General features: G+C 40.0%; 4 protein-coding genes across 9 annotated transcripts; 2 read left to right on the top strand and 2 right to left on the bottom strand.

Annotated features, from left to right (window-relative positions):
• Positions 1-40,873: 40,873 nt before the first annotated feature.
• Positions 40,874-86,766, bottom strand: LOC117405918 (neuronal PAS domain-containing protein 2-like). Of its 6 annotated transcripts, none has more exons than XM_034009441.3 (20): positions 86,690-86,766; positions 74,194-74,247; positions 73,462-73,610; positions 72,224-72,315; positions 71,298-71,387; positions 70,518-70,638; positions 65,791-65,904; positions 57,592-57,710; positions 56,480-56,562; positions 55,622-55,728; positions 53,341-53,488; positions 52,588-52,708; positions 50,456-50,588; positions 49,643-49,752; positions 48,980-49,114; positions 47,813-48,028; positions 46,870-47,027; positions 45,771-45,866; positions 44,729-44,921; positions 40,874-42,119 (listed from the first exon to the last, which is right to left on the bottom strand). In XM_034009441.3, the coding sequence occupies exons 2-20, from the start codon at positions 74,223-74,225 to the stop codon at positions 41,925-41,927; spliced, it is 2,412 nt and encodes an 803-aa protein (XP_033865332.3). In that variant the 5' UTR covers positions 74,226-74,247; positions 86,690-86,766; the 3' UTR covers positions 40,874-41,924. The 6 variants fall into 6 exon arrangements, with proteins under 6 accessions (XP_033865332.3, XP_033865331.3, XP_033865330.3 ...); XM_034009440.3 differs by lacking the exon at positions 86,690-86,766 and adding an exon at positions 86,540-86,567; XM_034009439.3 differs by lacking the exon at positions 86,690-86,766 and adding an exon at positions 85,943-86,527.
• A 2,603-nt stretch (positions 86,767-89,369) lies between these two features.
• Positions 89,370-96,774, bottom strand: LOC117405919 (phosducin-like protein 3). The gene is made up of 6 exons (XM_034009442.3): positions 96,495-96,774; positions 92,891-93,011; positions 92,612-92,702; positions 91,943-92,086; positions 90,677-90,885; positions 89,370-89,861 (listed from the first exon to the last, which is right to left on the bottom strand). The coding sequence occupies exons 1-6, from the start codon at positions 96,498-96,500 to the stop codon at positions 89,716-89,718; spliced, it is 717 nt and encodes a 238-aa protein (XP_033865333.1). The 5' UTR covers positions 96,501-96,774; the 3' UTR covers positions 89,370-89,715.
• A 9,974-nt stretch (positions 96,775-106,748) lies between these two features.
• On the top strand, positions 106,749-110,865 carry LOC131737998 (neuromedin-S-like). Its single transcript, XM_059030556.1, has 7 exons — positions 106,749-106,876; positions 107,729-107,778; positions 108,122-108,172; positions 108,438-108,464; positions 108,561-108,614; positions 109,408-109,482; positions 110,597-110,865. Exons 1-7 carry the CDS (start codon positions 106,783-106,785, stop codon positions 110,624-110,626), a joined length of 381 nt encoding a protein of 126 aa, XP_058886539.1. The 5' UTR covers positions 106,749-106,782; the 3' UTR covers positions 110,627-110,865.
• Positions 110,866-114,424: 3,559 nt separating this feature from the next.
• On the top strand, positions 114,425-133,480 carry chst10 (carbohydrate sulfotransferase 10). The gene is made up of 6 exons (XM_034008135.3): positions 114,425-114,780; positions 118,747-118,882; positions 121,109-121,215; positions 129,386-129,620; positions 131,117-131,222; positions 132,367-133,480. Exons 2-6 carry the CDS (start codon positions 118,783-118,785, stop codon positions 132,902-132,904), a joined length of 1,086 nt encoding a protein of 361 aa, XP_033864026.2. The 5' UTR covers positions 114,425-114,780; positions 118,747-118,782; the 3' UTR covers positions 132,905-133,480.
• The last annotated feature ends 10,699 nt before the right edge of the window (positions 133,481-144,179 follow it).

Below are 144,179 nucleotides of genomic sequence, written 5' to 3'. Positions count from 1 at the left end.
TAAATAGGTAACCTATTTACCATGGTATCCCTCCCCTGCGGCGGCTGCTCTTGATCTCCGGCTGCTGTTAATCTCCGTGAACGCACCCGCTGTCACATTGAAGCGCTTGAAGTGCTTGAAAACACAGCACAACATTCCCTAATAACACTTGCAATGCATTATGACTTCAAAGGTATGACTTTAAGTCTATGACATTATTATTTATTGATTTTATTTTGTTTTATTTCTTTGATCACCAACTGCCACGACAACACACTCGTTTTTTTTTTATGCAGTACTCCTGACGAACTTCACCCATTGACCGCATCGTACCGGCTCTTAAGGTAGCTTGTGTTGGAGCAGCAGGACAAGCTCGCCATCGCGCCCGCTGCTTTCCTGCATTAGTGCACGCCAAAACACAACGCACCTAGGGGAGAGATACCATGGTAAATAGGTAACCTATTTACCATAGTATCCCTCCCCTGCGGCGGCTGCTCTTGATCTCCGGCTGCTGTTGATCTCCGTGAACGCACCCGCTGTCACATTGAAGCGCTTGAAGCGCTTGAAAACACAGCAAAACATTCCCTAATAACACTTGCAATGCATTATGACTTCAAAGGTATTACTTTAAGTCTATGACATTATTATTTATTGATTTTATTTTCTTTTATTTCTTTGATCACCAACTGCCACGACAACACACACGTTTTTTTATGCAGTACTCCTGACGAACTTCACCCATTGACCGCATCGTACCGGCTCTTAAGGTAGCTTGTGTTGGAGCAGCAGGACAAGCTCGCCATCCCGCCCGCTGCTTTCCTGCATTAGTGCTCACCAAAACACAACGCAGCCAGGGGAGAGATACCATGGTAAATAGGTAACCTATTTACCATGGTATCCCTCCCCTGCGGCGGCTGCTCTTGATCTCCGGCTGCTGTTAATCTCCGTGAACGCACCCGCTGTCACATTGAAGCGCTTGAAGCGCTTGAAAACACAGCACAACATTCCCTAATAACACTTGCAATGCATTATGACTTCAAAGGTATGACTTTAAGTCTATGACATTATTATTTATTGATTTTATTTTGTTTTATTTCTTTGATCACCAACTGCCACGACAACACACTCGTTTTTTTATGCAGTACTCCTGACGAACTTCACCCATTGACCGCATCGTACCGGCTCTTGAGGTAGCTTGTGTTGGAGCAGCAGGACAAGCTCGCCATCCCGCCCGCTGCTTTCCTGCATTAGTGCTCACCAAAACACAACGCACCCAGGGGAGAGGTAACCCATGGTATCCCTCCCCTGTGGCGGCTGCTCTTGATCTCCGGATAAAAGTTGATCTCCGTGAACGCACCCGCTGTCACATTGAAGCGCTTGAAGCGCTTGAAAACACAGCACAACATTCCCTAATAACACTTGCAATGCATTATGACTTCAAAGGTATGACTTTAAGTCTATGACATTATTATTTATTGATTTTATTTTGTTTTATTTCTTTGATCACCAACTGCCACGACAACACACTCGTTTTTTTTATGCAGTACTCCTGACGAACTTCACCCATTGCCCGCATCGTACCGGCTCTTAAGGTAGCTTGTGTTGGAGCAGCAGGACAAGCTCGCCATCCCGCCCGCTGCTTTCCTGCATTACTGCTCACCAAAACCGTTCGCCGAAACAAAAATAGGTAAATACGTAACCTATTTACCATGGTATCTCTCCCCTGGGTGCGTTGTGTTTTGCGCCGGCTGCTCTTGATCTCCGTGAACGCACCCGCTGTCTCCAAACCTTGCAGAGCAGCACAGTGAAGCGCTTGAAAACACAGCACAACATTCCCTAATAACACTTGCAATGCATTATGACTTCAAAGGTATGACTAAGTCTATGACATTATTATTTATTGATTTTATTTTGTTTTATTTCTTTGATCACCAACTGCCACGACACCACACTCGTTTTTTTTATGCAGTACTCCTGACGAACTTCACCCATTGACCGCATCGTACCGGCTCTTAAGGTAGCTTGTGTTGGAGCAGCAGGACAAGCTCGCCATCCCGCCCGCTGCTTTCCTGCATTAGTGCTCACCAAAACACAACGCACCCAGGGGAGAGGTAACCCATGGTATCCCTCCCCTGCGGCGGCTGCTCTTGATCTCCGGCTGCTGTTGATCTCCGTGAACGCACCCGCTGTCACATTGAAGCGCTTGAAGCGCTTGAAAACACAGCACAACATTACCTAATAACACTTGCAATGCATTATGACTTCAAAGGTATGACTTTAAGTCTATGACATTATTATTTATTGATTTTATTTTGTTTTATTTCTTTGATCACCAACTGCCACGACAACACACTCGTTTTTTTTTTTATGCAGTACTCCTGACGAACTTCACCCATTGACCGCATCGTACCGGCTCTTAAGGTAGCTTGTGTTGGAGCAGCAGGACAAGCTCGCCATCCCGCCCGCTGCTTTCCTGCATTAGTGCTCACCAAAACACAACGCACCCAGGGGAGAGATACCATGGTAAATAGGTTACCTATATATAGGTTACCTATATACCATGGTAAATAGGTATCCCTCCCCTGCGGCCGCTGCTCTTGATCTCCGGCTGCTGTTAATCTCCGTGAACGCACCCGCTGTCACATTGAAGCGCTTGAAGCGCTTGAAAACACAGCACAACATTCCCTAATAACACTTGCAATGCATTATGACTTCAAAGGTATGACTTTAAGTCTATGACATTATTATTTATTGATTTTATTTTGTTTTATTTCTTTGATCACCAACTGCCACGACAACACACTCGTTTTTTTATGCAGTACTCCTGACGAACTTCACCCATTGACCGCATCGTACCGGCTCTTGAGGTAGCTTGTGTTGGAGCAGCAGGACAAGCTCGCCATCCCGCCCGCTGCTTTCCTGCATTAGTGCTCACCAAAACACAACGCACCCAGGGGAGAGGTAACCCATGGTATCCCTCCCCTGTGGCGGCTGCTCTTGATCTCCGGCTGCTGTTGATCTCCGTGAACGCACCCGCTGTCACATTGAAGCGCTTGAAGCGCTTGAAAACACAGCACAACATTCCCTAATAACACTTGCAATGCATTATGACTTCAAAGGTATGACTTTAAGTCTATGACATTATTATTTATTGATTTTATTTTGTTTTATTTCTTTGATCACCAACTGCCACGACACCACACTCGTTTTTTTTATGCAGTACTCCTGACGAACTTCACCCATTGACCGCATCGTACCGGCTCTTAAGGTAGCTTGTGTTGGAGCAGCAGGACAAGCTCGCCATCCCGCCCGCTGCTTTCCTGCATTAGTGCTCACCAAAACACAACGCACCCAGGGGAGAGATACCATGGTAAATAGGTTACCTATATATAGGTTACCTATATACCATGGTAAATAGGTATCCCTCCCCTGCGGCGGCTGCTCTTGATCTCCGGCTGCTGTTAATCTCCGTGAACGCACCCGCTGTCACATTGAAGCGCTTGAAGCGCTTGAAAACACAGCACAACATTCCCTAATAACACTTGCAATGCATTATGACTTCAAAGGTATGACTTTAAGTCTATGACATTATTATTTATTGATTTTATTTTGTTTTATTTCTTTGATCACCAACTGCCACGACAACACACTCGTTTTTTTATGCAGTACTCCTGACGAACTTCACCCATTGACCGCATCGTACCGGCTCTTGAGGTAGCTTGTGTTGGAGCAGCAGGACAAGCTCGCCATCCCGCCCGCTGCTTTCCTGCATTAGTGCTCACCAAAACACAACGCACCCAGGGGAGAGGTAACCCATGGTATCCCTCCCCTGTGGCGGCTGCTCTTGATCTCCGGCTGCTGTTGATCTCCGTGAACGCACCCGCTGTCACATTGAAGCACTTGAAGCGCTTGAAAACACAGCACAACATTCCCTAATAACACTTGCAATGCATTATGACTTCAAAGGTATGACTTTAAGTCTATGACATTATTATTTATTGATTTTATTTTGTTTTATTTCTTTGATCACCAACTGCCACGACACCACACTCGTTTTTTTTATGCAGTACTCCTGACGAACTTCACCCATTGACCGCATCGTACCGGCTCTTAAGGTAGCTTGTGTTGGAGCAGCAGGACAAGCTCGCCATCCCGCCCGCTGCTTTCCTGCATTAGTGCTCACCAAAACACAACGCACCCAGGGGAGAGGTAACCCATGGTATCCCTCCCCTGCGGCGGCTGCTCTTGATCTCCGGCTGCTGTTGATCTCCGTGAACGCACCCGCTGTCACATTGAAGCGCTTGAAGCGCTTGAAAACACAGCACAACATTACCTAATAACACTTGCAATGCATTATGACTTCAAAGGTATGACTTTAAGTCTATGACATTATTATTTATTGATTTTATTTTGTTTTATTTCTTTGATCACCAACTGCCACGACAACACACTCGTTTTTTTTTTTATGCAGTACTCCTGACGAACTTCACCCATTGACCGCATCGTACCGGCTCTTAAGGTAGCTTGTGTTGGAGCAGCAGGACAAGCTCGCCATCCCGCCCGCTGCTTTCCTGCATTAGTGCTCACCAAAACCGTTCGCCGAAACAAAAATAGGTAAATAGGTAACGTATTTACCATGGTATCTCTCCCCTGGGTGCGTTGTGTTTTGCGCCGGCTGCTCTTGATCTCCGTGAGCGCACCCGCTGTCTCCAAACCTTGCAGAGCAGCACATTGAAGCGCTTGAAAACACAGCACAACATTCCCTAATAACACTTGCAATGCATTATGACTTCAAAGGTATGACTTTAAGTCTATGACATTATTATTTATTGATTTTATTTTGTTTTATTTCTTTGATCACCAACTGCCACGACAACACACTCGTTTTTTTTATGCAGTACTCCTGACGAACTTCACCCATTGACCGCATCGTACCGGCTCTTAAGGTAGCTTGTGTTGGAGCAGCAGGACAAGCTCGCCATCCCGCCCGCTGCTTTCCTGCATTAGTGCTCACCAAAACACAACGCACCCAGGGGAGAGATACCATGGTAAATAGGTAACCTATATACCATGGTATCCCTCCCCTGCGGCCGCTGCTCTTGATCTCCGGCTGCTCTTGATCTCCGTGAACGCACCCGCTGTCACATTGAAGCGCTTGAAGCGCTTGAAAACACAGCACAACATTCCCTAATAACACTTGCAATGCATTATGACTTCAAAGGTATGACTTTAAGTCTATGACATTATTATTTATTTATTTTATTTTGTTTTATTTCTTTGATCACCAACTGCCACGACAACACACTCGTTTTTTTTATGCAGTACTCCTGACGAACTTCACCCATTGACCGCATCGTACCGGCTCTTAAGGTAGCTTGTGTTGGAGCAGCAGGACAAGCTCGCCATCCCGCCCGCTGCTTTCCTGCATTAGTGCTCACCAAAACACAACGCACCCAGGGGAGAGATACCATGGTAAATAGGTAACCTATTTACCATGGTATCCCTCCCCTGCGGCGGCTGCTCTTGATCTCCGGCTGCTGTTGATCTCCGTGAACGCACCCGCTGTCACATTGAAGCGCTTGAAGCGCTTGAAAACACAGCACAACATTCCCTAATAACACTTGCAATGCATTATGACTTCAAAGGTATGACTTTAAGTCTATGACATTATTATTTATTGATTTTATTTTCTTTTATTTCTTTGATCACCAACTGCCACGACAACACACACGTTTTTTTTATGCAGTACTCCTGACGAACTTCACCCATTGACCGCATCGTACCGGCTCTTAAGGTAGCTTGTGTTGGAGCAGCAGGACAAGCTCGCCATCCCGCCCGCTGCTTTCCTGCATTAGTGCTCACCAAAACACAACGCACCCAGGGGAGAGATACCATGGTAAATAGGTAACCTATTTACCATGGTATCCCTCCCCTGCGGCGGCTGCTCTTGATCTCCGGCTGCTGTTAATCTCCGTGAACGCACCCGCTGTCACATTGAAGCGCTTGAAGTGCTTGAAAACACAGCACAACATTCCCTAATAACACTTGCAATGCATTATGACTTCAAAGGTATGACTTTAAGTCTATGACATTATTATTTATTGATTTTATTTTGTTTTATTTCTTTGATCACCAACTGCCACGACAACACACTCGTTTTTTTTTTATGCAGTACTCCTGACGAACTTCACCCATTGACCGCATCGTACCGGCTCTTAAGGTAGCTTGTGTTGGAGCAGCAGGACAAGCTCGCCATCGCGCCCGCTGCTTTCCTGCATTAGTGCACGCCAAAACACAACGCACCTAGGGGAGAGATACCATGGTAAATAGGTAACCTATTTACCATGGTATCCCTCCCCTGCGGCGGCTGCTCTTGATCTCCGGCTGCTGTTGATCTCCGTGAACGCACCCGCTGTCACATTGAAGCGCTTGAAGCGCTTGAAAACACAGCAAAACATTCCCTAATAACACTTGCAATGCATTATGACTTCAAAGGTATTACTTTAAGTCTATGACATTATTATTTATTGATTTTATTTTCTTTTATTTCTTTGATCACCAACTGCCACGACAACACACACGTTTTTTTATGCAGTACTCCTGACGAACTTCACCCATTGACCGCATCGTACCGGCTCTTAAGGTAGCTTGTGTTGGAGCAGCAGGACAAGCTCGCCATCCCGCCCGCTGCTTTCCTGCATTAGTGCTCACCAAAACACAACGCAGCCAGGGGAGAGATACCATGGTAAATAGGTAACCTATTTACCATGGTATCCCTCCCCTGCGGCGGCTGCTCTTGATCTCCGGCTGCTGTTAATCTCCGTGAACGCACCCGCTGTCACATTGAAGCGCTTGAAGCGCTTGAAAACACAGCACAACATTCCCTAATAACACTTGCAATGCATTATGACTTCAAAGGTATGACTTTAAGTCTATGACATTATTATTTATTGATTTTATTTTGTTTTATTTCTTTGATCACCAACTGCCACGACAACACACTCGTTTTTTTATGCAGTACTCCTGACGAACTTCACCCATTGACCGCATCGTACCGGCTCTTGAGGTAGCTTGTGTTGGAGCAGCAGGACAAGCTCGCCATCCCGCCCGCTGCTTTCCTGCATTAGTGCTCACCAAAACACAACGCACCCAGGGGAGAGGTAACCCATGGTATCCCTCCCCTGCGGCGGCTGCTCTTGATCTCCGGCTGCTGTTGATCTCCGTGAACGCACCCGCTGTCACATTGAAGCGCTTGAAGCGCTTGTAAACACAGCACAACATTACCTAATAACACTTGCAATGCATTATGACTTCAAAGGTATGACTTTAAGTCTATGACATTATTATTTATTGATTTTATTTTGTTTTATTTCTTTGATCACCAACTGCCACGACAACACACTCGTTTTTTTTTTTATGCAGTACTCCTGACGAACTTCACCCATTGACCGCATCGTACCGGCTCTTAAGGTAGCTTGTGTTGGAGCAGCAGGACAAGCTCGCCATCCCGCCCGCTGCTTTCCTGCATTAGTGCTCACCAAAACACAACGCACCCAGGGGAGAGATACCATGGTAAATAGGTAACCTATTTACCATGGTATCCCTCCCCTGCGGCGTCTGCTCTTGATCTCCGGCTGCTGTTAATCTCCGTGAACGCACCCGCTGTCACATTGAAGCGCTTGAAGCGCTTGAAAACACAGCACAACATTCCCTAATAACACTTGCAATGCATTATGACTTCAACGGTATGACTTTAAGTCTATGACATTATTATTTATTGATTTTATTTTGTTTTATTTCTTTGATCACCAACTGCCACGACAACACACTCGTTTTTTTATGCAGTACTCCTGACGAACTTCACCCATTGACCGCATCGTACCGGCTCTTGAGGTAGCTTGTGTTGGAGCAGCAGGACAAGCTCGCCATCCCGCCCGCTGCTTTCCTGCATTAGTGCTCACCAAAACACAACGCACCCAGGGGAGAGGTAACCCATGGTATCCCTCCCCTGTGGCGGCTGCTCTTGATCTCCGGCTGCTGTTGATCTCCGTGAACGCACCCGCTGTCACATTGAAGCGCTTGAAGCGCTTGAAAACACAGCACAACATTACCTAATAACACTTGCAATGCATTATGACTTCAAAGGTATGACTTTAAGTCTATGACATTATTATTTATTGATTTTATTTTGTTTTATTTCTTTGATCACCAACTGCCACGACAACACACTCGTTTTTTTTATGCAGTACTCCTGACGAACTTCACCCATTGCCCGCATCGTACCGGCTCTTAAGGTAGCTTGTGTTGGAGCAGCAGGACAAGCTCGCCATCCCGCCCGCTGCTTTCCTGCATTACTGCTCACCAAAACCGTTCGCCGAAACAAAAATAGGTAAATAGGTAACCTATTTACCATGGTATCTCTCCCCTGGGTGCGTTGTGTTTTGCGCCGGCTGCTCTTGATCTCCGTGAACGCACCCGCTGTCTCCAAACCTTGCAGAGCAGCACAGTGAAGCGCTTGAAAACACAGCACAACATTCCCTAATAACACTTGCAATGCATTATGACTTCAAAGGTATGACTTTAAGTCTATGACATTATTATTTATTGATTTTATTTTGTTTTATTTCTTTGATCACCAACTGCCACGACACCACACTCGTTTTTTTTATGCAGTACTCCTGACGAACTTCACCCATTGACCGCATCGTACCGGCTCTTAAGGTAGCTTGTGTTGGAGCAGCAGGACAAGCTCGCCATCCCGCCCGCTGCTTTCCTGCATTAGTGCTCACCAAAACACAACGCACCCAGGGGAGAGGTAACCCATGGTATCCCTCCCCTGCGGCGGCTGCTCTTGATCTCCGGCTGCTGTTGATCTCCGTGAACGCACCCGCTGTCACATTGAAGCGCTTGAAGCGCTTGAAAACACAGCACAACATTACCTAATAACACTTGCAATGCATTATGACTTCAAAGGTATGACTTTAAGTCTATGACATTATTATTTATTGATTTTATTTTGTTTTATTTCTTTGATCACCAACTGCCACGAAACACACGTTTTTTTTATGCAGTACTCCTGACGAACTTCACCCATTGCCCGCATCGTACCGGCTCTTAAGGTAACTTGTGTTGGAGCAGCAGGACAAGCTCGCCATCCCGCCCGCTGCTTTCCTGCATTACTGCTCACCAAAACCGTTCGCCGAAACAAAAATAGGTAAATAGGTAACCTATTTACCATGGTATCTCTCCCCTGGGTGCGTTGTGTTTTGCGCCGGCTGCTCCTGATCTCCCTGAACGCACCCGCTGTCTCCAAACCTTGCAGAGCAGCACAGTGAAGCGCTTGAAAACACAGCACAACATTCCCTAATAACACTTGCAATGCATTATGACTTCAAAGGTATGACTTTAAGTCTATGACATTATTATTTATTGATTTTATTTTGTTTTATTTCTTTGATCACCAACTGCCACGACAACACACTCGTTTATTTTATGCAGTACTCCTGACGAACTTCACCCATTGCCCGCATCGTACCGGCTCTTAAGGTAGCTTGTGTTTTAGCAGCAGGACAAGCTCGCCATCCCGCCCGCTGCTTTCCTGCATTAGTGCTCACCAAAACACAACGCACCCAGGGGAGAGATACCATGGTAAATAGGTAACCTATTTACCATGGTATCCCTCCCCTGCGGCGGCTGCTCTTGATCTCCGGCTGCTGTTGATCTCCGTGAACGCACCCGCTGTCACATTGAAGCGCTTGAAGCGCTTGAAAACACAGCACAACATTCCCTAATAACACTTGCAATGCATTATGACTTCAAAGGTATGACTTTAAGTCTATGACATTATTATTTATTGATTTTATTTTGTTTTATTTCTTTGATCACCAACTGCCACGACAACACACTCGTTTTTTTATGCAGTACTCCTGACGAACTTCACTAATTGACCGCATCGTACCGGCTCTTAAGGTAGCTTGTGTTGGAGCAGCAGGACAAGCTCGCCATCCCGCCCTCTGCTTTCCTGCATTAGTGCTCACCAAAACCGTTCACCGAAACAAAAATAGGTAAATAGGTAACCTATTTACCATGGTATCTCTCCCCTGGGTGCGTTGTGTTTTGCGCCGGCTGCTCTTGATCTCTGTGAGCGCACCCGCTGTCTCCAAACCTTGCAGAGCAGCACATTGAAGCGCTTGAAAACACAGCACAACATTCCCTAATAACACTTGCAATGCATTATGACTTCAAAGGTATGACTTTAAGTCTATGACATTATTATTTATTGATTTTATTTTGTTTTATTTCTTTGATCACCAACTGCCACGACAACACACTCGTTTTTTTTATGCAGTACTCCTGACGAACTTCACCCATTGACCGCATCGTACCGGCTCTAAGGTAACTTGTCTTGGAGCAGCAGGACAAGCTCACCATCCCGCCCGCTGCTTTCCTGCATTAGTGCTCACCAAAACACAACGCACCCAGGGGAGAGATACCATGGTAAATAGGTAACCTATTTACCATGGTATCCCTCCCCTGCGGCGGCTGCTCTTGATCTCCGGCTGCTGTTAATCTCCGTGAACGCACCCGCTGTCACATTGAAGCGCTTGAAGCGCTTGAAAACACAGCACAACATTCCCTAATAACACTTGCAATGCATTATGACTTCAAAGGTATGACTTTAAGTCTATGACATTATTATTTATTGATTTTATTTTGTTTTATTTCTTTGATCACCAACTGCCACGACAACACACTCGTTTTTTTATGCAGTACTCCTGACGAACTTCACCCATTGACCGCATCGTACCGGCTCTTGAGGTAGCTTGTGTTGGAGCAGCAGGACAAGCTCGCCATCCCGCCCGCTGCTTTCCTGCATTAGTGCTCACCAAAACACAACGCACCCAGGGGAGAGGTAACCCATGGTATCCCTCCCCTGCGGCGGCTGCTCTTGATCTCCGGCTGCTGTTGATCTCCGTGAACGCACCCGCTGTCACATTGAAGCGCTTGAAGCGCTTGTAAACACAGCACAACATTACCTAATAACACTTGCAATGCATTATGACTTCAAAGGTATGACTTTAAGTCTATGACATTATTATTTATTGATTTTATTTTGTTTTATTTCTTTGATCACCAACTGCCACGACAACACACTCGTTTTTTTTTTTATGCAGTACTCCTGACGAACTTCACCCATTGACCGCATCGTACCGGCTCTTAAGGTAGCTTGTGTTGGAGCAGCAGGACAAGCTCGCCATCCCGCCCGCTGCTTTCCTGCATTAGTGCTCACCAAAACACAACGCACCCAGGGGAGAGATACCATGGTAAATAGGTAACCTATTTACCATGGTATCCCTCCCCTGCGGCGTCTGCTCTTGATCTCCGGCTGCTGTTAATCTCCGTGAACGCACCCGCTGTCACATTGAAGCGCTTGAAGCGCTTGAAAACACAGCACAACATTCCCTAATAACACTTGCAATGCATTATGACTTCAACGGTATGACTTTAAGTCTATGACATTATTATTTATTGATTTTATTTTGTTTTATTTCTTTGATCACCAACTGCCACGACAACACACTCGTTTTTTTATGCAGTACTCCTGACGAACTTCACCCATTGACCGCATCGTACCGGCTCTTGAGGTAGCTTGTGTTGGAGCAGCAGGACAAGCTCGCCATCCCGCCCGCTGCTTTCCTGCATTAGTGCTCACCAAAACACAACGCACCCAGGGGAGAGGTAACCCATGGTATCCCTCCCCTGTGGCGGCTGCTCTTGATCTCCGGCTGCTGTTGATCTCCGTGAACGCACCCGCTGTCACATTGAAGCGCTTGAAGCGCTTGAAAACACAGCACAACATTACCTAATAACACTTGCAATGCATTATGACTTCAAAGGTATGACTTTAAGTCTATGACATTATTATTTATTGATTTTATTTTGTTTTATTTCTTTGATCACCAACTGCCACGACAACACACTCGTTTTTTTTATGCAGTACTCCTGACGAACTTCACCCATTGCCCGCATCGTACCGGCTCTTAAGGTAGCTTGTGTTGGAGCAGCAGGACAAGCTCGCCATCCCGCCCGCTGCTTTCCTGCATTACTGCTCACCAAAACCGTTCGCCGAAACAAAAATAGGTAAATAGGTAACCTATTTACCATGGTATCTCTCCCCTGGGTGCGTTGTGTTTTGCGCCGGCTGCTCTTGATCTCCGTGAACGCACCCGCTGTCTCCAAACCTTGCAGAGCAGCACAGTGAAGCGCTTGAAAACACAGCACAACATTCCCTAATAACACTTGCAATGCATTATGACTTCAAAGGTATGACTTTAAGTCTATGACATTATTATTTATTGATTTTATTTTGTTTTATTTCTTTGATCACCAACTGCCACGACACCACACTCGTTTTTTTTATGCAGTACTCCTGACGAACTTCACCCATTGACCGCATCGTACCGGCTCTTAAGGTAGCTTGTGTTGGAGCAGCAGGACAAGCTCGCCATCCCGCCCGCTGCTTTCCTGCATTAGTGCTCACCAAAACACAACGCACCCAGGGGAGAGGTAACCCATGGTATCCCTCCCCTGCGGCGGCTGCTCTTGATCTCCGGCTGCTGTTGATCTCCGTGAACGCACCCGCTGTCACATTGAAGCGCTTGAAGCGCTTGAAAACACAGCACAACATTACCTAATAACACTTGCAATGCATTATGACTTCAAAGGTATGACTTTAAGTCTATGACATTATTATTTATTGATTTTATTTTGTTTTATTTCTTTGATCACCAACTGCCACGAAACACACGTTTTTTTTATGCAGTACTCCTGACGAACTTCACCCATTGCCCGCATCGTACCGGCTCTTAAGGTAACTTGTGTTGGAGCAGCAGGACAAGCTCGCCATCCCGCCCGCTGCTTTCCTGCATTACTGCTCACCAAAACCGTTCGCCGAAACAAAAATAGGTAAATAGGTAACCTATTTACCATGGTATCTCTCCCCTGGGTGCGTTGTGTTTTGCGCCGGCTGCTCCTGATCTCCCTGAACGCACCCGCTGTCTCCAAACCTTGCAGAGCAGCACAGTGAAGCGCTTGAAAACACAGCACAACATTCCCTAATAACACTTGCAATGCATTATGACTTCAAAGGTATGACTTTAAGTCTATGACATTATTATTTATTGATTTTATTTTGTTTTATTTCTTTGATCACCAACTGCCACGACAACACACTCGTTTATTTTATGCAGTACTCCTGACGAACTTCACCCATTGCCCGCATCGTACCGGCTCTTAAGGTAGCTTGTGTTTTAGCAGCAGGACAAGCTCGCCATCCCGCCCGCTGCTTTCCTGCATTAGTGCTCACCAAAACACAACGCACCCAGGGGAGAGATACCATGGTAAATAGGTAACCTATTTACCATGGTATCCCTCCCCTGCGGCGGCTGCTCTTGATCTCCGGCTGCTGTTGATCTCCGTGAACGCACCCGCTGTCACATTGAAGCGCTTGAAGCGCTTGAAAACACAGCACAACATTCCCTAATAACACTTGCAATGCATTATGACTTCAAAGGTATGACTTTAAGTCTATGACATTATTATTTATTGATTTTATTTTGTTTTATTTCTTTGATCACCAACTGCCACGACAACACACTCGTTTTTTTATGCAGTACTCCTGACGAACTTCACTAATTGACCGCATCGTACCGGCTCTTAAGGTAGCTTGTGTTGGAGCAGCAGGACAAGCTCGCCATCCCGCCCTCTGCTTTCCTGCATTAGTGCTCACCAAAACCGTTCACCGAAACAAAAATAGGTAAATAGGTAACCTATTTACCATGGTATCTCTCCCCTGGGTGCGTTGTGTTTTGCGCCGGCTGCTCTTGATCTCTGTGAGCGCACCCGCTGTCTCCAAACCTTGCAGAGCAGCACATTGAAGCGCTTGAAAACACAGCACAACATTCCCTAATAACACTTGCAATGCATTATGACTTCAAAGGTATGACTTTAAGTCTATGACATTATTATTTATTGATTTTATTTTGTTTTATTTCTTTGATCACCAACTGCCACGACAACACACTCGTTTTTTTTATGCAGTACTCCTGACGAACTTCACCCATTGACCGCATCGTACCGGCTCTAAGGTAACTTGTCTTGGAGCAGCAGGACAAGCTCACCATCCCGCCCGCTGCTTTCCTGCATTAGTGCTCACCAAAACACAACGCACCCAGGGGAGAGATACCATGGTAAATAGGTAACCTATTTACCATGGTATCCCTCCCCTGCGGCGGCTGCTCTTGATCACCGGCTGCTGTTGATCTCCGTGAACGCACCCGCTGTCACATTGAAGCACTTGAAGCGCTTGAAAACACAGCACAACATTCCCTAATAACACTTGCAATGCATTATGACTTCAAAGGTATGACTTTAAGTCTATGACATTATTATTTATTGATTTTATTTTGTTTTATTTCTTTGATCACCAACTGCCACGATAACACACTCGTTTTTTTATGCAGTACTCCTGACGAACTTCACCCATTGACCGCATCGTACCGGCTCTTAAGGTAGCTTGTGTTGGAGCAGCAGGACAAGCTCGCCATCCCGCCCGCTGCTTTCCTGCATTAGTGCTCGCCAAAACACAACGCACCCAGGGGAGAGATACCATGGTAAATAGGTAACCTATTTACCATGGTATCCCTCCCCTGCGGCGGCTGCTCTTGATCTCCGGCTGCTCCTGATCTCCGTGAACGCACCCGCTGTCACATTGAAGCGCTTGAAGAGCTTGAAAACACAGCACAACATTCCCTAATAACACTTGCAATGTATTATGACTTCAAAGGTATGACTTTAAGTCTATGACATTATTATTTATTGATTTTATTTTGTTTTATTTCTTTGATCACCAACTGCCACGACAACACACTCTTTTTTTTATGCAGTACTCCTGACGAACTTCACCCATTGACCGCATCGTACCGGCTCTTAAGGTAGCTTGTGTTGGAGCAGCAGGACAAGCTCGCCATCCCGCCCGCTGCTTTCCTGCATTAGTGCTCACCAAAACACAACGCACCCAGGGGAGAGATACCATGGTAAATAGGTAACCTATTTACCATGGTATCCCTCCCCTGCGGCGGCTGCTCTTGATCTCCGGCTGCTGTTGATCTCCGTGAACGCACCCGCTGTCACATTGAAGCGCTTGAAGCGCTTGTAAACACAGCACAACATTCCCTAATAACACTTGCAATGCATTATGACTTCAAAGGTATGACTTTAAGTCTATGACATTATTATTTATTGATTTTATTTTGTTTTATTTCTTTGATCACCAACTGCCACGACAACACACTCGTTTTTTTATGCAGTACTCCTGACGAACTTCACCCATTGACCGCATCGTACCGGCTCTTAAGGTAGCTTGTGTTGGAGCAGCAGGACAAGCTCGCCATCCCGCCCGCTGCTTTCCTGCATTAGTGCTCACCAAAACCGTTCGCCGAAACAAAAATAGGTAAATAGGTAACCTATTTACCATGGTATCTCTCCCCTGGGTGCGTTGTGTTTTGCGCCGGCTGCTCTTGATCTCCGTGAGCGCACCCGCTGTCTCCAAACCTTGCAGAGCAGCACATTGAAGCGCTTGAAAACACAGCACAACATTCCCTAATAACACTTGCAATGCATTATGACTTCAAAGGTATGACTTTAAGTCTATGACATTATTATTTATTGATTTTCTTTTCTTTTATTTCTTTGATCACCAACTGCCACGACAACACACTCGTTTTTTTATGCAGTACTCCTGACGAACATCACCCATTGACCGCATCGTACCGACTCTTAAGGTAGCTTGTGTTGGAGCAGCAGGACAAGCTCGCCATCCCGCCCGCTGCTTTCCTGCATTAGTGCTCACCAAAACACAACGCACCCAGGGGAGAGATACCATTGTAAATAGGTAACCTATTTACCATGGTATCCCTACCCTGCGGCGGCTGCTCTTGATCTCCGGCTGCTGTTGATCTCCGTGAACGCACCCGCTGTCACATTGAAGCGCTTGAAGCGCTTGAAAACACAGCACAACATTCCCTAATAACACTTGCAATGCATTATGACTTCAAAGGTATGACTTTAAGTCTATGACATTATTATTTATTGATTTTATTTTGTTTTATTTCTTTGATCACCAACTGCCACGACAACACACTCGTTTTTTTATGCAGTACTCCTGACGAACTTCACCCATTGACCGCATCGTACCGGCTCTTAAGGTAGCTTGTGTTGGAGCAGCAGGACAAGCTCGCCATCCCGCCCGCTGCTTTCCTGCATTAGTGCTCACCAAAACACAACGCACCCAGGGGAGAGGTAACCCATGGTATCCCTCCCCTGCGGCGGCTGCTCTTGATCTCCGGCTGCTGTTGATCTCCGTGAACGCACCCGCAGTCACATTGAAGCGCTTGAAGCGCTTGAAAACACAGCACAACATTCCCAAATAACACTTGCAATGCATTATGACTTCAAAGGTATGACTTTAAGTCTATGACATTATTATTTATTGATTTTATTTTGTTTTATTTCTTTGATCACCAACTGCCACGATAACACACTCGTTTTTTTATGCAGTACTCCTGACGAACTTCACCCATTGCCCGCATCGTACCGGCTCTTAAGGTAGCTTGTGTTGGAGCAGCAGGACAAGCTCGCCATCCCGCCCGCTGCTTTCCTGCATTAGTGCTCGCCAAAACACAACGCACCCAGGGGAGAGATACCATGGTAAATAGGTAACCTATTTACCATGGTATCCCTCCCCTGCGGCGGCTGCTCTTGATCTCCGGCTGCTCTTGATCTCCGTGAACGCACCCGCTGTCTCCAAACCTTGCAGAGCAGCACTTTGAAGCGCTTGAAAACACAGCACAACATTCCCTAATAATACTTGCAATGCATTATGACTTCAAATGTATGACTTTAAGTCTATGACATTATTATTTATTGATTTTATTTTGTTTTATTTCTTTGATCACCAACTGCCACGACAACACACTCGTTTTTTTTATGCAGTACTCCTGACGAACTTCACCCATTGCCCGCATCGTACCGACTCTTAAGGTAACTTGTGTTGGAGCAGCAGGACAAGCTCGCCATCCCGCCCGCTGCTTTCCTGCATTAGTGCTCACCAAAACACAACGCACCCAGGGGAGAGATACCATGGTAAATAGGTAACCTATTTACCATGGTATCCCTCCCCTGCGGCGGCTGCTCTTGATCTCCGGCTGCTCTTGATCTCCGTGAACGCACCCGCTGTCACATTGAAGCGCTTGAAGAGCTTGAAAACACAGCACAACATTCCCTAATAACACTTGCAATGTATTATGACTTCAAAGGTATGACTTTAAGTCTATGACATTATTATTTATTGATTTTATTTTGTTTTATTTCTTTGATCACCAACTGCCACGACAACACACTCTTTTTTTTATGCAGTACTCCTGACGAACTTCACCCATTGACCGCATCGTACCGGCTCTTAAGGTAGCTTGTGTTGGAGCAGCAGGACAAGCTCGCCATCCCGCCCGCTGCTTTCCTGCATTAGTGCTCACCAAAACACAACGCACCCAGGGGAGAGATACCATGGTAAATAGGTAACCTATTTACCATGGTATCCCTCCCCTGCGGCGGCTGCTCTTGATCACCGGCTGCTGTTGATCTCCGTGAACGCACCCGCTGTCACATTGAAGCGCTTGAAGCGCTTGAAAACACAGCACAACATTACCTAATAACACTTGCAATGCATTATGACTTCAAAGGTATGACTTTAAGTCTATGACATTATTATTTATTGATTTTATTTTGTTTTATTTCTTTGATCACCAACTGCCACGACAACACACTCGTTTTTTTTTTATGCAGTACTCCTGACGAACTTCACCCATTGACCGCATCGTACCGGCTCTTAAGGTAGCTTGTGTTGGAGCAGCAGGACAAGCTCGCCATCCCGCCTGCTGCTTTCCTGCATTAGTGCTCGCCAAAACACAACGCACCCAGGGGAGAGATACCATGGTAAATAGGTAACCTATTTACCATGGTATCCCTCCCCTGCGGCGGCTGCTCTTGATCTCCGGCTGCTCTTGATCTCCGTGAACGCACCCGCTGTCACATTGAAGCGCTTGAAGAGCTTGAAAACACAGCACAACATTCCCTAATAACACTTGCAATGTATTATGACTTCAAAGGTATGACTTTAAGTCTATGACATTATTATTTATTGATTTTATTTTGTTTTATTTCTTTGATCACCAACTGCCACGACAACACACTCTTTTTTTTATGCAGTACTCCTGACGAACTTCACCCATTGACCGCATCGTACCGGCTCTTAAGGTAGCTTGTGTTGGAGCAGCAGGACAAGCTCGCCATCCCGCCCGCTGCTTTCCTGCATTAGTGCTCACCAAAACACAACGCACCCAGGGGAGAGATACCATGGTAAATAGGTAACCTATTTACCATGGTATCCCTCCCCTGCGGCGGCTGCTCTTGATCTCCGGCTGCTGTTGATCTCCGTGAACGCACCCGCTGTCACATTGAAGCGCTTGAAGCGCTTGAAAACACAGCACAACATTCCCTAATAACACTTGCAATGCATTATGACTTCAAAGGTATGACTTTAAGTCTATGACATTATTATTTATTGATTTTATTTTGTTTTATTTCTTTGATCACCAACTGCCACGACAACACACTCGTTTTTTTATGCAGTACTCCTGACGAACTTCACCCATTGACCGCATCGTACCGGCTCTTAAGGTAGCTTGTGTTGGAGCAGCAGGACAAGCTCGCCATCCCGCCCGCTGCTTTCCTGCATTAGTGCTCACCAAAACCGTTCGCCGAAACAAAAATAGGTAAATAGGTAACCTATTTACCATGGTATCTCTCCCCTGGGTGCGTTGTGTTTTGCGCCGGCTGCTCTTGATCTCCGTGAGCGCACCCGCTGTCTCCAAACCTTGCAGAGCAGCACATTGAAGCGCTTGAAAACACAGCACAACATTCCCTAATAACACTTGCAATGCATTATGACTTCAAAGGTATGACTTTAAGTCTATGACATTATTATTTATTGATTTTCTTTTCTTTTATTTCTTTGATCACCAACTGCCACGACAACACACTCGTTTTTTTATGCAGTACTCCTGACGAACATCACCCATTGACCGCATCGTACCGACTCTTAAGGTAGCTTGTGTTGGAGCAGCAGGACAAGCTCGCCATCCCGCCCGCTGCTTTCCTGCATTAGTGCTCACCAAAACACAACGCACCCAGGGGAGAGATACCATTGTAAATAGGTAACCTATTTACCATGGTATCCCTCCCCTGCGGCGGCTGCTCTTGATCTCCGGCTGCTGTTGATCTCCGTGAACGCACCCGCTGTCACATTGAAGTGCTTGAAGCGCTTGAAAACACAGCACAACATTCCCTAATAACACTTGCAATGCATTATGACTTCAAAGGTATGACTTTAAGTCTATGACATTATTATTTATTGATTTTATTTTGTTTTATTTCTTTGATCACCAACTGCCACGACAACACACTCGTTTTTTTATGCAGTACTCCTGACGAACTTCACCCATTGACCGCATCGTACCGGCTCTTAAGGTAGCTTGTGTTGGAGCAGCAGGACAAGCTCGCCATCCCGCCCGCTGCTTTCCTGCATTAGTGCTCACCAAAACACAACGCACCCAGGGGAGAGGTAACCCATGGTATCCCTCCCCTGCGGCGGCTGCTCTTGATCTCCGGCTGCTGTTGATCTCCGGGAACGCACCCGCTGTCACATTGAAGCGCTTGAAGCGCTTGAAAACACAGCACAACATTCCCTAATAACACTTGCAATGCATTATGACTTCAAAGGTATGACTTTAAGTCTATGACATTATTATTTATTGATTTTATTTTGTTTTATTTCTTTGATCACCAACTGCCACGATAACACACTCGTTTTTTTATGCAGTACTCCTGACGAACTTCACCCATTGACCGCATCGTACCGGCTCTTAAGGTAGCTTGTGTTGGAGCAGCAGGACAAGCTCGCCATCCCGCCCGCTGCTTTCCTGCATTAGTGCTCGCCAAAACACAACGCACCCAGGGGAGAGATACCATGGTAAATAGGTAACCTATTTACCATGGTATCCCTCCCCTGCGGCGGCTGCTCTTGATCTCCGGCTGCTCTTGATCTCCGTGAACGCACCCGCTGTCTCCAAACCTTGCAGAGCAGCACTTTGAAGCGCTTGAAAACACAGCACAACATTCCCTAATAATACTTGCAATGCATTATGACTTCAAATGTATGACTTTAAGTCTATGACATTATTATTTATTGATTTTATTTTGTTTTATTTCTTTGATCACCAACTGCCACGACAACACACTCGTTTTTTTTATGCAGTACTCCTGACGAACTTCACCCATTGCCCGCATCGTACCGGCTCTTAAGGTAACTTGTGTTGGAGCAGCAGGACAAGCTCGCCATCCCGCCCGCTGCTTTCCTGCATTAGTGCTCACCAAAACACAACGCACCCAGGGGAGAGATACCATGGTAAATAGGTAACCTATTTACCATGGTATCCCTCCCCTGCGGCGGCTGCTCTTGATCTCCGGCTGCTCTTGATCTCCGTGAACGCCCCCGCTGTCACATTGAAGCGCTTGAAGCGCTTGAAAACACAGCACAACATTCCCTAATAACACTTGCAATGCATTATGACTTCAAAGGTATGACTTTAAGTCTATGACATTATTATTTATTGATTTTATTTTGTTTTATTTCTTTGATCACCAACTGCCACGACAACACACTCGTTTTTTTTATGCAGTACTCCTGACGAACTTCACCCATTGACCGCATCGTACCGGCTCTTAAGTAGCTTGTGTTGGAGCAGCAGGACAAGCTCGCCATCCCGCCCGCTGCTTTCCTGCATTAGTGCTCACCAATACCGTTCGCCGAAACAAAAATAGGTAAATAGGTAACCTATTTACCATGGTATCTCTCCCCTGGGTCCGTTGTGTTTTGCGCCGGCTGCTCTTGATCTCCGTGAGCGCACCCGCTGTCTCCAAACCTTGCAGAGCAGCACATTGAAGCGCTTGAAAACACAGCACAACATTCCCTAAGAACACTTGCAATGCATTATGACTTCAAAGGTATGACTTTAAGTCTATGACATTATTATTTATTGATTTTATTTTGTTTTATTTATTTGATCACCAACTGCCACGACAACACACTCGTTTTTTTTATGCAGTACTCCTGACGAACTTCACCCATTGACCGCATAGTACCGGCTCTTAAGGTAACTTGTGTTGGAGCAGCAGGACAAGCTCGCCATCCCGCCCGCTGCTTTCCTGCATTAGTGCTCACCAAAATACAACGCAACCAGGGGAGAGATACCATGGTAAATAGGTAACCTATTTACCATGGTATCCCTCCCCTGCGGCGGCTGCTCTTGATCTCCGGCTGCTGTTGATCTCCGTGAACGCACCCGCTGTCACATTGAAGCGCTTGAAGCGCTTGAAAACACAGCACAACATTCCCTAATAACACTTGCAATGCATTATGACTTCAAAGGTATGACTTTAAGTCTATGACATTATTATTTATTGATTTTATTTTGTTTTATTTCTTTGATCACCAACTGCCACGACAACACACTCGTTTTTTTTATGCAGTACTCCTGACGAACTTCACCCATTGACCGCATCGTACCGGCTCTAAGGTAACTTGTCTTGGAGCAGCAGGACAAGCTCACCATCCCGCCCGCTGCTTTCCTGCATTAGTGCTCACCAAAACACAACGCACCCAGGGGAGAGATACCATGGTAAATAGGTAACCTATTTACCATGGTATCCCTCCCCTGCGGCGGCTGCTCTTGATCACCGGCTGCTGTTGATCTCCGTGAACGCACCCGCTGTCACATTGAAGCACTTGAAGCGCTTGAAAACACAGCACAACATTCCCTAATAACACTTGCAATGCATTATGACTTCAAAGGTATGACTTTAAGTCTATGACATTATTATTTATTGATTTTATTTTGTTTTATTTCTTTGATCACCAACTGCCACGATAACACACTCGTTTTTTTATGCAGTACTCCTGACGAACTTCACCCATTGACCGCATCGTACCGGCTCTTAAGGTAGCTTGTGTTGGAGCAGCAGGACAAGCTCGCCATCCCGCCCGCTGCTTTCCTGCATTAGTGCTCACCAAAACCGTTCGCCGAAACAAAAATAGGTAAATAGGTAACCTATTTACCATGGTATCTCTCCCCTGGGTGCGATGTGTTTTGCGCCGGCTGCTCTTGATCTCCGTGAGCGCACCCGCTGTCTCCAAACCTTGCAGAGCAGCACATTGAAGCGCTTGAAAACACAGCACAACATTCCCTAATAACACTTGCAATGCATTATGACTTCAAAGGTATGACTTTAAGTCTATGACATTATTATTTATTGATTTTATTTTCTTTTATTTCTTTGATCACCAACTGCCACGACAACACACTCGTTTTTTTATGCAGTACTCCTGACGAACATCACCCATTGACCGCATCGTACCGACTCTTAAGGTAGCTTGTGTCGGAGCAGCAGGACAAGCTCGCCATCCCGCCCGCTGCTTTCCTGCATTAGTGCTCACCAAAACACAACGCACCCAGGGGAGAGATACCATTGTAAATAGGTAACCTATTTACCATGGTATCCCTCCCCTGCGGCGGCTGCTCTTGATCTCCGGCTGCTGTTGATCTCCGTGAACGCACCCGCTGTCACATTGAAGCGCTTGAAGCGCTTGAAAACACAGCACAACATTCCCTAATAACACTTGCAATGCATTATGACTTCAAAGGTATGACTTTAAGTCTATGACATTATTATTTATTGATTTTATTTTGTTTTATTTCTTTGATCACCAACTGCCACGATAACACACTCGTTTTTTTATGCAGTACTCCTGACGAACTTCACCCATTGACCGCATCGTACCGGCTCTTAAGGTAGCTTGTGTTGGAGCAGCAGGACAAGCTCGCCATCCCGCCCGCTGCTTTCCTGCATTAGTGCTCGCCAAAACACAACGCACCCAGGGGAGAGATACCATGGTAAATAGGTAACCTATTTACCATGGTATCCCTCCCCTGCGGCGGCTGCTCTTGATCTCCGGCTGCTCTTGATCTCCGTGAACGCACCCGCTGTCTCCAAACCTTGCAGAGCAGCACTTTGAAGCGCTTGAAAACACAGCACAACATTCCCTAATAATACTTGCAATGCATTATGACTTCAAATGTATGACTTTAAGTCTATGACATTATTATTTATTGATTTTATTTTGTTTTATTTCTTTGATCACCAACTGCCACGACAACACACTCGTTTTTTTTATGCAGTACTCCTGACGAACTTCACCCATTGCCCGCATCGTACCGGCTCTTAAGGTAACTTGTGTTGGAGCAGCAGGACAAGCTCGCCATCCCGCCCGCTGCTTTCCTGCATTAGTGCTCACCAAAACACAACGCACCCAGGGGAGAGATACCATGGTAAATAGGTAACCTATTTACCATGGTATCCCTCCCCTGCGGCGGCTGCTCTTGATCTCCGGCTGCTCTTGATCTCCGTGAACGCCCCCGCTGTCACATTGAAGCGCTTGAAGCGCTTGAAAACACAGCACAACATTCCCTAATAACACTTGCAATGCATTATGACTTCAAAGGTATGACTTTAAGTCTATGACATTATTATTTATTGATTTTATTTTGTTTTATTTCTTTGATCACCAACTGCCACGACAACACACTCGTTTTTTTTATGCAGTACTCCTGACGAACTTCACCCATTGACCGCATGGTACCGGCTCTTAAGGTAGCTTGTGTTGGAGCAGCAGGACAAGCTCGCCATCCCGCCCGCTGCTTTCCTGCATTAGTGCTCACCAATACCGTTCGCCGAAACAAAAATAGGTAAATAGGTAACCTATTTACCATGCTATCTCTCCCCTGGGTCCGTTGTGTTTTGCGCCGGCTGCTCTTGATCTCCGTGAGCGCACCCGCTGTCTCCAAACCTTGCAGAGCAGCACATTGAAGCGCTTGAAAACACAGCACAACATTCCCTAAGAACACTTGCAATGCATTATGACTTCAAAGGTATGACTTTAAGTCTATGACATTATTATTTATTGATTTTATTTTGTTTTATTTATTTGATCACCAACTGCCACGACAACACACTCGTTTTTTTTATGCAGTACTCCTGACGAACTTCACCCATTGACCGCATAGTACCGGCTCTTAAGGTAACTTGTGTTGGAGCAGCAGGACAAGCTCGCCATCCCGCCCGCTGCTTTCCTGCATTAGTGCTCATCAAAATACAACGCACCCAGGGGAGAGATACCATGGTAAATAGGTAACCTATTTACCATGGTATCCCTCCCCTGCGGCGGCTGCTCTTGATCTCCGGCTGCTGTTGATCTCCGTGAACGCACCCGCTGTCACATTGAAGCGCTTGAAGCGCTTGAAAACACAGCACAACATTCCCTAATAACACTTGCAATGCATTATGACTTCAAAGGTATGACTTTAAGTCTATGACATTATTATTTATTGATTTTATTTTGTTTTATTTCTTTGATCACCAACTGCCACGACAACACACTCGTTTTTTTTATGCAGTACTCCTGACGAACTTCACCCATTGACCGCATCGTACCGGCTCTAAGGTAACTTGTCTTGGAGCAGCAGGACAAGCTCACCATCCCGCCCGCTGCTTTCCTGCATTAGTGCTCACCAAAACACAACGCACCCAGGGGAGAGATACCATGGTAAATAGGTAACCTATTTACCATGGTATCCCTCCCCTGCGGCGGCTGCTCTTGATCACCGGCTGCTGTTGATCTCCGTGAACGCACCCGCTGTCACATTGAAGCACTTGAAGCGCTTGAAAACACAGCACAACATTCCCTAATAACACTTGCAATGCATTATGACTTCAAAGGTATGACTTTAAGTCTATGACATTATTATTTATTGATTTTATTTTGTTTTATTTCTTTGATCACCAACTGCCACGATAACACACTCGTTTTTTTATGCAGTACTCCTGACGAACTTCACCCATTGACCGCATCGTACCGGCTCTTAAGGTAGCTTGTGTTGGAGCAGCAGGACAAGCTCGCCATCCCGCCCGCTGCTTTCCTGCATTAGTGCTCACCAAAACCGTTCGCCGAAACAAAAATAGGTAAATAGGTAACCTATTTACCATGGTATCTCTCCCCTGGGTGCGATGTGTTTTGCGCCGGCTGCTCTTGATCTCCGTGAGCGCACCCGCTGTCTCCAAACCTTGCAGAGCAGCACATTGAAGCGCTTGAAAACACAGCACAACATTCCCTAATAACACTTGCAATGCATTATGACTTCAAAGGTATGACTTTAAGTCTATGACATTATTATTTATTGATTTTATTTTCTTTTATTTCTTTGATCACCAACTGCCACGACAACACACTCGTTTTTTTATGCAGTACTCCTGACGAACATCACCCATTGACCGCATCGTACCGACTCTTAAGGTAGCTTGTGTCGGAGCAGCAGGACAAGCTCGCCATCCCGCCCGCTGCTTTCCTGCATTAGTGCTCACCAAAACACAACGCACCCAGGGGAGAGATACCATTGTAAATAGGTAACCTATTTACCATGGTATCCCTCCCCTGCGGCGGCTGCTCTTGATCTCCGGCTGCTGTTGATCTCCGTGAACGCACCCGCTGTCACATTGAAGCGCTTGAAGCGCTTGAAAACACAGCACAACATTCCCTAATAACACTTGCAATGCATTATGACTTCAAAGGTATGACTTTAAGTCTATGACATTATTATTTATTGATTTTATTTTGTTTTATTTCTTTGATCACCAACTGCCACGATAACACACTCGTTTTTTTATGCAGTACTCCTGACGAACTTCACCCATTGACCGCATCGTACCGGCTCTTAAGGTAGCTTGTGTTGGAGCAGCAGGACAAGCTCGCCATCCCGCCCGCTGCTTTCCTGCATTAGTGCTCGCCAAAACACAACGCACCCAGGGGAGAGATACCATGGTAAATAGGTAACCTATTTACCATGGTATCCCTCCCCTGCGGCGGCTGCTCTTGATCTCCGGCTGCTCTTGATCTCCGTGAACGCACCCGCTGTCTCCAAACCTTGCAGAGCAGCACTTTGAAGCGCTTGAAAACACAGCACAACATTCCCTAATAATACTTGCAATGCATTATGACTTCAAAGGTATGACTTTAAGTCTATGACATTATTATTTATTGATTTTATTTTGTTTTATTTCTTTGATCACCAACTGCCACGACAACACACTCGTTTTTTTTATGCAGTACTCCTGACGAACTTCACCCATTGCCCGCATCGTACCGGCTCTTAAGGTAACTTGTGTTGGAGCAGCAGGACAAGCTCGCCATCCCGCCCGCTGCTTTCCTGCATTAGTGCTCACCAAAACCGTTCGCCGAAACAAAAATAGGTAAATAGGTAACCTATTTACCATGGTATCTCTCCCCTGGGTCCGTTGTGTTTTGCGCCGGCTGCTCTTGATCTCCGTGAGCGCACCCGCTGTCTCCAAACCTTGCTGAGCAGCACATTGAAGCGCTTGAAAACACAGCACAACATTCCCTAAGAACACTTGCAATGCATTATGACTTCAAAGGTATGACTTTAAGTCTATGACATTATTATTTATTGATTTTTTTTTGTTTTATTTATTTGATCACCAACTGCCACGACAACACACTCGTTTTTTTTTATGCAGTACTCCTGACGAACTTCACCCATTGACCGCATAGTACCGGCTCTTAAGGTAACTTGTGTTGGAGCAGCAGGACAAGCTCGCCATCCCGCCCGCTGCTTTCCTGCATTAGTGCTCACCAAAACACAACGCACCCAGGGGAGAGATACCATGGTAAATAGGTAACCTATTTACCATGGTATCCCTCCCCTGCGGCGGCTGCTCTTGATCTCCAGCTGCTGTTGATCTCCGTGAACGCACCCGCTGTCACATTGAAGCGCTTGAAGCGCTTGAAAACACAGCACAACATTCCCTAATAACACTTGCAATGCATTATGACTTCAAAGGTATGACTTTAAGTCTATGACATTATTATTTATTGATTTTATTTTGTTTTATTTCTTTGATCACCAACTGCCACGATAACACACTCGTTTTTTTATGCAGTACTCCTGACGAACTTCACCCATTGACCGCATCGTACCGGCTCTTAAGGTAGCTTGTGTTGGAGCAGCAGGACAAGCTCGCCATCCCGCCCTCTGCTTTCCTGCATTAGTGCTCACCAAAACCGTTCACCGAAACAAAAATAGGTAAATAGGTAACCTATTTACCATGGTATCTCTCCCCTGGGTGCGTTGTGTTTTGCACCGGCTGCTCTTGATCTCTGTGAGCGCACCCGCTGTCTCCAAACCTTGCAGAGCAGCACATTGAAGCGCTTGAAAACACAGCACAACATTCCCTAATAACACTTGCAATGCATTATGACTTCAAAGGTATGACTTTAAGTCTATGACATTATTATTTATTGATTTTATTTTGTTTTATTTCTTTGATCACCAACTGCCACGACAACACACTCGTTTTTTTTATGCAGTACTCCTGACGAACTTCACCCATTGACCGCATCGTACCGGCTCTAAGGTAACTTGTCTTGGAGCAGCAGGACAAGCTCACCATCCCGCCCGCTGCTTTCCTGCATTAGTGCTCACCAAAACACAACGCACCCAGGGGAGAGATACCATGGTAAATAGGTAACCTATTTACCATGGTATCCCTCCCCTGCGGCGGCTGCTCTTGATCACCGGCTGCTGTTGATCTCCGTGAACGCACCCGCTGTCACATTGAAGCACTTGAAGCGCTTGAAAACACAGCACAACATTCCCTAATAACACTTGCAATGCATTATGACTTCAAAGGTATGACTTTAAGTCTATGACATTATTATTTATTGATTTTATTTTGTTTTATTTCTTTGATCACCAACTGCCACGATAACACACTCGTTTTTTTATGCAGTACTCCTGACGAACTTCACCCATTGACCGCATCGTACCGGCTCTTAAGGTAGCTTGTGTTGGAGCAGCAGGACAAGCTCGCCATCCCGCCCGCTGCTTTCCTGCATTAGTGCTCACCAAAACACAACGCACCCAGGGGAGAGGTAACCCATGGTATCCCTCCCCTGCGGCGGCTGCTCTTGATCTCCGGCTGCTGTTGATCTCCGTGAACGCACCCGCTGTCACATTGAAGCGCTTGAAGCGCTTGAAAACACAGCACAACATTCCCTAATAACACTTGCAATGCATTATGACTTCAAAGGTATGACTTTAAGTCTATGACATTATTATTTATTGATTTTATTTTGTTTTATTTCTTTGATCACCAACTGCCACGACAACACACTCGTTTTTTTATGCAGTACTCCTGACGAACTTCACCCATTGACCGCATCGTACCGGCTCTTAAGGTAGCTTGTGTTGGAGCAGCAGGACAAGCTCGCCATCCCGCCCGCTGCTTTCCTGCATTAGTGCTCACCAAAACACAACGCACCCAGGGGAGAGATACCATGGTAAATAGGTAACCTATTTACCATGGTATCCCTCCCCTGCGGCGGCTGCTCTTGATCTCCGGCTGCTGTTGATCTCCGTGAACGCACCCGCTGTCACATTGAAGCGCTTGAAGCGCTTGAAAACACAGCACAACATTCCCTAATAACACTTGCAATGCATTATGACTTCAAAGGTATGACTTTAAGTCTATGACATTATTATTTATTGATTTTATTTTGTTTTATTTCTTTGATCACCAACTGCCACGACAACACACTCGTTTTTTTATGCAGTACTCCTGACGAACTTCACCCATTGACCGCATCGTACCGGCTCTTAAGGTAGCTTGTGTTGGAGCAGCAGGACAAGCTCGCCATCCCGCCCGCTGCTTTCCTGCATTAGTGCTCACCAAAACCGTTCGCCGAAACAAAAATAGGTAAATAGGTAACCTATTTACCATGGTATCTCTCCCCTGGGTGCGTTGTGTTTTGCGCCGGCTGCTCTTGATCTCCGTGAGCGCACCCGCTGTCTCCAAACCTTGCAGAGCAGCACATTGAAGCGCTTGAAAACACAGCACAACATTCCCTAATAACACTTGCAATGCATTATGACTTCAAAGGTATGACTTTAAGTCTATGACATTATTATTTATTGATTTTATTTTCTTTTATTTCTTTGATCACCAACTGCCACGACAACACACTCGTTTTTTTATGCAGTACTCCTGACGAACATCACCCATTGACCGCATCGTACCGACTCTTAAGGTAGCTTGTGTTGGAGCAGCAGGACAAGCTCGCCATCCCGCCCGCTGCTTTCCTGCATTAGTGCTCACCAAAACACAACGCACCCAGGGGAGAGATACCATGATAAATAGGTAACCTATTTACCATGGTATCCCTCCCCTGCGGCGGCTGCTCTTGATCTCCGGCTGCTCTTGATCTCCGTGAACGCACCCGCTGTCACATTGAAGCGCTTGAAGAGCTTGAAAACACAGCACAACATTCCCTAATAACACTTGCAATGTATTATGACTTCAAAGGTATGACTTTAAGTCTATGACATTATTATTTATTGATTTTATTTTGTTTTATTTCTTTGATCACCAACTGCCACGACAACACACTCTTTTTTTTATGCAGTACTCCTGACGAACTTCACCCATTGACCGCATCGTACCGGCTCTTAAGGTAGCTTGTGTTGGAGCAGCAGGACAAGCTCGCCATCCCGCCCGCTGCTTTCCTGCATTAGTGCTCACCAAAACACAACGCACCCAGGGGAGAGGTAACCCATGGTATCCCTCCCCTGCGGCGGCTGCTCTTGATCTCCGGCTGCTGTTGATCTCCGTGAACGCACCCGCTGTCACATTGAAGCGCTTGAAGCGCTTGAAAACACAGCACAACATTCCCTAATAACACTTGCAATGCATTATGACTTCAAAGGTATGACTTTAAGTCTATGACATTATTATTTATTGATTTTATTTTGTTTTATTTCTTTGATCACCAACTGCCACGATAACACACTCGTTTTTTATGCAGTACTCCTGACGAACTTCACCCATTGACCGCATCGTACCGGCTCTTAAGGTAGCTTGTGTTGGAGCAGCAGGACAAGCTCGCCATCCCGCCCGCTGCTTTCCTGCATTAGTGCTCGCCAAAACACAACGCACCCAGGGGAGAGATACCATGGTAAATAGGTAACCTATTTACCATGGTATCCCTCCCCTGCGGCGGCTGCTCTTGATCTCCGGCTGCTCTTGATCTCCGTGAACGCACCCGCTGTCTCCAAACCTTGCAGAGCAGCACTTTGAAGCGCTTGAAAACACAGCACAACATTCCCTAATAATACTTGCAATGCATTATGACTACAAATGTATGACTTTAAGTCTATGACATTATTATTTATTGATTTTATTTTGTTTTATTTCTTTGATCACCAACTGCCACGACAACACACTCGTTTTTTTTATGCAGTACTCCTGACGAACTTCACCCATTGCCCGCATCGTACCGGCTCTTAAGGTAACTTGTGTTGGAGCAGCAGGACAAGCTCGCCATCCCGCCCGCTGCTTTCCTGCATTAGTGCTCACCAAAACACAACGCACCCAGGGGAGATATACCATGGTAAATAGGTAACCTATTTACCATGGTATCCCTCCCCTGCGGCGGCTGCTCTTGATCTCCGGCTGCTGTTGATCTCCGTGAACGCCCCCGCTGTCACATTGAAGCGCTTGAAGCGCTTGAAAACACAGCACAACATTCCCTAATAACACTTGCAATGCATTATGACTTCAAAGGTATGACTTTAAGTCTATTACATTATTATTTATTGATTTTATTTTGTTTTATTTCTTTGATCACCAACTGCCACGATAACACACTCGTTTTTTTATGCAGTACTCCTGACGAACTTCACCCATTGACCGCATCGTACCGGCTCTTAAGGTAGCTTGTGTTGGAGCAGCAGGACAAGCTCGCCATCCCGCCCTCTGCTTTCCTGCATTAGTGCTCACCAAAACCGTTCACCGAAACAAAAATAGGTAAATAGGTAACCTATTTACCATGGTATCTCTCCCCTGGGTGCGTTGTGTTTTGCACCGGCTGCTCTTGATCTCTGTGAGCGCACCCGCTGTCTCCAAACCTTGCAGAGCAGCACATTGAAGCGCTTGAAAACACAGCACAACATTCCCTAATAACACTTGCAATGCATTATGACTTCAAAGGTATGACTTTAAGTCTATGACATTATTATTTATTGATTTTATTTTGTTTTATTTCTTTGATCACCAACTGCCACGACAACACACTCGTTTTTTTTATGCAGTACTCCTGACGAACTTCACCCATTGACCGCATCGTACCGGCTCTAAGGTAACTTGTCTTGGAGCAGCAGGACAAGCTCACCATCCCGCCCGCTGCTTTCCTGCATTAGTGCTCACCAAAACACAACGCACCCAGGGGAGAGATACCATGGTAAATAGGTAACCTATTTACCATGGTATCCCTCCCCTGCGGCGGCTGCTCTTGATCACCGGCTGCTGTTGATCTCCGTGAACGCACCCGCTGTCACATTGAAGCACTCGAAGCGCTTGAAAACACAGCACAACATTCCCTAATAACACTTGCAATGCATTATGACTTCAAAGGTATGACTTTAAGTCTATGACATTATTATTTATTGATTTTATTTTGTTTTATTTCTTTGATCACCAACTGCCACGATAACACACTCGTTTTTTTATGCAGTACTCCTGACGAACTTCACCCATTGACCGCATCGTACCGGCTCTTAAGGTAGCTTGTGTTGGAGCAGCAGGACAAGCTCGCCATCCCGCCCGCTGCTTTCCTGCATTAGTGCTCACCAAAACACAACGCACCCAGGGGAGAGGTAACCCATGGTATCCCTCCCCTGCGGCGGCTGCTCTTGATCTCCGGCTGCTGTTGATCTCCGTGAACGCACCCGCTGTCACATTGAAGCGCTTGAAGCGCTTGAAAACACAGCACAACATTCCCTAATAACACTTGCAATGCATTATGACTTCAAAGGTATGACTTTAAGTCTATGACATTATTATTTATTGATTTTATTTTGTTTTATTTCTTTGATCACCAACTGCCACGATAACACACTCGTTTTTTTATGCAGTACTCCTGACGAACTTCACCCATTGACCGCATCGTACCGGCTCTTAAGGTAGCTTGTGTTGGAGCAGCAGGACAAGCTCGCCATCCCGCCCTCTGCTTTCCTGCATTAGTGCTCACCAAAACCGTTCACCGAAACAAAAATAGGTAAATAGGTAACCTATTTACCATGGTATCTCTCCCCTGGGTGCGTTGTGTTTTGCACCGGCTGCTCTTGATCTCTGTGAGCGCACCCGCTGTCTCCAAACCTTGCAGAGCAGCACATTGAAGCGCTTGAAAACACAGCACAACATTCCCTAATAACACTTGCAATGCATTATGACTTCAAAGGTATGACTTTAAGTCTATGACATTATTATTTATTGATTTTATTTTGTTTTATTTCTTTGATCACCAACTGCCACGACAACACACTCGTTTTTTTTATGCAGTACTCCTGACGAACTTCACCCATTGACCGCATCGTACCGGCTCTAAGGTAACTTGTCTTGGAGCAGCAGGACAAGCTCACCATCCCGCCCGCTGCTTTCCTGCATTAGTGCTCACCAAAACACAACGCACCCAGGGGAGAGATACCATGGTAAATAGGTAACCTATTTACCATGGTATCCCTCCCCTGCGGCGGCTGCTCTTGATCACCGGCTGCTGTTGATCTCCGTGAACGCACCCGCTGTCACATTGAAGCACTTGAAGCGCTTGAAAACACAGCACAACATTCCCTAATAACACTTGCAATGCATTATGACTTCAAAGGTATGACTTTAAGTCTATGACATTATTATTTATTGATTTTATTTTGTTTTATTTCTTTGATCACCAACTGCCACGATAACACACTCGTTTTTTTATGCAGTACTCCTGACGAACTTCACCCATTGACCGCATCGTACCGGCTCTTAAGGTAGCTTGTGTTGGAGCAGCAGGACAAGCTCGCCATCCCGCCCGCTGCTTTCCTGCATTAGTGCTCACCAAAACCGTTCGCCGAAACAAAAATAGGTAAATAGGTAACCTATTTACCATGGTATCTCTCCCCTGGGTGCGTTGTGTTTTGCGCCGGCTGCTCTTGATCTCCGTGAGCGCACCCGCTGTCTCCAAACCTTGCAGAGCAGCACATTGAAGCGCTTGAAAACACAGCACAACATTCCCTAATAACACTTGCAATGCATTATGACTTCAAAGGTATGACTTTAAGTCTATGACATTATTATTTATTGATTTTATTTTGTTTTATTTCTTTGATCACCAACTGCCACGACAACACACTCGTTTTTTTATGCAGTACTCCTGACGAACTTCACCCATTGACCGCATCGTACCGGCTCTTAAGGTAGCTTGTGTTGGAGCAGCAGGACAAGCTCGCCATCCCGCCCGCTGCTTTCCTGCATTAGTGCTCACCAAAACACAACGCAACCAGGGGAGAGATACCATGGTAAATAGGTAACCTATTTACCATGGTATCCCTCCCCTGCGGCGGCTGCTCTTGATCTCCGGCTGCTGTTGATCTCCGTGAACGCACCCGCTGTCACATTGAAGCGCTTGAAGCGCTTGAAAACACAGCACAACATTCCCTAATAACACTTGCAATGCATTATGACTTCAAAGGTATGACTTTAAGTCTATGACATTATTATTTATTGATTTTATTTTGTTTTATTTCTTTGATCACCAACTGCCACGACAACACACTCGTTTTTTTATGCAGTACTCCTGACGAACTTCACCCATTGACCGCATCGTACCGGCTCTTAAGGTAGCTTGTGTTGGAGCAGCAGGACAAGCTCGCCATCCCGCCCGCTGCTTTCCTGCATTAGTGCTCACCAAAACCGTTCGCCGAAACAAAAATAGGTAAATAGGTAACCTATTTACCATGGTATCTCTCCCCTGGGTGCGTTGTGTTTTGCGCCGGCTGCTCTTGATCTCCGTGAGCGCACCCGCTGTCTCCAAACCTTGCAGAGCAGCACATTGAAGCGCTTGAAAACACAGCACAACATTCCCTAATAACACTTGCAATGCATTATGACTTCAAAGGTATGACTTTAAGTCTATGACATTATTATTTATTGATTTTATTTTCTTTTATTTCTTTGATCACCAACTGCCACGACAACACACTCGTTTTTTTATGCAGTACTCCTGACGAACATCACCCATTGACCGCATCGTACCGACTCTTAAGGTAGCTTGTGTTGGAGCAGCAGGACAAGCTCGCCATCCCGCCCGCTGCTTTCCTGCATTAGTGCTCACCAAAACACAACGCACCCAGGGGAGAGATACCATGATAAATAGGTATCCTATTTACCATGGTATCCCTCCCCTGCGGCGGCTGCTCTTGATCTCCGGCTGCTCTTGATCTCCGTGAACGCACCCGCTGTCACATTGAAGCGCTTGAAGAGCTTGAAAACACAGCACAACATTCCCTAATAACACTTGCAATGTATTATGACTTCAAAGGTATGACTTTAAGTCTATGACATTATTATTTATTGATTTTATTTTGTTTTATTTCTTTGATCACCAACTGCCACGACAACACACTCTTTTTTTTATGCAGTACTCCTGACGAACTTCACCCATTGACCGCATCGTACCGGCTCTTAAGGTAGCTTGTGTTGGAGCAGCAGGACAAGCTCGCCATCCCGCCCGCTGCTTTCCTGCATTAGTGCTCACCAAAACACAACGCACCCAGGGGAGAGGTAACCCATGGTATCCCTCCCCTGCGGCGGCTGCTCTTGATCTCCGGCTGCTGTTGATCTCCGTGAACGCACCCGCTGTCACATTGAAGCGCTTGAAGCGCTTGAAAACACAGCACAACATTCCCTAATAACACTTGCAATGCATTATGACTTCAAAGGTATGACTTTAAGTCTATGACATTATTATTTATTGATTTTATTTTGTTTTATTTCTTTGATCACCAACTGCCACGATAACACACTCGTTTTTTATGCAGTACTCCTGACGAACTTCACCCATTGACCGCATCGTACCGGCTCTTAAGGTAGCTTGTGTTGGAGCAGCAGGACAAGCTCGCCATCCCGCCCGCTGCTTTCCTGCATTAGTGCTCGCCAAAACACAACGCACCCAGGGGAGAGATACCATGGTAAATAGGTAACCTATTTACCATGGTATCCCTCCCCTGCGGCGGCTGCTCTTGATCTCCGGCTGCTCTTGATCTCCGTGAACGCACCCGCTGTCTCCAAACCTTGCAGAGCAGCACTTTGAAGCGCTTGAAAACACAGCACAACATTCCCTAATAATACTTGCAATGCATTATGACTACAAATGTATGACTTTAAGTCTATGACATTATTATTTATTGATTTTATTTTGTTTTATTTCTTTGATCACCAACTGCCACGACAACACACTCGTTTTTTTTATGCAGTACTCCTGACGAACTTCACCCATTGCCCGCATCGTACCGGCTCTTAAGGTAACTTGTGTTGGAGCAGCAGGACAAGCTCGCCATCCCGCCCGCTGCTTTCCTGCATTAGTGCTCACCAAAACACAACGCACCCAGGGGAGATATACCATGGTAAATAGGTAACCTATTTACCATGGTATCCCTCCCCTGCGGCGGCTGCTCTTGATCTCCGGCTGCTGTTGATCTCCGTGAACGCCCCCGCTGTCACATTGAAGCGCTTGAAGCGCTTGAAAACACAGCACAACATTCCCTAATAACACTTGCAATGCATTATGACTTCAAAGGTATGACTTTAAGTCTATGACATTATTATTTATTGATTTTATTTTGTTTTATTTCTTTGATCACCAACTGCCACGACAACACACTCGTTTTTTTTATGCAGTACTCCTGACGAACTTCACCCATTGACCGCATCGTACCGGCTCTTAAGGTAGCTTGTGTTGGAGCAGCAGGACAAGCTCGCCATCCCGCCCGCTGCTTTCCTGCATTAGTGCTCACCAATACCGTTCGCCGAAACAAAAATAGGTAAATAGGTAACCTATTTACCATGGTATCTCTCCCCTGGGTCCGTTGTGTTTTGCGCCGGCTGCTCTTGATCTCCGTGAGCGCACCCGCTGTCTCCAAACCTTGCAGAGCAGCACATTGAAGCGCTTGAAAACACAGCACAACATTCCCTAAGAACACTTGCAATGCATTATGACTTCAAAGGTATGACTTTAAGTCTATGACATTATTATTTATTGATTTTATTTTGTTTTATTTATTTGATCACCAACTGCCACGACAACACACTCGTTTTTTTTATGCAGTACTCCTGACGAACTTCACCCATTGACCGCATAGTACCGGCTCTTAAGGTAACTTGTGTTGGAGCAGCAGGACAAGCTCGCCATCCCGCCCGCTGCTTTCCTGCATTAGTGCTCACCAAAATACAACGCACCCAGGGGAGAGATACCATGGTAAATAGGTAACCTATTTACCATGGTATCCCTCCCCTGCGGCGGCTGCTCTTGATCTCCGGCTGCTGTTGATCTCCGTGAACGCACCCGCTGTCACATTGAAGCGCTTGAAGCGCTTGAAAACACAGCACAACATTCCCTAATAACACTTGCAATGCATTATGACTTCAAAGGTATGACTTTAAGTCTATGACATTATTATTTATTGATTTTATTTTGTTTTATTTCTTTGATCACCAACTGCCACGACAACACACTCGTTTTTTTTATGCAGTACTCCTGACGAACTTCACCCATTGACCGCATCGTACCGGCTCTAAGGTAACTTGTCTTGGAGCAGCAGGACAAGCTCACCATCCCGCCCGCTGCTTTCCTGCATTAGTGCTCACCAAAACACAACGCACCCAGGGGAGAGATACCATGGTAAATAGGTAACCTATTTACCATGGTATCCCTCCCCTGCGGCGGCTGCTCTTGATCACCGGCTGCTGTTGATCTCCGTGAACGCACCCGCTGTCACATTGAAGCACTTGAAGCGCTTGAAAACACAGCACAACATTCCCTAATAACACTTGCAATGCATTATGACTTCAAAGGTATGACTTTAAGTCTATGACATTATTATTTATTGATTTTATTTTGTTTTATTTCTTTGATCACCAACTGCCACGATAACACACTCGTTTTTTTATGCAGTACTCCTGACGAACTTCACCCATTGCCCGCATCGTACCGGCTCTTAAGGTAACTTGTGTTGGAGCAGCAGGACAAGCTCGCCATCCCGCCCGCTGCTTTCCTGCATTAGTGCTCACCAAAACCGTTCGCCGAAACAAAAATAGGTAAATAGGTAACCTATTTACCATGGTATCTCTCCCCTGGGTCCGTTGTGTTTTGCGCCGGCTGCTCTTGATCTCCGTGAGCGCACCCGCTGTCTCCAAACCTTGCTGAGCAGCACATTGAAGCGCTTGAAAACACAGCACAACATTCCCTAAGAACACTTGCAATGCATTATGACTTCAAAGGTATGACTTTAAGTCTATGACATTATTATTTATTGATTTTATTTTGTTTTATTTATTTGATCACCAACTGCCACGACAACACACTCGTTTTTTTTTATGCAGTACTCCTGACGAACTTCACCCATTGACCGCATAGTACCGGCTCTTAAGGTAACTTGTGTTGGAGCAGCAGGACAAGCTCGCCATCCCGCCCGCTGCTTTCCTGCATTAGTGCTCACCAAAACACAACGCACCCAGGGGAGAGATACCATGGTAAATAGGTAACCTATTTACCATGGTATCCCTCCCCTGCGGCGGCTGCTCTTGATCTCCGGCTGCTGTTGATCTCCGTGAACGCACCCGCTGTCACATTGAAGCGCTTGAAGCGCTTGAAAACACAGCACAACATTCCCTAATAACACTTGCAATGCATTATGACTTCAAAGGTATGACTTTAAGTCTATGACATTATTATTTATTGATTTTATTTTGTTTTATTTCTTTGATCACCAACTGCCACGACAACACACTCGTTTTTTTATGCAGTACTCCTGACGAACTTCACCCATTGACCGCATCGTACCGGCTCTTAAGGTAGCTTGTGTTGGAGCAGCAGGACAAGCTCGCCATCCCGCCCGCTGCTTTCCTGCATTACTGCTCACCAAAACACAACGCACCCAGGGGAGAGATACCATGGTAAATAGGTAACCTATTTACCATGGTATCCCTCCCCTGCGGCGGCTGCTCTTGATCTCCGGCTGCTCTTGATCTCCGTGAACGCAGCCGCTGTCTCCAATCCTTGCAGAGCAGCACATTGAAGCGCTTGAAAACACAGCACAACATTCCCTAATAACACTTGCAATGCATTATGACTTCAAAGGTATGACTTTAAGTCTATGACATTATTATTTATTGATTTTATTTTGTTTTACTTCTTTGATCACCAACTGCCACGACAACACACTCATTTTTTTATGCAGTACTCCTGACGAACTTCACCCATTGCCCGCATCGTACCGGCTCTTAAGGTAGCTTGTGTTGGAGCAGCAGGACAAGCTCGCCATCCCGCCCGCTGCTTTCCTGCATTAATGCTCACCAAAACCGTTCTCCGAAACAAAAATAGGTAAATAGGTAACCTATTTACCTAGGTAACCTATTTACCATGGTATCTCTCCCCTGGGTGCCTTGTGTTTTGCGCCGGCTGCTCTTGATCTCCGTGAACGCACCCGCTGTCTCCAAACCTTGCAGAGCAGCACATTGAAGCGCTTGAAAACACAGCACAACATTCCCTAATATCACTTGCAATGCATTATGACTTCAAAGGTATGACTTTAAGTCTATGACATTATTATTTATTGATTTTATTTTGTTTTATTTCTTTGATCACCAACTGCCACGACAACACACTCGTTTTTTTATGCAGTACTCCTGACGAACTTCACCCATTGCCCGCATCGTACCGGCTCTTAAGGTAGCTTGTGTTGGAGCAGCAGGACAAGCTCGCCATCCCGCCCGCTGCTTTCCTGCATTACTGCTCACCAAAACACAACGCACCCAGGGGAGAGATACTGTCACAGAATGACAATTTAGCGTTTCCAGCCCAGTCTCTAATTTTGTATTGTTTGTATTTTTAAATAACGTTTTTTTATTATTATTATATTATTGGTTTATCACATATTTAACTTTTGTTTTTGTTGTGAGAACACTTTATTACTTTGTTATGAAGCACATTTATTTATTTTTTGTAAGTTAAGTTACTCACCTCGTTTTTTGTTTGTATTACACGGAGCACTGTGACTGAGGAGAAGCAGGAGTGTGACGTCATCAACCCACGCCTTTATATAGACATTTCCTGTTAGATTTTGGGAAATGTAGTTTTTGGGCTAGTGCTAGTGCCAATTAGATATTGGGTGTCTGATTGGTTTTGAGCAGGAATAGGAGTGGCCAACTGGGTTTATAAGCAGCACAGCATGAATAGAACAGACAGACACACCAGGATACAGAAGGAGACGCACCAGGAGACAGATGTCACGATACAGAGGATGAGAACTGGGGAGGAGAATTCTGGTGCACCTTGGGATTGCTGATTGAAGTACTGGAATACTGGAGTACCGGAACTGGAACTGGGATTATTGTTTGAGGCTGCATTGGATTGTGGCTGCTACGTAGATGACTGGGTGTATTAAGCAAATCGCTGGGTGATGGAAATTGCGGTATGATTTTATAATTGTCAGCAACTTTAGTTGTTACAGTGGACCCTGGTGTACCCTTTCTTCCTATTTGTATTGATTCTGATTGGAGGTGCTTCTATTTGTTGTGGGATTTTAGATATGTCTTGGTTTTATTTGACCTCCTTTATATTGTCATTGTTTCACTCTACCTAGCAAGGTGCGATTGAGAACTAAGCGCTGTTGGAACAGATTATTGCTGCTGTGTTTTCTTTCCTTCTCTTTTCTCCAGGAGAGGGCACATGTTAATGGGGGACTGTCCTGGTTGTGGTACGGAAGACAGGGATTTTGTGGAGCTGGGAAGACGCTGTTTACCTGCCCCTGAAGACTCGAGTGGAGATTGAGCAAATTGAAGCGATAGCTATTTAGTTATTACTGGAGAGCTTTATTAATATTATTTTGTTACTTTGCTCCCTAGTCACTGTAGTGGGGTTTTTTATTTTGTTACTTTACGCCCTAGCTATTGATGTGGGTGTTATGTTTTGGGTTTTTATTTTGTGATTTTTACTTATTGGTTTATTGTGTTTTAATAAACCATTTTATACCGTGTAATTTGTGTCTGCCTCTTGGTGTGGTTAGCGTTTTGTGGTGGTTCCCAACTAGTTACATTTACAAACAAACCTGTGTTCACTTGTTTAAAATCCAGGTCCTGGTGCCTGACCATCACCAGGTGGCGTAGTTGGCTACTAGTAAACCAAAAGTTTACTATAAATAACATATTAGATTAAGCAGTCTCGTGCTTTGACGACTGGTGACACAAGCTCGCCATCCCGCCCGCTGCTTTCTTGCATTACTGCTCACCAAAACACAACGCACCCAGGGGAGAGATACCATGGTAACCTATTTACCATGGTATCCCTCCCCTGCGGCGGCTGCTCTTGATCTCCAGCTGCTGTTGATCTCCGTGAACGCACCCGCTGTCACATTGAAGCGCTTGAAAACACAGCACAACATTCCCTAATAACACTTGCAATGCATTATGACTTCAAAGGTATGACTTTAAGTCTATGACATTATTAGTTATTGATTTTATTTTGTTTTATTTCTTTGATCACCAACTGCCACGACAACACACTCGTTTTTTTATGCAGTACTCCTGACGAACTTCACCCTTTGACCGCATCGTACCGGCTCTTAAGGTAGCTTGTGTTGGAGCAGCAGGACAAGCTCGCCATCCCGCCCGCTGCTTTCCTGCATTACTGCTCAGGAAAGCAGCATGGTATCCCGCCCCTGCGGCGGCTGCTCTTGATCTCCGGCTGCTCTTGATCTCCGTGAACGCACCCGCTGTCTCCAAACCTTGCAGAGCAGCACATTGAAGAGCTTGAAAACACAGCACAACATTCCCTAATAACACTTGCAATGCATTATGACTTCAAAGGTATGACATTATTATTTATTGATTTTATTTTGTTTTATTTCTTTGATCACCAACTGCCACGATAACACACTCGTTTTTTTATGCAGTACTCCTGACGAACTTCACCCATTGCCCGCATCGTACCAGCTCTTAAGGTAGCTTGTGTTGGAGCAGCAGGACAAGCTCGCCATCCCGCCCGCTGCTTTCCTGCATTACTGCTCACCAAAACACAACGCACCCAGGGGAGAGATACCATGGTAAATAGGTAACCTATAATAACAGGGTCACTCTCCTGCACCACTGCAATGCTTACGTGCATTTGTATTTTAAAAAAACCAAAACACACAAGTGAATGCATAGGCCAAATAATGTGAAAAGTTCTTGAGAAAGTGACCCCTTTCAGATGGGTTTTTCAGATGGGTTTTTCACCTGGTCCTGGAGAGCCCCTATCCTGCAGGTTTTATAGGTGTTTTTACATCATCTGTGGCTAAAGATTTGGAACACCTGTTAATCTTGATTAATTAAGCCAATAACTTGTGCAATTAAGTAACTGAGAACTGGGTTGAAATGAAAACCAGCAGACCCAGTCGCTCTCCTGGACCGGGGTTGGAGACCCCTGTGTACATCAACAGTGACCTGGTGATTAGACTGCCCACTTGGTGGCACTGCAAGTTTGTAAAGTGAATTGATGTTTCCACAGTATGGTTTTACATGTGGCCCTGGCCTTGACGTTCAGTAAGGTTGTCTTGGTAGAAGACTTGGTTAGGCTGTCGTCTTGGTGTCGCTTGTCTGTGCTGCTGTGCGTGGTATCCCAGAGTACCTTGCTGTTGTTGCTGATAAGATGAAGGCAGGAGCAAAGCATCTGGTTGTTCGTTGTGCAGAGTGCTGCACGACTGAATTTGCTGGAAATTAAAAACAATGTTTTAAAAAAAGAATATTTGAAAAAAAGGACTGAATTCAGGATTTGTTTGGGGAAAAAAAACACATGAAAATGAAGTAAAAAAATGATCAATATAAAATCTTCCTGTACTACAAAAACAGTCACAGAAGAAAAATGAAACTATGTCCTTCTGTTCGAAGCGTCATGCCTATGATGTTTACAACTCTTCACAATGGGTCTGTGAAGAAGGAAGTGATGTCACGCTTTCCTAGCATACTAAAATGAATGTTGCTCTGACTGTCACACATAGTCCAGAGAACATGGAAAAAGACCATACACTTACCAGGAATAAGTGGTATCAAGTCTCACATAACAAACAAACAAAAAACTGAAGAAAATGTGTTAAAAATCCTACACTGTTCATGTGGGAAATCATGTCAATGCAGTTACAGCATGTATTTGGTGATGTTCAGTGCTGTTGTGGTTGCTAGGTTACATGTTGCCTGATGCTGTAGAGTGTTCAGTCATGCTTGTTGTTGCCAGGACGTATGATGCCGTAAGTGAGTGGTGGTATGTGTATGACAGAGACGCCATGTTAAGTATTATACAGTGCGCAGCACAAAAAAAAAAAAGCTCTGTGGTTAGTCAATTTTGTACGATACAACAGCGTAATTGAGGTTGTATCTTTGTAAATACGTATTTATTTGAAGTTTGATTTTTTTTCCTCAAATTGAAGGTAAAATTTGGCTGCGTCTTTAAAATTCAAAGGAATACGGTAATTGCGGATGCAAAATTCAAATTGCATTGTGGTCAGGCAATTATTTTGCACTGCGCCCTATGTAAGCTTAAGAGCAATGCAAATTACTCAACACACACAAATAATGATCCACAATAACATTGGTCTATTTAGCGGCTGCACTTGCAGAGTTAGGAGTACAGAGAGCAGTAGTCACTGTATTTGTGGAAAGTCTTCTTGGCACACGGAAAAGAGAAGTTTTCTGAGAAGGAGCTGAGAGTCATTATGGCAGAGGTCACTCAACATGAAACAGAGTTGTTTGGAAAAGCCTCAGCCAGCATCAGTTCTGCTAGCATCCTTAGGAGATGATATGTATTGGCCTGCCCTTTTCAGCATGACATCCAGAAATTTGCCTAGCACTGGAAAAGGTGGATTGGGCTATCCCTCCAGACATTCCAACTGTGGTCTGAAAGGAACCAGAGTCTAAGTAGTGCAGAGAACACAGCACTTTCACATGTGCAGGGATAGCGGTCCCTAGATTGACGCTGGGGTCTAGCTCATCCCTCAATTCAGCTATTAGGCCTAGTACCTCGTTTCCATGGACAGCCAACTTGAGTCGACTCGAGTGCTTGAATTGATCTGAATTCTCCCAGAGCTCGAGTTGATGGACAAGGAGGTGTTTCCATGGTTTTCTGAGTTACCCGAGTTCCCATTTAATTCGAAGACGACCACCAATGATACCTTTGGGATATGCCTGCTTGTCAGGTAGTCGCTGAGCATTTTATATCAAAGCTGCCGATAGGCCCCTCGATGGAGTGACGTCCTCGGTCCCACCTCACCGAGGTAATAAATAGTCATTGCCTTTCACAGACAGGTAGGTAAGGTGGGTGAGTATTACCCAAAACTTTTCCAGTTGTGATTGACTCTTTAGAGCTCCTTCTTCGGAATAAAAAACTGCAACTGAAGACTGAGGTAACGATACACAACTGTGTTTCGTTTAAAAAAAATAAAATAATGGATATTAAAACCCGCCGCCGCTGCACTTTCAAATGAAGGAGGGCTGGACTGAGCTACGATAGGTCTGAAACGACACAAGCTCTAGACAGGGATTGGTCAGATTTAACAGGGGTTTGGTCAGATTAAAAATTATCCCTGCCTGGGTAGTTGATTGAGTCAATCATCCTGGAGGCCCACCGAGTCTACCATTTACCACAGAGCTTTTACATTTGCCAGGAAGTCACTCTAGCATACTGATGATGCTGATGAGATTTGTAGAAACTAATTTTCCACACAGGTGAGTTTAAGTAATAATGTATAGTATAGTGCAGGTCATCATAAGTAACTATAAAAAAGAAATTGACAAGTTACAAAACACTATTGCAGACCAAAAATCAAATGTATTAACTTTCCAGTGCATCTTAACTTTCGTGTAGATGTCACTCCCTGTATAGAACATATGACACCATTCTAGTTAAACATGTTTTCAGCTGGTTTCACTGACCCCGGTTAGCACCAGTCTTGAACTATTCAATGTTAATTTAGGTTAGATAGTCTGAGATTAGTGCTAATCGAGATCTGTGAAACCAGCTGTTGATTTTTAAGTACAATCTTTATGTCTGTGATTTTATAGTAAATAAATACGTTGTGTGAGGTTGTTGCAATATAACAGAAATCAATTAGTTTGACAAGCCAGACCCTAACTCAAACTTCACCAGATGACAGCTCTTCTAATAAGAAGAGCACCCTACACACAACGTATTCACTTCATAAAACACATCAAATACAGCTGCATTTCAGGGCTTATTTTAGAGTTTCCCATTTCAGAAGAACACTTTCTCAGTATCGTCTGTGGATCTCTTATTAAATGAATGCTATTAAGGTTTTCATATCTCTACCTGCAGGTATTGTTGCTGTGGGTTCTGGAGTTGCATAGCTATTTGCTGAGGCTGGTTAGGCTGTGTCACTGTGAATCCTGGGTGGACTACTGCTTGGCCTATGAGGACTGTGGTGGAGACCAAGGATGTGTTGCTGGTGCTGGTAGATGGCTGGGCTCCTGCACCTCGGTGTAACTGGTGATTCTGAAGAAACCTTCAATCACAAAGGAATACTCCACTTTGTTATTACACATTCTGCAGCTGTATTTACACTTGAATTCAATAATAATGCTGGCTTACTGGAGTAATATCTCCCACCAGAAGCATTCATAGAACACCATACTTTTTTTACATTTTTACTACAGCTTTATGAAAGTTGTTATTTAAAGGATTTGGTCATTAAGGAATTAATATAAATCGTGTTTGTATCCTGTAAAAGTATTTTTCATCTTTTAATTTTCACTTTGAAATCATTAAAATAAATGTCTGATTTTGTGAAATCTGTTAAAATGGTAGCAATTTGTGCTGGGCTTGCCGAGACATAGCCCCGGCACCTCTGGGCAGCCCTGCCACCAAGTTTTTGCTCTCAAATACGTTTTCTTAATTCTAAACACAGTTTTATCCATTCTGCAAGTTCTTGAGTGCTCTAAAGAGAGACAGTCCGCTGCCAGGGACGTTCGTACATGCCTTTGACACTGGCTGCGAAAGAAGGTCTGTGACTGTATTGTCGTTGTTTATACACAAATAAGCTTACTTGATTTGAAAAAAAGTCTTAAACGATACCAGTAAATCCTTACATTTGTTGGTTTGAAAGCTGAACATTAAAGAATAAAGAACAATGACAATTTTTATGAAAAAAAATATTGTAGCCTACTTCGCTAAAGTAAAAACGGGCTTCTGTTATTTTGAAATACAACTGCTTAGCAACTGTAACAACATTTTATTTACGGTTAGTGTTGAACTTAAACGCATTCTTAAGAATGGTATTACTGTCATTGCTTACGCCCCTCTTTCTGTACAAATTAAGCACTGGTAGCAACGTGTCTTTTGCTCTTCCACTCACTTTGCTTGTTGTTCAGATATGCTGAGCTCCTGAGACTGTTGCCTGGCAGTACATGAACCAGGCATCATTGGCAGGATGGGCTGGCTCAGCAACATTCTTTAGGAAAAAACAAAAAAAAACCCTGGTTACAATAAATACACTGTCTACAGTGAGACACAGTGCTGGAACGCTTCTTTACACAGCTATGCAGCCGCACCCCAACCCTGACATGAATACCCCTCTTTTCAGTCCTGGCTTCTCTCTTGTGCTGTGGTTTGTAATGTTGACGGACATATACTGGGCAAGGTGGAAACCCACATACTCAAGTGAATACACAATTCTAGCTGTACGAAAGCAATAACACACAAAAGGGAGTTCAAATATGGTCCATTATCTGTCCCGATCGAACCCCTACCAAAGTGAATTGATTGTCAAGTGAATCGGGCAGAATGGTTCTTGCTGTGCTGGTATGGTGACATATTTACACAGGCCGGAACACTTGTTAGCCAATGCCATTGCTCCCTCTTTTCTTGCCATTTTATAAAAATATTTTGATTGTAATTGTTACACTACTTAGTAGATTACCCTGTTTAAATTATTTTACTGGGTTGTTTTTGCTATCCCTTAGGGGCATGTGGGTTGTTTAGGAAAGCGATGGACTGCATTGGTTTGAGTTGAGTTGTTTCTGTCACTGATGTTAGCGGTAATTACACTGGGAGGGCCAGACAGAATCCAGCAGACACTCACTTGAGACGGAGACCCTAGCAAGCTGAAATAGAGAAAGCTAGGGCCATTCCTGCACAGCGTACATTAATAGTGCGTGAGCTAAATAAAGCTTGGTTTTTGGGCTGAAGCACTATTTCAAATTGTGTTTGTTAAAGCATTATTTTTTTGCTAAAAGGCCTCCTCACAAGGCACCTGCCCCAGTTAAAATACTAAACAGAAAATTATTTATTGGCCTTTAAGTATCTGGGTCAGTTTTACTGGCAAACGTGTTTGGCTCTCAGATGTTCATATTGAAACAAATGGAGTTACTAAGTCTGACCTTCTAGGGTAGCCATGGAAACAGTACAGTAGAAGTGAAAGCTGAAGTTGTGGCCAGCATTGCTTGAACAATTACCTCAGTTGTCTGTGGCTCAAGTCAGACGCTGGGTGACACTGGCTGTTGTCTCGTGACTCGGGAGTAACTGCTGGGGTCTGAGGAAGCATCATGGGATTGCTGTAGTGGGGTGTTAAGCTGCCTGAAGATTGATTTGCACTTCTCACTGGGTTCTGTGCCTTAAAAAAGACATAGATAGTTTATATATACAGGGTGATTAGAAAGTAATCCAAAAAATAATGTGTTCTATGTCCCCACGCGTTGCTACAACTATTTAATTATCGGACCTGTAATTTTTTTGCATCTTTTTACACTTCAAACTTCTAAAGTCTGTTTCAAAGTTATTTTCAAAATGTCCGCTCTACTGTACTGGGATTTGAGATCTGTCCGCTAAATCACTGCAGGAAGAGCAAACCAACCCCCCCCAAAAAAACACAACAACAACAACAACAAGTGCTCTGGATTTTTTGTTCCGTACCACATCATAGATCGTTATTGCTGTGTTACCTTTGACAATATGGGCAATAATCCTTACACTATCAGTGCACTAGAACGGACATTTTGAAAATAGCTTTGAAACAGACATTAAAGTTATATTTCATAAAAAGTTGATCAGGATGTTACAATGAAAAGAAAAATTACAGGTACATTATTTAAACACATGGGGACGTGTAACATTATATTTTTTATACGTTATATATAGACCTACTGCATACTGTATGTGACCAAATTGCTAAGAATATACCTTGCTGGGTATGATATCATGAACTTGGCAGAAAATATCCAAGCTTATGTTGCTTCAATGCCTGTATGGTGCTAGATATTTATATGGCCTCACTGAATAAATCAGAGGCTTTTTTTACAACAATTATTGTAAAAATCATTGAAAAAGTAGTCTGTCAATAATTTATTGGGGGCAAATGCAGTAGCTTGTACTTCCATTGTACAGAAAACAATAGCTTACTTCATGGACCTGGCTGGATTTGACATTAGATTCCCCCACGTTCTGCTGGGATGCAGATAAGAGTTGGCTTCCTATCTGTAAAGATGCCAGTTGTGGGCTGCTGTGAACTTGTTGAGCAGTTATCCCCGATTTCTCCTGCTCCGGCTGCTGATTCTGAGGGGGCTGCTGCTGTAAGTTACTGAAACCTATGGAGATTGTGGATGGCTGCAGAAACATCTGATAAAATAGATAGGGAAACAGGGTTTGTTATAGTAGCATACATATCACCCCTAAAAGGATACAACAAATAAAACAACAGGCGACAGTGGAGTGAAAATGTCACCATGCTATAGTACGCTGAATAACAAATGTCCAGGCCATGTTTCCCCATTTTTAAGTTTCTTTATATATAGCCTTCATTAGCCTAACTAGTCCAGAACTCAAGCAAAAGGAAATGTGTACTATCTTTGAAGACAATGGGGACTATTCAATTCATCTCAACAGTGGTTGCTCTAAATACCACCACTGTTTAGATCATTAAAATAGGGTTATTTGGGTTATGCAATTCAAAGATCTAATAGTGCATGTGAGTCTCTTTAGTGTACTTCTGTCTGTAGAAAGGGTAAATACCATAAGGAGCCTATTTGATGAGAGTCACAATGTTTAGATCCACTGCTGTTTAGATCAATTGAACATACTCCAATATCTTAAAGCCAATTCATTTTTACTTGTTTATTCCCATAGTCAAACATGACCTAGATAATCATACAATACAGCTGTGATCTGAATTTGATAGCACTACTGTATAGTATGGGATCAAAATCACTGCCAATGGAAAAGTCACATAGCAGCAAACATGGCAGCCATATTAGTTCACAGGTCAAAATTCAAGTTCACTACCACTTTATCCTAGTTATTCATGTTACCGGAGGTTACAATAAATGTGGTCACAAATGGGTAATTATTAGATTTGACAAACTATGAAAAATAATCATTGTGAAGACACAATATCAATGAATGTAGTCTCTATCATTCATATGAGCAGAAGTAAAAGAAAAAAAAAAGAAGAAAAAAAGTGACCATATGGATTTTCATTAAAGTGGACACATTTCTATATTTTAAATGAAATAATACATTATTACACTCCTGAAGAGCAATTGTGTCAGATGAATCGAGAGGAATGGTTACCTGTATACTGGAGTCCTGGACAATGCAGAGCTGTTTCTGGATTGTGTGCAGTTGCTCCTGTTGCCATCGGATGTTAGTCTGTAGAATACGTGTTCGCTGCTCCAGCTGATCTTTAATAGTCTGGATCGCTCCAAACTGCACAGAAATGTACAAAGAAAATGCTGCTTACAGTTTGTAATATGAAGAGGAGGAGTATGGGTATGGAACAAGGTATAGGGCCAGATTTACTACAGTGAGCTTTTGTACCAATTTATACCAATTATAAATGAAAAACTATTAAAAACATACATAGACTGGACAAGAAATCTGAAACACCCTCCAAAACACAGTCAAACTAGACTTTTCTAGAATTAGGTTCTGCATTATCATATTGAAATTTCTAGCACCTTGTAGACAATAATATCATAGCATCAAAGGGCATGAATACTTTTGAATTAGCATTTTTGGAATTTTGCAAAAATATTGCTGAATAAATAATTGTTGACATCTATTTCTTGTAACTTTTTTTCCTCAATCACAAAAGCAAAACTTTTGCTACAAAAAATGTTTCCAATAATTATTTGTTTTCGAGAAATTTCTAGAAATTATAAATTTCCATTGGGGTATGTAAACTTTTGACTACAACTGTATGTCTTTGTACCATTGACTCGATTAGATCCTCACCTGGCTTGAGGCAGTTTGCAGTCTCTGCTGGGGAAGGTCCAGCTGCACGGCTGTAGCAGTTAGCAAGGCAGGTGTGCTGGACTCTGCAATGAGCTTTGATGGGGTGGCTGCTTGGGGGAAAAAGACAAAGGTGGTGTTAGGATCATACTGTAAATATCCCCTGCCAAGGATATGAACACATTCTATAGGTATCATGAAAACATAGGTCACAGCCTTTAAAATAGTTTATTCAAAACCTGACAGCAGATTCTTGACAGCAGATAACCTTAAACACCCAGCAGACAAAAAAGTAGGTTAATGAATAATAAACCACTCTACAAAGCTGCTCTGCATTTTTAAGGTTTTATAGTTGAAACCACTCTGTATCCTCTCCCACACTGCATGCAGTGAACAGAGTGGAGTAGCTCTGGAGCAGGGCAGAAGTGTGAGGGTCAGGTGGAGGCAACTGTATTCAGAAGCTCATAAAAGAACCAGGAAAGGTCTATGTGTAAATGGATTGTGTGCCTGAAACTAACCTGCTTAGAGTTATCTACTATGTTACCAAAGAATCCTGGAGAGATCTCAATTAAATCAGAGATTTGCTGTAACATGTGTCTGTCTGGATTTCATGGGCCTTCATCTACAAACAAACAACCCTTACAATTGTCCATGCAACATTTTATTCAAGCAAATGGTTTACAAAATACAAGAATGAGTGTTTTCACGGTTTGTGAATTTGACTTTTTCTTCCTAGTGTCTGATTGCAGCACCAATTCTTCCTACTGTTCTTGAGTTCCTGACTACTTCTAGATGAGAAAACATCACTGCAGTTACATGTAGAATCAGACAGAGCTGTGTGGGAGATCTCTGAAGACACAGAAGACGTTTGGCTTCTACTCAGCAGTGAAGTGGCAACATCCAGGGTGTTACTCAAGTGCTGCTGGGAGTCCAAACTGGAATCCTGCCGCTGCCGAGGAGGAAAACACAAAGCGTTAGGTTATATATCATAACCCTGGTTCCCTGAAATACAAATGTTATCCATTACCGACTGGCATATACCTCTGTGTAGCCCGATGTACCTGAGTATGTATGTCAAAGCTGCTCGAAATAGCTCCCTCTGCAGGCACGGAATCCTCAGTCCCTGAGGAAATAAAGTGCCGCGCGCAGAAGGGATCAGCGGCAATTTTCGATTCAGGCCAGCTGTGTTGGAGTGAACGCAGCGACCTCGAAAGGTAATAGATAACATTTCTATTTCAGGGAACCAGGGTTATGACACATCAGCTAACATTCCCTTTCAAGTACGAAATGTTATCCAAGCTGTCGCAAGTGCAGGACTTGCAGCACCGGCAAATGTGCTAAAAAGGGTAGACCAGGAGGCTTCCTTAGCACTCTGGTCCCAAAGCCCTGGTTTTGAGGACCCATGACATATAGTTCACAGGACCTCAGTGTGCGTGCTGTAAAGGGCAGACTGGTTAGCTAGCATTCGCATTCTAATAATAGTAATATAATAATCTTTATTTTATATAGCGCAATTCATGCGACACATCTCAAAGCGCTTTACAATCTAAAAACACACTAACATAATCATAAATAATCACACAGACTATACATATTAAAAATGGTGCACAAAACACACATACTATACAAATTCATAAGTTTTCAAGTGACTTAAAAATATCAACATTTTTTTAATCCTTAATTGTCTGTGGAAGGGCATTCCATAACGTGGGTGCATAACAGCAAAATGTAGAAAATTATTGCATTATCCTGGAGGGACTGACTTATTCCCTCAGGGGCAAGGACTACATGCCTGACAGAGGGGGCTCTTTCGAGCAGCTTTGACATAATCAGGCTACACAGAGGTATATGCCAATCGGTAACGGATAACATTTTGGACTTGAAAGTGAACTTCTGTTATATTAGTACCTTATAGTAAGTGTCTTTATTATAGATGTTGAATTATTTTTCTATTACCACATTTCCATCTGCACAATGAAACCAGTCAGTCAAACTCAATCTCATCTCGTAACAATATCAAACTGGGACGACCACTGGTCTAAAATCAAAATCTGCAACCGGGTGTTACACAAGGTCAAAGATCACCAAATCACTCTTTTGAAAATGTACCATTTCCAAATCCTTTCAGCTATCTCCAATATTTCCATGATAGTAAAGCTGACAGCTTTCTGTTCAGCCTTTGAGGTTCAGTGCCTCTAACATCCTCCGCATTAGATAGCTCATTAGGTAACCTCCAGCCTGCCATCCACACTGGGGCTGATATTGTCCATCCACATACTGATGCTGAACAAGGCTGATTAAAAAAAAAAAAAACCTCTGCTCCAGTGGAAAATGGAAAGGTGGAATAAGACATTTCAACTGTTCATATCTTTTTATGTAAGTGCATCTATACATGCTTTATGAATAAGAGAAATGTATAATAACAACTGTTATTAATTACAGAGAGCAAATGGTAAATATAATAATATGAAGAATAAAAATAAGAATGTGTATGAACCTGTATCCTAAATGGCTGTATTAGTACAGTTAAACCTGTATCCTATAGTTTAAAACTGACTTCCTGTGAGCAGTTTGGGTAGTAAAAAGAGGACTGTCAATAGAGAAATAAAGTGCAACCATCCTTAGAACATGATATTATACAATGAGAGACACTAGGTCAATTGAACATACTACTTTATTTAAAAAAAAATCTTGCAAAAAACTAGCTCTATTCCAAAATAAACACGAACGTTCACTGATTCTGCCAGATAGCTGGGATGTTTGTCTACAGTTTCATTCTGATTTTATCATTACGTGTTTAAAGATATGGATTAAAGAAGATATGAAAACGCTCCTGGTTACTGAAGGGTCAAAGACATATTCACTATAGTTTCATCTTGTTTTTTAATTCCCACAGTCACGAGGTAAGAATGAGAAGCCTTGACCCTTTTTCCTAAGTCTGCTCATACCTTGAGTACAGACGAGACAACAAGTTCAGTGGGGCTGTCATCCAAACAGAGTTCCTGCCTTCTTTCTGTTGGAACACCCTTGGCGCTAGGGGAAAACACCTCTGATGAGCAATTACTTTTCCTATTTGAAAACAATAAGAGGAAGAGCACAATTAAAAAGGTCGCTAAAATATTAACACATTTTGTTGAGGACCCCATATGTTTTTGTTCCAAATCAATATGCCCTTGCCAAATGACCTTTAAAAGATAATCCAGAAAACACTACAATGATAATTAAATGCTCCTGCATTAAGTAGCAAATGTAACAACTACAATTAAATGAGACCATTTCTGTATGTTAACATATCAATGATATCACATTGTTACAGTATATGAACCAATACATACTGAGTATCCATTGCAGTGCCATGGTACCATATCACTATGGCGTGCTACAGTAGTAAATAAGGAGGACTGTCCAATATTTAATTTCAAATCCATTGTGGTGCCATTGCTGGTAATTCTGTGTTCTGCTAGGGTTTGATAATAGTATCTCAATAGTACAAAAGTATACCTATATGGAAACACTGCCAAAAACTTGAAATGATACTGGCCATATATAAACTGTTCAATATATATGGTATGCATTACCTATTATCATAGTTTGTAGGTCATATGCTTTACTCAAATGTCTTAGAAAAAGTGTCAGTACAGTACAACACTGTAAGTACATGGAAACTAGTAGCAATCCCGAGCTGTAAAAGGTACCAGTACCTTACAACGGCATGAGTGCACACGATGAACTCTGGCTTGGAGTTCCACTGGTGGTAGGTGATATAGTAAAGGGTCTGCAGCCAGACCCACTGCTGTCCTTTGGTCAGAAACCTGTAGCAGCAAGATCTTCCCTTTCCAAACTGCATCACTTGTGAAACAAACAAACAAACAAACAAACAAACAAACAAACATGTCTCAACAGAACAAGTGCCATTTCTGTAGCACCTCTATACTGTACAATTGCCACAATCTTGGTGTTACGTTTTTTAATACTGTACTTTTGGCGATATGTAATATTGACTGCAATTTTTTTCAACATATTCCCAATAGTCTTTTTTTTTTAATCACACATCATAGGTCAATAAACTAGGGAATCGGGAATGTTTGCCAGGAGAAAGATTTTTTTTTCTTCTAAACATCGCAGTGTATCAAGTGCATGCTCCCTCCTGCAACAATGCTGGTAGTCTGATTGAAATGAGTGGCATATTGTGGTAACAGAAAAACAGCATTGTTGCAGGAGGAAGTGTGACCTGGATACACTGCAATCCTTAGAAGACTTTTTTTTTTTTTTTTTTCTCCTGGCCAGCGCTCCCGAGTAAATGTTGAGAAATGTATTGCCATTAATTCATGACCCATGATGCATGATTAAAAATGTAAAATATAACGCTGTGATATGGACAACATGGGGCAGGTAACGTAATGCACTTATTGGAAACTTTGCAGGGTCTGTAACATGTTAAAGCTTTGTGAATAGGCCTCATTATTACAAAATAAGACAGTTCAGGGTGCTTTACAATTTTACAATCATATGGCCACAATTAGCTGGCAACATTCTGCAGGGCCAGAGAGTGACACAACAGTGGTTGGTCATTTAAAATAACATTGGATTACACTAAAAAAATAAATGTGCATATAAAATGTACCTGTGGTGAACCTGGGAGAATAATGTTGATTTGGCACCTAATTTTGCTCCAGGAAACAGCAAGGTCTTTACATATTAAGACTTGTGGATGTGTTTTTCAATGCTTGACCAGTGCAAGATGCAAAACATATATACCAGCATTCATAAATCAGGTTTATCTCTTGGCTTGTGCAAATGTTTTAGCCATATTTAAAACCCTTTTTTCACCCATAGTCATAAAGTACTGTATGTTTATTTTTATATGCATGTAGGCCTGTTTTAAAATTCAGGACGCAGCTAAATTTAAATATGGCAGAATTTGTTTGACAAGAATAGGGATTGTTCAAGCCAAAATGCTCAGCTCTTATTTGCACCAAGTGAACAAAATGCATACTTGTACCGCCATTAACTTAGCTAAACTATCCTTCACATTGAGTCACGTCTAGCTAAAGGCTGTTTCAGCAATTTTATGAACGGCATTTGAAATTTAGTTAAATTACATTTTTTAGACAGAAAAACTCAAATTTGCATGTGTGTAACTTGGGTCCATGACAATTCGTCCCCACCCAGGGGTACGAATGAGGCGGAACATGGCAGATTTTTTTTTTTTTTACAACACAAATCTCAAGCCAGTATTTATTAAATTAATAAGAAAAAGGGAATGGAAACTGGGAGCAAATAAAAAACTACGGTAGCTAATGAACAAAGTTATTAGTAAACCCTGGCAGCCACATAATAAATACCCCAGATAACCCCCACAATCACACTCTACATGTGCTCACAACATCCAGTCATTTAGTAGTTACTCCCCACTAAGACCCCTCTCTCCCACCTGGACATAACTGACATGTACCCTGTAGTATATGGAATAAGTGCATTCCTAATATGGTAAAAAGGGCGCGAGTTCTCTGTTCCATATGTTCCACAGTCTGTGCCATTTTTATTTTGATTATCTAACAATTGAATCCACTCTGGTTAACTTCACAAAACAAGAAAACAAAAAATGATTTCCTCTCGCAGTCTATTATCAATAACTGAAGTGTAACATTCATAACCTCCCCCCCCCTCCTCCATTGCTCCCACTAAAAACAGTCTCATTAACAACAGTAGCTTTTTTCTTATACTATGACTCTTAAAATATGTACATCTACTAATAGGGACGAATTGTCGTGGGGGCGAATTGTTGTGGGGACAAATTGTCGGGGGGACAGGGGGAAGTTGTGGGGACGGACGGTCGTGGGGATGAATTTTCGCGGGGGCGAATTGTCAGGGATGAATTGTGGTGCACCTGTGTAACTCTTAGCTTCATCTAAAGTTAAATGGATACGGCTCATAATTTTCCAACAGTGTGTACTCCACTGCACTTTCCATTATACCTACAGTGTTCATGGCATCTTACTAGTTGCTCCAGGTCATCCACATGGTAATAATCGTACCCAGAGGTCCCCAGGACTTCAAAAGGAAGATATCCTATTATTGGTGGAGCCCTTTAGAAAAAAAAAATTGCTTTGTAAAAAAAAAAAAAAAACACATCAAAAAGGAGACTATTAAGGCACATACTGTGTTGAAAACACTAAAAGGTTTGTTGGCAATCTTGCCATGTGCAATTCAGCATTGAACCAGTTTAATCCACAATGCATGTGTACTTCATATTATTTTTTAATAAAAGATGCAGAATTCTGAATGATGGCTGTGCAAGTACTCAGATTTTCTGAGTATTTCCCTTGACATGTTTACACACAAAACAAAGCATTCACTTGTTTGCCCACGCAATGATTGAGTACCAGTCAATAACAATCTCACAGTGCTATATTTAATCAGCAATTATTTGTGAAAGGAAAATATGCTTCCAATTGTCTTTAAAAAAGTGAATTGCCATTAGGTATCAATTGTATAGGTGAGGGAATGGGAGTTTTTCTTGTTGTGAAATGAATACGTTTAACAGGCTTCAATAACTACCTACCATCTCAAAGAGAATTCCTCAGATTTCAATACAATTGGAACATCCATTACAACCACTAGTGGAACCAGGATAAAAAGTAAAAGCCATTAAAAACATTAGGAATGATAATGTTTTATAGTCTGACTGTCATGTGATTTGTGTATTAAACTATTGCTGTCTGCTCTTGGTCCCTTTTCTGGGACACTCTTGAAACAATGCTTCAGTGGGTTTTTTTCCTAGTTAAATAATAAATAAATACAATAAATACAATAAAACAGTATAACATCATTTCAAACCTGTGATCGAGGAATAAAAACTTCCACTCCAGACTGTGTCTTGATGTAAACTCTTCAATGGGCTCTTCAGCTCTACATATTTCCTGATGGAGAAAGAAATCCCATTACTGAGAAACTGCAGATTAACTGGCATAGTACCTCACAGACAGACACACTTCACTGTCTGCTTTCAATAGCAGACTTCAACTACAAACAAGGAACAGATATCTACTCTCACCTCAGCCCCAGTTCTATTATAAATCATACACTGTAGTTATGTTAGGGTTAGGGATCATGCAATTTAGATCCTAGCGCTAAACAACCTGCTGTGTATGATTCCAAAATAAAAAAAATCCGACATTTATTTAAAATAGGAACCAGGTGTACAACAAAAAGTAAAAGTCACATTCAAAACGAAATAAAAGCTAGAACATAATAAAGTACAAAAAAGTAACTAAGCAGAGTAAAACTAAAAAAACTTATTAGTAGGGTTAGATTTTAATTAAATACAACTTATAAAACATACTGAATAACAGAACAAACTACAACTGTGCACATACCTGTGTATTTTATGCAGTGTTAGCATTCCATAATTCCACACAGTTTACAGTTTTTGTTATTTTTTTTTAAAAGCTGCTTTTTATGATAGCAGAGTCATAATTACAATATAATCGTAGGGTAAGTTGTTGTTTAGGGTTGTTCTACTAGTAGTAAGAACATTTTAAATAATAGAGCCAACGATTGCAAACACTAAACACATGTGATGTGACAGTAAAATAAAAGGTTAAAATGGCATATAAAGCTAAGGTTTGTGTGGGAAAAAGTCTGGTAAAGCATGGTCATGCTCCAGATGTGTGAAGCACAGAGTGGTTAAATGCAGGCGTTTGCTTAGGAAAGGGGGACATGTTCTTTAACATCACGTGCCCTTTAACATCATGCTCAGCTCACCAGATTCAGTCCACCCCATCACACACAGTATTCGGAAAGGACCGCTGACAGCCCTCACCCTCAAACTGAAACTGAAGGAGGAGGAGGAGGAGGCCAGGAGAAACGGAGGGAAATAAAAGCAATGACACAAACCAGGAAGCAGAAAGCTCAGTGCGTCGCGCATTACGTTAGCACAATGAACTTGCCTTTATAAACTGAGGTGTTGCTAGTCGAACAGTAGCCACATAGCAGACTTGTTCACCAACAGATGATCTAAATGTCCTCTGAATAGCCCCATCAAAGCCATTGCAGGAGGAACTAGGCACTGAAATATAAAAGCAATACCTATGTAGCACTTTTGTATAAATGAACTGCCCTTCATGCACTGTTTTATGCAAATGGCATCCCTGTCGTGTATTCCGAGTATATACATGCTATATTTCAATGTTGCAAGTAAGTCGCAATGGGCAAAGCAGCAAAGACTTTGAAAGAGGGCTGCTACCAAGTTCAGTCTGTGTAATTCTGGAGAACACACTTTGCTCAGACTTCCATTTCCAGATTCCCTAACATTATTAGAGGTGATATCATGAAGGACTGGTCATGTATACCTAAACACCTTGCAGACTAGTCATATTGAATTATTGCAGTCTGGCTGCCGATGGTGACTAAGTCCTATTAACAGTGTTATGGCAATTGTTTGCTGTTTTTAATCCATTCCAGTATATTTACACACATCCTACTAAATTAGAAGTAAGAAATGTTATCAGATAATCTGATAATGTTTGTACGATTATAATTTTTTGGCATTTATTTAATTAAAATTAAAATGCAGATTATATTTTGCAGCATTAATGCAGAGGTACCCAGGTAACCCGATATATTTTAGAGTTACTTCAGATTTTTCTACTGGGCCTACCTCTAATAAAATATCTTTCCAAGCTTTTAAGCTCCCCGAGCAAGTTGTATCAAAATGGCTGATTCTGTGGTATACAAGGATTAGCCATGGCCTAGGATACCTGATATAAAGTAATATGAAGTAAATTATTTCAGTAAGAGTGAAAGCTTGAGCTGTGAAAACAATTGCCTTATTTTGGATCATTGAAAGCCAAACAAAACAATTGCTTAGCCCCTTAGATCAAGGTTAAAGTAAATGGGTTAGAAAGAAGGGGTGATAAACGAAAACAACAGGAGCAGAAGAGCATGAAGGATGAACAATGTACTCTCTTGTGGCTAATCCACATCCATGTAGCCATCGATGTATGTCTCACTATAGCTCAGCCTGGATGTACGCTGACATGCTTGTCATTAAGAATGGTTAATCTGCAACTTAACATCATTGTATTTCAGCCACATCTTTTAAAACAGATTACAATCCCTTTGTAATGCTCGACTGAGAATAAGGAAATTTGTCAATCAGGAAACTTTAACCTGCTATGCGATTTATTTTTTACAGTAAACTGTGAACATTTGAAAGGATGATAAGTTTGGCCTGTTTCTGCCGTGGATAGCAAAATAGAATTAAAGGAAAAGAGTGAATTACCCAGAGTCTGATTTCGACCAAGGTGAACCAACAGTCCGATATTGACAGAGATTACAGGGGAAAAAGTGTGAACTGATCAAGAAGTTTGAAACAACTGCCATTGGGATACCATTATAATACTAGTGCATTACCTTGAAGAAACCCTACAACAAATATCTAAACATAGAATTACCAGCAGCGGTCCTGATACGGTAGCATGCTGGCACGAATATGGTACCATGATATTGCAATGGTTTATACTGTATTGCATATTGGTTCTTACTGTTGTGATATCGTAATATGACAATGTTAACACTGTCGTACGATTATAAAAATTATTTCCTCCATTGTAGCTGCCCTTGTGTCATCTTGAAGCCAACGATATTAATAATAATAATAATAATAATAATAATAATAATAATAATAATAATAATAATAATAATATAGCCCAATCTATCTACCCTCATTGATGGCCTGAATTGTTTTGGTGGCAATAAACAGTTCACTAATAAACAGTTTCCAGTAATTTCAGAAAGTACTGTATATATATATAGGGAATATTGGAAATGTATTAGTGGAATTGTTTTGGGTTAGAAGTTAAGGAAAGACTGAAAGGTGGTGCTGTCTGTGTCTCACAGAATCCCATCTATGAGACAACATATAACTGCCCCAGTTAAACTATTTGCATTCAGCAGCGCATTACATTTTGAAAGATGATTTAAAACAAAGAATGGCAAAAAAGGTGATAAGGCACGCTCCTTTAAACACTTCTAAACATCCTTATGGTTCGATAATGATCCTATCACCATGACAACACCCTTCCTCTGTGCTGTCTCCATAACAATCTGCTGTATGGGTTTGAAAGGCCAAGTGTTTTTCCATTACAGCACTGCACTTAAATTAATAGAAATGTAACAACTGCTTTAAACACACACCTAGATGATCATTCTATACCCAATGACATGCTAAGCATACATGGAGTGGCTATGTAAACCCCAGGAGAAAAACGACTTGAGTTTTGAAGTGCTCCACTGAATGGACTGGATGAAGCATTCAGTATCCTTATTTGCATGAAAGGAAAATGCTTTCTTCATTTATTTAAAGATAATTAAGCAGGCTATATTTACTGAAATTCAAGTTGTTTATAGGGACAGTCCCGTTTCAAATTTTGGGAAACTCAGGATTGTTGGGTGGCGTTTAGGTTTGGGGGAGAGTCGGGCAAGATTCATTGATCTGTATTGAGCTTTAGCCCGTACCCTGGGTGTATTTTGTTAAATTCATCATGATTGAAGCATTGAAAAAGACTTTGAGGCGAAACTTCTGTCATTGAATGTTTGTTTCTTTTAGTATTACAGTATGAGCTGGGATAGCTCTCATTCAGTGGTACTCTAAACACGATTCATTTACTAACAATACTACAAGACTCCAGTTTCCTCTGAGTTTTTTGCACAGTATTTTGCGGTAGTGTTTAATGCTGATCTAATGCGAATCCATAGAAAATGAAAGCATTTTTTAACTGAATTTGCGAAAATATCCTCTATAGTTTAAAGCCCACAATTTATTATACTATTATAGCAACCATCACAAGCTGCTCTCAAAACCGTTACTGTATGGTTAACTTTAGGGCTTATGCTCAGAGTCACCTGCAGAGGTCAGCACTATCTGTAGCAGTAGTGAATCACAAATGTGGTACTGCATGACCTGATGCATTCAGTGTGCTTGGTCTGCTGCAACCTTTTTAAGGGATATACCATCTACATTTTTTTTTTAATTATTTGAGTTTTTCATCCACTCTGTATTGCTGTTTTGGCTTATGTCATTCTGTACCAGGTTTGCTAATTATTGTCTTCCATCTCAGTTCATAAATTGAGCTTTCCTGAAGCAGCCTCTGTGGTTACAGAAGGACATTCGTTAGTAAATGACGACCCAAGCAGAAACAACATGATTGAGTGATAGAGAACATACATTACAGGATACTTAACAGGTAGGAAACGAAATATTCTGTATGTAGATAGCAGGAAGTTCCCCTGATGAAGTGATTTATCCTATGCAGTTTGTTATACTGTACAAAGACATTATATTCAGTGGCGAATGCAAAATGACTGTACTAGTAAAAAAAAAAAAAAAACATGACTTTTACATTTCTAGACAGTGTGTTTGGGAGAGATAGAACTGGTGTAACAACAGATGCTGTGGCTTTTCTCCTGACAGTCATTATTTTGGAACCCCAGAAAAACTACTGTACAGTTCTTTTTACCTGAAGATATTATCCTGACTTGAATGTGTTAACGCCTCCAGCCAGAAGCTGCATCTTCAGCTGGATTTTTGGTGAGTGTAAACATACCATTTTTTTTAATCCTTGAAAATCTCCATAAGCAAAAAATAGTTTGAACGGGACTGACTGAATAATAAAATAAGAATTGCTTAGACTTAGAATCTGCTTGCTAAAGTGTACCGGTGAGCACAGTAATTGTACGGCAGTCGACAGCAGGAGCTTCCTCCATTTCCGTAGAGGGTGAGGCTGACCTTGAAAAATTGTGAAAACTGAAGCATGTAAAAAGTTCACAGTAAATATGTACTGAAGCCTCCCTGATTTCCTCTGACTGTTCACTTTACATTTGTGTTGTTTTGTTCGAACGCCAGCTGTAGCCTCATCCCTAGAAATTTGGAAAGTCTCCAATAACACAAAAAGAACATTATGTTCTGTAAAGCTTTAATGTGGATTCAATCTGAGCCAAACCAAACAGTGTCTGAGATGACAGCAGCTCATGCTTTATTCCAATGAGATGTCCCAGATATGGGAACTTTTTCCAGTGGTGGTCTCTTTTAATGCACATCTGTTCTAATGGATTCCCTCTCCTGCCCTGCTGATGCATCCAAACTCATTTTTTATTGGCTGTCTGTCAACAATTTAGCAGTCATCTGCCAGTCTGCGGACAGGGAAATTGAAATTGTTGCACAATGGTTTCAGAGGCAGGGTCGGTGTGGAAGAGCAAGAGACCTGCCTATAAATAGTGTGGGTGTTTCTTTGTGTTTTGGTGCGAGAATGTGGCTGTTCCTTAATGGAATAATTGGTATTTTTATTTAAAAATTCACTGTGATAGTGCCAGACAAATGTTTCAGCTCGTACTGTGATTCAGCACACTGATGAAACACAAATGTTTCAGCTCGTACTGTGATTCAGCACACTGATGAAACAAACGTTTCAGCTCGTACTGTGATTCAGCACACTGATGAAACAAACGTTTCAGCTCGTATTGTGATTCAGCACACTGATGAAACAAACGTTTCAGCTCGTACTGTGATTCAGCACACTGATGAAACAAACGTTTCAGTTCGTACTGTGATTCAGCACACTGATGAAGCACAAACGTTTCAGCTAGTACTGTGATTCAGCACACTGATGAAGCACAAATGTTTCAGCTTGTACTGTGATTCAGCACACTGATGAAACAAACGTTTCAGCTCGTACTGTGATTCAGCACACTGATGAAACAAACGTTTCAGCTCCTACTGTGATTCAGCACACTGATGAAACACAAACGTTTCAGCTCGTACTGTGATTCAGCACACTGATGAAACAAACGTTTCAGCGAATACTGTGATTCAGCACACTGATGAAACAAACGTTTCAGTTCGTACTGTGATTCAGCACACTGATGAAACAAACGTTTCAGCTCGTACTGTGATTCAGCACACTGATGAAACAAACGTTTCAGTTCGTACTGTGATTCAGCACACTGATGAAACAAACGTTTCAGCTCGTACTGTGATTCAGCACACTGATGAAACAAACGTTTCAGCTCGTACTGTGATTCAGCACACTGATGAAACAAACGTTTCAGTTCGTACTGTGATTCAGCACACTGATGAAACAAACGTTTCAGTTCGTACTGTGATTCAGCACACTGATGAAACAAACGTTTCAGCTCGTACTGTGATTCAGCACACTGATGAAACAAACGTTTCAGTTCGTACTGTGATTCAGCACACTGATGAAACAAACGTTTCAGTTCGTACTGTGATTCAGCACACTGATGAAACAAACGTTTCAGTTCGTACTGTGATTCAGCACACTGATGAAACAAACGTTTCAGTTCGTACTGTGATTCAGCACACTGATGAAACAAACGTTTCAGCTCGTACTGTGATTCAGCACACTGATGAAACAAACGTTTCAGCTCGTACTGTGATTCAGCACACTGATGAAACACAAACGTTTCAGTTCGTACTGTGATTCAGCACACTGATGAAACAAACGTTTCAGCTCGTACTGTGATTCAGCACACTGATGAAACAAACGTTTCAGCTCGTACTGTGATTCAGCACACTGATGAAACAAACGTTTCAGCTCGTACTGTGATTCAGCACACTGATGAAACAAATGTTTCAGCTCGTATTGTGATTCAGCACACTGATGAAACAAACGTTTCAGCTCGTACTGTGATTCAGCACACTGATGAAGCACAAACGTTTCAGCTCGTACTGTGATTCAGCACACTGATGAAACAAACGTTTCAGCTCGTACTGTGATTCAGCACACTGATGAAACACAAACGTTTCAGCTTGTACTGTGATTCAGCACACTGATGAAACAAACGTTTCAGCTCGTATTGTGATTCAGCACACTGATGAAACAAACGTTTCAGCTCGTATTGTGATTCAGCACACTGATGAAACAAACGTTTCAGCTCGTACTGTGATTCAGCACACTGATGAAGCACAAACGTTTCAGCTCGTACTGTGATTCAGCACACTGATGAAACAAACGTTTCAGCTCGTACTGTGATTCAGCACACTGATGAAACACAAACGTTTCAGCTCGTACTGTGATTCAGCACACTGATGAAACACAAACGTTTCAGCTCGTACTGTGATTCGGCACACTGATGAAGCCACTAACTGAAAGTACTCTACTTGACTTTGTTTCTCATAAATTGCTAGTTCGTGAAGGAATGTTCTGTTTGTGTGACCTACTTGGACCCCTCCCAGCAGTCTGTGAGAAGCTCTTTTCTCCAGCTATGTCTCATAATTATTTATGGCACAGTCTATAAAATCAGGGAGTGTCCTGTTTTAGAAAGAAACAGATGGTTGGCAATCCTTCATGACGCTTCATAGAACTAGCTATACACTGTACTGTAGTATACACGCATATACAATACATTAATATCTGTTCAATTGCAGCCAAAGTGTGAGCCTCTTTTAATCTTGGCAAATGAAGGCAGTGCATTAGCGTATCTGAAATGTGTCAGTGCTCAGCAATAAATCAACTGAAGGAAGCATAACAATGAATTGAAAGGTGGTAGATTTAAATACCTTGCAATTCAATGTATTGAGATTGATAGATATGATTGTAACCAATTAATCACATCTCTATAAAAATGAATTTGTTTAAAACGATTATGAACAACAATACCAGAGCCTCATGTGTTAATACATTAATACAAATGTAAAATGTAAGCGTACAAATGAACATGATTGTAAGATCCTGCAGCTTTTTATACACTTTAACATCAGCTTGGCTTCTACTTACAAGATTATTTTGTTGACTCAAAATTCTCTAAAAGGAATAGGAATCCCCTAAATAAGATGCTACTGTTACATGCCCCTCTGCTGTAAAGTTAAACTGTAATTAAGTAATTCTATTTAGTATTTTTGCACTACATATGAGATCAAGTAAATGAGGATTGGAACCTGAATTAGATCAAGCTAATTAGAAAGCTAACAGCCAGCCAGCGAGATTTATGACAATCGTTTTGTAGTGCTTATAATGTACCAGTGGTAGTGATTATATCTCAGCATTGCTGATAGCTTGGGTTACATTGTCAAGAGAATATGTATGATGTAGCATGCACCTATCACATGATCACACGCTACAGGAAGTGCACAGCCACAATATGATATGTCAAAAAAAAGGGTTGGAAAAATCAAAAAACTCCAAAATCCACACCGTATGTTCATGAGAATTCTTGTGAATGACTAAACCTTGCTTTCCAGTAATAAAAAGGCTGTACCAAGCACTTCTTTCTTGACAACTGAAAACTGCTGAGAAGTAGACTTGCCGAAAAAAGCTTCTTTGACCAAATCAAAGTAAGCATATACTTGACGTTTAGATAGCGCTTCATCAAATTCAGTGTGGGGTTTTCTCCTTTTATACAACTTTTCAAATGTTGCCATTTGAAGGTAACTACTGAACAGTTTGTCGAAGAGTCAAGAGTCCAGTCAAGAGTCCAGAGCCCTAACCACTACTCCACACTGCTGCCCAATATTAAGCAATAGCATACATTTTTGGGAGATACACTATATTTCTTCCATTTTTGTTTTATCCAAATTAAAGACATTTGAGTAACTATCATTTTGAGACTCATGCAGAAAGCTATTAAACCTCAAATGTGAAGAATTTACAGGGTTGCTTGAAGGACAGGATGTTTTTTTCTTTTTTTTCTAGCCAAAATTAGGCAGGCTACACTTACTGTTTAGTGTCATGTTCTTCAACACAATCTGAAATATTTGTGTAAACCCCAGTTTAAGATAGTTGAACATGCATTTAAAATTAGAAGTCAGGTACCTGTTGGGTTTTAAATTACCCGACGCTATCCTGTTCTCTTTTTATTACCCGGGTATCGATATATTAATTTGAAAATTTAAAGAAAATGTAGAAAATATTACAATCCAGTTGTAGAGACAGGAGTTTGAGTTTCAACTGTTCTATAGACTGTGATAGCTTAAAATACAAGTCCAGTGGCTTATTCAATTGGTTATTTTGTGTAATAGGATGATATGGGTGCCATTGCAAGTTTTAGACATACTTGACTCAAACTCTAGTAACATGTGAAAAAACACTTCAGCAGATGCTGTGGTGAACATCAATCTTAGTAATACTTACCACTGTTGAAGGATCGGAAATGTCCTACAAATTTAATATATTCATATGTTGGAGGTTCCTCTGGGTCTAGATTTCCGAGTAGGAGGTGACAACAGAACGCCAAGTCATTTTCAGCTGCAAAAACACAAAACAATCACATTTTACTTAGAAAACAGGATGGTTAATGGCCAAGCAGGATACAGCAAGAGCTACCTGCTTGTGCACACTTTTATTGTTAATTAAACAAACAAAAGAATTAATAAAAATACAGTCGGTCTTTAGACTTTAAACCTGGGAAGACAGCTTTCCCTCGTACAAATACATTTTACCTAAGCTGTATCAATGCTGGACCAGCTTCTCATTAAACCTGTTACTACAGCATACCGCCACTAACTACTCTTTCTGCAGCCTTTTATCCACATTCTTACATGGTTGAAATGGGAAGCCAGAAACCAATTTACATGCAATGATAGGTATGTATGCCCTTAGTCATGCTAAACTAAAAATGTTAGGTTATTATCATAACCTTGGTTCCAAATGCGTATTTACCTCCTAAAGACCCGAATCCTTAGAATTGTATACCAAAGCTGCTCTGAGCCTGTGACGCAGTCATGGCCATGCCCCTGAGGGCACAAAAGGACTGCGTTCACAGATCTCAGTGTCATTTTTCTTTCAAGCCTGCTGCAATCATGGACGCAGTGACCTTGAAGTTTAATGGTTAAATTTCTATTTCAAGGAACCAGGGTTATAACAATAACCTAACGTTCCCTTTCAAGTATGAAATGTGACCATTACCGAATGGGCGAGTATACCCAAGCTGTCGCAAGGGCAAGATTGCAGAACTCCGGAATGCTACAAGGCTAAGCCGAAGTTTACTCTGTGCATTACCATTCAGAACCCAAGTAACCAGGGTGAAAAAACTGAGAGTTTCACCTCTATTCCTGTGTTGTAAGGGTCGACTGGGAAGCCACCTTTAACACTCTAGTTCCAAAACCAGGGTTTTGAGGGTCCATGACATTCAGTCTGTAGAACCTAGTGGAGGTATGGGGAGTAGCCCACACTGCTGCATTGCAAACGTCCTTTACAGATGCACCCTGGAATAAAGCCCAGAAGTTGCCATGTCCCTGGTGGAATGGGCAGTGAGCTTTTCTAGAAGGGGCAAGTTGGCCAGCTCATAGGCAACTGACCGTGTTTGCTATCCACTTGGACAGTCGCTGCTTAGACAGGGCTTGACCATGGGACTTTGCCCCATAGCAGACAAAAATTGTTTGGACTTCCTCCAACTTTTTGACCTGCCAGCATAGTACACCAGGACCTGAACTGGGCACAGAGTATGGAGCTGTTGCTCTCTGTCAGACTGGAAAGGAGGTGGATGGAAAGCATCAATTTCACAGATTGTTTGACATGGAATGCCCAGATAGTCTTTGGCAAAATGGCAGGATCGGTACAAAGTGTGACCTTTGTCCTGACCTCTGTAAAAATTAAGCAGGCTTTCGCTATAGAGAATGCTTGTATCTCACTCACCTGCTTTGTGGAGGTGATACCAAGCAAGAAAGCTGCTTAAAATGATAACAATTTCAGCTCAGCTGAATACAGGGGCTCAAATGGAGGCTTCATGAGTGCATTAAGCACCATGTTTAGCCTCCAGCGAGGAACAATGTCCTTCATAGGCGGCTGAAGACGCAGAGTCCCTTTTAAAAAATTACCCCAGGCGCAGCTCATCCAGCTGTTGTGGTGAGGGCCTGTGGTTCTCAGAGAAGGACTGCAGCAAATGCAACTGGTAGGTTCCCTAGCTGTGGGCGAACGCCCCGGCTGAACAGGCTTTAGAGGATCACCACGGCACTGCTTGTTAGGGCAGGCAGCGTCCTTGGATAGAAGCGCCAAATTAGGCACCTGGACCGCAATAGAAGCCTCAACTGGCGGAAAATAGGACAGGCCCAGTTTTTCCGCATCATGCACACTATACTGGGTGTACATTGACCAGGAAACAGCAGGAGCTGTTGCTGGATGATCCCAGGAAGACTGGATTTCATATAGAAAATCCAGGTGAACTGGGGTGGATATGGGAGAGGCGGTAGGCTCGTCATCAAAAACTGACTGCCTTGTTTCCCCTGCTGTAGGCCAGGGCACTCTCAAGGTTCAGTGGCCCTCTTGATTAGCGGTATGAGCTCTGCCGACAGGGAGAGCTTAACCGCAGGGGACGTGCCGTCTGACTCCACATCCTCAGACAGAAACGCCAGCTACTGTTCACCAACCTCCTCAGAGGCGGCGATGGACAGTATGTCTTCCTGTGGCTAATCTGTGCTTGCAGCCTCATGGGGGCAGGAGGGGCAGGTGGCGCAGAACGTTCCTACAGTAATTCAGCGAGAGCAGTTCCTTATTGGGAAACAGCTGCTCAGATCGTTTCCATCTGCTCCAAGTCTGCCGATCGCCTGGAATGGCAACTCTTCTTCCTCTTCTGCGGGTGGAGGGGAAGGAGAGGCAGAGCTCGAGGAGGATGAGGAAGACGGTTTCCTGCTTGGGCTACTTTCCCGAGTGCGTCGTTTGCTCTCCCTTGGCGCAGAGCCATGGGGTGAGGACAAAGCCACCTCTTTAAGAGAGGATGATGGGGGAGAGCACTGAGCAGGATTAAGGGACGCAGCACGCTCCGTAAGAGTGTGCTTGGAGAAAGGGACACAAAATTCGCAGCTGTGATTAACCAGTGCCTCCATGACATGCTCTGACCCCAGGCAGGAAGAGCATCTGCCGTGCCTGTCCTCCATAGGCAGACTGGCCTTCCATGTCTTACAGGGATAGAACCCGGGCATGCAATGTACAGTATAGGGTTGTACAGCTGCTGCCTCAATCTGCTTATATATATCGACCAGGTGGGTCAAGCCCTGAGCGGGACCGGTTCAGTACCGGACTGGTGACCTTGGCACCGGTCGGTAGCGGGCTGGAAGCAGGGCAGTACTGAGGCGGTTTGTTACTGGTTTGGAACCTGGTCGGCACCAGGTCGGTTCGGTGGCTTTGGCACTGTTCATAACCGGGTTGATACCGGGACGGTTCGGTGACTTTAGTCCCAGGTCAGTACAGGGACGGTACCGGGATGGCACAGAGATGGCACCGGGTCGGTTCAATACTTGTTTGTGACTTTAGCACCGGTAACATCGGTACCGTTCAGTACTGGTCCATCGGTTTGCAGTGACAATGTCAGTACCAACATGAGACTGATGGAAGCATGCTTGTTTGAATGGACTAACGGCTTTCACAATGGTGATGCTAAAAAGCTGCCACCAGAACAGCAACAACAAGCCAAAGCGAGTATCTCAGTCCTGCACAGTGCTACTGAGCCCAGCAGCTGCTATTGCTGCACGTGCTTAGCACCACATTGCAGACAGGCCTACACGCAGTATCTGTAAAAACAGAAAGAACACAATGGGAAAAGACTTTCCCAACCAAAAACAGTCATTAAACAATTACATAAATAATATAAAACGTTTTGTATAGTGCAAAAAAGCAAAAACGAGATATAAAATAAGCTCCAACTGGAGCAACGCAACCTAAGGGAGAGCACAAAGTCAGCCGACTTATGTTGCTAGATCCCTGGGAAGGAGAGACTCGAGCCGCTGGCTTCAGGATTCGGGTCTTTAGGAGGTAACTACCCATTCGGAAATGGTTACATTTCGTAGTTGAAAGGGTACAAAGTATAATAACCCTGCCACAAACACTTGGAAAGTCTGTAACCAATCATCATGAGCATGAAAGCTCTCCCATACTTTCGTTAGATTTTGCAATATAAATTATATCAAGATTTTATAAGGCTCAGGGATTTAGTTTATTTTAATGATGTTATCAATTGTGGAAATGTATAAACCGGACTTCTGAGTACCTAACTTCATTGTAATTTTATTGTAAGTGGTAATATTAATAGGTGGGTCAATTAATCATCCTAGGGAGAAAAACACCAGGGGGATTACTACACCGTCACAGAGCGGCATAGTTTATACTTTTGAGTTAAAATAGTTTTGTATAGGGTGGAGACATATTTACAATTCCTTGATCTTCAGTATTACAGTATCTAATTTACCTAAATATTTATTAAATTCAGCAATTCCGTCCACTGTCCATAAATGACAGCCCAGCCTCTGTGACTTCTGTGAAAGCACTGCTACAACATGTGTTTCATTTTACCAGAACTATCTGGTGAGCGTATCTGAGCCAACCCTAACCTAAAGCTAGCCAGGCCCAACAGAGCCAGAGGTCTTTAGAAGAGAGCAATCCAATTAGCTTAATCTAGAGCCAGGGGGAGCAGATTAAACAATATCACTGTCGCCAAGGCCATCGTGGCAGAAGCATTTACCCTGGCCACTCTCGAGGGTGGTGAACCAGCCCTGTTACACGTACAGAATCAGTCTCCTTGGACGTGTACTGAGCCAGCCATGTAACACGTACAGAATCAGTCTCCTGGGACGTGTGCTGAACCAGCCCTGTTACACGTACAGAATCGGTCTCCTTGGACGTGTGCTGAGCCAGCCCTGTTACACGTACAGAATCGGTCTCCTTGGACGTGTGCTGAGCCAGCCCTGTTACACGTACAGAATCGGTCTCCTTGGACGTGTACTGAGCCAGCCATGTAACACGTACAGAATCAGTCTCCTGGGACATGTGCTGAATGGGCGACCCTCTGGAGCACAGAAGTCATAGTTTATGTACTGTTCTATATTTTTCAAAACTTCTAACAATCAGAATCATAACCCAAAACTTACAGTTTAGGTAGTTTGCAGAGGCGGGGTGTTTCATTAATAAATGTGAGGATAACAGTTTGTAAACTTCTGAAAGTTCTTGTTCTGGGAGGAAATGTAATAAGTTCTGATCCATAACATCGGACTAGAAAGAAGAAGGAGAAACACAGGTTGTCGCATGTCATACATCCATACATAATTTCATATATGGTAAAAATTTTATTCAGTAACTAAATTCCAACGATGAAATGTAACTTTATGAAAACAAAACACATGGGTCTATTTTAATTAATGACCTAAACAGTAGCAAACTGAATCACACTGCCCTTTAAAGTTAAATGCTTTTGGGGTGAAATGCTAGGGTGAAATGACCAAGGAAGACTTCCTGAAAGGCAAGTACTAGATGTTTAAAAATGAAAATACATGTTTGCTATAACATGTTTTTTTGTTAGCTACAAACACTTTAACTTATTAGTCTTGTTGGTTTTCAATATGTCAGTCAAGATGGGAAACAGCTTGTTGGTTAATAATAGAATAGAAGGTCCTTAAGGAGTCGGGACATTAAACAAGGAAGTTGAGAGCAAGGCTTGCAAACAGTGATTTTCTTTAACATAGTGTAGTGCCAGATATTTTTAAATGAAAATACCAGCATGCTATAACATGAGTTTCATTCGAAAATTGAATATCATTTTAAATCTGGCAGCACAGAGAAACACGTGCACTGGTACCTGGTATTTGAGCATTGAACAAACATCTAATATGAACCAGAATCCATCTTATAAATCTATTAAAAGATGCACTCACCGGTAAATGTCCTAGCAGAGGAGTAATACTGTCAGAAACATAAATAATATTTCCATCTGTAGTTACTGCAATGAGAAAGCCGTCTAATGCCTGAAATACAAATGAGCAAAACTCCTTACAGGAGAACAGCACTACAGGAGGGAAATACAATTCATAAACATATACAAGTACATTTTCAAGCATAGATGCTGCATTTGATTATTTTCAATTAAAAACGTTAAGAAAAATATAACCTCTTTGTTGTCTTGTTAAACCAAAAACCGAACCGACAACCAAGCTTTTAAAAGTGAAACCGAACCGAAACCAAACTGAAATTTGATTTGTGTATAGGTCTACTGCACAATTTTTTTTTTTTTTCTTTGTCCCCAGAGATGTCTGGTTTAGCAGGGGACTACTGATTATGAAAACCTTTTTGACAGAAAAATATCTTTGATTTGGGGGTGAAGGTGGGGGTTGTCCCATTGCCCGAGGCCCACAAAAACCTGGCGCCAGCCCTGATTATAGCCAGTGCCATTTTAACTAATTAAGAAGTTATTGAGCTGAAGAGGGGAACGAAAAGCTAAACTCGCACCACTGGTAGTTTTATTCTCTTTTTGAGCTGGTACAACTCTAAAAGGATACTTGCTATTACTTGTACTTATATATTACTAAAAATCACCAAGGCAGTCATCACTCAAAAACTTGATTTTGATGTCCTGGTTGATATCTTTGCAAAAATGAAACCTAGACAATATCCGCTGCTTCACGAGGTTTATTCATGCAATGCCAGAGGTTTTTTTTTTTTAAAGTTTGTTGCAGAGTTTTGTTAGTTTAAAATAACTGAATGATTACACTTACACAGTAGGAATCAAAACCAGTAACCTCTGCAATAGATTAACATTGTGTGACAGCTAGAACAATCAATTTAGGAGCGTTGGTTTCCTCACCTCTAACATAAGCTGGGTAAACTCCTCATTACTCAGAAACGAAGGCTTCCAGTCTTGGTTAATGTCAATTGTTTCGGTATCTGATGATAGTTCTTAAAAAAAACAAACAAAGAGAGATCATCTATTTTAAGTGTGTGAGTTCATTCACACAACCCCTATTTTTCAAGCATGTCCCAGGGGAGGAAGACAAGCAACACCCCAAAATACTAACACCGTCCAAAAAGCAGTTTCCTGTAATAATATACAGTAGAGAGTCAATTATCCGATCTTTGATCAACCATACTGTCTAATCAACCGAACGCACCTGCAATCACGTGATGAATTATGTGTGGTGTATTACGCACACAGCTTCTGCTGCTAAAACCGTTAAAAAAACACCAGCAGACTGAGGCAAATGAAAGTTACAGAATTATTCAGACCACAAAAACCTTAGCTGAAGCATTGTGTGCTTTAAATTGTTGCAGTCAAGTAAATTAAAACAGTCACCTCGTTCTTAAATTTTCTCCTATTTCGTCAGTATGGGCTGGAGATCCTGTCTGTTATTGAGCAGCTAAGAACTTTTATTTTATTCATTTCAATTGCACATTATTACAATTCCTTAACAGCAAGTATCAAAGTATAGAAACATTTTACTGAATTTTTGAAGTTTAATGATTCCTGAAGTTCTGTAATGTGTCAGTTGTACTGAATTGTATTCTTTGATTTTCAAAGTTTGGTATATGGTACGTTTAATTACAGTATTTCATTACCTGAACTGGAGGTGTTCAAGTTTTCCTGAATTGCATTAATTTACTGATTTGTAAAGCTTCGTAATTTTGTATGCTTAATGTGATAGTATAGGTTACTAGCTATATATCATTAGTAGGTACTTGTGTGTGTTAACTTTATTCTATACATTATTAAAGGTGCAGTAATTGTTATTAATACCTGTTCAATTATCCATACAAATCGATTATGCAAAATAGTATCGGTCGAAGTTAGTTCAGATAATTGACATTACTGTATAATAAATTAAACCATCAATAAATATTTGATATAAATCCATAAATTTGATAAAATAACTGACTACAGATTTTTAGGCCAATCAAGTTGTACGTTTTTTTGGCCATTAGCAAAAAATGTCCTATAACATATAATAATGTTTAATTATGCACAGTTCAAGTGTAAACAGATTGCTAGAACTCTTGGATTTGCTGTACCAAGAAGGTCAGAACTAATGCTGTTACTAATGCTGTTACCGCTGTGTTTCTGTAGAAAGTCAATGGTCCGTTCCAGCACTGTGGTCTTGTCCATTTTACTGGTATTCCCTGGAAGCATTGTGCCAAGCTCTTTGATAAGAACATTGAACTGGTCTCGTCGCTTCTTCTCAGACTTGTTACGGGATGCCCTGAATTAATAGGAAATCAAATCATCAAATCATTGCAATGTTTCCGCTTTACAGTACAGCTATGGCCACAAGTTTTGCATCACCCGATGAATTAACTAATTTTGCATCATAAAGTCGAATGAAACTGCTGAATAATGTTACATTAACATATTGAATTACATAGAGCTTTGTAGTTTTCCATATACTTAATGAAAAACTGACAAAAATCTGACAAAAATCTGACAAAAATCTGACATTTTGAAATCTAACATGAAATACAATACTGTTCTACTATTATGGCTTCCGGTAGACTTTTACAATATAATTTTGTAGTTTCTTTGATTACATTATGTTAAATAAAATATCTAAATTATTTTCATATAGTTTTTATTTTTATTTTTTTACTTTGCCTACATTTTGGAGATGTTATTCAACACTGTTGATGTCTATAGCAGTTGAAATGCTAATATTTAGATTTACTAGCAACAAAGTCAGGAAGGCTGTAAGACACGCAGGTAATAAATGTGTTTTATTGTTATCAAAGTTCAGGTATCAAACAGGTATCTAATTGTGTTGTATTCTTAGTAAGCCTAAATTATCCCACCTCTTTGCCTTGTCCTTCTCATCTTCATCCATCAGATCGTCCACACAACTGATTCTGTGACATAAAAACAAAACACACACATTATATACCTGGAAACTGAAATATGAAGTATGAAAAACTCCCCACACAATTTGGCACAGTTGGCAATCAGCTTATAACTGAATGGCAGGGGTTATCAGGTCACGGTTGAGGTGCATTTGCAAAGTAGTGAGGGGACGTTCCCTTTTTGTTCATCAAAAATCACAAACACCAATTATTTAATAATAATAATAATAATAATAATAATAATAATAATAATAATAATAATAATAATAATAATAATAATAATAATAATAATGTTTGTAGTTAATTTGGCTGAATAAATAGTTTGGTTTGAAGGTGGCAGGTTTTTTCCAAGTCCTTTGACAATTACATCATTAGACTTGGATTTCATACACTTCATCTAACTGTTTACTGTTTTACTGTTCAAAAGATTTTAAAAAAATGCTTCTAATTATATTTTCATTGTTGAATCCTATGACCTTCACCTAAATGTCAGTGATCAAATGCAAAAAAGAAAATTACACATAATGAACTTGAAATATACTGAGAAATATTTGTACAATACAACACATACAAATGGTCTTAACTGCTGCATGGGGGCACACTGCATTGAAAACAATATAATATTGACAGTTGAAATATTCCCATAAAGCTACAGTAGCTAAAGCAGGTTGCTCAGTCATTGAATTTCCTTGATCATCTAAATCAAATTACTTCTTAACTGTGAAAGAAAGCACACAAACTCTCATTTGCATAATACTAAAGACTTCCAAAGAGATAAAGTTAAATTTAAATACCTTGAACAAAGCAGGCCTAATCCTAGTCTAAGTAGTGGATCTATAGCAAAGTCTGTCTGTACTCATGGTCTAATCCTAAATACCTCAAGCAAAACAAAGTACGGACCCGTCTTTGGCTCTCACAAGTGTATTACGCAGTAGTGAGCTAGATATGGTATCAGGTGTATGTTTTCAAAACTCATAGTCTGCTGAGCGCTGTGGACGTCAATACCGCAAAATGGCCCTGGTTTTATTAGAAAACTTTAGGTGAAAAAACAACACTAATAAATATTTGTTGTCCTGGAGATATATCTCACCTCAATGCTTTTTAAGCCTATAAAATATTGGAATTCCTGTATAGTGATGAAAACTGGTACGACATATTTGGCCTGGGGACTTCAAAAGTGACGAAAAAAAATAACCATACCTGAAGATAATGGTAGTTTTTGAACAAGGATTTTAACACTACAGGAAAAGTACTTGCAGTCAGTACTTGTTACATTCTTTAAATAAAAGAAAGTGGAATATCCTGCACATTCCTTCAATATTTTATTGTACTATTCACCTTTCTTTCAAATATTTTAACACACTTCTTTTTTCTTTGATCAAAATAAGCAATTTTTTTAAAGGGGGGTGGGGGGGGTGGGGTGGGCGAGGTTCGACCAACATACAAAATGCAAAATGCTTTAGGCAATGGTATACTGTCTTACAACGGCAGCACACACAGTCATCGGGAACATTTTTTAACACAAATCTGACACTTTCTAGTAACTGTAAGTGCACTGAAGTCATTAATCATTATGTCACCCCTGTGGGTGCCAGCAGCATCTTGACATTAATCATACCCCACTGTCCCATTCCCAAACCAACCATGTCCAGAAGTGCTCCTGCTACTGTTATATATATAAATAAAAAATGAAAGGCAGTTTAATCCCATCAGATTCTATAGTGGGGCCCACCTTCAACCCCAAAAAGCTTTTCATAATCATACAGTAGCCCCTCGCTAAACCGGACATGTTTGTCCAACATAAGGAGAAGATTTCCTGGAAGCATCGTGCCAAGCTCTTTGATGAGAACACTGAACTGGTCTTGTTGCTTCTTCTCAGACTTGTTACAGGATGCCCTGAATTAATAGGAAATCAAATAACTTTACAAAAATCATTACAACGTTTCCGCTTATACAGTACAGCTATGGCCACAAGTTTTGCATCACCCTATAGAATTAACTAATTTTGCTTCATAAAGTCGAATGAAACTGCTGAATAATGCTACCTTAACATATTGAATTACATAGCGCTTTGTAGTTTTCCATATACTTAACGAAAAACTGACAAATTTTAAATGTGACATTTTGAAATCTGACATCATGAAATCTAATGTGAAATGTTCATATATTTCTTGTTTTATAAATTATGTCTCAATGCTAAAATTCTAGGTGATGCAAAACTTTTGCCCATAGCTGTATTGTAATTGTAGTCGGTGACAACAAAACTATATCTCTAAGCAGAGAATCTGCTTCAATGATTTATGATCAGGAACTTCAGGATTTTATTACACATCCCTGTCAGACATACTTTGATTTGGATCACTCTACTCTACCTGGTACAGGACTAGACAAAACGACAATAAACGGGGCTCCCGAGTGGCGCATCCAGTAAAGGCGCTTCACGTGGAGTGCAGGATGCACCCTATAGCCTGGAGACCGCAGGTTCAAATCCAGGCTATGTCACTGCCGACCATGACCAGGGGTTCCTAGGGGGCGGCAGACAATTGGCTGAGCGCCGCCCTGGTAGGGAGGGCTTAGGTCGGCAGGGGAATCCACAGCTCACCGCGCATCAGCGACCCCTGTGGCCGATAGGGCACCTGTGGTTCTGCAGTGGAGCCATCAGACCTGTGTTGTCCTCCGGCACTATAGGTCTGGTGGCCTCGCTGTGGATCCGCAGTGCGAAAAATGACGGATTGGCAGGAGCACGTTTCAGAGGACGCGTGTTCTAGCCGCCGTTTCCCGAGTCGCCAGGGGGGTTGCAGCGGTGAACCGGGATACAAATAACAATTGGGCATTACAAATTGGGGAAAAAACCGGGGTAAAAAACCATTGGTGAAGACTTAAAAAAAAAAAAAACATTGACAATAAACCACATGTACTTATAATCTACCAGGAATGCATATCCCCCAGGAGATATAGTGGAGGCAGGCATCTGTCTGTCAGTATGTACACCTCCAATTGTGATGAAACTTGCGAAGGACCTTCTTCAGCACAAGTTACATACAATAGTCTGTTTTGTTTGTATTTTACAGTTTTTCATTTAAATATATTAAAGTTATATACAACTGTATGTACTTTCATAGTTTTGCATATACAGTATCTAGAAAAATGCGTATCCAGTTCTGATGAAACTTACTAAGGACATTTGTGAGCACAAGTACATGACTGTGTACAGCTATGGCCAAAAGTTTTGTACCACCTCGAATTTTAGAATTGAGCCCTAATAAAAAAAATTAAAAAATAAAGAACTATACGAACATAATTTTTATATTTTATTTAACATCATGTAATCAAAGAAACGACAAAATGATGTTGCAAAAGTCTACCGGAAGCCATAATAGTAGTACAGTATTTCATGTTAGATTTCGAAATGTCACATTTTTCAGTGTCAGTTTTTCGTTAAGTATATGGAAAACGACAAAGTGGAATGTAATTCACTATGTTAACATAACATTATTCAGCAGGTTTCATTCAGCTTTATGAAGCAAAATGAGTTCATTCTATAGGGTGATGCAAAACTTTTGGCCATAGCTGTATACTAATTGAAGTGCGTGAAACCTCACAAGATTGCTTGTGACACTCTCAAGGAATGTAAAGTACAGTTCTTGTACGGTATTTAGAGCTGTACTGAATGCACACTTCTTTTTATTCGACTGCACACTGTTAGTTTAAAATAACTGAATGATTACACTTACACAGTAGGAATCAAATCCAGTAACCTCTGCAATAGATTAACATTGTGTGACAGCTAGAACAATCAATTTAGGAGCGCTGGTTTCCTAACATAAGCTGCGTAAACTCATTACTCAGAAACGAAGGCTTCCGGTCTCGGTTAATGTCAATTGTTTCAGTATGTGATGATATAACTTCAGAAATAAACAAAGAGAGATCATCTATTTTAAGCGTGTGAGTTCATTCAAACAAGCAACACCCCAAAATACTAACACTGTCCAAAAAACAGTTTCCTGTAATAATATATAATAAATTAAACCGTCAATAATTGTTTGATATAAACCAACCAGTACATGGAAAACTACAAAGCAGTAAGTAATTCAATAGGTTAATGTAACATTATTCAGCAGGTTTTGACTTTATGAAGCAAAAGGAGTTCATTCTATAGGGTGATGCAAAACATTTGGCCATAGCTGTATGTGGAGACTGTTTAGTCTGTCTGTCTGATTGTCTTTCTGTATCTGATTCCAGAGTTTAGCATTTTGAACCAGAGATTAAAGCCCACACCTTAATTTTAAATCCCTAACATTGTTTCCCATAGTAAGGAGTTCTTCCAATTTACACAACACCTAACAGCATACTGAAGACTACCATCTGTACAGCGCAGTGCCAGAAAGCTTGGATCCACCCATCCCCCCCTCCAGCCATGCTAAACAGGATTAACTTGCCTGCTGCTGGCAGATAGAAAAGTAGGTCAGTTCACAACATTTTTCCATGGTGGTGATGCGATTGTAATGCTCTTTCACGAGAGCGCTAATATGTAACCTGGTTTGATAAAGCAGGTAATGATCCCTTGGTGGGGAGGGGGGGCAGCATAGTATTTATTGTACATCTCTCTTTACAAACAAACATTATACAGTATATGTTTTTTTATTATTAAAAATAGCAGCTATAGAGACAACGCACTTGATAGGTGCCATGGGAGCTTCACCTCACAGCTCTGCTAGTGCATCTTAATACGAAAAGAAAAACTGCCAATCGTGCTGTGATGTGCCAAAATGTTATTTGTGGTAAGTGGTACAACGTCCAGTGGGGATTAGGTTGAGACCACCAAACTCCTGTGGTGACCCCATCATTTCTATTTAACACTACAGTGTTGTTCAGTACAGTAGCTGTTGACTAAACAACATTATGGCAAAGTTGCAGTAGTGACATTAAATACATTAGGATAGATACACTGAGCATATACTTAGGGCTTCTGTTTTTCGGTTTTTATTCATTTCATTCTGTGCTTATTTTTTTTAGCTATTTTCGAGTTTTATGTAAATCGTTTGTTGGGTGCTTTCGCTTTTTCTATTCTGTATGAAATTACTGTTTTCGGTTACTTTCCAAAATTTGTCTGGGTTTTTATTTTCTTCTGTCACAATATCAACTTGACAGTACTTGTACATTTCAATTGCACCTTCTTTCCTTTGCTATTTTCCACAATGAAATCCTTATGGTCACGGGCATCTGCGTGTTACAATCCTCCAATAGAAATGTAGGAAGACTGCCACTCACTATATATTTTTTTTTGTAGGCTTCTGTATTTTTTATTTTATTTTTTTTCACTGGGAAAGGGGTCAAATAAATGACTTGAGTAACCATTTCCAGTGTTTTTCTGGTGTTTATTGGCTATGCATTGATTTCATTTTTTGGTATCGGTGGTGTTTTATCGGTTTTAATAGGACTTTAAAAACATTCTCAGTATGAAATTAAATCAAATTTTAAGATTATGTTTCCTTTATACAGGTTTAGAAGAGAATGTATATAAGCAGAGCAAAACATTTTGGAAGCAACAGTAGACCACAGGGAAGAGGGTGGTATGGTTGATACCTAGCATCATAGGGAATGCAGTCATACACATGAACAGGTAGTAACAAATGAATGATATGATTTTGCATATTCAACAAGTAGCTCTGGAATCTTCCATTAGGAGATATTAAGTAACTCTAATGTTTCAAGGAAGGCTGCTGAATAATGCATATTACTGACTGAATTGCTATGTGGTTTCAGAAAAAAATACTCAAAGCTGATTTTCTGAAGGGCACACTGGAGTCAGTGCAACACTGATATGATTCCCAGCCTTTCAGAAAATCAGGGACAATTATTAAAATTGACAAATTAGTATATAAACAGAAAACAAAAGATAATTATACAGAACACACATATGCATGGTTCTAAGTGGGTAACAAAAATAATCAATGACTGAGAGAAGACACAGAGGGACGATAGTCCTGAGTTATGTCTTTACTCACAAATTGTTCATTTGAAAGTTACCCACAAATAACCATTGTGTTTTGTATTTACATGATGTATAATTACAGTAACTGATGTATAGAGGGAAGAAGATCTGATAAGCATTTTGGTGACTTGGAGTTTAAATGAAACCTCTCATCTTCTAGACAAACAGCTGCAAGCTTTTGTAGATCTGGATGAGTCATCTGCAACCAGTTTAGATTCCTCAGCTGATTTTAGCTGTGAAAATGTTTCATAGCAGCCTTCAGACAGCGTGGAATAAATGAGACACATCACGCCGCAGTAACTACATGCTTGTATGCAATTCTCACCTATTTTTTTAAACAATATGCTGTTTTAATTAAAGTATAGTGAATATAGTCTATTCTCAATTACTCAGGAACTTGTGGTGGCTTTTAAGTAATCCATTTTTAAAAAGAACCAAAACTCTTTTGTTCTTAAAAAACTTTTCGGTGGTAAATGTGCTCTGTAATTCTGCAGTTTGCCTTTACAGTAGAGTTTTGGTATTTCTTTATTAGTATTATGTTTAAGGAGAACACATTAGGATACATTTCCCCTTAATTAGGTATGATATAGAGCCTCTCGTAATCAGCATGGCCAGACACTACATCACTATTTCTGTAGAAAACAGGATCCCATGATTTTTATTGTAATGCATGTTGATGTAATTAAATGAGCATCCAGCTCAGAATAAAGGACGTTAATTTTAGTGCGTGCATTAAAGTGATTATTTATCAGTGCGCATGGAAACCAGGCTTTAACCACTGATAGGAGGGCTATTTAAACCTCTTTTTCTGGCCTGAAAACTCACGATGTGCAGTTCAATTCTTTTCACTGGCTTGATTTGTTTGATTCATTCAGTTTAGTGAATCAATTCAACAGATTTGTTTGTTTGATTCACTGATTCACTAATGTGAAATAAATACATCTTGCAGAATTACTTGGTTATGAAAATTTGTTTGAATGGAAAAATCTGGCAGCAAGGGTCATTTACGTTAAGACTGTTCACTTGGTGGGCCACACCGTAAAAAAATAATATATATGTACATTGTAACGTACCTGAAAATGTCTGTCTATATAAATTGTACTTAGGCCATATACTCAAATATACTACTTTACACAAAACACATTACCCCCACTGCACGATTCCTAGTCATCAATAAGTAGGAGGCACAGTTTCCATCAATTAATCAACATATTACTTAATGTATTTTATAGTACAGAAATAGGCAGATATAACTAGAAGCAGCTTTCCTAGAACACTGACAAAAAAACTCAATATCACAAATGTAATATAATGGAGGAAATAGAAGAGTATTTTACTTTCAATGGAAATCTCAAACAGTAAAAAGATACTGACAGCTGTGAAAATGTGAAATAGTAAACAGTACCACTATGAAATGTACCTTTTTCTGTCCGGACACGTGGCACTTCTTTTCTGGCACACTTGATAACAATGCTCATTACGTGTTCTAATTCTGTAACTTTTCCACATAATGCCTGTTGATGCAGAATCCAGTGTAAGAAAACTGGTACTTCTGCATTTCTTTCTTTAATGTTTTCCAGCACTCTGCTAGCCAGCCCACTCTTTTGTCCAGTCATATATGGTGCACCCTCTGTTGTAATCCCAGTTAGTTTCTTCCAAAGTAATTCTGCACTTTCCATGGCTTCTTGAAGTTAATAAAAAAAAGTCATTTTCTGTGGTTGTGTTGTTCATGGCATCCTCAGCACTTTCATTTTTCTTCTCATTTTCAGAAAAAACCTTTAGTTGAGACTCCATAGCTTCTTTAATTTCAAATAAACTCAAAATATGTTGTTTTGTGCAGCGTGTCATAGTGACGTTGTATGGTATAATCTTTCATAACTGCAACCACTGCACTGCAAATCAGACATTTTGCCTTGCCGTCAAAATTATTCAGTGAACAAATAATCAATCATCTGGCTAATGATTTTGGAATCTTCTGTGTTCCGTCTGCACCTTTCGCTTCTGTGACATCTCCAACTACTTTTTGGCTACTGATTTTAAATTTTACACAAAGTAAAATAAAGTTTAAACAAGCCTTCACATTGCTAAACTAATCTAAATCATGTGTGCTGTGAGCGTGAGGAAATGGATCCTGTGAGCTGTGATTGGCTTAATGGGAATGTCACTCATATATTGCAGACTGCACATGTTGAATAAGTATGTTATATTAAAGAGGCGGGTTGTTTTAAAGAAGAATTCCAAAACGATACAGTGCATCAATGCGATTTTAGAAACTAATGGGCAGGCTGTATGCATTAAAGGAGGACGGAAAAATGCTTTTTTTTTTTTTGCTTTTTTTTTTACATCAGACAAGGAATGAATATTAAAATTAAAAGGTAGTGCAGTTTCACTTTACGTTGCCTCTGCCTGTCCCCTGCTGAGTGCTGTGTCTGTTCACTCATTTTCGGTCAATGTAAGCCACCCACCTTCACAATAACCTACTGACCAGAAGATACGCCTACACTACTGGGGCTCTTGATATCACGGTGGTCACGGGAAAGTCTCTGACATGATTTTATATATATATATATATATATATATATATATATATATATATATATATATATATATATATATATAAAATCACACACATATACATACACACACATACATGGTGATTAGAAAGTAAGTTTACCACATCAATGCACCATATCTCACAAACGGTAGGGCACAGGAAGTTGAAATTGCATACAGTTGTTACGGGAACCATGGGGACGCAAAAGCGACAGTTATTATTTTTTGTCCCAAGGGGGCGCCACTATGACCTACCTCTGATGATCACAAGTGTTCAATATGTGCTCCTCCATAATCCAGAATGAATTGCATTTGTGTGCCAACGGACATTACGGCAGCATTACGCATGTCAGCAGGTATGCTGGCCACCTCCCGGACAATGGCATCCTTGAGGTCCGGAACTGTGCGAGGGTTCTGGTACCCCCATAACCAGAGATGCGCTGGTGTAAGGTCCTGTGAACGAGGTGGCTATTCACAAGGAAAGTGATGTGAAATGATTCTGTCCTGAAAGTGCTCCTGCAAGACGCATTTCACCTGGTTACCAGTATGCGGAGGGGCACCATCCTTCATGACGACTGTAGCATTTATCACATTTCGTTGCTTCAGCATAGGAATGACATGGGTTGTCAGCATGGGTGGTATCATGCAGCAGTGACTGGGCACTTTAGAGGTCCCCTGCTGATGGCTCTTTAAATAAGAACGGTCCAATAACAAAGTTAGCCGTAAAGCCACACCACACTGTCACTTTAACATCATGTGGGGGTCTTGCAAATGTTGCATGTGGATTAATCTCCGACCAGATAACGGCATTTATCTTGCCACAAGAGTTTATTCTTTATATTATTATTATTGTTATTGATGTTTTATTTTTTGAACTGCTTGTTTTGCCACGTGTAACAAAAAAAGTTTATGTTAATACCCCATGCATTAGTTGTAGTGATTGTGAGAGTAAAATGATTAGAAATGGAACCAGCATAACTGTTTTGAGAGCTAGTTTTTCCCCTAGTTTAAGTCTGTATTTCAAATAGGTTTATTTGTAGCTTTTATTGTTGTCGTGGACTACTTGGCTGTCACTGTAGTTGCTGTTCTGTCTTGATGGCAGCTTGCTGTGTTTATTCATTTTAGAAAGGCAAAACTCAGGAAAGAACAGAAATGCAGCACTGTGATTGGCTGAAACACTTTACGCAATGGTGATGCAGAGTCGTTATCAGCACGAGATGGGATGTCGGTGTGGTTCAGTTGTGCGTACCATGTGAAAGATTTCTGGGGGCACACCTGTGTACAACAGCAAACGTTAACAATTCATAAAATAAATCATGGGTTGCAATCCCATCTGGTGTGTGATACAGTATAATAAGAAGGTGAAAACTGGAAGGTTTAGCAATTATTGATGTCACTGGCTATCGTTAAATACATTTCCCAAGCAAGCATACCTGTCAACATTGAGTTTTCAAAATAAGGGAGCTTTTGTAAACTGAAATCTTAGTGGCCTGAATTAAAGTGAATACCTACATAAGACAAAGGCATAGAACTATTCCAGCCATGTGATGCTTCACAACCCAATGCTCTCTTGGCCCCTGTGGTTCTTATTGTACTGTAGGTGTAGGCGACTGACTTGGCAGCAGCCAATACAGTAAACAGGTCCAGTTGGCGTTGTTACTTTAATCACACAGCACACCTAGAGGCTGAGTTTGGTACTGCACATTGACCTTGTCATCAAAGGAGGAGCTATGGCACCTACTTTATTTGGATCTATATATATATATATATATGTATATGTGTGTGTGTGTGTGTGTGTGTGTGTGTGTGTGTGTGTGTGTGTATATATTTTATATATATATAGATATATATAATTTTTTTTACCAGACTGGTGCAGCCATCCTCGCTGGTCAACAACTGAATGCATGCCTGCCACAGGGCTCCCCTGAATCCTAAACTCTGCTAGGTGCAGATGGGGATTGCAGTAACCAGACAGTACATGGCTTTTGCAGAAATTAAAGGTTTGCTGAGATAAACAGGGTTTAACAGAAGAGTTTTGAGCAAAATATGGGCGGAAATCTGCCCTGGGAGTTGTCCGTGATATGTGTCCAAAGAACGGGCGAGTCCCAGCAAATAAGGGAGAGTTGACAGGTCTAAGCAAGGCGGTAAATGTCTGAAATAAACATAACGCTTTACTTCAGACATTTACCGGTAAATCTCAAGAATAACCAGTGCCTGTCTTTGTGGCGTTTTGTGTCATAACCAAAGTGTGATTTTCTGTTGAAAAAACAAAGGTCCTAAATGACTTAATTTTCATTTAAAAGAATGTTATTTTTCATCAAACTACTACTTACTTGGAGTACAATATCCTTCACCACCATTGTGAATTGTTTTATATGCACATGATTTCCCAAAATCTTGGTTCTAGCACAAGTAGACAGGGCAGGCCTTAGTCTGTGTGAGGCCCTAGGTGGGGGCAGTAGGTGGGGGCCCTAGGCGGTGACCCCCACCCCAAAATTTCAATTAAAAAAAAACCCACCCCCACACGTTATGTCAATAAAACGGTAGGCTACTTTTCACCTTCAGTAATCAAGTGGGCAAGTCATACTGTGCTGGATGACTGAGCCCTATAGTTAATCTATAGGCAACGCACTCTTCAAAGCGGCCGGGATTCAGTGTCGCTATTTATTAATTGCAAATACCAAAATAAAATATTGACTTCACCACTGAAACCGATAGTTGTGGTTATAATGTACATTAGTACTAGTATTGACCATATTGTGCATACAAAACTACACACTGACAAAAACAACCACTAAACACATTGCACTTTTTAATCTACGATTCCAACTATTTCATGAAATTTGTATTTGTTAAAAAAAAAAAAAAAGCAGCATTTGAATTATGTTGACGATTTTATCAATACAGAGTGGATGAATACCTACCACTTCATGGTTAAGTTGCATTCCAGATCAATAAATCTAAAACTTTGGTTACAGTCAGTACAGAAAAGAAGAAAAAAACGTGGCAGCAACAAGTTACCACAACACAATTCACCAATATGATTTAATGCGAGAGTGTTGTTTAGGTTTCAGTTATTAATACATGTTTTGGACCTTTACCCACCTATACAAGCAGTAGGTTCCGTCTATGAACATAGAAACAGTAATGTGTTACCTGTTGCGGTCGAGACGTACAAAGGTAACTCCAGTCTGTGCTGCCGTCTGCCGAAGCGATCTGAGTTTTGTTTTTGACACAGGTTTTAGCTGATGCGGCGCAGTTGATTCTGATACAAATTCTTATTGACGCGTAACCCAGCAATCTCCTTTCTACTGTATCTCATCGTGTTAGAAAACACCACATCTCAAAACCATACGTACATGCCCACTTATAACAAAAAAAAGCATTTTTTTGTGGGGTGGGAGCGGGGGTGGGGGGGCACGTTTTCTTGGAAAAAAAAAAGAAAAAAGCTGATGCGGTTTGTCAGACAGGCTTCTAATACTTGCTTTGTTGTGTTATATTAATAACACGTTTCCTACTCCCCGGTGCTGCGTTTTAAATCAATAATAAACTCATAAGCCGTGTAATGTGGGAAAAAGAAAACAGCAAATCTTGCATAAAACGTGAAACCTCAGCAAGAGCCTTGCATTCAAAATGGGTTAAGGAACGCCATAACTCTCGGTTTAATTTGTGAAAAAGCAAGTGAAGAGTTATTTAACAAAACAAGAGACAACAGCAGTACTCCAGCGAATGCGCATGAACTGTTCCACTGACCTGCATTTACATCCCACACATGCGAGGTCTCGTTTATTCTGTGGGAGGAGACAGGCAGCTTTCCAAGAAATGAAACACAAGCTGCGCCAACTAAGGGAGGTGAGATGCGGATTTAGTATAACCACAGCAACGTCGTCCAGTATCACTTACCATAACACATTATATTAAACTGGGTACTCAAATATAACATTTTAAACATAGGGAGAACTCAGCATGCTAAATATTCTTCGGAGAAGCTGCCAGGCGCCTCACGTCCCCACACTCGCCTCCCTTCCATGTTGGTTCGTCCTGCAATGACAGCCTCTAAACTGTATCCGAGATACGAAACAAGAGGGTTTTTTAGGGAACTAGGTCAGCCGCACCATTTACTACTCCAAATTGTTATCAACACGATGGAAATCTGGCCAATAGAAAAGACGGTAAGTTTGCTCCATTTCAAGGAAGTGTTTCCCATTTCCTGTGGTGTTTGTACTCATGTCTAGGTGGTATGCACTAATCACACAAGCAATTACTGTGACTACCATAAAATGTAGGTCAGTTATTGCTGTTGTGTGTTGCACATCAATTCAGAGAATTACTAAATATATTGTAATTATTAAATACAAGTCAAGAAATTGTTGTCTACACTTTAAGTAATAGCATTGCTGTATTTTGATGCTTTAAAAAAAAAAAAAAGCTGGGTATCCAGGTATATCTTTTTTATTTGAAATAGATATACAAAGAACCACATTCTCAACAAAAGGTTCCATATTAAGTCAAAGGTTCTAAATAAAACAATTAGAACCTAAAACCATCACGAGAGGATTCATTTTGGATAATTCATATATGTAGGTCATATTGCCTTATTGAAACAATACAGAGAGATAAGTAAATTACTTTTAAGACTACAAATTCAGAGACACTCTGAAATTGTCTTAAGGTAATTGAATCTGGATCTAAACATTCATTGTAATGATTAGATGAAAACTGCAAAATGTTTTTGATCAAGGTAACTCATTCATGAATCAGACTAAGCCTTAACACCTCAACGGAAGACCTTTTGGTAAACCAGATAAAAATCCAGACTTTCGTGAGCTGACAAAATAACAAACAGCCACGCCTGCGTGAAGGTTTTACTTTGGCAAGGAACATTTCTGTTTATTCTGTTTAGCCATACGTGTGTTGATTGAGACACAGCATGAGCCAGATTGCAACAGAGATGAAGAAACATTTGCACTAATCAACATTTGGGTGGATGGTTCAATCCAGAGAATCTTGGATGGAAGCATCTGTAACAAGCTGCTTCCAGGGCATTGTGTACTTGTGTCTGTCACCCAGATCAACCCTGCTTTATCAAAAGCAGTGTGAAATCAAGTACCCAACCTGCGGTATGACTTCAGGTGGGATGCCAAGACATTGAAGAATGGTCAAAAATCACTAAAGAATCATGCCATAAGCTCATTGACAAATATCCTAATCATTTACAAGAGGTTATTATTGCTAGAAGTGCCTCAGCTAGCTATTAATTTCATTTCCTTGTCAGGGTATGAATACTTTTTAATTAGCATTTTTGGAGTTTTGCAACTTTTTTTCCTCATCTACAAAAGCAAAACTTTTGCTACAAAAGATTTTAGTATGTTTAACTGTGTCTGTTATTTCGGGACTGCAACATTATTGAGCTGTGCAATACACATCGTTGTGTATTGCCAGCCCTCCTTTTCTTTACTGTTGTCATCAGACTTTGGATTATAAATAAACCACCATTTCACCAGTACTTTGTTGTTTGTCATTGTCTTGAGCACTGCAAACCACTTTGCCACAGGGACAGTGCAGCCTTGTGAGCACCCTTATAAAAGTTTATCATAGTAAAAGCATAGCAAAGTGTAATAAAGCATAATGAAACACAGTAAAGCATAGACAAGCATTGTAAAGAACAACAAGGTATGGTAAAACATATTAATAAACATCGCAAACCACGGTAAACTATGGTTACTTGCATTGGGAACAGCATGGTAAAACTGCCAAAATACTGTGCAAGTTTCATTCAATAAAAGCATAAACACAAGTGATCATTTTAGAGACAAACTCCCTTGTGTAAAATTAAAATATTACTTTTACAAAGATAATTTGTTTTTCTATAACAGCTTTTGATTGAAAAGAAAATCTTACAGATGTGTCAGTTAAGAGTTCACTAGTTAGAACGGTTCAAGGTTTTATTGAGACGCTTTATCTTTTTTCAACATTATTCTGCAAGTCTTGCAAAGTGCCAATACATTCCTGAGATTTTTTATGAGCACACCAAAGGAAATAAAACCTGGCTCCTTGAGAAAATCTAAAGAGTGACCTACTTCTAAGTAAAATACTGTTTCCTTTGAAAATGTTATTAATAGATGAGTGGAATGTTTTATTTAAATATTTCTTTACTTGTGTGCAGAAGCAGTTCCAGTGCAGAATTTGTAATGGCACATGACTGTGATATAGGAGTTCTCTAACCACAAATGCAGACAAGCCTGGATCTTTTGCATAGTGGTTAAGATGCCTGTTTGCAGCATGCATTTCTGGCGGTTCGCGACCAGCCTCCACCTTACAAAAGTTTGCTGGATCGTGCGTCAGAAAGAAGCCTTCTATGAAAAGTATCCAGATAGGCCAAAGTCACATGACAGTTTCCATATGGTATGCGGCTTATGAATCACCCTGTAGATGTAAAAATATGTTTTCAACCACTGAGGGCAACACCTTTAACCGATAAGAAAAAAAAAAAAAAAAAAGTATACAATGTGAAGGGATTTTTTGTGGTTTATCTTTTAAAAACAATGCATTTCTGTTCTTTGAGACCAGTTTAATAATCGAGTTGTTGCAAAGAATTGTTTTTTATTTTTTACATAAAACAGGAGTATACAATAATGTTTGTAGTTTCTTAGCTGTAGGTATGTAAAGTGTACTTGTTTTACATGATCTATAAACACTTTACATTACTGAAGTCCTTTGAGAATATATTTTCCACCTTGGCAATCTTTTCTGTGTACATACGGTTAATTCAGTTGATATCACATTTTCAGAGAAAAAATTTGCCACAGTGACAGATGCTGAAATTTGCCACACAATGTAGGGAAGGCATGTAATAGATTTTAACACAGTATCCATGAATACCAGATCAAAGGTGTATCGTGATTTAAAAATACAATAAAAATCATTGTCTAATAGTCATCTTCTGAATCGCTATCCTTTTTTGTCGGAGCCGTGCACCTGATTGATGTCATCAGCTTGTCCTCGATTTGTTTTTTGGGGTTTTCCTCCAAATCTGTTTTAATTGCACCCGATTCTGAAAGTTTCCATTCCAGTTCTTTAAAAAAGAAACAACAAAACAAAACCAAAGTCAGTGATACCAGTGAAATTAGACAGAGAAGGCTACCTCTTAAAAAATGTAAAACATGTAAAAGATTAAAAGTATTGTTACTTTTTAAATTTTTAATTAGGATTTCAGTGCATGTTCATGTATTTGTGTAAAAAAAAAAAAAAAAGGTTTTAGCAATTCAGAATATCTACATGTGTTAATCCGAACTGGGCTGTTTGTTCAGTAACTTGTTCATAGTGGCTTCATAAAGTTTATCCAAAGCCTTTGTTAGTGAAGAGCGCACTGTGCTTGTGGTTATATGCTGAAATAAAGCCACTTAAATCAGTCTGCATCCAGTTGTTTGATTTCTTCATTCAAACTAGAGACTAGTTGCTATTGCTGTTGTGGTTATGATTGAATGTACAGGCAGCGAGGAAGCTGACAGTGTACATTGACAGACAACATTCAGAGTACAAGAACAGAGATTTCCTTTCGTCAAGCAGAAAAAAGGTAAAACACATAAATCAATACTGTATTGATGTATTTTCCGGTGGACTGATTTGGAACACTGATTTAACAGTTTGAACAATAACATTCAAGATCCTTTACCAGAGAACAGGGATCTCATATTGACCAATCAGGTTAAAGCACATCTCTGATCCATTTTCTAATAAAGCACAATGCGACATGTTCACAGTGCATTTGCCACTGTGCTAATTAGAGCTATTTTCCATGAATTAACCTTCCGAGTTATTTATTTCAATCTTTTTACAGACCCCTATGTCTTATATAGAAGCATATAGTACATTTTCATTACCACTTACCGTCTATTTTTAAATTCATGCCCCCAAAAACTAGTGGACCAATAAACTGTGCTCTCATGTCGCCCTCATGGTATACAAATATAGTTGGCAGGTTCCTGTCAGGGTAGTTGGGTATACAGGTTGTCGAGATTGACTTCAGAAATTTTGTCTGTGGGAACTTCCTTGCTAGTGAACTGAGATGCTGATTTATCAAAGTACAGAGGGGGATGCTAAAGAAAAGAAAGAAAGAAAAACAAATAAGAGCCTGGTGATTACTAAAGACATACCGCTGGTTTCACAGACCTAGCTAAACACTAATCTTGTATTTACCTTTGAAAATCAGCTGATATTTTTTTTGCAGCTAAACCAAATTATGATTAAATCAGGTTTAAAACCATCACTGCAGATCATTTGCCAGGGTTTTGTCAAGAAATTAGATATAGGTCTGACATTAAATAGTTATATATATATGTTTTTTTTCTACACTAGGCTTTGATTCTGTAGCAAGGGACTTGCTGCAGCTCAGTTTCTGATGTTTGTACGATATTTAATACAGGAGTCAATCTGTAAGCAATTTTCCTTATTGCACAGAAAGTTATGGACGAGCTGTTCATTGCAAGTAACTGCAAAAAACAAAAACTAAACTAAATAAACCAGTTTCAATGTCTGAAACGAAGAGAAAAGCATACAACAGTTCTACAGGGGTATACCCAAGTCTGGGACTGGCTAACTGGTCTGTTGTGGAGTGTTTTTCCCTAGATGTGTGGAGTAGTGGTCAGGGCTCTGGACTCCTGACCAGAGGGTCGTGAGTTCAATCCCCGGTGAGGGACACTGCTGCTGTACCCTTGAGCAAGGTACTTTACCTAGATTGCTCCAGTAAAAACCCAACTGTTTAAATGGGTAATTGTATGTAAAAATAATGGGATATCTGTATAATGTGAAATAATGTATAATGTGATATCTTGTAACAATTGTAAGTCGCCCTGGATAAGGGTGTCTGCTAAGAAATAAATAATAATAATAATAATAGATGACACTGCAGCCCATTTCAGATGAGTATTATCTATACCTCTTCAGAGGTCTGCAGTGCTGAAAGAAATAACTAGTCCAGAAGTGAATAACGAACTACAGCTTGGGTAATTGTGTGTAAAAATTTGATAAAGATTATATGTATGTATTGCAAATGTATATTCCTATCCTTCATAGCATAACATGAAGAACATGTAAACTATATTCCAAATGCCAGATTTCAATATGGCTGCTAACAAAAGCAAATGCTGAACTTACCCTTGTTTGTAGAGATGCAGGATGACCCAGGTGTCTTTCCCAGCTTTGTTTACTTGTTGTATATATTCCTGTCCAGATATCTCAGTAACTTCCCCAAATACATTTTTCAACTGGGTGGCTTTCAATTCAGCTAATCTCTGTTGCCTGCAAATGATAGTACTCAAAATTGTTAAAACATAAGAAACTGATCTTCCAGACATAAATCTGCTTATCCATTAGAACATTGGGATTGCAAGATGTCCTTAATGAACAACACAGACCATTGTGGAAGGACAAGATGAAAAAAATCCTCTGTTAGATTTAGATTAACTACCTCTACTGGTTTATGTCTTTGTAATAAAATCATGAGAAATCGTTGTATTCTTAAGTGCATACAGTTATTTGGTATGGGTGTAACAGTTTCAGATGGGTTACAGCAAGCAACGGCGTTGCAATTATTTGTAATACATATTTGACTTTATTTGCATAATTAATATGCAAGGAAATGTACCTTGTGAAATTAACAGCAGTCGTCTCTTTTATCAGATAACGGACCTAAAAAGTTCACTGACAAACTCAATTTTTGCTGAGTCTAACAGGGAATGGATGAAGATCTGACCCCATATTCCACTTCAGTGTATCCATTATCAACACTGCCCAGTGTAGAAGACACCCTGTAACCAGACTGACCTATACATCTCAATCGCCCGCTCATCCTCCTCACTGAATTCATCCTCATTCTCCTCCAGCTCATCCAGACCCATGTCCTCGTACGTTTTCACTGGGGAATCAAAAGGCATCTTCAGTAAATCGAAGTTATAAGAACATAAGAATAATAAACAGAATAAGAATAAGAAAGAATAAACAGACCCCACAGTGTAAAACTAGTAAGAACTGAGGAATGCTCCTCTTATGTTGATGTGTATGTAGCACTGTTGGATTGCCAGAGTACCAGTCAGGACAACTCACCCACTGACTGCTGCTGCTGCTGCTGTACAATCTGTTCCTCTTCCGGGTTTGGTTTCTCCTTGGGCGGAAGGATGCCCTTTCTCCGAAGGATGTCATTCCACTCTGTGTCTGCGTTTGGGTCCTAAATCAGATAATAAAAAATAAAATAGAAAACGTATATATATATCAGATTAACATCATTTTAATGGCCATAGCTGTAGGCTGCTGGTTGACACAAAAAAGAAGAATTTTCTGAACCAATAAATTGTTATTACTATATTACTTTGAATTACCACCGCCCTTGAATAAGCGCTGCCCTCAGATATCAGATTTGTAATATACGCTAATTTATTTTATCTATATATATATACACACACACACACACACATACTACATGGGCTGCAGTGCATTACGAGGGGTTAAGTGACATCATAAACCATGATTTTCATATGGCACAGAGCTCAAGGAAATTACCTAATCCACAGCCTCAATAGAAGGGCCTCTGTCCCTTCACTTACAACAGGAGAAAGCAGGCCTCCACAACAGTGGTCTGAGGGATTTTTGTTGTGCATCATTTGCAGGAGTGAAAAGAAAGGCTCATTAAGTCAATCTTGCTCCTAATCAATTTGATTTTTTTAAAGTGACATTTGAAGGCAAGTCGTTTTGGTAGGAATAAACGTCTATTAAAACCCATAAGTGAAAAAGCTGATATAGGCCTTTATTGTCTGTTTGTTTTTGCATGTGATAGGTGAATAAAATATATTGAACTCTGCCATTCTATTCATTTTGGGGTCTGATGAACCCCTACGCATGACTACAGTGCCTTGCGAAAGTATTCGGCCCCCTTGAACTTTGTGACCTTTTGCCACATTTCAGGCTTCAAACATAAAGATATGAAACTGTAATTTTTTGTGAAGAATCAACAACAAGTGGGACACAATCATGAAGTGGAACGAAATTTATTGGATATTTCAAACTTTTTTAACAAATAAAAAACTGAAAAATTGGGCGTGCAAAATTATTCAGCCCCTTTACTTTCAGTGCAGCAAACTCTCTCCAGAAGTTCAGTGAGGATCTCTGAATGATCCAATGTTGACCTAAATGACTAATGATGATAAATAGAATCCACCTGTGTGTAATCAAGTCTCCGTATAAATGCACCTGCACTGTGATAGTCTCAGAGGTCCATTTAAAGCGCAGAGAGCATCATGAAGAACAAGGAACACACCAGGCAGGTCCGAGATACTGTTGTGGAGAAGTTTAAAGCCGGATTTGGATACAAAAAGATTTCCCAAGCTTTAAACATCCCAAGGAGCACTGTGCAAGCGATAATATTGAAATGGAAGGAGTATCAGACCACTGCAAATCTACCAAGACCTGGCCGTCCCTCTAAACTTTCAGCTCATACAAGGAGAAGACTGATCAGAGATGCAGCCAAGAGGCCCATGATCACTCTGGATGAACTGCAGAGATCTACAGCTGAGGTGGGAGACTCTGTCCATAGGACAACAATCAGTCGTATACTGCACAAATCTGGCCTTTATGGAAGAGTGGCAAGAAGAAAGCCATTTCTTAAAGATATCCATAAAAAGTGTCGTTTACAGTTTGCCACAAGCCACCTGGGAGACACACCAAACATGTGGAAGAAGGTGCTCTGGTCAGATGAAACCAAAATCGAACTTTTTGGCAACAATGCAAAACGTTATGTTTGGCGTAAAAGCAACACAGCTCATCACCCTGAACACACCATCCCCACTGTCAAACATGGTGGTGGCAGCATCATGGTTTGGGCCTGCTTTTCTTCAGCAGGGACAGGGAAGATGGTTAAAATTGATGGGAAGATGGATGGAGCCAAATACAGGACCATTCTGGAAGAAAACCTGATGGAGTCTGCAAAAGACCTGAGACTGGGACGGAGATTTGTCTTCCAACAAGACAATGATCCAAAACATAAAGCAAAATCTACAATGGAATGGTTCACAAATAAACATATCCAGGTGTTAGAATGGCCAAGTCAAAGTCCAGACCTGAATCCAATCGAGAATCTGTGGAAAGAACTGAAAACTGCTGTTCACAAATGCTCTCCATCCAACCTCACTGAGCTCGAGCTGTTTTGCAAGGAGGAATGGGCAAAAATTTCAGTCTCTCGATGTGCAAAACTGATAGAGACATACCCCAAGCGACTTACAGCTGTAATCGCAGCAAAAGGTGGCGCTACAAAGTATTAACTTAAGGGGGCTGAATAATTTTGCACGCCCAATTTTTCAGTTTTTTATTTGTTAAAAAAGTTTGAAATATCCAATAAATTTCGTTCCACTTCATGATTGTGTCCCACTTGTTGTTGATTCTTCACAAAAAATTACAGTTTCATATCTTTATGTTTGAAGCCTGAAATGTGGCAAAAGGTCGCAAAGTTCAAGGGGGCCGAATACTTTCGCAAGGCACTGTATATACCGATGGACATTACATAAGCAAATGAGAGGTCCTTTTTTTGGAATACCATGTTCCTTCTCAAAAAGATATTTAATATTAGGAAAACAACTGCTTTAAGGCATTTTCATGTACCTACTTCAGTGCAATGTAGTTTCTTCATTGTAATAAAGAAATAAGCTTTTTTTTTTTTTTTTTTTTTTTTTTAAACATTTACATTTTATTTCTGTTCATAAATAATAATGTTTTATATTTTATTGCCTTGCAGTGAAGTAACCATAACAAAACTTTTTTTTTTTTTTTTTAAACATGTTTATATCAATGAGGATAACTTTATTAATGTTTTTTTTTTATATAGCACTGGTAATGGAAATAAACAGAGCCAGAACATCAGGTAATGTACTCTATTAGCAAAAGACTCAAACATTATCTATAAATGACACTTCTGTACCATCAGCAGTAAGGTTTTCACTATTATCAATGCTTATTTCCAGGAACAAGCATAACACACGTTCCACCAAATGAGATTGTCCAGTTCTGTTCGGTCTCGCAAAATTACACCTTAAGTTAACAATTTGTAGCTTTGGGATATCAATTTTTAAAAAAAAGTATTTATTTTGATAAATGTAGGGTGCCACTTATTTTAACCCAGGAGTACTGAAGGTTCAGTGGGCGCCCGCTTTTGAGCACACTGGGCGCTTGGCCAGCAGGGTTCGCTGCAGCGCGATGAGGAGAAACAGTCCCTGCCGGTTTTGCCTCCCTCCCTATCCCTTCGGTTTACTTGTAACCGGATTGCCTTCTCTATCTTCAAATAATAATAATAATAATAATAATAATAATAATAATAATAAACTTGTATGGAAAGAAGACAAACTGAGAGTCAGTCAGTTTTTCTGAAAATTAACTCGCCTAAGTCAGAATAGACTTAAGCTGTGGCAAAATCTAACCCATCTCAGTCTGGAAAGCCAAAGATGTAACTGTGATCACGTTCAATATATTACTGTCTGTAACCCAATTTATTTTAGTTGAATATTGAATAGTACCAACACTTTGAACATCACGTATAGTTTATTTCTAATACATTGGTAGTCTGCACATGTTCAGTAACACACACACAACTAGTAAGATGTACACGACGAGGCTCGTATATTAATTTCGACATTAACGTAATATTTAATATCATTTATACACCCACCTGCATTGTATGTCCGTCCGACTACAATCACGCTGCGTTACTTTGCTTCAGAGAAGGAAGTGAAAAGGACCTTCCACTAACACGTCCGACAACAAACGCAATGCTGACTGCTTCGAATACGTTAGCAACAACTCACATTTACTTACTGTTTTTAAATAATTGTGACCAAAAAACAAACACAAAAAAACCGTCTAATTCTACAACAAACGAAGAACTTCTGCAAGCATATAAAGCTGTAATCGTGGCACAACGTGCGTGTTGCTGAAATGGCAGTTGTTGTTATGTGGGGGAGTCGTATACATGTAACACCAATTTCCTGTAAATCCACAGGGTAGTAGTATGTCCATAAAAGGAGTAAGAGTGAAACAGACCAAATCTGGCAGTAGCAGCTGCATAGCAACGCAAACAGGCAGCACACGAGCTGAAAATGAACTAAGAGGAATTTCACCAGAGTAGGCGAGAAAATACTGCAGAACTGAATGAAAACAGAGCACTAAAATACGTTTTAAAAACTAATACTGGCACCCAACACGTAATATAAGATTATTTAATTACAACGTGTTAAATGCTTAGTGAACATTAGCCACTAATTAACATGGGAGGGGTCATACGCAAAAAACACTATCATGTAATAATAGACGTATCCTCTCCACTCAACGCCGCACGACCAGCATGACAGTAAACATAGACACAATAAAGCGTTCTTACCTTTGTATACCGGTAAGTTAGTGATCAGCAGATGTGTCAGCCGCACGAAGAGAACAGCGTGTGGTTTTCACTAACTACTGTGCAGAATAAATTATTTTTTTTCTATGTGTAAATATCAGGACTTTCTTCCTATGCATCGGGATGCGGGACATTTGCTAGGAAAGCGGGACTGTCCCGACCATACTGTTTGTATGTGAATGTCTCCAGTTCCTGAACTGCTTGTCCCCCCATATATTTTTTCTCCAGACATACACGCACAATTTCTAGCAGGTAATACATTTGGTTTGCTTTGAAAAAATCAAAACCTAACCTGCTCCCCCCTCCTATTTCCAAGAAACCTGAATAATCTTCAGGTAACAAACATTTAATTTGAATCAGATGACATCAGTAAATGAATAACACATCATTAGTGGGTGTCAGGCTACCGCCCTAGTGTGGGTAACCTATGGCCAAAAACCCCAACTGGATACAAAAATAAATAAGTCCATGATCAAAAAATGTGAGGCAATTATCGACAGGAGGTAGAGGAGGATAAAAAAACAGTGTGAGTATGTGTGACAGAAATACAATGATTCTTGGTTGTAAATCACCCTCCCGACCTGTGAGGGCGCTAAGCAGTCTGACAGTTCTTTCCCAGGGTTCAAGAGAAGTCGGCCAGCCAAGAAGGGGGAGAGACTCCATTGCAATAACGCATTGACCCGGAAGTGAAACGACGTGGCAGCCGCAGATTGGAGAGGCGGTTGCACTCGTTTACCAAGGGGTCATGTGTGACAGCATAAAAGGGGACGGAGAATCGTAATCTGTTCCTTCACATTGGTTTGTGTAAATAAACTGAGAAGGGCTGTGAGAGACCCTGTTCCTAAAGTAAGAACATAAGAACATAAGAACATAAGAAAGTTTACAAACGAGAGGAGGCCATTCAGCCCATCTTGCTCGTTTGGTTGTTAGTAGCTTATTGATCCCAGAATCTCATCAAGCAGCTTCTTGAAGGATCCCAGGGTGTCAGCTTCAACAACATTACTGGGGAGTTGGTTCCAGACCCTCACAATTCTCTGTGTAAAAAAGTGCCTCCTATTTTCTGTTCTGAATGCCACTTCATCTAATCTCCATTTGTGACCCCTGGTCCTTGTTTCTTTTTTCGGTCAAAGGAGTCCCCTGGGTTGACATTGTCTATACCTTTTAGGATTTTGAATGTTTGAATCAGATCGCCGCGTAGTCTTCTTTGTTCAAGACTGAATAGATTCAATTCTTTTAGCCTGTCTGCATACGACATGCCTTTTAAACCCGGGATAATTCTGGTTGCTCTTCTTTGCACTCTTTCTAGAGCAGCAATATCCTTTTTTTAACGAGGTGACCAGAACTGAACACAATATTCTAGGTGAGGTCTTACTAATGCATTGCATATTTTTAACATTACTTCCCTTGATTTAAATTCAACACTTCTCACAATATATCCGAGCATCTTGTTAGCCTTTTTTATAGCTTCCCCACATTGTCTAGATGAAGACATTTCTGAGTCAACATAAACTCCTAGGTCTTTTTCATAGTTCCCTTCTTCAATTTCACTATCTCCCATATGATATTTATAATGCACATTTTTACTGCCTGCATGCAATACTTTACACTTGTGTCTATTTAATTTCATTTGCCATGTGTCTGCCCAGTTCTGAATGCTGTCTAGATCATTTTGAATGACCTTTGCTGCTTCAACAGTGTTTGCCACTCCTCCTATTTTTGTGTCGTCTGCAAATTTAACGAGTTTGCTTACTATACCAGAATCTAAATCATTAATGTAGATTAGGAATAGCAGAGGACCTAAAACTGATCCATGTGGTACACCACTGGTTACCTCACTCCATTTTGAGGTTTCTCCTCTAATCAGTACTTTCTGTTTTCTACATGTTAACCACTCCCTAATCCATGTACATGCATTTCCTTGAATCCCTACTGCGTTCAGTTTGAGAATTAATCTTTTATGCGGGACTTTGTCAAAAGCTTTCTGGAAATTGCAAATGTTGCATCCTCAAAAAAGTCAATTAGGTTAGTTAGACACGATCTCCCTTTCCTAAAACCATGCTGGCTGTCTCCCAGGATATTGTTACCATATAGGTAATTTTCCATTTTGGATCTTATTATAGTTTCCATAAGTTTACATATAATAGAAGTCAGGCTTATTGGTCTGTAGTTACCTGGTTCGGTTTTGTCTCCCTTTTTGTGGATCGGTATTACGTTTGCAGTAAAAAGTACCGTGAGTGTTTTGTCTTGTAATTGTCTCGTCTTGTCTTGCACATTACCAGACAGCTAACACAGTTCCGGAGCTGTCGCCTAGGGCCAGCACTAAGCCGGAACGGCACTTCACCAATAGTCACTAAATAAACTGTATCACCCACCACGAGCACTACTACAAGCACCCAGGACTGGTGACCGTGTCTGTATTATTGTGGGTCAGATATTGTGTTTATTAGTTGGGACTGCAATCCCGTTATTGTTTACCCCGTGCAGCACACATTGTTGTGTATTGCCGAGGGATTATTGTTTAGGTCACCAGACCTGGAATATAAAAATAAAGGTCTCATCCAATTGTCATGGAACTTGGTGCTAATATTATTTAGTATATGTTATTGAGAATATCAGATTCTGGCGATACATGGGAATGCATTTCTGTCTTTACAGTAGTTTGGTTAGATCACCCCCCCAAAACAATGATGTGAAATCACAAGTTCAGCATATGGCATTTCATAATTGTAGTTGTATTATTTAAAAAATAAGAACAATGTTGACTGAGGGAGGCCATTCAGCCCATCAGTTCTTCTCTTTCTAGTTGCTGATTGATCTCAAACCTTTGTAAAGTCAGCTCTTACAGGATCCCAATGATCCAGCATCAACAACCCTCACCCTAACCTTACCCCTTTTAAGGACCGTGACTGTGTAAAGACGATCGTACTGAAGTGTCTTTCGGGGCCCATGATCGGGTAAACACAACAAAAACGCACTTCATATCATTCGATAGGGGAGGGGTCACTGACATCACTGAGAGGGACATTTCAATTTTAAAGGGCAGTGAAAGTTTCAGCAGCACACAGAAAGAAAACATCAGAGTTTATAGATAAGAAAGAACAGAAAAACACTGTAAATCCAATGTATTGACTTCATTATATTACAACAGTTACTCTGTCTCATGGGTTTTAATATTTATGTTTTTACAACATTCATAAATATCAAGAAAGGAGTGGATATAAGCAGATGTTTCATTAACAAAATGTATATATGTATATATAAATTTTTACTGATTAATAATGAAATGAAGAAGTATTATTCTATTTATAAATATTTATTTTGAGAAAATAATCAAGAGTAGTGTCCATTTTTGCTAAAGATCCTGAGAATAAACTTTTATTATAGCATTTATATAGCAATTTTAGTATGTTTCCTTATAATAGTTAGAGTTTTTGTAGTATATTCAGCACTGTTTATTGTGTTCTTACTGTTTGTAAAACACTGCTTTGATAATAGGATATTATGTGTATATGTTTACTGTTTATGTACAGAAATTGATATGCACACAATAATAGATGGCAAGATGATTAGATGAATCATTGTTGGCAAACTGGCGTCTGATTCTGGTGAATCAGAATTTTCTGACAGTGATTCATTTATATAATATAGGTGTTCTTAGTATTATTGATTTTTAAAATAAATGTTCATGTATTGTGTTTGTTTTTTAACAAAAGGCTCTAAATTCATAAAACCACTCAGGTGAAAGAATGTCTTGCATTAAGGGGTTAACCCAAACCCTAATCTGTATCTGTACATTCACATAAAATGACACAGAATGTGCTTCTGTATGCTTATAATCTCAGTTATTCACTACAATATCTTACTTATTAGTGCTATAATACTAATACACTCATTATTAGTAAAAATAAACAAAATGCTGCATGCAAGATCACAAGAGTTGTTTTGTTTACTGTCCATTTCCATGGAAACAATACGGTCACTGCTCCCCTTATCATTGTTTAGTGGAACATTTCCACATTAAAGGTGTTGTTGCTATTGTTTTAAAATTACATTTCTTATCTCTGCCATTTTACTGCTCCCCTTATCATTGAATGCTACCCTGCCCATTTCTCAGTATCTATGCTAAAAGCCTAACCTGGTGCAGCTGAGTAATGGGTAGTATGGCATTTCATTTAATTGTCATTTTTTTGTCAGCCATTTCCTGTTGCTTCAAGTTTAAACCATAATATTTTTTTTAAACAAAGTTTTTTTTGTAATGAATTGATTTTCTGAATCACCCTACATTCTATGGGGGGCTGGGTTTTAGTTTTGCTTGCATTAAGATGGCTGACACCAGGGGGCATGTGGTGATTGGTCTTGAACAGTGACTGTGAACATGAAGCTCAATCCACTTTTGGCTAAAAACACCGTCCGCTACCACCTACAGGATCAAGCAATCAGAGTGTTCATTAAAGGGGTGATTTATATTTTTTTGTGTGTTTGGAAGTAGAGAAACAGCTTTTTAATATCTAAATCTATAATTTTGATACCTTTGTTGTATTTCATTAATATTGCAGTGATGTAACAAATATTTAAATGTGATGTTTTTGGTAGATAAGTAGTTCTGAATAACTAAGCTTGTCTATATAAAAATACCTTTTCATCTGTATTTTATTTCTCTGGCAGTTGTAGGTTTGAATATTTTTACTTGCAGCTTTGCTTGGTGGTGCTGTATTTTATGCTGGTAAAGCCCTGTACAATCAGCTGCACACTTTGCTGCAGATTTCCACACTCAGCTTCCCTGAAACCATTTGATGAGGAATGTTGAAGTATTCCTCCAAAAGGTTTTAAACACCTTGCAGACTTTTGGATACCCATGGTGTAATGAGGTTGTTTTTTTTCCCAATGTACATTACAATATGTAAAATGCAATGCTTATATAAAGCATAAATAAGATGTTTTAAGCACTGGCGAAGTCAAGGTATGCAACGTTCACTACTAAAACAGTACATTAATGTTCTATGAAACCACAACATGCAAATATTAGTAACAAGTGAATGCAAGACTAGGCATTTCTATGTACAGAATTATTTAAATGTAATGCCGCAGATTTCAACTCTGCTGTTGACATTTACACTCAATAGTGATCCCTGTCCATTCCTGATGAGCAGCTGCCAGTCGACAGTCTAAGACTAATAGGGTATTTGTCCGTTGTTTTATGCTATGTGGAGTAGTGGTTAGGGCTCTGGACTCTGGACCGGAGGGTTGTGGGTTCAATCCCCAGTGGGGGACACTGCTGTTGTACCCTTGCGCAAGGTACTTTACCTAGATTGCTCCAGTAAAAACCCAACTGTATATATGGGTAATTGTATGTAAAATAATGTGATATCTGTATAATGTGAAATAATGTATAATGTGATATCTTGTAACAATTGTAAGTCACCCTGGATAAGGGCGTCTGCTAATAAATAAATAATAATAATAATAATAATCCATCCTTCCCCATGTAGACTGCCTCAGTAACTCTACAGTGAGTTGTAAATGCCTGCTCATTCTATTCTAATGCCATGATGTAAACGTTTTACTCCAGTCATAATGAATGACACATTGCCATTAATTTGTCACTCACCACTGCAATCATTCCAGCACACAAGACCGATAAAGTGGATCCATAAATTTAAAGAACATACTCTAGTCCTAAAACACATCAAAGCATTAGCAGAAATCCCGAGGGGACTGTGTTTTTCAAAACAAGTAGTTCAGTAGCATACATTCCCTGCCACAGCTGTAAATTATAAATTATTGTAAATTATAACAGTATGCATAAAAAAGTATAGAAGAAATGGCAATTAATAGTTTAATGGAAATTGGATACGTGGTATTTAAGACCTATATGTAAGCAATTGGGTGTTAGAATCACAGTAAATATATATATATATATATATATATATATATATATATATATATATATATATATATATATATATATTACATGACTGGTTTGCAGTGGAATAACTTCATATGTTATCAAGATGCATGTAAAAATGTACGTGTGACAAACAGACGGATGTACAGAGAGACACCACCATATATTTCCCAATCTGATACACTCAATCATTCTGATACACTCAAAAATTCCATGAACAAAAAAGAAAAACCTTTCCCCTTGGAATAACATTATATAATCTAAATAAAACGGAATATCCAAGAGCAATCAGAAACCTGTCTTTAACAGAGGCTCCCATGGCTGCACACACAACACGTTACAGCATACCTAGCAAAATATTTCAGAAGTTACCAATATCCAAAGCTTCCTGTTGCCAGCCTTCCTTTTCTTGTGCTCATAGTGGTCAGTTGCATCATCAGGGTGCCATACTGTAGCTCTCTCTGTGGCAACTATCATGTCAATCATTTAGGAGTAACATCTGATACAATAATGAGTATGAAATGGGATGTTAGCTGTAGCGTCACTGGAATAAGAAGTACTATGGTAGTGTACGTAGGTGCCAGTGCATCACTATTTGCATCACTTTAGCCAGCAGAGCTTTCTGCTGTACACGAGCGGCATAGGTTTTAGTCTTGTTAAATGTCAGATTGAATCCTGCTCTTGAAAACTTTTTTTAAAATGAAAAGGCATTGCTCACACAAGACATTAGTGATAGCCATTCTTTAAAAACTGCACAAATATATAGCTGAGCTGAGATGAATTTTGCATCATGAGGTCTCTGTCACATTATTATGTGTAATTCAGTGCCCATGGAACACTGAGCGCTAGCAGCCAGCCAGTGTGAAGCATTGATGTTGAAGGTTATATTGGCTGTATATTTATCTGGTTGGGGACACTGGCCTTGTACATAAGAGCTTGTTCAGAGTATCTATTAACACTTTGAATGGTGAAACCCAGGCTTGTATGTTTCCTTCTTTTTACAAATGGTTAATTTTCATAGCATGGTAACACAGTGAATCTAATTTTGAACACCTACTGTTTTACATTCTGTCATATTGGCATTATAGCACCAAAAAACTAGGAGACTGACAGTGTGAAAAGGGTAATTGCAGCAATAACACATAGTTTCAACTTACATACAGGATCAACCATGTCAGCATTTGTAAATTGGAATATGCTGTGAGATAGGCATAAGAAATAAGCTCCTACTAACTGTCTTGGCAATGACTCATACAGTCAAAATAGACTAATAAGGTCGACTGTCATAAACCTACAGTAAAAGCAAGACATGTTGAATGGGGATTTAATACTATTTAGAATAAATCCTTATAGATCTAAAGGAAAATGGTTATTTTATTATAAAATCTGTATCATGTAATAGTGTAAATCACGGCTATAACAACATTCTCACAAGCCTTACTGTTTTGCTGTTGATATTTCTAGTGATCATAGGGGTTATCAGCACTGGAACTACAGAACATATCTAATTACTGGGGTGATTGCTGCAGAGGTAAGGCAGGTAAAACCAGGTATAGAAAAAAAAAAGAAAATATTGGAGCATCAGAACCCTAAACCACATTCAATGATCACAAACATCATAAAAAGACGAGAGAAAGGGTCAGCAAATACATGAAATGACATTTGAATCTACTTGCGGTTAAAGAAAATGTATGTTATAATAAAGGATCCCTTTCAAAAAAGAGAATGACTGCAAATAGAGTAAAGTGTTTGGAGAATTGACCCCTGGAAGTTAGTTTTAACAGAAAATGTTCAGTTGAGTTTTTCTTTTGGTGAAGACACCTTTTAAATGTTTTATGAAATGTATCCAGTTTTCCATGTAGTTATAGAGTACCTTTAAAGCAAACTTACATTGTGCTATCAGGCTTTTATTGAGTGTTGAAGTGCAGGAACCACAAGCAGGGATTTCATTTTCACATCTAGTAAACTCGACAAGGTACTGACAATTGTACCAACAATGTGATTGATTCACAAGGATCAATGTTTGTTTAAAAAGTCATTTTTCAGAATTCTATGGCAACTCCTGAACTCGTAGTTAAAGCAGCTTAACATAGGATTATCAAACAATAAAAAACTCAGTATTTGAGTAACCACTCCAATGACTGTAAACACCATACAAAGTTAAAGTGAAATCTGTTACACCCCTACCTTTAAGTGGTTTTAAAAAGTGATTTTTCTTTTTTTTTCTTTTACAAGTAACTGAAATAGATTTTTAAATGTTCAACCAAATGCATTGAAGCTAAACAAAAAATGAAATCCTGTGGTATTAAAAAAAAGAAAACTCAACCTTTCTAAATCCGACTTCCTCTACTTCCTCTCCCTCCTCTGACCCTCCATCTCAGTCTCCCTTGACTATCACTCTTTCTCGATCTCCTTCTGCTTAAAATGTAGGTGTTATTCTTGACCCCTCTCTCCTTCTCTCAATGCATCTCTTCCCTGACACACACTTGCCGCTTCTTTATTAGCAACATCTACCGAATTTGTCCTTTTCTCACTACTTATTCCACCCAACTCCTGGTCCAAGCTCTGGTACTGTCCATACTGGACTACTGTAACTGCTTGCTGGTCTCCCTTCAGCTCATTCAGAATTCTGCTCCTCGTCTTGTATTCTCCCAGCCTCGCTACTCTCATGCTACCCCTCAGCTTCGCATCCTCCACTGGCTCCCTATCTCTGCTCGCATTCAACTTAAGCATTCTTGCCTACCTCTCTACACCACACTGCCCTATCCCTTCCCTCCACTCTCCATCCTCCAGTACCCACTCCTTCTCTTTCCAACCCTCTGTGGTGGAACCAGCTACCGGAGAACTTCAGGACTGCTCCGTCTCTCACTGCCTTCCACTGCCTCCGTCTGCTCTTGTAGATCTCCTGATCCAACCCCCCTACCAAGCACTGGACTTGCCTGACTTATGTTACTGGATCCTCTGCTAATGTATTATTGCACCACTATGTCATTGGAGATATAACTTGTTGTAATCCTAAATTGTTGCATACTATTTTATATATATATTCTATTAGTATTGTTGCATTTACTGTAAACTGTACTGTATTTAAATATGAATCTTGCATTGTAATCCTGTACTACCCTGTAATACCTCTAAGTCACCTTGGATAAAGGCATCTGCCCAGTAAATAAAATAAAGAAATAAATAAATATTAATAAAATGACAATGTCAAAATAGATTCAAGGCTATACATGTTGCTATACAGTAAGATACGGATTTAGGGCCTTAATAAGTAATAACAGTACATTATTTATTTTCTGCATTGAGATTAGTCATTTTAATTGAATAGGTCCAACTAAAGGTTAAAAAAAGTTATATAAAACAGTACCTTCTGTCACTTTTAATGAGGAAAAAAACTTCCTTTTATTTTTTTATCTAAATAACAAGAACATGACCAATTACTGTGAAAGATCTTGGCCCATCAATAGGACACATCACGACATTTTATGGGCGACACGGGATTCCAACAGGGTGCTGATTGGTTACACAGGAAGTCCTTTATAATAACCAACAGTGATTAAAAGTGTCTCGTGGGCTGGCTGCTATGGATTATATTACGTGGTCCGTAAGAAGATATCGAACAACGGCTCGAGCTGGAGAGCACTCAGCACAAGTATGAACAACAACAGAGCACCGAGTATGAGAAGTCTGCATCAGGTGTATGTTCTCTTTGCCATTTACTGCCTTTATACAATACCAACAAGTTCAGGTAAGCAATTTGTAATATGTTGCCGTTTGCGTATAACGTGATTCTTTTATAGAAAATATAAGGTATCAACATAAGTCAATTGATATCGTTAGCTCGGTGAAGAGAGTAGTAATTTTCTGCTCTGGCTGTTCTCATGGCATATAACACTTGGTAAAGAACCTTGTATACTAAAAACAAATGTTTGAGAATTAAAAATAAATAATGTGCAACATATTTTTTAACAGATCTCTTAGTGTTTAGTTTAATTGTTTAATTGTTTGACAAAAGGACAAAAAGTACGTTTACTGTGTAGAACAGTTACAGCATTACAATAAAACGATTCGAAATAATAATAATAATAATAATAATAATAATAATAATAATAATAATAATAATAATAAACACATCTGTCAATATTGTAAGCAAAGTTACCATTGTTTAATATTTAGACATTTAATCTGTTTTTTGTCTGGCACTGCTTTTCTGTCGTGTGCCGCACTTGTTTAATTAGGTGTCTTAACTATAGATTGTATCTTTTCCTGTCCAATATCTTTATCATCCTCGACAGGCTGTCTGCGCAACAATCTTGCTGGTCAGAAAAGACAGTGGTTGAAACCGCATGAGTGTGTAGCTTACTTGTCTGAGAACGTGGATGATGCGGGGATGATAAGATACACGCATTTGCATGATATCTCGGTTAAAAATTGCGGTTAGAAAGAGTTTTACTACGTTTCACATTCGTGCATATTTGAGATTAAAACGGGTCAAACCTTGAAAAGAATTGATCCTATTGCGAAGCACTGCTGAAGCTAAAGACGCGTGTAGCGCAAGACTTTGATCTAATTCATGTACTTCTTTTTTTTTTCATTTTAGGTTATGCGCTGCCTTACAAAGCCTATTCAGACGACCTGCCTTCAAGCGAGGTATTATTGTAGTTACAATAAAACGATATGTGCATGTGACTGATTGAAAATGTAATTGCTGAAATTGAAACGGAAACCGTAAAGTTTAAGAAATATTTAGTACTTAATACCAATCACATGGATTTAATTTTGTAGTTTATTTGATTATATGATGCGAAATAAAATATCTAAATTATGTTCATATACAGTATTTTTTTTTTTTTTTTTTGTCTTATACAGCTCAATCCTAAAATTCTAGGTGATGTAAAGCTTTTGGCCATGGCTGTACATTCATTGAATATTATTATAAAACTTCAAATCAAATAACGTGTTGACTGTGTATAAATAATATTTTTCTTTGCAGAGATTGGCTTTATGTTGCAGTCAGCAGAGTTCGCGTACAAATCAGCCAGAGGTAATTAGAATTCCTCTTTCATAAGGAAATACAAATGTTAACCACCCGAATCTTTATACTTTTTTCAATAGTTTTTTTAATAGTTTTTTTTTCCTTTTACATTACCAGTTTGATAACCAACCTTTGCTTATATATATATGTTAAATATATATATATATATATATATATATATATATATATATATATATATATATATATATATATACTTTTGAAATATACTAACATATTATTATCATTTGAAATATTCCAACATGTTTGACAACAGGAACATATTCAGGACCTGTATAAAAGGGCAAGTCACATATTTAAATTGTTTTATGTATCAACATTATTCAATGTGTGCATTATTAGTGTATTACACTGAAACATTTTTCTTTTTTTTGTATAGTTCTTGTTTCATTATGCTAAGAATAAAGATGCACATGTACCACAGGGTTCTGGGGTAAGTAAGTCACAAGTAAAACAACTAGCAAATGCTAATTAAGATTTATGTCGGAAGTTTATGTACATATGTATATAGTTATAATATATAAAGTGAACCTACAATTACCCTTCAAAAAAACTTATGGGCTTAACTATACATGCATGGATACCTTAGAAGGCTCACTTTCGACAGATGGTCCTTCTATATTGATGGTCATTTACAAAAAAAAACAAAAAAGGAACAACTATTACGAAATTATTGCTTAGTTGCAACTGTCACATACAGAAACCACTTCAGATAAACACAGGTAGTAAATGCAATAGCACTACAGTACATAATTTTTTGTGTCCATAATAGTAATGTCTAATTTAGAGTTATTTAATTGATGTTCCTTTAATGGAAGTTCACTATAGCACAGTAAAAGCATAGCAAAATGAATGCATATCAAATGCATAGTGAAAGCGTGATACATCACAGATAATTCTGCTGAAGCATTGTAGTTGTGGTTGACCATGGTAAAGCAGGGTAAGTGCATTGTATCCACAGGGAGAGATTGCAGATTTACAATGGTAAAATTAAGGGTAGTCAATGCTTTGTATGTTAAATGGTTAATAAATTTGTAACTACAGTACCAGCTTTAGTACTGTGGTAGTGACTGCTTTGCCAAGTTAATACCTTTCATACAGAGGTCTTTTACACTGATTGATTTATGTATTTCAGTGTCCCATCACTTATTTGTTTATGTCTCAAGTACTGACAGTACATAATTAATATTTTGTTGTCTTGTGTTTACTGCATTTCTTTGTTTTAGTCTTTATCCGTACACCCCTTAATGCATATGGCACGAAAGCTAACAGGGAGGAGGAAGAAAAGGGTCTATGATGCAGTATGTATTTATTCGTTTTTTTTTCTGTATATTAACGTCATTAAGTTTGCATTCCCTACCTGTCCTGACCATTACATAGGTTTATTTCCTTTTGTTTTTATTACAATTTACTATAATAGCATGCAACTTTATTTTTAAACACTGTTGTCATAATATTCTTACATATATTCTTTTTCTTGTTTTGGAAACTTTTTAATGTCCATTATCATACCTGAAAAAGAGTTACTACTGAAGCAGGGTCATGGCAGCATTATGGTGTGGGGGTGGATAGCATCAAGTGGCCATGGTCAATTTCACGTCATAGATAGCGATTATTATTGTAAAATACTGGGACAAAGCCTGATACCAAGTGGTAAGAAACTGATTGGCAGCAAGTGTGTTCTAACACCCCAAGCATACATCTGAAAATGAGTGCATTCCCTCAAAAGACGATTTTTCCATAGTCCAATTTCTGTGTTATTGTGCATATTTTAGCCTTTTAGTATTCTTACTGCAACACAGCCTTTAATTCCTGATTTCAAGAGTGACCTTCGTACTGTTGATTTGATGGACAATGACACCTGTGCCTTCTGCCAGTTCTGTTGTCAATTCAACGCTTGTCTTCTTTCAATTCCTTAAGGATATTATCTTCAAGTATTGCTCATCCTTGTTAGACAGCTTTTTGGGTCTTTCAGTCCTGGGTTTGTCAATTACAGATGATGTTTCTCTGAACTTCATGATTATGCTTCAGATACCACACCTTGAAAATCGAGTGATGCGAGCTATTTCACTGTGTTTTTCCTTTCACTATGTTTTTCCTTCTTTATGCAAGTCAAGGTTGATATAATAGTAGAAAACACTAGTGGAGACTTTGAGTAAATTGTTGATGCTCATAATCCATCAGAGTAGAAAAATGCAACATGTCTAAGACTTTTACACAGCAGTGTATATTCACACTGCAGGGCTCAACAACCAAAAACAACAGTTGTAGAAAGGAGGAGCTACATTATTGTCCTGAGTAGTTTCTTGCTAGTTTTAGGCAGAACTATTTTTTTCTTCTCTGAAAACTTGCCTTGCTGAAAAAAAGACAATTTCAATTCCGTGCTAAGTATTGTTTGTTTGATCATATTTACAGTCTTCTGAAAGAATTTGGAAAAGTTCCTGAGTGTGAAGACCAACCTGCTGTCAATATACCATCCCTAAGATCCTGCCTATGGCATTTCAAGTCAAATTAAGTTGTGTATATAAATATTAAGTGGTCGACTAAATAGCTAATGATATGCTTTACTAATATATTTTATTTTGGCAAAGCACTAAATTATATTATATTATATTTATAAGTTTTTTTGACTTGTAAAGTGTTGTGCATATTAAATAAAAAAGAAAACGAAATCTCTAAAAAATGGAAAACATTGTTTGGTTTGGTTATTACATAAATACTGCTTATTTTGATTGATGATAACTTGGGAGGTCATTCCTTAGATGTAACTTTTCTGAACCTAGTATGGCACCAGATATCAGTTTCTTACATGTTTGGTTCAAAACTCCACATGTGAGACCTACATTGCCAATGGAAGTACAAGACAGGTATGATTTATTGAATTAGCCATAACCACTTTCTAAAAAATAGGTATGTGAGTCTAAGATTCAGGTGGGGTCGTATTACCAGTATACTACAGTTGTGGAAGTTACTTTCAAAAAGTAATCTGTTACAGGTACAAGTTACTTGAACAAAATTGTAACTAGTTCAGTAACTTTTTACTCTGTAAAATATATAGCTAAAGTTACAGTTAAAGTTACAGGTAGTTACTGTACTTCTAAGGCAGCATTTACATTTTGCAGAGATATTTTTCATGCACTGACTCCCCTAGCAAACCAAAAAACTGTCCGTTTGAAAGGTAAGCTCTAAACCAGTTTAGTACATTACCCGCCAGGCCCAGGTAAAGATACTGATTTGAAAGGTAATGTAGGGGAGTCCATTTCAAAGGCACTGGATAAGCCTGGTATGTATGATCTATTGCCCTATAGGTTGAAATACCGTCAGAGAAGGCACTCGTAATTACTACATCATGTTGACAAATATGTCCCAGTCTTGATCATAGTTTTGTCAATAGCAAATTTTTATAGTTGTATTGATATGGCAGTTTTCCAGTCTGTCGCATTGCCTCTGTGTTGCTTCTGGTGTGTATGGTCATGTTGCTGAGAAATTATGTTGTCGCCCAATGAAAAATCACATTGCATCTGGTGTGTGGCAGCCTTAAGGGTCCCTACACACCAGACACGATGCAACAAGTGAAAATGTGCCGTGATGCCTTGGGGGCTGGCTCAGCCTGGTTTAGCTCGCAGGATTAAAAAGCGGCTATTGGCAGGTTGAACTCGCCCCTGCAGCCCAGCCAAAGACTGCCTTCTCCACAGCTGGGGGCTGTGGCAGTTTTGAGTCATGCCATTCTGACTGTGTAATTCGCCTGCTACCTTTGAGTGGCTGATGGAGAAGGCACTGAATGGGATCCCACCACAGCGCTGCCTGGTGTACTTGGACAATCTGCTGGTACACGGGTCAACGTTCCCTGAGGCTCTACACTCCCTGTAGAGCCTACTGTTTGGCCAGCCACCCAGAGGATACCCCAGGTCTGAGCACACAAGACGCCTGAAAGATCGCCTGGACACTCATAATTTCCATATCATGTTGACGAATATGTACCAGTCTTGCTCATAGTTTTGTTAATAGCAATTTTTAATAGTTTTATCTGGCAGTTTTCAAATCTGTCGCATTGCGTCTGTGTCACTTCAGGTGTGTATGGTCATGTTACTGCGAAAGTATCTTGTCGCCTGATGAAAAATCGCATTGCGTCTGGTGTGAAGCACCAATTACGAGAACAATAGCTTTATTCTCTTTCTCAAATGAAGATATCCTTGTATTTTAGGAGGGTTTATCCACTGTCATCTACTGTTTATTCTCGAGTCTGTTTCAATGATAATTGTTTTGATTTTCACTTAAACAGTTTGTGGATATGGCAGATGCCTGAAGCCTCTGTCTCGCCCACACCAGGGTGATTCGGGTAGACCAGTCCTGATAAAGTGGCCAGTCATTTTTATACCCGGTTTCCACTGTCATTCTTGACCCGTGAAGAGCCCTGAAATACCCGTTTCTACTGTGCGTTTTGTGGAGCCGACCCTGAACCACGCCAGAAACTATGGGCGGCACGATATATTTTTGTATTGTGTTTTGATTTATTGATATTGAAATATAAGAAATAGAAAGGTTACGTTCATGAAAATATCTGTGGGAAAGATACATTAATTTGCACCTCTGCTTTGTGTGTTTAGTTTTACACTATACGTTTATGAATTTATGAGTTTTTCTATTATGTATTTTTTTTTTATTTGTGTGTGATTTGAAATGTATTTGAGAGTGATCTGCATTTTGTTTGAGTTGTCTTTGGGACACGGTGAGCTCCCGTCACACTTTTTCTCTCACCTGCGTTGTATTAATTTTGTACTACACTGGCAGTGCCGTTTTTTCGTGAGCACGATTTTTGGACGGTGCCTATAAAACAACAACGCAAACTTTCTACTGATGAAACAAACTGATAATTTTTTTTTATCTTTATCATCCTTGACCTTTATTATATTATTTTAAATTATAAACTTATTTACAAAAACATAGCAAAACAAAATATACAGATGTACCATTATAATAGTGTGCGTTGTTAAATTCACCGCTGCATGCAGCGATGTAAAGCGGATTCACCAAACCGAAATTCAGCAGGAGTTGCTCAACGAACTGTTGTTAAATTCACCGGTTCGTCACCGCTGAAGCAGCGGATTCACCGGGGTTGAGAGTCGGTGAACTGCAGCAACACCAAAATGGCCGCTTCCACTGGAAGTTTCGGAGATACTATCAATGTAATTGTAGATTCAGAGATGCCAAAATCTTTTGAAAATGGGTATGGAGTTGTGTATTTTTAATAAATATATAATAGCGCTAATAAACATATTGATAAGCAGTATTGTTCCAACTTATCTAGAGTAGCCGACTGAGCTGGTGACGGTCAAGAATTCGGTATGAGAGAACAGATTTTTTTTTTGATCGTGTATGTTATTTATCCTTTTATACTTCAAACAAATATGCTACAACATTGCGAAAAGTGGGCGAACTGTATTTGAAAGTGTATCCATTCATATATTAATATGTATAAATATTTACAGTTGCAGGCTAGCTGCTTTCTACATTTGAATGTAACAACAAGCTAGCTCCTAATTTGTCGGATAACTAAACCTTCGCCCCAATGCGCTTTCAGCTCGCACAGGTCAACCACAACCTTGCATGCCTCGGCAGCAACCTTTCGGTATTAATTATCAACTATGTTGATTCACCAAACTGTTGTTAAATTACCCACACTAATGAGCACCAAGTGATGTCACTTCCGACTCAGCGATGTAGAGAGCCGATGGATTTAACAACGCATTCTTACATAATTATAGCTCTCGTTTTTAAGCACCCAAACAAAAAAACAACATAAGAAAGTAAAAAAAAAAACTCTCCTTAAACGGGATATCTTTGCCAAATCATATTTTTAAAACCCTTTTCCCCCCTTTTTTCCCTTCAACAGAACTAATTGAACTAAACGTCATCATTCACTTTATCGCATTTACAATTACTAACACCATTTATTTGTCCATGCGCAACCAGTCCGTGTGACGTCATAGGCACTTTACACCTTACCCCTAAAATTAGTCCCATACATCGAATCCCTACCCATAAACCTAACCTCTACCCCTAAATTTAACTATCACTATCAAACTAACTCTGTTACTATTATTTCAACACCGTTTCTTTTGCGCCCTCTAGCGGTCACTACATCTGACGCTCACCGCCCTGAACTGAAAGGGAATACGCAGTAACGTTTTAACCTATATTTCATAAATACATCAATCATGTCTGTATTTTCCTCATTTTATTTGTATTACATTGAGCAATTAAAGCTTCACTAGCAAAAATTTGGCAGAATTTTGTATTTTTTAGTGTGTTTGTTCAGTGTACCATAACCATTGGTTTATATTATTTTACGTCTTATTTTTTTTATCATTTGAATAAATAAATAAATAAATAAATAAATAAATAAACAGTTTGGTTGGGTCTTACAATTCTCGCTAGAGGGCGACTTTGATACCGTTCAAATTGCAAGTGAAAAAAGGAGAGAAGAAACAAAACGGCGAATGCAAAGCTGGACTTGGACACATGAAAATGCGTGTACAACGGAATATTTACAACATCAGAGAAGATACCAGGTCGCAGTTTATCAAGTGAAACAGCAGGTGTGTTTAAAATCCATTATATGTAACACTTTATCGGCTCTGGTGTATAGAAATAGTGCATTATGCGCGGATGCTGTAGCAGTACCCTGAAACAGTCGACACAGCCAGCGTTATGATGGAGTTTGATCGCCAGGATCAGACTGAGGCCTTAACTTAGAGAATTTACAGAAGGGAAGTGGCAGGGGTAGAGTGCTGGAGGCTTTGTTGTTTAAATGCAGTGCTGTTTCCAGGGGTATCATTGCTTGAGATGTAATAAAAGTGTTCATGCATTTTACCGCACAAGTTTCTTTTTCATGGTAACACAGATGTGCTGTTATGGTGTTTATATGGACTAGGAGATACACCCTCTAGTCAGCTAAGCTAATAGTTCTACATTAGCTTTTTTTTCTATAATAGCATTTGAGATTCATGATCACAACAATGTAGCAACGTAAGACAGAATTCCTGTTACATTGCTTAAGTTTAATTTAGACTAAACTCGATCTATAACAACAGTAAAGTATGTTAGTGTTAATTCGTTGAAATTGAAATATACGTAGAAACTCGCGTTTCAAATGAGCTACTGTACATTAACAATGCAGGTGCGGGCAACAGTAGCCTCCCATCTACACTGACACATCACTCAGCTTGTTGTGGCACACTATATTTGTGTATGATTCTAGATTCTTTATACAATTTAAATGAATACGAACGAAGTAGACGTATTGGCCGAAAAAAGTAATGCTGGAAAATGTTTCCTAAATTGTACTAAATAAAGTCATTTCAAATGTTGCTGTGACATTACCATACATAACCAAAAATGGTACAGTACGGTGAAACTGTCGATTAAAATCTGTGGAGCTTTTTAAAAGATAGACGAAGCTGTACTTTTTGTCGTGATGTTAACCCTTTTTGAGGTCGTGGTATGTAATTAAGTGCAATACGCTGAAACAACTGCCCAGCTTTATGTAGCATACGCTTCTATGAAATGGTCTGTCCTTCATTTGTTATGCAAATAAAACCCCCAAATACACGTTGTGTAATATAAAAACTGAAGTCTCCACGTTTCAGGTTAGCACTTACAGACAGTAAATCTGACAGATTCAGATAGTAAGCGCTGTTTTAGCAGGTGCTTGTACATTACATGTGTTTCAAATGACTGGAACAGTCTCAGCAGTGCAAATCAGTAAGCATTATGTTTTGAAATTCCCTGAAGGAATTAAGAGGCAGTAGTTACTGGAGTTTGTTTTTGTTTTGTTTTTTACATTTATCTTACAATCTGTTGTGTTTTTGCAATCATTCCAAGTGGTTTCTATTGCACAAATATACAATAACACAGTTATTAATTGGATTGGAATGTCAGATATAAACAAACATTTTAAAATCAACAACCAAAAAGTCATATAGATGTGTTATTTATTTCAGACGTTAGCCTATTCATTGATTCCTTTTCATATCTTTTTGAAAGTGTGAGTCATAAATGTAGGTCTATGAACATGGTCATTTTGCCACCATATGCATTTCAAGCAGTGTTAGTCTAAATATTCCAATTAAAATCACCCAGTCCCTCTTTGCCATGTCTGGCCATGTTTTGTTACATATCCAACCAAACTTGTCTTACTGTCAGGTGCCATAGCTGTGCATTTAATAATTATTATTATTATTATTAATAATAATAATAATAATAATAATAATAATAATAATAATAATAATAATGTATATTTTTTAAAATCTTTATTTATAGACAAAACCCCATAGTTAGCTGCATAGAAAATGTCAAGGTGGCTACAAAGTTGATTTTTTAAATATATATAATATAATAGACTTAAGATGTATTGTGGACACGGAGCTGTAATTCTTCTGATTGGAATGAAGTTAGATGACATTTCCAAGTAATTTTAACATAAATAATTTTCCTCCTGACATTTCCTCAATAATTTGACAATAGGACCTCTCTTCTTGATATAGAGTATATTATTGCCTATATCCTTATATTATGCTATGGTGATGCGTTTTTTCGTCCACATTATCTCTTCATTGAATATGTAATTTGTCAGAAATTAAGAATTCATTTAGGATTGCAGTGGGAGATCTTTTCAACAACTAGAAACAAATAAATATACCCCAGTGTACAGCACATTCCTTACCCGCTAGCTAAGTACTATGGTGCTTAATATACCAATACATTGTTATTATTCTTATCTGACAGGGCTCCTAAAATAATAACGTGTAAGCCGTATTATACAAGAAGATATTATTACAGTCAGACTGGAACAGATCCGTGGTACTACTGGCAGTGTCATTGTTCAGAAACACCAGCCAGAGCCGGCCTGTCTGCCATCGGCAGCAGACTTGAATCTGTCGTTTCTCGTATTTGGTCTTTCATGGTAATGACACTGGTTGATTGTACTGCATTGCAGTCACTCACAACTTTCTGCTACTAATGAAGAAAGTGTTCATGCATTACCAACACAAACATCTTTACAATGACAACATAGATGCACCCTTGTGTGCTGTTGGGCTTTTTCCACAAGCTTTTTTTTTCAGGACTAGGAGATATTTCCTTTTATGAAGGAATATAGAGTTTCCAATTAACAATTATCAGCAAAAAAATAAAAAATAAAGCAATTATTTTAAATCATGTTTTATTTTCCAAAGTTAGTAGTTATTTCTCTCGCACACTTTTTCTTTTTTTCATCCCTACTACTGGTCTCTCATGTAGGGGGATGAAATTAATTAAGTAATTATCTGATGCCTAGTTTAATTCTGTGCCACCATGCCAGCAGCTCTGTATGGACAAATGAGTTGTCCACAGGAAGAAAGAGGAACAATTCCGCTGATCCGTTTTAGATTTGGATGACTGTCAGAAACAAGGTTATTGCCTGTAATACAATTATTAATAATCATTTTTCAGAACAATAAGTAATCAAGACTAAACAAAGTATTGATAACATCACTGTGGCAGGGCAGTGGGAGAGAGCCCTGCACATATAAAAGGGGGCAGGGCAAAGCCCTGCTGTTTAAATGTATTATTTGTTTATTTTAGCACAGGTGATTGTTATTGTATGATTTAAAAAAATATTTGTGTATGATTTAAAAGAATGTATTGTTTGGGAAAGGGTTATTGTTAGTATTGGTTTGAATGTATTTTGTGTTGATTTAAAAATACAGTGTTTTGTTATTATAATTTATGTGTTATTGTGACTGTGAAAAAGCCATGTTTGTTATTGTTTGGCAGCGTGCAACAAAACCCAGTGCAGAAGGTGACCATCTCCCGAGTTAATTCATTGATTAATTTGTTGCTAATCGGGAGATGGTCACCAATCTAAAAGCCTACAGCTCTCCCTGTTCAGGGTGGCTGTTGAAAGAGGAGGATCGTGTGTGCAAGAGCGGAGGATTAAAAGAACTCAAAAACGAAAGTAAAAGAAATAAGGATCGGTGAAGGCAACTGCCCAGCCTGACCTTAGGTCTGCTTTATTTTTGTCTTTGAGACTTTGTTTTTGTTTATCTGTTTATTGTGCTCTGTGAGCGTTGTTTTTGTGTTCAACCTTTTTATTTATTTTTGTTTAGAAAATAAAAATAATGCAGCAGTGCGTGTTTTCACCCCGGTACTGCCTGTGTTTTCAGTTCCTGTTCCTGGCCTGACGTCGCTACTCATATCCTATAAGAAAAAAAATGTTTAGAGCCAAATTCCTGAAGTCTGTTTAGGAAACCATTAACAGTTGCTAGAACGCATGATAAACAATAATGTTGAAACCTAAAAACAGATTTTGTATTGTTACATGGCAACAGCACTGTATGTAAAATGTGTTTTGAATCAAAAACAAGTTGTATGATATACTGCTCTGTACATTATGGAAGTAGGTAATTGTGAAATTCTTCTTCATGAAACTGATGCCCTTAGCGCTGTAGTTTTTGTATTTAAAGCCACTGTGTTGGGACATGTATAATTTATCAGTGGATCACGCAAACTCCTCTCTGTTCCAGGACACAGCACGGTGTTGATGGCTGAAATCTGACACCATGCGGCACCACTGGCTGCTTCTTGGGGCATGTGGTTGGGTACTCTTGATCCTGATGTTTGCCAGCAAGTTCATCAACTTCTCCTTCAGAATCCCAGATGGTAGGCAACGTGCTAACAAAATAACATGGCCTATTTCTGGAACCTGTCTTTCTTAAAGAATTTTAAAAAAAAAAAGTGGGGTCTATACAATGGATCTCAACAAGTAAATACTGCCACTGCTGATTAAAACAATGTATGTGAGCCTCTTTAGTGTATTTCTGCCTCATTGAGTGAGGGTTGGCTGTCTAGTAGGTTTTGGTTAAAGAGCTGTGGTGCCAGGGCATTTATTTGCCTAGTGTAATTCGAAGGTGCTTGTTTAGTTAGCAGTGGCACTGTAGAGCTGCTTTGGGGTTGTAATGCTTCCTGGGAAGCTTGTCCATTCAACTGGTACAGTATGATGAAGCACAATGTGTGCTTGCCTGTTTGAAAATGAAATTGTTACAACATACCTGAAACAGGAGCCTACAGGGATCCCTTGTTTATAACATCTGGACGTGGCTTCCATTTCACTTGCACTCCTGTTTTAAAATGGAAGACAAGTAGCACAGTCTTAACAATGGCTCCTCACTACAGCATTAGAATGATCAATCTTGATTCCTGCAGTCTTTTGAAAACAAGCCTGTGATATATTTAAGGAGCACTTTCATGGCTGGAATTTTATTTCTTGGATTTAAATTGAAAATGAATGAAGGAATCGCTCAGGTAACCCAACAGGAGACAGGTTTCTCCCAAATGGGGAAACGAGAGAAAAAAAATGTTTTGAGGCAAGGTAGAATTGTTTAAAATTGAAAAAGTATGCATGTATTAATATATTCTTGGCACATTGTTCTTATATTTACATTTTTTGTGTCCATATAAGAGGGATACTCTCTGATGCATTGTAGTCTAAACTAAATCTGAATAAAATTAAGGAATAAAGAACACATAGCTCTAAGAAACCTAGTGTTCTAAAAAATACCATGTTTTCTGTAAAGTACATCTACTTAATGAAGCATGCAAAATATTTAGCAATTCATCCTGTAAAGACACCATAACTACTGAAGCTTTTTTTTTTGTTTGCTTATTCTCTACCTCAGCACATATATACAGGTTCACAGGCATTATAGACTTCATGCAAAGATTTCAAGCCTGACTTCAAAACTGCATGTTGGTTTATGTTTTTGTTTGCTTTACATTGAGCATGGGAGGTTAAAATTGAGAGGACTTCTCTTTGTGTATGTCCTTTTGAGTAGAAAGTCCAGTTGTACAATAAAGGAAGCAGTGAAAATGGTATTGATGCTAATCAATGTTTTGAAAATGAATTTTCATACCTTGGACTAGACCTTTTAATAAGAACTCAGAATAGCTAGAACCCCACCAAGCGTAATCTTTTTTTAAAGATGTGCTTTTAAGGTGTCTGTAATGTGGACAAGTCACTATGTTCTTTTCAAAGCTGCCTGCTGCTGTCATTAGGTGACAAGAATACGTGTCATTCCTGCCTGGACTACGACACTAAAAAAGGCCTAATACCGTGTAAGACAAGTAGGAGGATGACAGATTAACTCAGAGAATGAGACACCAGGCAGTTATGCAGGCTTCCAGTCCCTGCAGGCTTTCTCATATATACATTGTCATGGGTTTGCAGTATATACATCAGCCTCCAAGTGTTTTAACACTCCGGGTAAACAATATCTGGAAGGTTTATGTTTTCAGTAAAAAAAAGATTCCCTTGATATGAGACCCCTCGTTTTTTAGGACTGTCTCCCAAGACAACGTGACATTGTTGTACGTTTCATACATACATTCCACTTGCACGTTTACACATTCAGAAACCACTCTGAAAATCCAAAAGTCCATGTGAAGGACAGCACTTGTTAAAGTGACTTGTAATTTGTAAGTATGAAAATGTAAATATTGAGCTGGGTCACCAATGTTTGGTCAACTGTAGCCTTAAACACAATATACAATTCTGTGACGTTGTGAGAAAGTTAGTAAAGCTTTTGACAAAATGTCATCTATATCTGTGAAGGAAGTTTGCTGTGGCAAAAAAAAACAGAAGGTCAGAAGCCAGAGAGGCAGTTTACAATCCTTAAGGGAGTTTCAGCTGCAGTCCTCTTTTCTGGTTGGTCCAAGTGGATAGAAAATCATACATCTAGTATGTTTCACTCTGTAAAGGATCTTCACTGAATCACTATCCTGAGGTATTCACATTTGTTTTGTGCAAGTCTTCTATAGTCCCAGGCTTATATATAGTAACAGCATTCTTAAATATGTACAGAACTGACTCGTCTCTTTCTTGCTTTTCAGATTATGGTGGCAAGCCTGAGCCATTGGGTTGGACAGTGATAGCGACAGGTGACGTAGAATCACCATCACAAGTGCCTAAAAGAAAGATACCAGACACGGAACATCAGGTAACAGTCTCCACTTGCTACAGAACTAGGATCTTACAGGCCGAGTACATGAGCAGTGTACATGTATCTGTCAGCATGTCAATGTGTCCCATGATCATTTGTAGATTTAAGCATCCCTGTGAGGGGAGCTAGTATTAGTTTGCTGACACCTCCTACAGCTAATATCTCATAAACCATTTCAGCTAAGATATTTGTTATGGAAACTCCTTGAGCAAAATCTAACCACTTTCTTCACTTAGACCTGTGAACTAAGATGGCTGCCATACGGGGTCATGTGACATTTTTGTTTTCCATGTATAGATACAGTACACTTTGTGCTATGGTTCTAGTCTCTGGTACACAGCTGTGTTATTGGAAGTTCTTAGTTCCATTACCAGTGTTGTCCAGTATAAATTGAGCCTTTTACTGCCACTTTGCTTTAGTCTTTGGTCATATCAATGATACAGACTATATGCTTTGACATCGGGTCTTTATAGTTTGTACATAAGGTTATATCCTTATGATTCTTTCATGTTCCATTACAGGTGGTATACAGTAGAAATTAACCTTTTTGCTGCCACAGTGCTTGTAACCTCAATTATCTTTTTCCACATTACCTGTTTACAAACCAGCCCATCTGATACAGCATACCCCTTAGATTATGCTACTGGATATTTTTTTATTGAATTTGTTTTGTTCACAAAGTTAGAATGGATCCCCAATGTGATCCACATCATTTGTCTATAATGGCAAAAGTGAGATCAAAGATGGGGCAACATTTTCAAGTCCAAAGTTGAAAATGTTTTCAAGTCCAAAGTCCACAGCTGCACATATTCAGGCTGGTACATATTCAACAACATGATGTGTCTTCTCTGACAATATTTCGGTATATATGGCAATAAATCATACATCCATTGTAACCAGCTGACCTTGCCTTCCACTTTCCAAGCCTCCTCCTGTGACGCCTGTCACTGCAGAGTATCTCCAAAACCCGAGTAGGGACCATCTCCGCTTTTGGACCACCACCTGTGGGAAAGTTTAAGGTCTTCAGGAAGTCTTCTGTGGCCTGAGTTTTAAGATTCAGACCATTTCTTCTTTCTGTCTTTCACTTCTCTGTGCTCTATGCCTTTCATGTTTACAATGCTTTGTTTTTCTTGCCATCTTGCATTTAAAATGCTATTTATCAGGCTGTTAATAAATGTAGACTCTGATATAGTCTTATTTTGTTTAAACATACTTATAATTGTAAGAATCAGGTGGTTTTCTTTGCTGAATGTAACAGACATTGTTGCTAAGTTGAAGCAGCTCTTCTCTGAAGTTTGAATCCCTGACCGATCCCGCTCAAAAATCCTCAATGCTAATTGGCTACTGAGCAGCTAGAGTGGGTTCCGTGGAAAACTTTCACCTTGCTGCGATAGGTGCGGTGGATCATACTGGGGTGCATTGCGGTTTACTGGTCAGTTGCTGTGCCGCCTTTTTTTTTTTTTTTTAAATCATGTGTCAACTACATTTATGAAAAATCCCCTGAAGAACCGCCAGGTGGCACGTTTCTTTAGAAGTTAAAAAACACCCTGGCTGTACACCATATTGTATTGTTTCAAATCTGTGGCACTGTATCATGTTTAAACAGTAACTGAAGCAAACTCTTGGGTCCAAAAAAAGAAATAAAATGTATATACTGCTGAGAGAAAGAAATGGTGACAATTACATAAAACCCACATTTAACATAAAATTAACATCAGATTAAGGCTGCTACACACCAGACGCGATGCGACAAGCGAAACTGCAGCGATGTGACAAAATGAATAGAACCTATACTTTTGATAAGTCTCTTTTACACCACAGGCTGCATGACGGGTGACACTGGAGCGACGCAAAATAAATAGACATCGTGCTCGGGAACTAGGGAATGGACCAATCGGAGAACAGCTTCAATGCACGTGGTCCAGCAGGGTAAAGCAGATACCAGTTTCCAAAATGGAGGAAAAAATAATACTTGCAGTGGAAAAATACCCAGAGCTTTATGACAAAGGTCATTGCAATTATAAAAATACAGATTTGGGAGGTAGTTTTGGCAATAGCAATATTTATAGTTTTATTGATCTGGCAGTTTTCCAATCTGTTACATCGCCTCTGTATCGCTTCTGGGGTGTATGGTTATGTCGCTGCAAAAGTATCTTGCCATCCCAATGAAAAATCGCATCGCCTTCAGTCCTACTTTGTCAACAAAACAGAATTTCTGTTATCAAGATTTAGACACTTATTTTCTCTGTCAGATTATAACATAAAAAAAAAAAAAAAAATATGGTGTTTGTATTTTTGCAAGAAGGTTTGATTAAACAAATGTAATGTTTATTACATTAATACTGTAGCCTACAGTATGTTACATTGTTATAATGCCTAACGTGAGGTCAGCACTATGTTGTAGCTATAAAATAATTGACGTCACAAACTGGCTTTCGGGCTCAGAAATTCTTTGGAAGAGGTCATGTAAGAAAGTGTGTAGTTTGATGATTGAATTCTATTCTGACTTGTGCCACAGGCACAAACAAATCGTGGTAAATTATAGAGAAGTTTTTGTCGGCAGGTATTAAATTAAACCAAACATGCCTATTAATTAATGTGCTAATTGCACATCAAGATAAGCTGCCTTTCCCTTGCCTTTTAAAATTGAGTACCAATCAATGGCAAGTAATTTTTGCATTGAGTGGTATAAATGCATTATTTGTAGAATCTTGGTGTATTTTGGGGGGCTGGAGCTGGGACTCCCCTGAGTCATCCTGCTAAAATATCTGTCAGTCAACCTTTAATTACCTGTCAGTCACCCTGTTTAACCCGTAGATAGCTTCTTAATTCTCGTCTTGCTTTTCAGTTTGCAGTCATCTGACTCGAATGAAGAAATTCTCTCCTTCTGGCTGTCTTCCTTCAATAATAATAATAATATATTTATTTTTATATAGCACCTTTCATAGTGGACCACCATCACAAAGTGCTTTACAGAGGTAGGCTGTGAACTGTGCATTATATGCAGAGTCACTTACAATAGGACATTGATTTAACATCTCATCCGCAGGATGGGGCACAAGGAGGTTAAGTGACTTGCTCAGGGTCAGTGGCAGAGGTGGGATTTGAACCGGTGACCTTCTAGTTACAAGCCCTGGACTTTAACCACTGGACCACACTGCCTCCTTTACAAATAATCCACTGAAAAAAACTTTTAAAGAATCCTGCTTCTCCTCCATATGACAGTGCTGCTGCTTCAATCCCTGCTTATCCAGCTGTGCCCGCTGCCATTTCTGTGTGGTCCAGTGGTTAAAGAAAAGGGCTTGTAATCAGGAGGTCCCCGGTTCAAATCCCACCTCAGCCACTGACTCATTGTGTGACCCTGAGCAAGTCACTTAACCTACTTGTGCTCCGTCTTTCGGGTGAGATGTAGTTGTAAGTGACTCTGCAGCTGATGCATAGTTCACACACCCTAGTCTCTGTAAGTCGCCTTGGATAAAGGCGTCTGCTAAATAAACAAATAATAATAAAATAATTTCTCTTTGCCGCGCTAAATGCATTAAACCTGAGGACGATTCAGCCATGAATCTGAGGCTGCTTTCCGACAGCCTCAAATTATCTTCCCCTGCTCTCGACAACATTTTTATTATATTTATTTTATTATTTTCATTTTTTCAGGAATCGTGCGTCTGCAGTTTCTCCTATTCATTCTTCAGCTCTGCCTGCTTTTTCAACAAGCAAAGATTCTCCTGGAAGACCAACAGATATTCTGGCGGCAGTCAGCTGTGCAATAATTTCAATTTGACATTGTGCATTTCCAAAGGATGCCGATTTTTACATCTGTGCAGTTTCTGTGGCGATGCTCATTCACATTCCATCTGCCGTCTCTCATCTAAATGACAGCCCCTCCAGCTGAAGCAATCCTAGAACTCCGGTCTCTCTTATTGGCTTCTTAGTTGTCTGGCCTCCAGAAATCAAAAAATCTTCCTCCTCAGCTCAAATCCACAGCCTTGAAGTATTCCCTATTGTCATTGGGCCCATTTTCGCCCTTAATCTCTTGTGATAATCAATCTCGACTAGACGACTCGGTAAGCTAGGGAGACCTTGGTTCATCCTCCTGTCCTTCTTTAGTTACCCCCTGGGGGAAGTCCTCGCTTCCCGGCCTTGGAGGTCGATCGGTTCGGCCTCACCTCAGCGAGGGTGGTTCTCAGAGTAGTCAAGGGGAAACCCTTATTCTGTTACTAAGTCACAAGCACTTTGTCTTTATTCAGAAGTCCCTGACGCAGGCCTGACTCCTGCCTCGTGAAGTGGTATTAAATGTTATAAATTATGTATTCACTGTATAGCTGTAATGTGTACAAACTAACAGCATTTTCATATTTAAGTGTTAATGGTGTAATATTGTGTTCCAGCTGTTCAGTGCTGAATAGGGGATTTTCTAATTTTAATTAAATCCTCTAATATTTTGGTCAGTCAGCATCGCATCACCCTATGTCTGGCCCCTGTCCCCTGTCCCCCACACCCACACACACACTTCCCTCATAAGTTGCTAATGTGGCCCATCACACATTTTCAGTGAGGACCATGGCCTTAACCCGGTATTATTCTCGTCGCCCCTTATTTTCTCAGTCCCAGAAAGAGTAGGAATGATGGAAACTGTATTCTGGCTTTCATCCCACAAGCTCTGACAACCAGCCAACTTACACCTATAAAACAATCGGCAAAGGAAAACTATCAAGAACAGGATGAAAATGTGACTCATGCGAGCAACAGCCAATTTACGCTGTAGGTTGTTACATGCTCCATAAGTGCCGGGCAGATGTACAGTAATCATGGGGGCATTGATTAGCAAACACAACAGTCTTATGCATGGCTTAGCTGTTTAATTAGTTCGAGAGGTAGAGCTCCCTCCTTTGTTGTGCTAGAAAGGCAGGTTGTCCACTTGTTATTAGCTCTGCAGTCTACGGATGCAGTTCTGTGGTAGTAATTACTGTAGGACTGCAGGCAAACCGCAGCTCCAATTACTGCCCCTTTTGTTAATACCATCTAGTACCAAAAAGGTTGGCTTAATCCCTATGGGATACCACCGGTATAAACACACCAAGTGTGGCATATTGTAAGTACAAATCTACAGACAGGCATTTCTTCTTTTTTTTTTTTTTTTTTTTTATAAATTTAGTCATTGACAATTATTTTTATTATTTTCTCCCAATTTAGAATGGCCAATTATTTTTTAAGCTCAGCTCACCACTACCACCACTGCTCTGACTCGGGAGGGCAAAGACGAACACACGCTGTCCTCCGAAGCGTGTGCCGTCAGCCGACCACTTTTTTTCACACTGCGGACTCACCATGCAGCCACCCAAGAGCTACAGCGCTGGAGGATAATGCATCTCTCGGGCAGCTTACAGGCAAGCCCGCAGACGCCCGGCCAGAATACAGGGGTCGCTGGTGCGCGGTGAGCCGAGGACACCCTGGCCGACCTAACCCTTCCTCCCCCCGGGCGACGCTCGGCCAGTTGTGCTCCGCCCCCTGGGAGCTCCCGTCCACGGTCGGCTGTGGAATAGCCTGGACTCGAACTCGCAACGTCCAGACTATAGAGCGCATCCTGCACTCCACGTGGAGCGCCTTTACTGGATGCGCCACTCGGGAACCCGCAGACAGGCATTTCTGTTCCTAGATACTGATTACCTCAAAAAACACTATGTTTAAAGTTTTGTAACATTTGAAAATCGCTCTGTACATTTCTTAAAATAGTTTTGTTTTAATTAATTTGTTTTTATTAGTAGACGGCTAACATGTTCCGGAGCTGTCGCCAAGGGCCAGCATGAACCCGGAACAGCACTGTAACATGCACCCAGGACTGGAGGTGTTTTGTATTGTGTTCTTTTGCTAATTTGACTGTGCTTATTATTTGGGACTGTAAACCCGTTTTTTAACATTGCTGGGTATTGCCTGGGACTCATTATGTGCGGTCGCCAGACCGGGATTATAAATAAACACAATTGCACTTGGATTCTTGTTGTCTGCCTTTCATTGATCACCGCATCACTCCTGCACCTGCACACTGCAAGCCACTTTGCCACAACTGTTTATGAGATGAACTATGAAATAACATATACTTGGAATGGTGATTTCCGTATGTACAGACAGGCAAGCATCTCTATGTATAAGTAACCATCCATTCCTAAACAGCTGAAGGTTTCTGACAATGAAATTCCCCTTTGTATTTACTTTTTAATGATTAGTTTCTGTTCACATTCCTTTCACATGGAGCTGGATTAGAAACGAAGCACCCAGAAGCCAAATGATTATCCTTTCACAGTATTCAGGTCTTGTACTAAAAATGAGTAGTACTGCAAAATGAATGTTCCAGGGACTATTTTAAGGGTGGTTCTTTTTTAAAAGGTTACTGGTCTTGCTTGGAAGACGATTATCTCCAAACATTCAAAACACACTGTACCCTCTAATTAGTACTTAAACAATTCCATGAAATAATAAGTCTATTCACATTCTGTTACCTGGCATAGATTGCTCATTTGAATGCTTTACATACAAATGCTTTTTGCCAGACTGGCATTTGGTGTAGTCTGTTTTAATTTGTAGCTTGTATTTCACCACTTTTTAACATCAGAAAATAACAGATTGTCATCTATGACATCAACGCAGTTCTAAAACTCATGCTTAAAGAGTTACTAGTTTTTCATTTAATTGCGAAATCCCACTTTTTAGTTTAATTTTTAAATTTTTTAAAGTGATCCTTACAGTGTTTTTTTTTTTTTTTTTTTTTTTAACTATTTTATATATATCTTTTCTCCTAAAATTGATCTTGCTTAATCTTGCTCCTCCAGACTGCGCTGGTGGTGCAATTCATTTTTGATGCGTGTATTGTAAACAAGTGGAGCTCATCTTTTATGCAGTGTGCTTCAGTCTTGTCTGGTTTGCTGGGGCACAGCATGTCCGCTTTAATACAGCCATCGGGCAGGATTTATTAAAAGATAATAATAACATTTCTTTAACCTCTCGTGAACCTCTTACCTGATGCTATACCGTAATATATGATCAGCTGTATTGACTTGCAACTATGCTCAGTTAAATACATTTAGCACAAATTATTTATGATTTCACATGAAACAAAATTACAAAAGCAAAAACCCGGAATTAAATATAATTTTGAGATTGTATGACGCACCAGTTTAAGTGTCTTTTCTCAGAAAGAACGGGGGTAGTAACAGTCGTAATGGATCCACCATAGTCCCCAGTGGAACTCAGCTGGGATGTACCAGCAGCAATGTAAAAACAGAATTCTAAATACACTAGGTCAGACCAGAGTGTAGACCAGCTCACCAAAGAACTGCAACTAGCAGGGAGAAACTGCTGTAATACTATCACACATGTCAATTATTGTAAAAACAGAACTATGGCACATATACCCCATATTGAGAGACTTTCCGTAGTTTGTAAAGAATGACCTTAAAAAACCTTTAAGAATTTTTAAAACTATTAATGTTCTAAAATGTAATTGTATATGTAATTCACTGATTCCATTCATCCATAACATCATGCTTCACAATGACTTTGTTTCAATTCAAACAGCTATACAATTAAAATGTTAACATTGATAGTTCACAACTAGTATACACTTTACACACATAAAACATGACTCTTTGTTATGTTTATAGCTTGGCTTGTAGAAAAACCTGCTGCTACTGCTTTGAAATTCAAGGGTGCAATTAATTGACTTCCAGTTTCTGCGGTCTAATGTCAGCTTTCTATTCGACCAGTCAACTGTTCAGTGCTATTCCTATTTATAAAGCCTCACAGGTAATGATTATCCCCAGCAACACTGATATAGTGAAGGTACCTGTACGCACATAATTCACATTTAATAAAGGCTATACCTAGAACCATTTGCCCAAATTCTAATAAACTGTACATTTGTTTTAGGAATTTATTTCATTTGGTACTTTCCCATGTACGCACTATCACCAGCTTGACTGAGTCATTGAAGGTTATATCTTGTGAACTGCATTTGGTACAAAAGATGATTCCACATTCTGTGAATATAGGTGATAATCGCCAACTATTTTTTTATGTTACCTACCTGTAAAGAACAGCTGTGTTTTGTTCTGGGATTCTCTGAAGCAGGGCTGGATTATGATGTGGACTGTCTTCTATTCTATTGCAGCTTGCTGGCAGTGTTGTCGCTGTGGATGAACAGGACTGGCAGGCAGTCCACACTGAGCGCCTTGATCTCATCTCCAACGTGTGTGGCAATGCCTCTGTGAAGAACCTCACCCATACTACAGTAAACAAGTTCGTTCTGGACCGCATCTTTGTGTGCGATAAACACAAGATCCTCTTCTGCCAGACACCCAAAGTAGGCAATACGCAGTGGAAGAAAGTCCTAATTGTTCTCAATGGTAAATATATGATGCTGAAGGATACATGTGTGATTATATGCTTATATCACAAGAGTTCTTATTACAAGATTGGTATTCTGGAGATAAAGTACAACGGGGCATTTAAAGGGATTGGACACAAAAACTAGAAAGATATGCCATCAAAAAATACAGTGGAGAGATGATTTAATATTCAGATATAGTCTTTCGTACGGTACTTTGTCAGATGCTTTTTGAAAGTATAAGTAGATTATGTCATACGCACTATACTTGATCACTCTTGTAGCTGCCTCCTTAGAACCTCCCAATCAAAGTCGTTTTTAATGTATATTGCGACCCCTCACCCTCTTTTATCGTGTCTATCTTTCTTAACTAACCTATATGCTTCCATGTAAAATTTGTCTCCATCGTTAGGAGTTAACCAGGATTCCGTTATCAATATATAATGTCACACTTCTGAGGGTTTCCAATGCCCCAGTTATTCTGAATTTTTTCATTTTTTTAATTTGTTTTTGCTGAATGGTATTATTTGGTTGTTTTTCTGTTTAGTTTTTTTTTTGTAGTAAATTGTAGTCTATATGGTTTAACATTTTAGACAAATACATGCCTGATATCTGAAGTCGGTTCAGGCCACTGTTAATCTGTGCAGCTTCAGTGAAAATTGACATTTAATCTCGAGCCTGTGTAGTTCATGTGAGAGTCAACTCTTCACGTGGTTTATGGTGTTGTGTAGGATCATCATGCTTTCTCAAGCTAATATTGTGATTTGTATAATTTTTCTCTTTTTTTTTTCTCTAAGGTAACATATGGGCAAAAACTAAATGCATTTGTAGTAATTTCTACTTTTAACTCAAAGAAAACCTAAAAGACAAGTATATTATGAAAGCATCATTCCTAGAATTCTATATAAAATAAGGATTTTTGTTTAAGCAAGACAATTATAATATTAAGCAGGTTAAAATTATGTTTTTAAATATTAAATACAAATAAAACTGAAATTGGCTTAGACTATGTCACAGAATACTATGTGACGTGAACTAAATAGGCAGATCAAGCCACATTTGATAATTTTTAATTCCATTCACCAGACCAATACTTTCATAATATTGACAGCTTTACTTTGTTCCTTTTGTTAAATACCACAGTTCTAAATGATCACTAGTGCTGTTTATTTTTGTTTTGTTTTAAATTAGATATTGGGGGCTGGTGTTACAAATCACATGTACTTGTCAATCAAGAACTATTTGGATGAGCATATTCAAGATATATTGCTACGAGTTTTTTGTCACAAAATACAATATATGGGCCACATCACATTGATTTTTCCATGCACAGTGAATCCTTTCACCTTAGTTAGGTCATCATCTGAGCTCCTGGTTCATTGTCACAATAAATGAAAGAAGTTGACTTCTTATCATTAGCTTTCAATTAAATCTTGTTCTTGCCTATCTAAGCAAGTGTCTTGAAGACAATATAGATTGGCCCGTGTTCTAATTCCTGTCTTTGCTTTTCTCTAGGAGCTTTTTCCAGTATTGATGAAATCCCTGAAAATGTTGTCCACGACCATGAGAAAAATGGCCTGCCACGCCTTTCCGCTTTGACTGAACCAGAAATAGCAAAAAGGTCTGTGACGCTAATCATACGCCAGCACCCAGCACTCATTTATGCGTTACACTGTCTTTAGTGCCATATGTTTCCCCTGTACTTAACAGTTGTTTAATCGAGAGAAGTACCCTGGCCAAGATGGCTGCAATGCATAAGTAGTGATGCCCCTATTAATTGAATGCAATGCACGTGGATTTTGATTAAACATTGGGGTTCTTGGTCTGTAGCCCTCCAATTGAACATTGCTGCATTGTGTTAAAGTATTCAGCAGGTGAAACTGACCTGTTGAGAAAGTTATCTTCTAGACTTGTGCAGATAGTTTTGATAAGCCATCTAGAAGCTGTAATAAATACTTGTTTGAATATCTGAAACCACAGGGTGTCAGTATGAATGGACACCACAGTATTACTCGGGGATTCATCTTCTTTTTTGTTTGTCATTTTTTTTTAGTTGTTAAATAAGTTAATATGTAGTTTTCAACAATATTTTTCTCTTCATTATTAACTTCTTCATTATTTATTTTGTGTTGTTTGTATTACATGCACACTTTAAACAAAGATGCACCCCATTCCTTTTAAAGTATTCCATTAAAAAAGTACATTCCACTGGGTGATACACAGCCCATCTCTGCACCTGTTTTTGAAAAACACGTACACTATAGCCAACACCTATTAGTCTAATTGCATTAACTGCTTGACATGAATACCTTTCATCTTGACAAGGACTTTGATAATTGAAGAGGTGAATCTTAATACTGACCGGGGTTAAATAACCAATAAAGAACTCTAGGTTGTGAAAATCAAACATCCATGTCTTCTTAGTTTATTTCTAACTGTAAAAATATGAAAAAAAAAGCTTTAAATTACAGAAGCATTTAGATCTCCTTCAATTGAATAGACTCCAATATGTTGTTGTATTTATGGTATGTAGTATTACCTTGACATTGATTATGGGTAAATCTGCCACGACCATTAAGCTTGTATGCTTCAGTGCACACAAGACATTGATGGCAGAATACAAAGAGAGCACTCTTCAAGGTATGTGAGAGTAATTTAGGTCTTGGTATAATATAAGCTGCAGTAAAATTTGAATTGAATTGTAAAAATAGATTTCAAAAACTATGTCATTTTCCAATGTAAATACGTTTCTGTTTCTTTTTCAGGTTAGGTACTTACTTCAAGTTCTTGATTGTGAGAGATCCTTTCGAAAGACTCATATCCGCTTTCAAGGACAAATTTTTATACAATCCTCGTTTTGAGCCCTGGTATAAACATGACATTGCACCCGTGATCATTCGCAAATACAAGAAGAACCGCTTGGAAACCAAGGGGCTGCAGTTTGAGGACTTTGTGCGCTACCTGGGAGACCCAAACCACATGCGACTCGATAGACAGTTCGGAGACCACATAATTCACTGGGTCACCTATGTAGAACTTTGTGCGCCTTGTGAAATTAAATACAGTGTCATCGGACACCATGAGAGCCTTGAACGGGATGCTCCGTTTATTCTGAAGGCAGCAGGAATAGACCATTTAGTGTCCTATCCCACAATCCCACCAGGCATTACCTTGTACAATAAAACCAAGGTGGAGCAGTACTTCTCTGGAATTAGCAAAAGAGACATCAGGCGTCTCTATGCACGCTTTCAAGGAGACTTTGAGCTTTTTGGCTACAAAAAGCCAGATTTTTTACTAAACTAAACTACCTTAGAACTGTAAATGTTTATATTTGTTTGTTTTTAAGAAATTTACTTTAATGCTGTGTGTGCTACAGAAATAGATCTCAGATATATGTTCAATAATTAGTAATACACAACTTAGAGGGTTAATGTAAGGAGCCGGGAGTGCCTAAGTTGCTTGCTTCTACTATAGCTTCGTAATATTTAACAGTTGAATTCTTTTCACCAAACATGTTGCAAGTGGCACAATGGATTAAAGACCTTGCTTAAAGGTGTTTTATAATGTTTTCTTGGCCACATTGAATTTACTTTTAAAATGTTTAATCAATATATCTTTAATATGTTTAAAACACAATGTTTGAAGACTACATTCCATATTATATATATTTAATATGGAATGTATATATAAATTACACTAATATGTACTAGAGATGAGGCGTATAGTTAAAAACTATTGTCCCTGAGGTGTATACAGTGTCTGAGAGGGGATTATATTGCCCAAAGCCACAGGCTGAGGGCTGTATTGTCCCCTGGAGGACACTAGATCAACATGAAATGATCCATATATGTTTTATTAAACACGATGGCTTTATCTGTATTTGGTTTCCAGACAGCAATGCAGAACTCTTGTAGAAGGCAGTTCATGTCTGAGGCTTGCATTTCTCCATGACTTCTATAAGTCTGTGTTGTTGAGAGATGGCGGTAGATGTTTTCGTTACAACTTTTGTGTTTTCATCGTCTTTTTAGTTTAGGATTTATTGAAGCTCATCTTCAGAAAGCTGAGGAAAACACACATCCACCATATTTTTTCTTTGTGATGTGAAAGGTGAGCTTCAGTCTTGGTCAGAGCGGTTGGAAAGAATTCAAGGATATGTACTGTTAAGAATATAGACCGTTGTTAAGACTTAAGGGGCTATAGTGCAAACTATAAGCTGTCTAGTTTAGTTTATTCACTTTGTCCCTGCAGGGCCAGCACAGACACATCTCAACAGTGCAAGCACTAATACAAAGAGAGACCTAAGTAGACCACACTCAATAAAATAACAATACATTAATACAATAATTCCAAACAATTACTATACTATACTTCAATCGTATTACATGCACATCAAACTTATTCCAATCATCAAAACAGACTTTTTTAAACAAATATTTAAATAACTAAAATGACTACTTTGTGAATAGGGCCCATAATCAAATATGTGTGGTATTTTTCAGAGAGAGAGAGAGAGAGAGAGAGAGAGAGAGAGAGAGAATCAATAGTCAGTATCAAGGTGTGACAGGATAGCAGCGAGACAGAGACTCAGAAGCCAGGAAGCTGCAGTTTGAGTGCCAAAGCACACATCTAATAAACAAAATAACACCAAATACAAACAAAAAGGGCACAAGGGCTAAAATAAAGGTTTAAACAAAACAAAAACGTAGGCTGGGCATTCGCCTTCACTACTTTACAAAAACAAAAATGTGCAGAAACACAGTAACAAACACAGTACACACTCACCAAACTTCTCTTCCCAAATGGAGCACTGGGCTCTCCTTTTATCTTTGTTACCAATTAGCACTTAAACATTCAATTAAGGAGCAGCCACATTCTCACATGTTTTTGGCAGGGGCAGGAATTACACGCAGTTCTGGAGTACATGGTAGCCTGGCTTTAGGTTTGCACGCAGTAATACAATAGAAGAAAAGCTGATGTCGGGGCTCACTGCACTGCAGTAGCAACAAGAGAGTACAAAATGGGATCGGCACTTTATCTCTAGTGAAAGGAAATTACATTGCAGACTGTGAAATGTCAGAGCTATACAACTAGAATTTGAAATGTACAGCTTGTAGATGTGTTTACAACACAACATAACCTGCTTGAAACCATTAGAACAATAAGACTTCAAATATTTATTACCACATTTATTCCCAACCCACACAAAAAAGTTGTTTTAACTAGCATCTGTGCTTCCTGGGTAAAGCAAATATCAAGGCTTGATCTTTATTATTATTATTATTATTTATTTCTTAGCAGACGCCCTTATCCAGGGCGACTTACAATTGTTACAAGATATCACATTATACATTATTTCACATTATACAGATATCACATTATTTTACATACAATTACCCATTTATACAGTTGGGTTTTTACTGGAGCAATCTAGGTAAAGTACCTTGCTCAAGGGTACAACAGCAGTGTCCCCCACTGGGGATTGAACCCACAACCCTCCGGTCAAGAGTCCAGAGCCCTAACCACTACTCCACACTGCTGCCCTGCTCTTTAAGCTGTATTGATATGCGTGGATGGTATGTTAGTATTTTCATAACGTCATCTATAATGCTGTTGGATTCCATAATCCCCAAGAAAACCATTCTCCGTTTGAAATGCAACATTTGAGCTGTAGCCCTCAGGTATTTAGTGATAACTTGATATTTCACTTCTGGGATTTTTCTGCTGGTTTCTGCGAAGTTACATAGCAACCAGTAGGGGTGCTACAAAATTGAAAGGGAAAGCATTTTGTAAAATTTAAGTTAAATTAAAGCTGGGACAAAATCTTTGAAAATAAACGTTACTGAGTCAGAGAAGGTGTTGTTTCTGTAAATTTAAAAAAAATTAGAATTTGACACTTTTGTTTACCGTTTTATTCTGGCCTTAATAATGAAGTAGGCGGCAATGTTTGTTTTCTCTTAATACAGCCTGTGTCAATAAGAACTGACACTTTTTTGAATAGATAGTCACAAACATCTGTACTTTAGTTTTCTGGTGGGAAGACTTTCATCCTGTATAGAGGGGAGAGACTCCGTAAATAAGCAGTGCGGAGTAGTGGTTAGAGCTCTGGACTCTTGACCGGAGGGTCGTGGGTTCAGTCCCAGGTGGGGGACACTGCTGCTGTACCCTTGAGTAAGACACTTTACCTAGATTACTCCAGTAAAAACCCAACTGTATAAATGGGTAATTGTATGGAAAAATAATGTGATATCTTGTAACAATTGTAAGTCGCCCTGTATAAGGGTGTCTGCTAAGAAATAAATAATAAAAAATGATAACTAAGGTCATGTTCCGTACGAATCCGGCCTTTGTACCCAAATGCCTATCGACCTTCCATATCAGTCAGTCTGTGAAATTGGAGATTTTTCATCCTCCACCATTCCAGTCAGATGAGGAGCGTCGGCTGCATATGCTTTGTTCGGTTAGGGCACTAGCGTATTACGTTGACAAGACAAAAAGTTGGCTGCAATCTGAGCAAATGTTTATATGTTTTGGAGCTAAGAACCAAGGTCTGGCTCTATCAAAACAGAGGCTGCCCAATTGGATTGTGGAGACAGTCAGGAGACAGATTGCTTATGAGCAAGCCAACTTGCCCCCTCCAGAGAAGGTCACAGGTCATTGCACCAGGAGTCTTGCTACCTCTTGGGCGTTGTTTCAGGGTGCATCGGTCTCTGACATTTGCAATGCAATGGTGTGGGGCCACTCCTCACACCTTCACAAGGTTTTACAGGCTTAATGTCCTGGATCCTCAGAACCCTGCCTTTGGAACCAGAGTGCTGACAAGGGCGTCTCAGCCGGATTCAGAAGCACATGCATGAGGTAATTATGCGTTCTGTGGACGTTACCGTGCCTTTATATGTATGGCAAGCCATCGGCCTCACCAAATTGGCTGTTCTGAAGGTTATGTCCTTGCAATGGCTTGGGTATACTTACCCATTGTGTAATGGAATACATTTCGTACTTGAAAGAGAACGTTAGGTTATTATCATAACCCTGGTTCCCTGAAATAGAAATGCATCCATTACAATTCTTTGGTCGCTGCGTACATTATATGCAGTAGACTGTAGAAAATGTATGGCACGAGCACCGTTCTGCACGCAGCGTTGTCTCCTGTGGGGGGGCAGACAGGCGTGTTGACGTCGGGAGCACAAGACGTGACGGAGTGTTCTGTTGAATCTGGTGTAACAAGTTAACCCATTGTGTAATGGATGCATTTCTATTTCGGGGAACCAGGGTTATGATAATAACCTAACGATATACTGTATGCCACACTTACAGTTTTTAGATGTATCTAAGAACCAGGCTTATCAGTCAAATTATGATGTATTTAAATGTACACACAGATACATTTGATTGATGATTTTGTGTGAAAATGGGTGTGGGGGTGAAGAATGCTTTGTTGGAAGTCAAGGACTGAATGGTGTTCAGGTTAGAACTGAGGTACGGAGGTGTGAGGGGAAGCACTCATGGCACTTGTCTGCACTGTGCCTGACCCAGTGCCACTGCCTCTCATCTTTCGTTACGATATTTACCAGCTTCAAGAGGTTAGCAAACTTCACCCAGTCTGTATTTTGTCCTAATAATTTGAAAAGAAAACTTACTGTACCTATTTACTGAAATACACATGATCTTTGGACCTTAATTTATGATACCTTATTAATTAATCAGTGGGGACAGCAGGGCAGTTTTATTTAAATGCCTTTCAATGAACTTATTCAGTGATTTACTCTTTTCAGCTAATAATAGCAATTTGTAAATTACAGAAATAGACCTAACATCACAGGGGCACTACTGTCTAAAATGTTTAATTTATTTTCTGAAAGGTTATTTATTATGGTGCTAGTGAAGGCATGGGTGTTGAATTTGTGTAATAAAGTAGTTCTGGAAGCATTTTTTCATGTTTTTTCTTCCTTCTGCAAGATAAATACAGTAACTACATTTGTACTGTGTGTCGTTTGCATTTTCATTTCAGCAAAACATATTTTTAGACGGAAATAGAGGCGCATATAGGTATGTACTTTTCTTATAAATGATTTTGAGTTTACAATCCAGGTCATGGTGACATTCTTTTGGCTTTTCTCTGGCATCTGATTGATTGCACTAATGAATGCTTGTGAACCACTGCTGAAAATCCATTTCGGTCAATCTGATAATGACTGTATGTGATTCCACCCCCAACTTCCCTAAATTAATTTGAGGTGGTTGTCAATGATGAATGGTCATGTCCTGTCTGCCTGTGGTGCTCTTAAACGCTGTTGTGTATTGAAATGTTCTGTCCTCCTTTACTGAAAAGCTAGTGTGTATATATATTTTTTACACATATTTCAGCTCATCCTATTAAGAAGCTATCACCAGAAGGTTCATACACTGTTACAGTTTAAAGTTGCTGCAGCAGGTTCCTGGTACCTAACACCTCTTCATGTGTTGTACTGCAAAATTACTCCAAGCTACCAGGATGCAGCAATGTATCAGTTTTATTTAAAATATTTGCATATCATGAACACATAAAAGATTCTCAGCGCAATAAAAAAAGGGAACCAGTAATAATGATAGCAATAATGATACAAAATAGTTTAGTTTATCTGTATTATTATTTACATTTACAATATCTTAAACAACGCAGTATGAGTTTAAAAAAAAAAATAGAAGATTTGACTGTGTGCTTCAGTAATCATGAATGTAAATCATTAATCATAAGGAAATGTTGTGTCTTTGTATTGTGCCCACAATCCCCCCAGTGAGTGTGATATACATTATTGATACTTCAATTGAAGTAGGGTTGTGCTTGAAAGCATCAGCTCTCGGAAAGCATTCATGGTGAATAATATATTGTGATTCATATCAGAATTGCTGTTTTTAATGAACACAGAACTGTGCTTGGCCTGAGAGATTTCGATCATATTTTATTCAATAGAGAGACACACCAACATATAATTTACAGTTATGAAATGTGACCCTCCATGTAACACTCACTATGGTGGCCCTGCAGCCTTATGTTTTTGTAATTTAAGAAGTAAATAGTGTAAATGTGTTGCATGCCAGAAGTCCTTTATAGTATCTACAACTACCCTACATTAAATAATTACAGCTAATATAGTTGCCAGAATATCCTATTTAGACAATAACATACAATATAATGCACAATGCAACATGAACTGCTCAACCAAAACGATTAGGTGCAGAAAATAAATCTCTTCTGTTTTTTTTTTAAGTTTTAGATTACATCAAATATTTAGTTTCCATTTCCATCGGGTAAGACATATTTGTACTTGATTTTATAAGAAGATAAACATGTTTAATGAAAAGTGCTAAAGCTCCCCAGCTCTTCCTAGAAATAATGAAAAAAAGGTATTGTCTCCTTGTTATTTGGCAAGTGAATTATTTTATCACTTTTTTTGTTTGTTTATTGCATTCCATTATGGTCCTTTGGGGAAAGGAACAGATTGGCTTTAATTTATAAGAGTCCAGTTTCACTCCCGTCAAGGACTGTGCTTTTGAACACGTTATACATCTCCTTGCCTGTACTAGCTAGGCAGTTTGGATCTAGACAAATTAAAACAATATATATATATTAGTCCAGTGCTGCATTTAAAGGTAATGTATAATCTTCCTGCTTCTAGTGGCTTTTCCATGCAGCGGTAGGACAAACAATAGAAACGCCTGCCATAACATTGTCAATATGGCAGCCAACTGATTTCATCTGACAATTGTTTTGGAGACACTGTAAGAGCCATTTTTGACATAAAAGAAAATGTATTAGAATTGTGTATGAAATGTATGTAGGCATTGTTAGGAAAAGGAAATATGTTTATGGTAACCCCATTTTATTTTGGTTATTGTGCCACCTGCTGACCATTTGTTACTACTATTTAGAACCCTATTTAATGGGTTAACTGGGAATATGGCTCAGTCTCTAATTTGCTACAGGTGGCTGAGATAGACGCCGAGTTGAGCTGCAGTTTTTTAATGTGTGACTAGAACTGTGTTTAATTCGTGTTTACCATGTTTTTTTTTGTTTCTTCTCATATCCTTTGATTTACTATTTTACTAGACCATTTTATGTGCTGTTTTTGAGTTTATTTTGCCATCAATATCATCCTGGAATCTGTTTAATAACCTGGAAACAATCAATTCCTTCATTATCCAACCAACCCTGGAACTGTGTGACAACCAAACTGGATTTTGTGAGTAAAATAAATGTGTGATCATTGCAAACAAGAAATCTCTCAAGTTGTTTATTGCATTCATGGATTAATGGAAACGAGTTGGAACCATAGCTTACCTGTATTTTGGCGTCTAATAGATGTGGCTAATAGGAACATTGTTTTGAAGCCATTACAGACCTCAATGATTATTACTCAACCATTGTTTTCATGAAAGTAGAAGGTGCACAGACTACTCCAGAGTGGGCAATTGTGAGACCTCAGTAAATGTAGGGTTCAGTAAGGAAGCAAAGCCAACCAACTATTAGCCCTCTATCAAAGTCAGTGAGGTCTACTGTTTGACCAGATTTTCAAAACCAGGACTTATTAAACCATTGAAATATTGGCTATTTAATGGTTATTTAAATAGCCATCCTCTCACTCTTAGTATTCTCTTTTTTTGTTGTTGTTTTTTTTTTTTAGCAACTAGCTAATTTCATTACACACCCTGGTGTATAATTTGTGGCTAATTGGTTTAACTTGCCATAGTCTGTTATAATAATAATAATAATAATAATAATAATAATAATAATAATAATAATAATAATAATAATAACTAGAACTGCCAAGCAGTTTTACGGCTTCCAAGCCCCAGTACCAGTACCAAACACTTAAGCAATTACTGGAAGGAGCGGGTTTAGTTCTTCATATTTTGATAAGTTTGAAATCAGTAACTTCACCAGTTCTCCAGAAGAAGATTTTGAAAGTTCTTTCCAAAACATGCATCAGACGGCCATCGTGGTTCATGCACAAACACAATTTTTGAAAAAGTCAATTGTACTGACACACGTATGATGGTTTTCAGGTTTGGAGTTAATCAAGTAAACTGTTTTTAAACTGAAGCAGTTTTAAATTTAAGAAGTTGTAGGTCCAGCGGCCATCTTGTTTTACAAAAGAACACAATTTTGCCGTATTTGAATTCCATTGTCCCCAGGATGATGCCTACCAAGTTAGGAGTTAGTTGGTTAAACGGTTTGCAAACAGAAGCAGTTTGATGTTTGGGGCGCATTTTGATAGTAAAGTTTATTGCAGCAACTTCTGTTTCACAAACTTGAAGCGGGTGTGGTTGCTGATGACGTATGCAAAGTTTCAGATCAATCGGTTCACCGCTTCCCAAGAAGATTTTGAAAGGTTTTTAAGGAAATGTGTCAGGCGGCCATCTTGCTTTACGCACCATTTTTGAAAAAGTCAGTTATATTGACACAGGAATGATGCTTGTCAACTTTGGAGTTAATCAACTAAACTGTGTTCAACTGATTTGGTTTTAAATTTAAGAACGAAACATAGGTCTGTCCGTCATCTTGTTTTACAAAAGAACACCATTTTCCCATAGTAACCATGACCCTATCTGCACTCTGTAAGGAGTTATATGACAGCAATCATCCTATCCCTAACCCTTTTATACTCTCTAAGAATGTTCACCTACAATTCTGCATTTTTCTAGACTTTTCTAGAATTAGGTTCTGCATTATCATATTGAAATGTCTAGAACTTTGTAGACAATACTGTCATAGCATCAAAGGTTATGAATACTTTTGAATTAGCATTTTGGAGCAAAAAAATTGTAGACCTCTATTCTTGTAACTTTTTCCTCATCCCACAAAAGCAAAACTTTTGTTACAAAAGTTTTTTTTTTTTTTTAATTTTCAAGAAATGTCTAGAAATGACACATTTCCACTGGGGTATGTAAACTTTTGACTACAACTGTATGTGTAAATTGCAAGTTGACATGTTGAGGAGGAAATAACAGGCAGATTCTAAATAAATGTGCACTTATGTGTACATCATTCAGAGGACCAATTCACCTGTATATAATTATTAATAGAATCGGAAATTAATTTTCTAAATTATGTACAATGGAACTTTTGTAAATAAACAGGACACATAGCTCGCTCTTGTGGTTTATTTTGAAATTACAGTGTATTGAGGCTCTTTTTATAATTTAGTATCTTGTACTGCCTGGTGGTGGCAGCAACAAACCATATATTGCAGAATACAAAATTAAACCTTTACCCACAAGTCTGACGTGTTTGTATTTTTCACACAATCATACAGTATATGTAGTTCTCTTTGTGAACTGTTTACATAAAAGTAGTAACACCTAAAAAAGTGTTTAAATATGGTTTACAGATATTGGAACATATCCTGGGGTGTGTTGTTGTGCTTATTGTTTGTAACATATTTTATTATTTCAGATAGAATAATGCATCCCCAGCTACAGAAACATGATTAACGTTGCTGCAATTAAAACCGGTATATAAATGACTGAAAAGGCAGACGTTAAGAGAGGGATGGGAGAGGGATTGACGTGTTGTTTTGGAGAGAGGTGGAGTGAGTCTGTTCAGACGATTGTTTCTGCTTTTAAAATTGCAGTGAACATAAATATACACGGGTTAAAATAATATAACATGGAGGAGGATGAGGGAGAGAAAAGAGGGAGAAACAGTTCACAAAGTGTCTGAGGGTGAAAGGCAGGTTAAAAGCAAGAAGTCTGAGTTTTAAAAAAGGGGTTATTTTGAAATCTTTAGAGAAAGATAGGTCAATTGGTAATATAAACCCACTTAAAATCTCTAAATGGATAAAAGATTCTGTTGGGAATATTGAGAAAGCAAATAAAATGCAAGGAGGTGACATTAGTTTTTTGTAATTCAGAAATGCAGATGAAAAGGTTTCTGGAACTAAAAATCCCAACTAAATATTTGGACTTATGAATCAATTTTTTTGAATCACACTTTTGTATGCTGTTTACAGTCTTTCAAAAAACATTCACTTTAAAACTCTCCTGTACCAAAAAAAATGCCCCTCCCCACCAACGCACAGGCAGCGTCCTGCGTGTACAGACCCGAACCGAGTCGAGTCACTTTTTTTTTTTAATTCTGGAGGGGGGTGCAGAGTTAGCGCTTCAACTCTGTGACAACCAACACCAAGCTAGATTAATAGTTTTTATATTAAATTTAATTACAGATTTTAACCACGTTAATATCTCAAGGTAATAATTTATTATTAAATATTTACCACAATATTACCACTATAATATGGTGGGTCCCCGTATCATGCTTAAATTGAATTAAATTTAGGCTAGAGCCTTTTCATTATGACTATGATTGCTTTTGGGTTTCCGGTCAAAAAGAACAACAATCCAGAGCATCCAGATGATGCTCCGTCATTGTTTCCACACAAAGCAACAAAGAGCAGAGAGGTTGATGAGAACAAGGTCAAGAGGTTTGAGAGGGCCCTGGTAAGGAATGCCACTGTGGTAAACCCGTGTCAGGAATGCAGTAAGAAGTAGGCACCTCCTAGTCCCTCTATCCTTGCATTTTAATCATTAGCATTTTGCGCATTCTATAGGCCTATTATATATTACAAGACTTTCGATATGCCATTTCTGTCGCAAAAAATGTGTTTTCCCAAACAACGTCAGAAAGTACGCGTAACTGTGTAAAGTGTATGCAGCCTGCTTTTGTTTTCCCCTCCAACAATGGCGGCCGCGCGTTGCTAGGCATTACGTCACACCGTGACATGACTCCTCATCTTGGCTCATACCTACACAAATAGCACAAGTACACAAGTCTTTTACGCCATTGTTTAGTTAGCCATTATTTTGGGGATACATTGAAAATCAAAGTATGGTTATTTTCACCATTTTTTTTTTTATTGTAAATTTAAAATTAAAAAATCAGACAATTTTTAATAATAATTTATTAAACTAATAGAGCGCCTTTCAAAAGAATCACAAAGCGCTGTACAATAATGAAAAATGATAAGAATAAAAAGCATAGTAAATAAGTGTACAACCCCATAAAAGCCATGAAAAAGATATAGTTTTAGGTCAGAATAAGAAGCATAAACACAGCAAACACAACCTTGTTTTTTTTTTTATTTATTGTGTTTTTAAAATGGTCTGATCTATATATTCTGCTATGCTATTTATTGTTTTTAATAATATAATTGTATGTTATTCATTTTGTGGTTTTACTGTTTTATTTTATTTCTTGATCATGATGCATATACTTTATTATTTGTTTATTTGGCAGACGGCTTTATCCAAGGCGTCTTACAGAGACTAGGGTGTGTGAACTATGCATCAGCTGCAGAGTCACTTACAATTACGTCTCACCCGAAAGACGGAGCACAAGGAGGTTAAGTGACTTGCTCAGGGTCACACAATGAGTCAGTGGCTGAGGTGGGATTTGAATAGGGGATCTCCAGGTTACAAGCCCTTTTCCTTTTTTCATACTACCTGTAAAGCGCTTTGAAATACTATGCTATGAAAGGCGCTATAGTATAAATTAAATAAATAAATAAATAGACTGAGTCGAATGTCTTTTATTTTTCAATTT

Source organism: Acipenser ruthenus, chromosome 9 (genome assembly GCF_902713425.1).
Source record: "Acipenser ruthenus chromosome 9, fAciRut3.2 maternal haplotype, whole genome shotgun sequence".
Taxonomy (NCBI): Eukaryota; Metazoa; Chordata; class Actinopteri; order Acipenseriformes; family Acipenseridae; genus Acipenser; species Acipenser ruthenus.
The sequence above is the reverse complement of the archived record's forward strand: the minus strand, read 5'-3'. Positions and strand labels throughout refer to the sequence as shown.

Excerpts from the sequence above, each read along its gene's own strand:
- LOC117405919 (XM_034009442.3), bottom strand. Across the intron at positions 92,703-92,890 it reads GCAGCAGCAGCAGTCAGTGG|TGAAAACGTACGAGGACATG; the intron begins GTGAGTTGTCCT and ends TTGATTCCCCAG. Across the intron at positions 92,087-92,611 it reads CGGGCGATTGAGATGTATAG|GCAACAGAGATTAGCTGAAT; the intron begins GTCAGTCTGGTT and ends TATCATTTGCAG.
- LOC117405918 (XM_034009437.3), bottom strand. The coding sequence starts at position 81,742 with ATGTGGAAAAGTTACAGAATTAGAACACGTAATGAGCATTGTTATCAA. Across the intron at positions 70,639-71,297 it reads CTCTGCTAGGACATTTACCG|TCCGATGTTATGGATCAGAA; the intron begins GTGAGTGCATCT and ends TCTTCTTTCTAG. Across the intron at positions 50,589-52,587 it reads TTGTCTCGTCTGTACTCAAG|CGGCAGGATTCCAGTTTGGA; the intron begins GTATGAGCAGAC and ends CCTCCTCGGCAG.
- chst10 (XM_034008135.3), top strand. The coding sequence starts at position 118,783 with ATGCGGCACCACTGGCTGCTTCTTGGGGCATGTGGTTGGGTACTCTTG. Across the intron at positions 129,621-131,116 it reads AGTCCTAATTGTTCTCAATG|GAGCTTTTTCCAGTATTGAT; the intron begins GTAAATATATGA and ends GCTTTTCTCTAG. Across the intron at positions 131,223-132,366 it reads GAACCAGAAATAGCAAAAAG|GTTAGGTACTTACTTCAAGT; the intron begins GTCTGTGACGCT and ends TTTCTTTTTCAG.
- LOC131737998 (XM_059030556.1), top strand. The coding sequence starts at position 106,783 with ATGAACAACAACAGAGCACCGAGTATGAGAAGTCTGCATCAGGTGTAT. Across the intron at positions 108,173-108,437 it reads CGCGTACAAATCAGCCAGAG|GAACATATTCAGGACCTGTA; the intron begins GTAATTAGAATT and ends GTTTGACAACAG. Across the intron at positions 109,483-110,596 it reads AGAAAAGGGTCTATGATGCA|TCTTCTGAAAGAATTTGGAA; the intron begins GTATGTATTTAT and ends TCATATTTACAG.